The sequence below is a fragment of the Falco peregrinus genome, chromosome W (assembly GCF_023634155.1).
Source record: "Falco peregrinus isolate bFalPer1 chromosome W, bFalPer1.pri, whole genome shotgun sequence".
NCBI classification, from domain to species: domain Eukaryota; kingdom Metazoa; phylum Chordata; class Aves; order Falconiformes; family Falconidae; genus Falco; species Falco peregrinus.
In genome coordinates, this window is record NC_073743.1 from 1,520,551 (window position 1) to 1,664,729 (window position 144,179).

General features: G+C 42.1%; 2 protein-coding genes across 17 annotated transcripts; both read right to left on the reverse strand.

Annotated features, from left to right (window-relative positions):
* Positions 1–2,869: 2,869 nt before the first annotated feature.
* On the reverse strand, positions 2,870–3,583 carry LOC129783099 (endogenous retrovirus group K member 9 Gag polyprotein-like). Its single transcript, XM_055792805.1, has 2 exons — positions 3,015–3,583; positions 2,870–2,894 (listed from the first exon to the last, which is right to left on the reverse strand). Exons 1-2 carry the CDS (start codon positions 3,581–3,583, stop codon positions 2,885–2,887), a joined length of 579 nt encoding a protein of 192 aa, XP_055648780.1. The 3' UTR covers positions 2,870–2,884.
* A 17,545-nt stretch (positions 3,584–21,128) lies between these two features.
* On the reverse strand, positions 21,129–118,674 carry LOC129783098 (spindlin-Z). 16 transcript variants are annotated; one of them, XM_055792804.1, is made up of 10 exons: positions 118,135–118,674; positions 117,384–117,909; positions 116,469–116,562; positions 62,596–63,344; positions 51,862–52,080; positions 46,863–47,044; positions 41,099–41,147; positions 27,879–28,132; positions 26,651–26,884; positions 21,129–24,852 (listed from the first exon to the last, which is right to left on the reverse strand). In XM_055792804.1, the coding sequence occupies exons 6-10, from the start codon at positions 46,870–46,872 to the stop codon at positions 24,653–24,655; spliced, it is 747 nt and encodes a 248-aa protein (XP_055648779.1). In that variant the 5' UTR covers positions 46,873–47,044; positions 51,862–52,080; positions 62,596–63,344; positions 116,469–116,562; positions 117,384–117,909; positions 118,135–118,674; the 3' UTR covers positions 21,129–24,652. The 16 variants fall into 16 exon arrangements, with proteins under 16 accessions (XP_055648779.1, XP_055648765.1, XP_055648771.1 ...); XM_055792790.1 differs by lacking the exon at positions 46,863–47,044 and having other exon boundaries at positions 62,596–63,190; positions 63,277–63,344; positions 118,135–118,672; XM_055792796.1 differs by lacking the exons at positions 46,863–47,044; positions 116,469–116,562; positions 117,384–117,909 and having other exon boundaries at positions 62,596–63,190; positions 63,277–63,344; positions 118,135–118,672.
* Positions 118,675–144,179: the final 25,505 nt, after the last annotated feature.

Below are 144,179 nucleotides of genomic sequence, written 5' to 3' on the forward strand. Positions count from 1 at the left end.
ATTAAAGAACAATTTAAAAAATTAAAAACATACAATGCTTTCTGTAACCGTTCCTCTGGAATAGCCATTCCCATTCCCCCTTTTTGTTGTTGTAATAGACGTTTTAGAGACCGATGAGGCCGTTCAATGAGAGATTGACTGGTGGGGGAATGAGGAATGCCAGTAATATGAGCTATACCCCATAGGGCAAAAAAGGTTTTTATAGTTGTTGAAACATAAGCTGGACCATTATCTGTCTTTATCTTTGAGGGAATACCCAAAGTAGCAAAAGCACGCATTAAATGTCTACGAACATCTCGTGCCTTTTCTCCTGTGTGACAAGAGGCAAACAAGGCACCTGAAAATGTATCAGTGGAGGAGTGGATATATTTAAGGTTACCAAATTCAGAATAATGTGTGACATCTGTTTGCCATAATTGTAGGCTTTGTAATCCTCTAGGGTTAACTCCTGCAGCAATTGATGGGAAAGAATGTTTTTGGCAATCAGGACAGACAGCAATAATATTTGACGCTTGTTGAGAAGTAAGGTCAAACTGTCGCTTAAGAGCTCCAGCATTTTGATGGAAAAAAGAGTGACTTCGTTTAGCTTGTGCAACACGGTCTGGCAGTACTTGAACTGGTAACGTCAATAGATCAGCTCGTCGATTGCCTTCTGCAAGAAAACCAGGTAGTGAGGTGTGAGATCTAATATGCATAACAAAATAAGGCGCAGATCGAGAGTCCAAAAGGAAAACAAGTTCCTGTAACAGGGTAAAAAGTTGTGAATGTGAAACATTCCGCAGCACAGAAGCTTCGGCTCGTGTAACAATACCTGCAACATAAGCTGAATCAGTAACAAGGTTGAGTGGTACATTCCATTTTCGGAAAACGCCAACAACTGCATTCAGTTCTACTATTTGAGGTGAACCGGAGACTGTCTCTATGTCCGAGTCCCATCGTCTCCGTTGATCATCCCACCACAGGAGAACAGATTTATGTGATTTGCCTGATCCGTCTGTAAACACAGTAAGTGCCTGTAGGGGTTGCTCGCTTCTTTTGGGTTTTAACATCAGACGAAAGTCAATGTTAAACAGTTTGTGTGAAGGTGGATGAGAAGTTATTTGACCTGTATAGTTGGCAAGTGCCATAACAAAGGTGTCTGATTGCTGATAAAGCCATTGTAAGTATACCGCTGTTATTGGTAGACAAATACAGACAAAATCCTTCCCTGATAAGGTTAACAGGCGTGATCTAGCTTTAACAATCAGAGGGGCAAACATTTCATGTTGTGCCAAAATAGTTTTTGTAGACTGGTTAGGTAAAAAGATCCATTCAATAATTAACAGGGGGTCTGAGTTCTGAAGGTCCCATTGAAATATCAGGGCATGAGGCTGTCGTGCAGGGTTTAAAATAATCAAGTAAAAAGGTAGTTCAGGGGCCCATCGGTGGGCCTGTCGAGAAGCGATAGCCGAGGCAACCTTTTGTAAAGATGTATCTGCTTCAGAGTTAAGATTACGTGGAGAACAAAGATTAGTGTCCCCTTTTAGTAGTTCAAACAGAGAACCCAGGTATGTATTAGAAATTCCCAAATAGGTCGAACCCAATTTATTGTTCCCAGTAATTTTTGTGCACCATGCAGGTTTCTTACATTGGTATTGAACTGCAAGGGTTGAGGAGCAATAGTTTGTGCCCTTATTCGCCATCCCAGATATTTCCAAGGGGGAAACTTTTGGACCTTTTCTGGTGCTATGCAGAGACCTGCCGAATTCACGGCATCTGTGACAAGGGCTACAGCTTTCTCCATGACTTTGTGATGTTGTGCTGCCACCAAAAGGTCATCCATATAATGATACAACAACACACTAGGCATAGTGTTTCGGACAGGACTGAGTATTTTCGCAACATACCATTGACACATTGTAGGGCTATTTTTCATACCTTGTGGCAGTACAACCCACTGATATCTCTGCAACGGAGCTTGCATGTTGATGCTTGGAATTGAAAAGGCAAATTTCGGGGCATCATCTGGATGTAACGGGATACTGAAAAAACAATCTTTAAGATCTATGACAGTCAGATGCCAATGTTGAGGGATCATAGTGGGGGACGGGAGCCCGGGTTGGAGGGCTCCCATACCTTCCATAGCATCATTAATTTTTCTGAGATCATGGAGCAAGCGCCACTTGCCAGTTTGTTTTTTAATAACAAAAACTGGTGAATTCCATGGGCTAGTAGAAGGTACAATGCGTCCCTTGGACAGTTGTTCTGAGACTAAGTTTTGAAGTGCGCGAAGTTTTTCCAGAGGAAGGGGCCATTGATCCACCCAAATAGGAACATCAGATTTCCAGGTTATTTTTAGGGTGTCGCACACTTCAATGGCCCCATCTAAAAATGTGTACGGATAGACATTCCCCATTGTGACAATACATCACGTCCCCACAAAACCATAGGGACAGGCAGCACAAAAGGTTTAACAGAAGCCACATGTCCCTCTGGTCCTTGAATTCGAATTAGTTCCAAACTCTGATGACTGTTACCGGTCCCCTCAGTCCCAGCCAGTGTCTGAGAGACATTAGTCAGTGGCCATTGCGGAGGCCATTTGGCTTGAGAAATTACTGTGACATCAGCTCCAGTGTCAATGATCCCATTTAGTGCTATTGGTTGGTCATTGTAAATAAGGGTACACTGATACATAGGCCGCTGTGGAGAAATGGATTGTACCCACAAAATGTGAGGTAACCCTGTAGATCCAAAACCTCCTCTCCTCTGCGGAGGATGATCAGTGATAAGAGAGCTTACCCTTGCCGGAAACAGAATCAATTGCGCTATTCGACTACCCTGAGGTATCGTACAGGGTGGAAATGGAGTCCATGCCATGATTTTAATTTCGTCCACACTGTCAGAGTCAATAACACCTGGTAAAACAAAGAGACCAGACAATGTTGTGGAAGATCTACCAGATCTTGTGTATCGGGGGGTAATGGTCTTTTGACATTTGTTGATAATAAATGAACCGAGGAATCGAGCAGTGTTACTGTGTGTGAGGTTGCCAGGTCCAATCCGGCGCTGCCTGAGGTTGCTGGACAGAGACTTGAGGTGTCGGTGCTTCTCTCCGAGCTTGTTGAAATGTCAGCTGTGGCACTTGTGTCTGCGCGCGTCGCTGCCCCGCGCTCCGCGGTCGGTTTCCCTGTATCGGTTGTCCCTGGAAGTCATACTTAGATCGACATTGATTAGCATAATGACGCCCTTTCCGACATTTCGGACAAACTCCAGGACCAGGAGGTTGTTGTCTATTCCCCGCAGCCCGAGCAAGACAATTTTTCTTTAAATGGCCAGGCTTACCACAACCATAGCAATTCCCCACACCACGCATCGCTGCAAAAGCAGCAGCCATAGCTTCAAACTTATGGTCAACCGTACCGATTCGGTTACATGCTTCCACCATTTCCACCAAAGTGGGGTTCGGGTTGGGAAGAGACTTCAGTAGCCTTTTACAATCAACATTAGCATTTTCAACAGCTAGTTTTCTTAACAATATATCCCGAGCTTCCACATTATCTACTTGACGTTCCAAAGCCTGTTTTAGTCTATCAATAAACTGCATATAAGGTTCTCAAGACTCCTGAGTGATGTTAGTAAAAGCTTTTTGCGGCTTTTGTACATCAGGAACCTGGAAAAAAGCCTTTTTCGCCTCTTCTCTAATTGCCTCGAGCGCCGTACGGGGGCAGTTTTGAGCCTGCACTATAGGATCAGTATGTGCACCGGTGCCCGTAAGATGTTCTATTGGTAATGCAGCTAATGCAGCATCATTATGATTAACATACGTGAGCAGGAGTGCTTGCAGTCCCCCTCTCCAGTGCGACTCCCATAACGTGTACTGAGTCGGGGTTAGTAGCAATCGTGCTAAAGATTTCAAATCATGAGGAGTCATGACATAAGTATCAAACACAGAAGACAACAGACTTATAAAACAGGGAGAAGAAATACCATGTTCCATAACCGTGCGGCGCAGTTCTTTAACAACCGAAAAAGAAAGAGCCTCCCATCGTGCTCCCCCTGCCCGACCCTGAGAATACAAGACCGGAGCAACTATAGTTTTAGCCATTTCTAAATCCCCCTCCTTTAAGGCTTGTTTCTTTATTTTTGCCCACACATCACACAGATTAGGAGGGTATAAATCAGGTTCTTGTTCAGGGTCTACTGGTCCCGGGTCAAAGGGGTCTTCTTCTGGCGGATACCCCACTGCATTGACACCCAGGGGTTTAGAGCACTGTGATTTAGAGGCTGATAAGGACAGGGCTATAGGAGCTTGCGATTCCTCCTCCTCTCCTTCCTCTGCCTTTTCTTTTTGTGCTTTCAGAGTCTCAAAAATAACTCTCCATGAAGAGAGCAGACGGTGGGACTCAGTATTGCCTTTTGTCGCAGAATCCCACAATTTCACCCCTGTATCGTCCCAAAGTTCCTGCGTGAAAATTGTAGTTGCAGTCACTGCAGGCATATTTACTTGCACCCACTTAAGCATTGCTTTAAGGTCATGCCCAGAAATACTTTTCTTATGTTTGTTAGGGAGACCTTTCATAAGCACATAAACGTCTCTTTCTGGGGACGAAGCCTGATTCCCCGTTACAGATTTCCCACAGCTCACCTCTCAACTCCGGAGGGATTTCAGGCCGGCCGGCTCCCGCTTCCTTTCAGCAGATCATTCAAAGTTCTGTGGGATTCGCTGCATGTCGCTCAGTTAGGCGATTTGAGAGTCCCTCCACGTCAGATCCTTCACCGGATCACGTCGGGGTCACCAATTTGCGGCGAATGAAGAGACGGGACGCAGCTTGATGCAAGCAAGTGTCCATTTATTAGTGATTTTCTTACAATTTTATATGTTTCTACCTTCTACATATTACACACTGATTGGTTAAATCTTAAGCGTAAAAAACACTGATTGGTTGATATTTAAGGCACACCGTTAGAACAATAGGAACTTACTAGTTTATCTTGACCTAGCAATAATTTTTATTCCAAGGTTAGGTTTAGGTTGTCCACCTGGTCCAGCCAGCAGGACGATCGATCAGCCAAGACGTCTCCTCCAGAACGCAGCCCTCTTCTACAAGCTGTCGCCTTTTGTCCAGTTCCATCCTTATCCTTCCAAGGTCTCGGAACTCTACCATCAGGGTCACTATTTGAGGAGATGAAGACACGGACTCCTGAATCCGACCAGAAGACCCTTTATTAGTCCAAAACCCACGCTTATATATCCTCGTTCGCTGTTCATGTGCACCATACTAAAATATCATTGGTTAATCAATACCGTTCATGTGCTTCTTGGCTACATATAATTGGTTAATTACTAAGCTACAAACACACTGAATTTCTTGCATTTTTCTTTTTCTCTTTCTTCTTATCTCTGTGAGTTTCATGTTCTCAGCCAGCCACCGATGTGGCATCACCCATCCACTCCAGCCTTGCTTCATATCCCATTTTTCTTCTGGGCGTTCAGCCAACCTTATCTTACTTTCTTTCTTCTTTAGCCTTCAAGGTCCTTCACAGGCATTGTGGCCTCCAGCACTTGCCATAAAGCTCTTTACAACCAAGTTATCAGTGGAGGTTACGCCAGTAACTATGGCATAGTGTTACATGAAACAGGAACCTGGTTTGCAGATTCACTTTCAAAAAGACATGGAGTTGTGCAACTGAATACTTGCATTTAGCCTTTAGTGATTATACTCATGACCCCTCCAGCAAAGGGAAGCACCTGGGACCTTGCAGGGAAGCAGTGGGGATTACCAGGCACGGCAGAGTGTCTGTCTGTGGTCAGGGTTTCAGTGAGGGGTCAGTCTCAAAGGTTTTTTCTTGGGGGGTGGGGGTGGATTTAGGTCACATGTGTGCACCATTAACTATGATATATGAAATAGCTATGTGGCTGGTTGTAGTCAACAAGATGTGTATCTGTTTTAGACAGTGTCCTGGCCTAATAAGCATGAGTTTGTAACTTATCTGGCCTCAGAACACTGAGGAATCTTGCTTCAAGGATGTTCTAAAGTTCAGTAGGTGATAAGTGATGGGATGAATTGTTCACCACGCTCTTGTCTCCTTGCCAGTCTTTCATGTTTCTTTTTTTATTCCCCTTACACATGGTCAGAACCCTCAGAAGTATGTGTCTCTCCTAGCTACTTAACTGCATGCTACCCATTTGTTCAGGAACAGTTTGGATAAGTATGCATATCTTCTGAATTTTGTTTCTTGGGGCATTTTAACCTTTCAGTTTCAGGTGTTGAATACTCTTACAAAGCTGAAGCTCTTGTACATTAATATTCTAATTGTAAAAATGTTTGTCCGTTGTCCTAAAGATGTAGGTTGCACATTTCTGTTCTTCAGGCATATATCTGGTACTTAATGTCTTGCTCCCAAGGGGCTATATTGTCATGGATGATCAAAAAGACTGTGTTGGTCTGTAATGACTGATCTGGCTATTTTGTAATATTGGAAGGGGTTGAATCCAGTCCATGGGTGAAAGAATGGTTGTTATGACAAGGCTGGTATAAATACAGTCATATTAAAGGAAGAGGAAGATCTTACCAGAAGGTTTATCTTGTTATAAAAAAGGGTTCCTTTTTTCCTCCCCCCATTCCCCCCAAAAGGCAATTTTAGTAAGAATGCCACAGGTTTCTAAATTTTTTCTCTAATGAGGCCTAAAAACAAGCATTCATTTATAAATGTGTTGTTAACCCTGGGGCAATCTAGAAACAAAGCCTACATAGTAGTGACGTGCGGAATTAGACTCTATAACTCGAAAGTTATAAAGTAGGTATGTTTATTGCGCGCAGATGCACGGGGGATCGCTCCTCCACAAGCGTGCATGCCCGAAGTGACGAACCATCTCACATTTATACAATAAAACAAATGAATATTCAATTAACGCCTATACATATTCGTTACCTAAACCCGCTTACTCTCACTTCCTATGTTAATTAGCTTATCAGTCCGTTTCCTGGAATGTGGTGGTCTTGCAGGTTTGTAGGTGATTCATGTCCTTGTGACCATCTGATCTTCTCCAGCAAGGAGACTTAGCACTCCCTCCCTCTAGATAACATTGGAATGTCTCTCATCCTTTTCTCATCCTTTTTATAAATAGCCCCTTTGTTAGAGGAAGGGTAGGTGTCTCCTCAAAGCTGTGTGCCTATGTGACCAGACACCACACCCATGACCAGTCACCATACCCACATTCCTTGAGCAGATATATACAATCACGATCGATGTCTGTCGCGACAGAGGGAAGACACAGTCACTCAATATGAGTGATCAGCAGACTTTGTTTATTGTCCCTTACAGTCACCTTTTATGCCTTCTTATAATTAGCTCATACATATTACAAAAGTTAAGCTCATTATTGGTTAGTTGCCTAAATACCAAGCCCGCCCCTAGTTTCTCTTCTGTAGTTTTCTGTTCCCACCTGCAACATTCTTTTCCCACCGCGATCTTCCTGTTATTAGTAACAAGGACAGCCAAAGACAGTGTATTTTGCTTTACTTCAGATAAGCTGAGAGCGATGTGCATTTTTGTCCAGCCAGCTGGACTATGTCTATGTGACCCTTTTCAGCTAGCCAGTTATCCACAGGTTCTCATACACACACATCCATTCCCAATGTATATGAGTACAGTTTCAGGGGTTTCACCAGGGTGTGTTTCAAAATGACAAGTGTTTTGTTCAGTGTCAAGACAAATGCCTTGGGCCTTAATCGTATTACTTTCACAAATAAATCCCTGTTGTTCCCGTATAACACATGCATCAACATTGACAGTTTGCCATTTGTTCCCATGTTGTTGGGCCCATAACACTCTATGTTCGAACGGATAGAGATCAGTTCCATTGTGATTTAATCCCAGCGCAATGATTTGGTATATGGTGTATACCGAAGCATTGCCTATTGTTAAGACAAAAACTATGGTTTTTCTGTTGGTGGGGTCATAAGTGAAATTAACTAAATGCCACCAAGATTGAAAGTCTCTTTGAAATTTAGCTGCATTATCCCAGATTACCTTTCGAATTTCAGTGGGTAAGGTGCCCCCATCACCTTCTTTTATACTCACTGCCACGGCAAATTGTATCCACAACTGAGCTTGGATGCAGATAAGAACTAAGGAAACATTATTTTGGATGATGCCAAATGCATCTGTAATTAATTGATGGTCTTTTTCATTAATTCTTTCCCACTTAGGTAATATATCAGATGGTTCCTAGTGCCATTAAAGAAGATTGTAATGGGCATTCTAGTTTATGTAAATTGCTTATTGCCAAGTTTATTTTGTTTGTTAAAATTTCAGCATCTATGCTGTTTAATGTTCCTAGTCCTGTTCCAAGGATACCAGTCACATCTCTCCTTGATTGTTTTGGAGGGGTGAGGGTTCATCCATGCAACCGTGATGACCACCCTGTATAAACTGTTTTAAGGAATGGTGAGCGGGTAGGTTAATTGTAGAGATATCAACCTGTATTGATAGTTCCACTCGTTTAAGAGATCATGATGGGTTAAGCAACATTTGCTGTTACCCTATGTTTTTAATTAGGGACCAGTGTTGTAAATGTGAGGAGACAGTTTGATAGGAGGCTAAATTGGTGGATCTGGTTGTTCAATGTCAATCTTGAATTGAAAATCTAGGCTGGAACGAGAGTTGGGATCTGTCGAAAGACACATTATGTGCGCTGGATGGGATATAATAAAGGTATACCAGCATTCGTGTTTGAAAGGACAGGTATGTATGTTGCGTGTTCCTTCAATATAGTTTACAACATGTAAGGTTGCTGTCATGCATTTAATGTGATTTTCAATTTGACATCCTACTGAAACAGTGTCTTCTTTGGTTCCCTTTAAAGATAAAATTTGTTGATTGTCACTTTCATTTTTAACAATCCATTCCTGCCTGCAGAAGGTCATGTTATTGTGTAGTGCTACTGAAGATAAATTCAGACCAGGTGTGGTACATCAAGAAGTATGTATGCATCAACCCATGGTCACCCCCGTCATACACAAATACCACATTTTGCGTTCGACAATCAAAAAATCAAACAATAGTTCTACACCATGGTCACCCCAAGGCAAAAAGAGAGTACGTGTTGTGTAAAAGTGAAATTGTACCAGCAATCTGGTTCTGGTATCTTATAGCAAGATTTCTCATTGTTTCTTGGTTTAGAAAAATCAGTAGCGTATATTTCAGTTTTGGTGGGTTATTTTGTGGGTAGATCCATTGATTGCCTGGCATCCTATTTTTATCACTTCCCCTGGTGTAGCTTGAAGTGATGGCATTTGATGAATGTTATTATTGTTGTGAAATATCCCGATTCCCTTTTTCGTATAGGGAAATCCCATCTGCATTCATCCTTTAGATATGCTTTGTTTTCATGTATAACCAGAGTAGCAAGATTCAAGTTTGCCTTATCTTTTGGTGTGATCCCAACACTTCCAGCATAATTTAGTAGTGCATGGTCCCAAAAATTTTGTGTTTGATTTGGAAGGATTAGATTTGTCCTGATTAAGAGGAAAAACAAAACTGTGTTGGAAGTATACTGCTGCTGTTGTTGTCGCCATTGTTTCATTTTCTCCTGTAAGAAAAATGAAGGAAAGGTCTTGGTGGGGAAATCTGAACCGTTTCATGATGCAGGATAAATCCATCTAGTACTGATTTTATGTTTTGCTCCACTGCTATCAGTAGCTTCCCAAGCAAGTGGCCCATGAGGTTTAATTAGCGTCATAGGCACAGTTCCAATTTGTGGTATACTTACCATAACAGGTTGTCCTGGTTGTAATGTTATTGGACATTTTCTTTCATCAGAAGGTGGAGCACTAGGTTCAGTTTTTGTAAAGAATACTTGGCTAACAGGGCATCTGGTGGGCCCATACCAATTATTCGATTGGTGAAGTACTTTGGAAAGTTGAGTATCCCATTGGGCCTCATGTCGTTTAAGGCTTCTTTTTAATAAGCCTTTTTAATAGCGCTTTCTACCATCCCATTTGATTGGTGGTGATATGGGGTATACTCACTGAATTTCTTCTTGTTTTACCCAATTTTGCAGCTCCTTACATGAGAAGTGTGAGGCATTATCACTTTGGCTAGTGCCAGGAGTAGGTAGACTTGAGAACCAAGGCGATAGACCCCGTACTGTATTTCATCCATCAGCCTTTCAGCACTTAGTTGCCATAAGGAGTCCTGATACTACTTCCACACCTGTTAAAATGTATTTATACCCAGAAGATGGTTTCAGAGGGCTGATGTAATTGATTTGCCAGGTAGACCATAAGGGTTTACCTTTGCTAATGTACAAAGGTGACACTTTAGCAGGGTGATCTGTTTGCAATCTTAATTTACATTGGGGACATTCTGTAAGAATAACTCCACAAGTTTTCCTGTCTAGAGGTCAACCTTTTCTCTGTGCAGCAAAATAAAGTGCTGCTTTACCTGTGTGGCCTAATTTTTGATGTAGCCATTCCCCCAGCCTATACCACTCAGGATTTAAGGAATTCCCTATTTTTATCTTCCTAATTTTGGTCAATTCATCCACCTTTTGATTCCAATTTGTAGCTGGCTCATTGTCTTTGGCGTGAGCTTTCACTCATCCCATCTTGTATGGAATACCTCTTTGGCTAGTTTGGGTCACCTGTCCTGGCTGTGTCCTCTCCCAGTTTCCTATGCAACCCCAGCCCTCTGGCTGGAAGGGCCCAAGGAACTGAAAAGTCCTTGATTTAGTATAAACATCATCCAGCAACAACTAAAACCATCAGTGTCCTATCAACATTGTTTTCACACCACATCCCAAACACAGCACTGCACCAGCTACTAAGAATAAAATTAACTCCATCCCAGCTGAAACCAGGACAGTATCCACCCCTCATTCCATACCATTTATGTCATGCCACGATTTCCAACACAACCTCATTAACCACCATGACCCTTCCCATCCTTTGATATAATTATAAGAGACCGCGTTGTTGAGACTCACCATCGCCATGGCAGATGTGTTTATCTTAACATTGCTATGGCAGGAATCTCATGCCATCACCACAGCAAATGTTCTATCTATACACTGTTAAGACAGGAATATAACACCATTGCCACTGCAGAGATTTACTGAGACATTGTTAAGGGAGGAAACCGATTGACACCATGGAGCAATGGGGGAGGCTGATCCTGCAAAGCTTAACCAAACCCCTGTGCATGCACCAAGACCTGGGGTCAGGGGGATCAAGGTTCCTGGAGACCTCTGAGGACCACCTGATGACATTGGGCATGCATACCACCGCTGGGTGGAAGGTGTTGTTAAGCAGTGCAGCTTGTAACAACTCTATAAAAGAATGGAACCAACCAACATCAGAAGGAACGTTACCCCACCGGACTTGGAAACGAATCAGACTGTTGGGATGCCGCAGCTTCGGGGTGGTAGCTATCGCTGTGAACTCTTTCCTTCTTTCTTTCCTTCCTTTCTCTCTTTATCTCTCACCCTCTCTCTCTTTGCATTTGCACATTTCTTGTTGGGAAATAAAGTTCCTTGGCTCTTGACTCTTTTGAGTCTTAAATCTGTTCCCGAGAATACAAACAGAACCACGCTCTGATCTTGGACTGGCATGCAACAATAATACACAGATATCATTCCCATAGTCTATACACCACCCCTGTAAAAATGTCTATAAAATGTCCACACAATGTCCATTGAGTTCATTTAGTCCATGAACACGATCTCTTATGGTGGTCACTCAGGAGAAGAGAGGTTGTGCGTTTTATGGGGTTATTTGGCATCAAAGCCAGCTCATGTCGGGTCACTGTTGTGCTTGCACTGCTTCTTGTAAGGCTTGTCCTCCAGTGGTTCAGGTGGTTCCTGCTATAGTCATTCCTATAACATGAAGCTCAAATCATGGGTTACAACAATTTAAAGGTATATCCATTGTAATCTCCACCCCTGGACCCTTCGACCAGCCCATAGGCTTTAATATTGCAGTGAACTCCTCCCCTTGCCATTGCTCCGGCTTGGACTTATCCACAGACTGCAGTCCCTTAGGGTTCTACCTGCTCCAAGTGGAGTCTCAGCTATGAACCACAGTCTCTCCAGGGGTATCTCTGCTGCGGCATAGACTCATCCACAGCCACAGTCACTTTGAGGTGCACCTGTTCCAACATGGCCTTATCCATGGGCCATGACCATAGACCTGCTCCAGCGTGGCCTTACCCACAGCCACAGTCCCTTCAGAAGTAAATCAGCTCCAGCATGGCCTTATCCCTGGTTGCCTCCAGGGCTGTGCCTGGTCTGTCTTGGGCTTATCCATGGCCACACACTTTTAGGTGCTCCAGCATGACCTCATGCACAGCCACTGATGCTTCAAGGTGTACCTTCTTGTTGCGTTAATGGGGATGGAGTAATTTGGCAGAAAATAACCCCCCTTGCCTTCTAACTCTCCTCACTGACGTGGGAGGTTAGGTGTGGCTAGGTTTAAATTCTGAGTGATGTCCAATTTACCACTGTCAGTCCGGTCACATTTAATATGTATATTAAGCTACCACAGTTCTGGATACACTGATAGCAGTCTGCACTGCCAGTCCAGTTGTGCTCATGAACTAGCACAGTCATACTCTAGGGTTTGGTCATGTTCAATGAGAAACTGCAACAACCAGCTACTTAACAGTGCAGTTTTATTTGTGCAATAGATATACAGGTTTTTGGATTGCTGGTGATAGTGACTGTCTGCAAGAAAGCACATGCAGATAAAGCGTTATTAAGTATAAAACGCATGGATAAGTTACAAACAATACAGCCTGGCTGTAAATATTAAAAAGTAACTCTCTAGAGAGATTTCTAAGTTTCTCGAAGAAGGACTTAGTTTAAGTCTCACCCAAGGCGTCCCAAGGGGGGGGGGGGGGGGAAGAAGAAAGGCTCAGTCCATCGGCCGATCCCAGGAGTCAGTCTTGGTGATGTCTTCCCCACTTCTCCCCTCATTCATTCACTTTTTATACTTTTCTTTACTATGGGTTGGAGCTTGAGTGACTCTAGTCATACATTCCTTCATTATGATTGGTACAAAGTTCTCTTGCTTTCATTTAAAGATATAGTTCATTTTAAATTTACTATGCATGCTCCCTGAGCAGAGGATCCACCCTCTTCGGGGTGGGCCATTTGAGTAGGAGGTCTCGATCTCCCACTACCACAATTATTTTACCCTAGTATCCTTGAGTCTTATCTCTTCAGCAGTTTGTTTTCTTTTAGCAGTTAGCTCATCCTGGTCAGAAGGCTCCTTATTTACATTCTTGTTGAGCTCATCTACATCGGTGCTAACTGTCCCTTCTTGAAGTGCTGAATGGGCCAAGTTCCCGACCTTCTCTCACAGATAATGAGGCTCCTGCTTGCATTTTCGCCACAGTTGTTGACCCAGCGATGGACATCTTCTCATATATTTTCCATTTTACAGCCGCTATGCAGCTTATCGGCTGTATGGCACCATAAGGTTCCCAGTCCTGCAGGGAGTACAGCAGAGCCTGGCCGTGGTGTCTCCACTCTGCTCCAGTCTCCGCTACTCCTCTAGGATAGCAGATTGTGTTGCTTAGGGAACTGTGGTGATGTAGATTCCGTGCATGCCATCCATCTTGAAGGTGATAGATGTATTTTACCCTAAAAAGTTTTCTGTAATACTATGCTTCTATTAGGACCCAATTTTTCTCTAAACCCCCCCCCCCCCCCCCCCCCCCAAGGTGATTTTCCCACACTTCTCCAACATGGACTTATACTTGGGCCACAATCCCTTCAGAGGCATACCTGCTGCAGCACAGACATATCCATGGGCACAAACACTCCATGATATACCTGCTCAGGTATGGGCTTATTCATGGCCACAGGGGCTTTGGGATGTCCTGCTCCCACGTGGACTCATCCACAGGTCACAGTCCCTTTGACTGGAGTTCACACTGGAGTTCCAGCCTGTCCAGTACAGCAGCACAGAAACAGCAGCCATGCCCTGGCCACCTGCCAGCCCAGGCACATCACCACTGCTGTTATCAGAATGTTCCTGGGCACAGCACAGTAAGATGATAAGCAGTACAGCAAGCAGCGAAAGCAAGAAGCAGTCACTAACGAGCACTAGACTCTAATATACAGTGAGGCAAGCAAGCCCCATGGCAAGCACAGAAATCTGCCCCTAATAGCTAAACAGCAATAACAGATATAAATTCACACTAGCACATTCCAATCAAGTCTATTTTTATCTCAAACCCTTCGTGCCCCATGTGGGGCGCCAAAAAGGACTGTTGTGGTTTAACCCCGGCCAGCAACCAAGCACCACAGAGCCACTTGCTCACTCCCCCTCACCCAGAGGGATGGGGATGAGAATCAGAAAGAAATGTAAGACTGAAGGGTTGAGATAAGAACACTTTAATAGGTAAAGCAAAAGCCGTGCATGCAAGCAAAGCAAAGCAAGGAATTCATTCAGCACTTCCCATGGGCAGGCAGGTGCTCAGCCATCCCCAGGAAAGCAGGGCTCCATCGCATGTAATGGTTACTTGGGAAAACAAACACCATAAATGCCAGATGTCCCCTTCCTTCTTCCCCCAGCTTATATACCCAGCATGACACCATATGGTATGGAATACCTCTTTGGCTAGTTCATGTCACCTGTCCTGGCTGTGTCCCCTCCCAATTTCCCGTACCACTCCAGCCATCTCGCTGTCAGGGCCCAAGGAAGTGAGAAGTCCTTGACTTAGTATAAACATCACCCAGCAACAACTAAAAGAATCAGTGTCCTATCAACATTGTTTTCACAGCAAATCCCAAACACAGCACTGCACCAGCTACTAAGAAGAAAATTATCTCTATCCCAGCTGAAACCAGGACAGACATGACCTCTCCAAGCAGCAAATAGGTGCTGTTAATTTCTATTTTTCACCTGGAACAGTTAATAGATGATGCTTTTTCTTCTGTCATACCAATGTATTTCTGTTTCCACTTTTTCAGGCAATAAGTTGTTGTTAGAGTTCATTGGTTTTGCACTTATTGATTGATGTCTCTGTTTTCTAGGTACCACAGCTTGTTACAGTCCATTTGGATCGCTCAAATTTACAGGACAACATACTCCGTAAATTAAGCTTTGTTTTATGAGCTCATAAAAGAAAGAAAACAAGCAAACAAAAGAAACAAGGGCTTGGTCTCCTTTGCACAGATTAATCTATCATGTGAATTCGCTAATTTACCACTTAATTCATATGGTTTATTAATCACAAGTTCTCTAATTCATAACTCACAACTTGTAACTCGTAACTTGTGCACATATGAGCAAAATAGTTACCTAGCTAACAGTGAGCATGCTCATCCTTCCTCCTCCATCATGGTGTATCCCCTGTATCACACTGGGAAGCATGTAAGCCTCCACTGTCCAGCTGCTGTTGGATCCGCTTCAAAAACTTTTTGGGTAAGTTGACGTTTTTATACCTTCCCGCTTGGAAGTTTGGTCTATATCATTTCCATGATTAGTGGATTTTGAAGAAAACTGCCAGACAATCAATATGTAAGGATTATGTTTGCAGGAGACAGCAATCTGCAGGTGATAGTGGCTGCATAATGACATTTAGCCCTTTCTGGCCACCTGTCCTGCCTACATTGTCCTCCCAGCATACATCAGGCCTTAGCATGAGCTGTGTGTGAGCCAAAATCTGAGCAGGAATTGAGTGAACAGTCACAGAGCTATACTTCAGAGGCCATCTGCACTTTTCAAGGATGTTTCTGATTCCAAGGCCAGGTTCACAGGCTGGCAGGCCTTTTCCCTTGTTCAGCAATTTTCCCCTTCTAACTAGGCCAACTTTATGGCTGCTCACATCAACTGCTGAGGAAAGTGGACCACCACTGATGAAGGTGTACAGTATCTGAGGGAATCAACCATTGTGGAGGTGGTCTACAGCGACCTGGATGACAACCAGGCCTCCAAACATCTGGAAGACATCCAGTGCATGTGGTCTATGTGGTGGAAGTTTGTATGGAGTGCACCATGATACCCCAACACCCTGGAAATAATGGACTGGGCAGATATTGAGGCACCAACTGTGGGTAGACTGGCTTGACAGCTCTGGCAATTCAAGGAAAATCTCCCCCAGCTCCTGCTATGGGCCTGCATCTCAGCTGTGGAGCAACTGTCCTGCTAGTTCCAGCAACTTAAAGAGAATGTGGACAATATCTTTTCATCCATGCCCCTACAGACCAGCATCTCAGCTATCAAGTGTCATTCAGAGTTGGCCTTTCCCTGATCAAAGGGAACCGTGAGCACATGCCACCATGTGGTTCTATCTGTGCAACCCTGAGGAGGACTTGAAGTGGTACAGTGCACCTACCTTGGTCCTGGAAGACAATGTATGTGAACTGTGAAGAAAAACAGAGTCCAAAAATGGTCCATCCATGAAGATTACTGCTCCAGTTACTATTGAGCTGGAACTCCAATATGGAGTCAAAGGCAGCCAAGTGGTATGCTACAACTGACACTGTGAATGCGTTTTTTTCTCAATTCCTTTGGCAGCAGAGTGCAGGCTACAGTTTGCTTTCACTTAGAGGAGTGTTCAGTACATCTGGAATCAACTGTCCCATGGGTGGAAACACAGCCTTACCATTTGTCATGGACTAATCCAAACTGCACTGGAAAAGGGTGATACTCCAGAATACATGCAATACGTTGATGACATCATTGTGTGGGGCAACACAGCACAGGAAGTCCTTGAGAAGGAAAAAAGAATAACCCAGATCCTTCTGAAAGCTGGTTTTGCCATTAAAAAAAAAAAAAGCAAGGTCAAAGGACTGGCACAGAAAATCCAGTTCTTGGAAATAAAATGGCAAGGTAGACATCATCACATCCCTATGAATGTGATCAATAAGATAACAGCCATGTCCCCACAAGCTAACAAAAACAAGCACAAGGTTTCCTAGGCCTTGTGGGATTATGGAGAATGCATATTCCAGGTTATAGTCAGCTTGTGAGTCCTCTCTATCGAGTGACCCAAAAGAAGAACTATTTTGAGTTGGGTCCTGACCAGTGACATGGCTTTAAACAGATCAAACAGGAGATAGTTTGTGTGGTAGCCCTTGGGCCCATCTGTACAGGGCCAGCTGTGCAAAATGTGCTCTACACTGCAGCCAGGGAGCATGGTCTCACCTGGAGCCACTGGCAGAAAACACCAGGAGAGACTGGAGGTTGACCTCTAGGGTTACAGAGGATCCAAGGCCTGCTACACTCTGACTGAAAAAGAGATACTAGCAGCATTATGAGGGGGTTCGAACTGCTTCAGAAGTTGTTAGTAGAGAAGCTCAGCTCCTCTTGGCACCTTGATTGCCTGTGCTGTACTGGATGTTCAAAGGAGTGGTCCCCTCTATCCAACATGCAACCAACACTACATGGCATAAGTGGGTAGTGCTGATCATGCAACAGGCTCAAATCGGGAACCCGAACCACCCAGGACTCCTGGAAGACATCATGGACTGGCCAGAAGGCAGAGATTTTTGAGCATCACCAAGGAGGTGACTCATGCCCAAGAGGCCCCACTGTATAAGAAGTTACCAGTAAATGAGAAAAAATGTTCTCTGTTTACTCATGGGCCCTGTCATACTGTGGAAAACTGCTGTGTGGAGTTCCACAAGACAAGTCACAGAAACTGTTGAAGGAAAAGGCAAATTGAATCAGTTTGCAGAATTGAAAGCTATCCATCTCACCCAAGGTATTGCAGAATGAGAAAAATGGCCAGTTCTCTATCTCTATACTGAGTCATGGATGATGGTGAATGCCTTGTGAGAGTGGCTACAGCAATGAAAAAAGGACCAATTGGCAGAATAGAGGTAAATCCATCTGGGCTGTTGTACTGTGGCAAGACATTGCTGCCCAAGTAAAGAACCTTGTAAAGGTCCATCATGTAGACCAGGGGTCCTCAAACTTTTTAACCAGGGGGCCGGCGCGGATGAAGTGGCAGGCAGTCATCTGCGGCTGCTTGGTTTCCAGCCACAACCCCTGGCGGGGGAGGTGGTGGTGGTGTCTGTAAATACTGGGGGCCTGATTGAGGACCCTGGGGGGCTGTATCCGGCCTGCGGCTGTAGTTTGAGGACCCCTGATGTAGACACTCACATGCCTAAGAGTTGTGCCACTGAAGAACATAAAAACAATTAGCAAACAGACCAGGCTGCCAGAAATTAAGTGGCTCAGGTGGACCTGGACTGGGAATGTAAGGGTGAGCTATTCATAGCCTGATGGGCCCAAGAAACATCGGGACATCTAGGGAAAGATGCAACATACAGATGGGCTCATAATTGAGGGGTGGACTTGACCATCCACACCATCACACAGGTTATTCATTAATGTGAAACATGCCATAATCAAGCCAAGCGGGTAAAGCCTCTCGGGCATGGCAGATGGTGGCTGCAATATACATATGGGGAGGACCGGCAGATCCTTTATATCACACTGCTGTGAATCTGCCAAGGCAAGTGCCATGTGCTTACCATGGTGAAGGTGACCACTGAATGGTTGGAAACATAACCTGGAACCATATCACCACCCAAAACACTATCCTGGGCCTTGAAAAGCAATTTTGGTGGTAGCACAGCACCCCAGAAAGTACTGAGTCAGACAATGGGACTAATTTCCATAACCCATCTCATAGACACATAAGCCAAGGAGCATGGAATTGACTGAGTGTACCACGTTCCCTATCATTTACCAGCCTCCAGGAAGATTGAAAAATGTATTGGACTGCTAAAAATCATATTGAGAGATGTATGCTGGGACATTCAAGCACCGAGATGCAAATTTAGCAGAAGCCACCTGGCTGCCACTTGGCTGGTTCATACTAGAGGATCTTCTAACCCAACCAGCCCTGCCCAAACAGACCCCCTACGTGCTGTAGAAGGAGATAAGGCCCCATAGAACACATAAAGAACTGTCTGGTAAAGACAGTCTGGGTTATTCCTTCCTTGGGAAAGGTCAAACCCATTCGTGGGATTGCTTTCACTCAAGGACCTGGGTCTACTTGGTGTGTAATGCAGGAGGATGGGGAAATCCCATGTGTATCTCAAGGAGATTTAACATTGGGGGGAAAATAACCTGTGATTTTAGTTCTGTATTCTAGGAAGTACTACAGCAGGAATCACCTGAACCAACAGAGGATTAGCCTTGCAAAAAGCCGGACAAGTGCAGCAGTGATTTAACCTGAGCTGGCTTTGGCATTGGCACCCAGTAATAACTCAGCACAACATGCTGCCTCTCCTGTCCTGAGCGATCACCATAACAGATGGACTAAATGAACTCAATGGACATTTTATGGATGTTTTACAGGGATGGCCCATAGACTAAGGGAATAATATCTGTGTATAAGTCAAAGGATGGGAAAGAGTGTGGTAGTTAATGAAGATGTATTGGATAGTGTAGAACCTGGGCATGATGCAAATGGCATGGAATAAGGGGTGGAGATTATACTATGTCTGGCTCCCAGGCTGCCAATCCTAGAAATCACAGAATGGTTCCATTTGGAAGGAACCATTTGGAAGTCATATAGTCCATACCCCACCCCCACCCTCACCCCACCACCTCCCCAAGCAGGTCACCTGAGGTTGGTTGCCCAAGACCATGTCTAGGCAGCTTTTGGATATCTTCAAGGAGGAGACTCCACAACCTCTCTGGGCAACCTGTTCTAGTGCTCAGTCACCCTTACAGTAAAAAAAGGCTTTCTTGATGTTGAGACGGAAACTCCTGTTTTTACTTTGTGCTCATTGGCTCTTGACCTGTCACTGGGCACTATTGAGAAAAGCCTGGCTCCCTCTTCTTCATTCCCTCCCATCAGGTATTTGTACACATTGATGAGACTCTCCCCCCAAGCCTTCTCCAGGCTAAACAGTCCCAGCAATCTCAGTGTGACCAGTACCTCCTGCTCCTGACCCATGGTAATATGGTTAGCAGAACTAATGCCATTTTATAAGGCAAATAGCCATTCTCTGTGACCAAGCTGGTCATGTATCACTCTCCTTTCCCCTCCTCATCAGGCCTTGAAGGTCCTGCACACCAGTCAGACTTCTTCTCCCCTTCCCTATAGGCCTCCAGGTTTCTGGGTGCCAGACAGACTTCTTCCCTCCTTACCAGCCTTGAAGGTCCCAGGCACCTGGACAACCAGGTTGTGATGACCCTGACACAGAACAGGGAAGTGTAGCAACACACAGAGCACTGTCTATAAAATCAAGCAGTTACAACTGCTGCTAGACAGCAAAACGCATGATGCCCCAGTGGTAAGGGATGCCTCCACTGTCATCTGCTTCTTCTGAGGACTGAGTGACTCATATTCTTTTATGTATTTTAAGCCTAGATTATGATTGCTATATTGATATGACAAGTCATGTACTAAGATTTTACCTGATTTGCAAAGGGTCCAGGTGATTAGAAACCATAAGCTAAGCTGTGCTATAAAATTCTGCGCTACACTACTTATAAATTTGTGCTATACTGATTCTGCTTATTAAAAAACCTGTGCTACTCTGATCATAAAATTCTGCTAAAAAATAAAGCTTTAATTGTAACTAAAACTTAGTGTCGTCATCATTCTGCCAAGGATCCCCAAAAGAACCTGTCTGTCCCCATAGAGCCAGGTGACACATAGCTTCTCCTCATAGGAGAGATGCTCTAGTCCCTTAATCATCTTAATTTTTTTTTTAATTTAGTGAGTAAAATAAAATTAAAGTTTTAGTTAAGCACATTAATTCAAAGCAGACAAATGTATCAGCTAAACACTGACAAACACTTCTGCTCCCTGCTGCTGAACTAATGCTAACAGTGTGAGTTACAGTGTGTTCTGGAAATAAGAGGCTCCCTCACAGACTTGCATAAACCCCCGAGGAGGAATTTTTCTGCTTTTGGTGAAATACAATTTAAGCATTATGCTTTACCTCAGTTAAATTCCATCTTATTGACATTCATACTTACTTAACAAAAAAAAAAGATTTGACTTAGCAAGCAAACTCATTCCATAGGGGAAAGTATTATACCAGCATACATGGCTCAACTTTAAAATGCTAAGTCCTTTTTAATTAAAATACTGAAAAACCTGCTTCTTCATAAACTAAAGACACATCACTACATTTTGCTCATGAGAATAAAATTTACAGTCATGAGTTGCACATAAAGGATTTATTTTAAATGTTTTAAGGATAGAGTTACATAATTATAAAAATTACTTACAGAATTAAGTAACAGATTTAAAGTATTCATACTTCTAAATGCAGAGAAATAAAATAAAAATAATGAAACTGAGCTCTAAAGATGAAGCCATTGCCTAATTTTAAAATGTGAACACGAAGACCTTTGAACTATACACATACAAAGAACCATCCAAATTGCACTAATGATGTAAAATACAAAAAGCACAGCATTTCCAAGGAACCAGAAACTGCTTTTACCATAATTCTTTTTCCCTGAATCAACTGTAATCTATTCTATTTGAAGATAAAGCCTCCATTTTTAAATAATTCATTTAAAGAAGGCTTATACCTATTGCAATAAATAGGATTTTCCCCAAAGTATTTCAGTCTTTATGTAGTCCAACTTAGTTTAGGGTTTGGCACTCAAAAGAAAAAAATGTAGTGTTTTACTTATCGATTGTGATTTTATTTATTATCAAACAGAATACATGGTCCCTTCAAATGCTGTATGACACGTACAACTGGAAAATTACCTTCCGTTGGCACTATGATTGCCTCACCAGTGCATTTAATCCTACTAACAACCATTCAAACAGCACAATAAGCAAATTCACAAAAAACTGAACACAAAATAAAAACAGAACAAAACCCAAACATAAACATTATAACATGCGACTTTAGTTTGTTACATTAAACGTTCTAACCTTCTAAGCATGCAAAAAAGGATGGTCTGCATTTAAGTTTTTGTGGTTTTTTTCCTTTTTAAAAGTTTTACATGGCAGCCTGACATCATGCACACACACAATATATTACAATACTACAGCAGTTAAATGAGAGAGGCCAATAACTTTTATACAAAGATCCATGACTTGTGCCATCACAAGACCTATAATAAATTTGGAAAGTAATGTTGAACCCCTAGAACAAGGGACCAACATGCAGTTACTAGGGTAATGCAAGCACTGCATGCAGATCTGAAACATGAGCCTAAAATAAAGCCCAAAGCAGATGGCAGGGAGTGGAATTAGTCTCAAGTCTCAAAAAGGTGGTTTAGGCTATTAAAAAAAACCAACCACAAAACCTAAAGCACTCCCCCCCAACCTTAAAAAAATGAAAAGAAAAAACCCATGCAATAGATAATGGGGACATCTGAAAACAATCATAAAATTTGACAGTGTATAGATTATATTCTAATTAGCAAAATATGTGGTATATTAGAGTGGCTTGCATAAAACCCACAAATGCAAGCCTAATGCTAAAAGCATTCCAGTAGACCTAAACCTCAAATATTTTAAAACAAACCTTGTATTCCTTAGATGTAAAGCCCCAAATTCATTGTACTAAGTTATTAATGTATTTTGTGTGTAATCAATACACTCATTCTTGTGCCACAAATATTAACTTGGGCTCATGGAGCCAGGCTCAGCTTTGAGATTTACATGCAGGACTCTTAAGAGTCAATAGAAAGCACATAACAGATCTGCAGGATGGAAGCACTGTGTTGCAAATCTGCTCACTTTATTCAAAAGACAATGAAAATTTACTGACTCAGGTACTTAGTGCTTAAAGACTGGATTGAGAAGCTGTGAACTGAAAGACAATAGCCTGCCTTTGGTTGCCCATGATGAAATACAGGATATAATGCAATATAGTAGCAAGGGATAAAGAATTAAGATACCATATTTATACAGTATTACCATTTAACAGCATAATGAGGCACAAGCCTTAAGGCTAAAATATTAAGTCAGGCCAAAAAAATGGACAGAAAGGGACTTAAACCACTGAGTCTTTGATATCAAGAATACCCACAATAGAGGTCAGACCTCTGATCTCTTATTAACAGTACCTCTCCTGCATCCTTCCACTAACAGCATAAGGTTGGATATCTATGTATTCCTTCTTTCCATCAATAGTGTTGACTGTATTCACATTCTTCACATACTGTATTTCTGTGAAGCAGTGCTTTGAAGATTGTAGAGCTCTGTTTTAACATGAAAATTTTGAATTTTGTTGCTGTGCTGATCCTTGTTACAATTGTGATACTTTTAAAAGTTGCTACACTTAAAAAGTAACAAATACCCTAATCTTGATTTACAACTATTTTGCAAGATTAAAACTGTTAAAGGATTCTGCTGTTGCGGGCTGCTATTTACATCCACAATCTAATGCAGATGACTGAACCACTGAGACTGTCTATAGCTCCCATTAGATAGTACACCACTGGCATGCAGAACTCTAGTGTTCATAGAATGAAATTCATGTTAACAGCATACCTCAAAGCAAGTATACCACAAAAGGCAACAGGTTTAAACTGTAGATTTGTCTGGACACTCCTTACATGGAAAAGCCAGAAAAAGAATATGTTGAGAAGGTGCCTTCTTGAACAAAAATGATTAAAACCAATAGCAAAACCCAAAACAAAACAAAGGAATACAGCAGACTGAGCAGAAGGCAACAAATGCTTCTTCTCTAAAGGAGGTGTTCAGTGTAAAAGGACCCTCCACTCCCATAAGATTGTATTTACCGTGTAAAAGATTAACTACTGTTAGGTTTCTAAGTCCACACACAAACATCCAGGTTGCTAGGTTCTGATATTAAATGAGAGACTACCATTGCCAATGTGTAGTCTAAAGTCTTCTTAAGTAGCATATATACTGTTAAACTTGTGGCACCAAGCACTTGGGTTCTGCTAAGAAATGTGTATAACAAAACAGAGTACAACATTTAGGATTAAAGGCAGCTTTGTTGTGTGTATTTTACTGGTTCCTACAACTTGTAAACACAGGCCCTTAACCTGCATTTTCTAGTTAACTGGTTATAAAGATTAAATATATTTTTGTAGTTTAAAGCCTTTTCACTTAAAGGTGCAAATCAAACACTTGATATCCTACTGCCCTGTGACTAGTAAAAATGCACAAGTATTTCCATATAAGTTCTTAAAAAGCTTAATTTGAAATAAAGTGTAGAAACACAGTATATTGATGTTACTTGGGTTAGGCATTCCTTACTGCTGCACAAACTGTTTAAAAGTTCTCAGAAGAGTCACTTCTGTCCCAGCCCAGAAAACAAGGACTGCCAGTAGCCAAGAAATTAAATTTAATGTTACAAAAGAAGGCATATTGAAAATAGCAAACTACACTTGCATGTAGCAGTTGAACAGGTGAGTGCAAGGTTGAAGAAAAAGTTAAAATCTATGAAAAAATCTAGATTATAATACTAAATTGACTTCACACATCTTGAATTTGCAGCTGTTCTTTGTTTTTAACTTCCTCCCAACCCAAATATATCAACTTCCTTCAAGAAAAGGAGTTCTCTTATGCAAAATGTGTCATGTTCACATAAATTTGTATTATTCAGAACAAAACAGTTTTGCTGGCAGAGATTGTGGGTTCGCAGGGACATGTAAGCTTTCATTTAACTGAAAAACAGTCAAGTCTTTGTGTCTACAAATTTTACATTTAATAGTTCCACAAATTTGGCAGAAGTTCATGATGATGTCTAGGATGTCTTCACCAAATCGTAGACATAAATATGGAAATCATCATCAAACTTGATGAAATAGACAGATGGTTTGGCTTCAACTTGATGAATGACCATGCCAGTCCGTTTTGAGCCATCTTCTTTGGCATATTCCACTTGTTTGCCTACCAGGCTGTCCACAACTTCACCTGGTTCCCGTTCTGCAGGAGGTGAATCATCTGTAATATGAAAATACAATGTACTTTGGTAGACATTTATGGATTTTTTCCAATATACAAAACTGCAGAGCCTTCTTTAAAAGTTAAGAAATGATTACAAGTTTAAAATGCAGAGTATGTCTAAAACAAGTTGAGTTGTTCAGACAAGCACCTAACTATTGCCATGCTTCTACAAAGTACAGTCTCAGGAATTTATTTCTTTTTTTAGGTAATACTATTTTCAATTTTATGAAGTAAAAAATAGCACTTCAATTGGTTAGAAAAGTAAATCTTTTGACATGAAAGTTTACACACCAATTCCAGAACATGTTTGTAGATAATTGAATTTAAGCCCCCAGCAGAACAAGGCACTGAGTCTCTTTAACAGAAAGGCAGGTGTGTTAGAACTCCCTCTCCCCACATGCTTTATCCAAAATGTCAATACAAACATGCCATTGCAACAAACCCACATCTTCCAAGCTAAGTATAATGTCCTTAATCAATAATGCTGTTAAAAGGGGATTTTGATTTCACACTAGAATGGATACTGTTGAGACGTCTAGCTATATTATTTGCTTTTCTAGCAAAATCTACACAGAAGTATCCTTAAGAACACAATTCACATTGTCTGTAAAAGATCTAGATTCAGGGAAGGTAGCTCATAGTTCAGAGTGTCTTAGAAACAGAAGTAAGTAGTACAATAGTCTCAGGAAAAAAAAGAGCACATAAAAACCTTAATTCTTATATATGGAAAGCATAAGCCTTTTATCTTCTTTTTCTAAGATGGAAGAAAGCAAAGCAAAATTTAAAACGGAATTGCAAGGTATATGGAGGTGCCAACTCTGAAAGAGCTTGCTTTATTTTTTTCTTTAGGAATAGGAAAGTCACTTTTTCCATTAACATTTGTGGCTCACTCTCTTCAAGCCACAGATATGTTGTTTTTTGTTAGGCTGGAAAAAAAATCTAAAACCATAGGATTACTACAGAGATTATGCAAATAAGTGCCACTTGTTTACTTAGCCATCAGACTATTTGTTATCAGTGCTAGATCTGAAGGAAGACAGTTTCAGAAACTCAATGAATGAATTTTAAATAATATTTAAATAGTGTGCTGCATAGCCAAATACTAGTTATCTAATTAATAATTTATTTTAAAGCCAAAACTGCCTCTCTGTCAGAGAAGTGCTTTTTAGGTGCAAGAGAGAAACGAGAGTACAATATTCTTGAGAAACTATTTCTTTTATTGCACTAGCTATCCAAATCTCTTGAAAAATACTGATTCTGTGAAAATCCTCCTATATTTATAGAAAAAACCCAATTTTCACTTCAAGTAAGGAAGAAAAAATACCCATCCTAACCTATTAAAAATTTTTTCCTCTTTATGTGTTTATACATGAGAGAAGATGATTTTCAAAAGATTAGTGCTTCTTTCCTCCAATAAACTATTCAAAAGCTTTCCAAACTGAAGATGCCTACTGAAACTAAATTAATCTATTTTAATTAGCCCCAAAACATTATTCCTATAAGAATTACTTCAGAAATACAATTCCTTGAGATGGCTCTTGATTTGTGACACTTTTAGGAATTATTATGGAAAAGGATTTTCCTGTATTTATTGCATGTTTCACTACTGATTCAAGTAAAATGTTTCAGAAGTTAATACAGATGTATTTTCTGTTGTGCTGTAACCTTTGTTAGTTTTGATAGTTAAAAAGATCCTTGTTTGTCAACTCTCTTTTCCATACATAAACCATAAGCCAAACAATAATACAAAGAGAGATGCCACTTTCCAGAAGAAAAAAGTAACTGGCCTACTTACTGGAATCAGGCATAATGCGAAGGTCACCTTCTTTATAGTCATCTAAGAGTTGGTACATGTACAAGACAGGATCTTTCTCATAGGTAATGTAAAACCATGTGTTCATAATAGGAGCTCGAGCCAAGACCATCCCCCTCCATTCATCTTTTGAGCCATCCTCTGTCTCAAACATATGTTCCACAGCTTTGCCAATCATTGTATCTGCCAAGTGGGCATCACTAATTCGAGATGAAGCTGAAATGGTAGCAGTTCATAAGTATGTCTATTTAAAAGTACAGAAATAAGTCTTTGTAAAAAATAATCTTTATCCAGATTCATGAATAAATTTGTTTGATAGTCAGTCAATTCACATACAAAACAAATACTGTCCATTCCAGAGAGTTGAAGACCAAAGAACTGCAGAACCTGAAGAATTATTTTAACATGTTAACACTCTTATTGACATTTTCCATCATTGTATACCACCCCCTAATTAATCAAACTATCATAATACAAGGTAAAGGGAGACCAATATAGGCTATAGCAAGGAATAGAGTCTGTATTTTAAAGGGGGGGGGAGGCGGGGGAGAAAGAGAGGTTAAATCACAGAGCAGCTGTATGAAGTTAATGAAGGTGTTTGGTTTGGTTCCCCCTAACCCCATAACTCCATTCTAGAGATTGCTACTGATCTCTTTGCATTCAGGAAAAACAAGAACTTAATCCATTCAGAAATAAGTAATTACTAAGGTAAACTTTGAACTTTGCAGTTTGGAAAAACCTGCAGTTTTAACAATTCAGTGCTAATTATGAAAACCAATAAAAGCCTCATTACTAGTCAAATTATTTCACTTAGAAAATGCTTTTTTTTCCCCTCCATTTCTATTAATACCTAGAGAAAGCACATAAAAAAACCCCAACAACCAAACACATACTTACTGTCAAACACACACAAGACAACATAGCCAAGATATTTCTCAGCTGGCTCAGAGTTTAAATTTTAATAGAAATATCAATGTTACATGTACATAAGCTTGTTAGGGATAAGACTCTAAACAAGAAAAAATACAGAATTTACTGCATACCATTTAGAGACAAAAGACAGCACTATGCTCTGTGGTATCATCAAATCTTTGTGAAATCAAGAAAAATTAAACAGAGCATTTAGATTATCTGCCATGTGATGAAAAGTAATTTAATAAAATTTAAATGTTATGACAAGATATGTACATTTAGGAAAAAACCCTCTTACCAACTCTGTCTGGAAGGACTTCAAGTGCTGAAACTCTTTCGTCTTTGTGCAGTTCTAGTCCATACACGCAATCAAATCCATCATACTTTATAAGATAGAGGGAGGGATTTACAGGAACTTGATCAAGAACTGTGCCCTTCCATTGTGTTACAGGTCCACTCCCTTCTTTCCAGCCATGCTGTATTCTGCAGCCTACAATGTTTCTTCGTGGCTGAGAAATAGGTTTGCTTGGTCCAACATTGTTTCTATGCTTTCTGTACACAGATACAAACATAACATTAAACAAGTACATACTCAAAATTCTACTCTGGACAAGAGCTGTATTCTTTGAAAAAGCAATATATTATTGCATATTAATAAAGAAACATTAAAATCTAACACATAAGGCTTAGTGCACCTTATTCAAATTAGGGTATAAAGCATATTATATTGTACTGGAAAAGGAAAAAAATACCCACACTGAAAAGGAGTGGAACACTTTCAACATTTTGTATAAGGTTGCTTTCATAATAGTAGTTTCTAATACTAGTTTGCCTAACTCAAAAGAACTATTTTAGCCATTGCTACACTAAACATCAAAAGTAAAACTTGCTTGTTAAAATCCTAAATCAGGTCTCAAAGAGCAATGTTACCTAACAGTATAATACTTTTGCTAGTTTGTTGCTCTCTGCAGAACAGTAAACATAATTCCCTTACCCCAGGAGGAAGAAGTCAGTGGAAACATTAGTGGTGGTTGACTAAAATTCTTCAAAGCATTTGTATTCCCTAACCTGTGTTGTCACCTGAAGGAAATTTCGCTTCCCTCTGCACTTACAGGTATTTTTGACTTCAAGTGTTTTTAGACACATTGTAGCGACAATATTCTTCTAACATTCCTTTTTAGTACAACACAAGAAAAATGATATGCAAAGGTCACAGCAATAGAAGGGACACTCTTTAAAGCAGAGAAAAAATTAAACATACTTTTTACCCTTCCTCAGTTTAATCCAACTTGCACAGAAAGATTCTTTCTGGTGAAATCAGTTGCTCTGATAAACAGTGTAAGCTATTGACAGTTTCAACCTACTAAACCAGTGTTGCACAAGTTTTATTCCACTCAGTTAAAAAAACAACCAGCAATTGACAGTTGTGAATACAACGTATAAAGAAAGATATGAATATTATGACAGTACATTGGTGATAAATGTATATTATCTTTATTTTAGCATGTTACAATATGCATATTCATTACTAAAATTATATTTATAGGGTTGCCTGATTAAAATTCTCACAAATGTTAGCTAATTCCAAAATTAATTTCTGGATTAGTTACCAGTTATAGTACACTTCATTTAAATGGCAATAAAATATACACATAGCTAGCATGCTTAAAAGCAACATCTAAAAAAAGAAAAATCAGTTGCAGAAAACAACATCCATACTTAGATTAGTGACAGTGACCAAAGAGAAATGTCTCCAGGAACAATGAAAGCTCACAGAGCAGCCCATGTATAACAGAGATCCAAAAGACACAAAGAACAATCATATAAATAAAGTCTCATAATTAGTCTTAAAGAATAATAAAACCAGTACATAAAATTAGTAATGCTGAAGATGTAATCATAACTCTATTAAAAACAAGATGTACAACTCCTTCAGCAGCTTGTCCCACCTCCAGACTTTCATTCTCCATTAAAATCTTAGCAGACTTCCATAAAATCTTTTGTCAAATGTAACTTTCATGATGATTTAACCTCATTAAGGAGGTCACTCTGCATTCATAATCTGTGTTGTCAAAGCTAGAAGTATTATAGAAATGCTAACCTCCTCCAGTTAAGAGGAACTCCTCTGCAAAGTTGGTTCTATTTTTCCACAGAAACTTGAATACATGTTCAAATACTAGTTCTTGCCCAAGTCTTACTTTTTTAATAAAATTATAATAGTCTCAGTAATATTTTATTACTGAAGAAATGAGATGAGAGATCTGGTTCTTGGGCACAATGAAAATGAGTTTGTTTTGCATGCAATTAATTTATTTACTTTTAATGAATCTTAATTCCAGTTTAAGGAATCCTCACAAAATAAAACCAACTGCTACTGAAGCTAAAATGTTAAAGTTGAAAAAGGTAAAACAATACTGTTCATGTTTGTTTAACCACACAGTCAATTTTACTTTCTGCCTATAAAGCACATTCATAACATTTAAATTTGCAAAATTTAATGAAAAGCTTCAGTAATTTTAAAAAATATGATGGTAAAAGACTACATAATTAAGTTCAAATCTGTAACTACCTTTTAAAATGACTCGGAGAGAGCAAAAAGCATTATAAATGCAGTTACAAATCAAGCAGCAGCTAGGTATACTCGCAGTTCAAGTTTTACTTGGTCTGAAGTCTGTGCTACTGTGCTGCTCTTTCTCATTTGCAGTGGTTCATAAAGCAAGAAATATGATTTTCAAACAAATGAATCTCCAAAGAAAAACTATTTTTGCGTGCATTTGAAAATGTAATGAGAAAAAAAACCATGGGTTTCTAACTGACTACAAATAATTGTAGAATGGTTAGCCTTTAAAGATCATCTAGTTCCAACCCCCTGCCATAGGCAGGGACATTTTTCACTAGATCAGGTTGCTCAAAGCCCCGTCCAAGCTGACCTTGAACACTTCCCAAGGAGGGGGCATCCACAACTCTGGGCAACCTGTCACAATGTCTCACCAACCTCATCATCTTCCTTATGTCCAATCTAAATCTACCATCATTCAGTTTAAAAATATTGCCCCTCTTCCTACCACTACAGGCCCTACTAAAAAGTCTCTCTCCACCTTTATTATAAGCCCCCTTTATATATTGAAAAGCTGCAATAAGGTCTTCCTGGAGCCTTTTCTTCTCCAGGCTGGACAAACCCAACTCTCTCAGCCTTTCCTCATAGGAGAGGTGTTCCAGCCCTCTGAGCTTTTTTTGTGGCCCTCCTCTGGACTTGTTCCAACAGGTCCGTGTCCTTTTTTTGTACTGGGGACCCCAGAGCTGGACACAGGACTCCAGGTGGGGTCTCACGAGAGTCAAGTAGGGGGGCAGAATCGCCTCCCTCAACCTGCTTGCTGGCCACACTTCTTTTGATGCAGCCTGGGATACAATTGGCTTTCTGGGCTGCAAGTGCATACTGCCAGCTCATGTCCTATTTTTCATCCACCAGTACCACCAAGTCCTTCTCAGCAGGGCTGCTCTCAATCCCTTCATCCCCCAGTCTGTATTGATACTGGGGATTGCCCTGACCCAGGTGCAGGACCTTGCACTTGGTCTTGTTGAACTTCATGGGGTTCTCATGTGCCCACTTCTCCAGCCTGTCAAGGTCCCTCTGGATGGCACCCCTTCCCTCAAGCGAATTGCAGATGGCACCAAGCTGAGTGGTGCAGTCAAACTTGCTGAGGGTGCACTAAATCCCACTGTTTATGTCATTGATGAAGATATTAAATAGTATTGGTCCCAGTACAGACCCTTGAGGGACACCACTCACTACTGGTTTCCACTTGGACATTGAGCTGTTGATTATAACTCTTCGGATGCAGCCATTAGCCAATTCCTTATCTATCTAACAGTCCATCTGTTAAGCCCAGTGCTCTCCAATTTAGAGGTAAGAATGTTGTGGGGGACCATATCAAAGGCCTTACAGGAGTCCAGGTATATGACATCAGTTGCTCTTCCCTTGTCCACTGATGCAGTCGCTCCATCGTAAAGGCCACTAGACTAGTCAGGCATGATTTGCCCTTGATGAAGCCATGCTGGCTTTCTCTAATCACCTCTCTGCCTTTCACATGTTTTGATGTGTCTTCCAGGAGGATCTGTTCCATGATCTTAACAGGCATGGAGATGAGGCTGACTGGCTGGTAATTCTCAGGGTCCTCATTACCCTTTTTCAAAATGGGTGTGATAATATAAAAAACGGGTGTATAATAATATCTACCAGTATACATCCATATAAGATAATAGTAACTTTCTCAAACCTCTTTTTAAATCAATAGTATGCTGTTTCTGTAATAAGCAGAGTAACACATATGTACATAATGTTTTGAGATGCTATAATCAAAAACCCCAAAATGTTTCCCTTCTGTTTAATTAGAATTATCTTTAAAATTAAACAAAAATTTATTCTTGAAGACTGGGATAACATTTCAATGCCCTAGACCAGGGGTCCTCAAACTACGGCCCGCGGGCTGGATACGGCCCCCCAGGGTCCTCAATCCGGCCCCCGGTATTTACAGAACCCCCCCGCCGGGGGTTGGGGGGGGAAACCAAGCAGCAGCAGGTGACTGCCTGCCACTGCATCCGTGCGCCGGACCCTGTTTAAAAAGTTTGAGGACTCCTGCCCTAGACATTCAATATTTCAATTGCCCTACATATATAAAACACAGAGCCGGGAAAACCAGAAAACACAAAGTCCTAAAAATAGTTCTTGATGCATCAGTTATGCTGTCATTGTAAATGGTCATTCAGTTGCAGTGAATCTCAGATCTGCTAATTTCATAGATATCATAGAATCATTTAGTTTGGAAAAGACCTTTGAGATCGTCAAGTCCAAATGTAAACCCAACAATGTCAAGTCCACCACCAAACCATGTCCTTTCTATTGGCCTTCTTGGCCACCTGGGCACACTTATATACCCAAGTTCTGCCCTGGAATGTGCCTACATGCAGCAAGCACCTGGGAATTTGTCTATGTGTAGCAAAGCAGTTACTTATTACGAGCTGTTCACACTCTTGGGGTTTCACTGCCAAATTTGGCCGCTTATCTGTACACTAACAGCTCTGCCAATTCAGCCTTGTTCCTCTACAAGGTCAACTTATTTTCATCCCTTACATCCAGTGATAGTGGTACTGTACCACTCAGGTTATGATTCAGATAAGGAATACTCCAAGGCTGTCAGGGGATGTTATGATTCAGATAAGGAATGTTTCCGGTATGGTTAGTGCTGGTCCCCACCTCAGCCATGCAAAAGTTGCTGATACAGTCAAGGGATGCTTAACTGTCCAACTCATTACACAGAGGCCAAGGCCTAACAGGGATTCCTGAGATTGTAGAGTGGCCCAGGGGACAGGGTGTGATGAACCACCACATCCATTCACCATGATTGATCAAAGATTATTGAAAGTGGCCTTGCCATAACATCTGCCAGCTCCCTCAGCACTCATAGGTGTATCCCTTCAGGGCCCATGGATTTATGTATATCCAGTTGGCTTAGGTATTCCCTGACCTAAGTCTCTTCTACCAAGGGTATGTTTTCCTTTCTCTCTGGGGCCTGGGATTACTGAGGGCTGGTCTTGCTAGTAAAGAGTGAGGCAACAAAGGCATTTAGTACCTCAGCCTTTTCCATGTCCTGTGTAAACTTGCCCCCCATCTCTTTGAGCAAAGGGCCCACATTTTCCCTAGTGTTCATTTTGTTGCCTGTCTGCATAGAGAAGCCCTTCTTGCTGCCTTTGACATCCCTTGCCAGATTCAACTCCAGGTGGGCTTTGGCTTTCCTAATTTCATTCCTGCATGCTCAAGCAATGTGTCTCTATTCCTCCCAGGTTATCCATCCTTCCAACTAAAGAATCATTTAAGTTGGAAAAGACCCTTAAGATCAACAAGTCCAAATGTAAACCTAACAATGCCAAGTCCACCACCAGTAAACCATGTCCCTAAGCATCACAGCTACAGGTCTTTTAAAAACCTCCAGGGATGGTGACTCAGCCACTTCCCTGGGCAGCCTGTTCCAATGCTTGACCACCCTTTCAGTGAAGAAAAATTTCCTAATATCCAATCTAAACCTCCCCTGGTGTAACTTGAGGCCATTTCCCCTCATCCTATCACTTGTTAACTGGGAAAAGAGACCAACACCCACCTTGCTACAACCTCCTTTCAGGTAGTTGTAGAGGGCGATAAGGTCTCCCCTGAGCCAACTCCTCTCCAGGCTAAACAATCCCAGTTCCCTCAGCCACTCCTCATAAGACTTGCTCTCTAGACCCTTCACCAGCTTTGTTCTTCTTTGGATGTGCTCCAATTCCTCAATGTCTTTCTTGTAGTGAGGGGCCCAAAACTGAACACAGTATTTGAGATGCAGCCTCACCGGTGATTAGTACAGGGAGATGATCACTTCCCTTGTCCTGCTGGCCACACTATTTCTGATACAAGCCAGGATGCTACTGGCCTTCTTGGCCACCTGGGCACACTGTTGGCTCATATTCAGCCGGCTGTTGACCAACCCCTCCAAGACCTTTTCTGCTGGGCAGCTTTCCAGTCACTGTTCCCCAAGCCTGTAGCATTACATGGAGTTGTTGTGACCCAAGTGCAAGACCTGGCACTTAGTCTTCTTGAACCTCATACAGTTGGTCTCGGCCCATCAGTCCAGCCTGTTCCAGATCCCTCTGCAGAGCCTTCCTACCCTCAAGAAGATCAACAGTCCCACACCTCCCCCCCTCCAACTTGGTGTCATCTGCAACCTTACTGAGGGTGCACTCGATACCCTCATCTCAGTCATTGATGAAGATATTAAACAGAACTGGCCCCAATACTGAGCCCTGGGGAACACCACTTGTGACCAGCCACCAACTGGATTTAACTCCATTCATCACAAGTCTTTGGGCCTGGCCATCCAGCCAATTTTTTACACAGCAAAGAGTACACCCATCCAAGCCATGAGCAGCCAGTTTCTCCAGGAAAATGCTGTGGGAAACAGTGTCAAAGGCTTTACTAAATCCAGGTAAACAACGTCTACAGCCTTTCTCTCATCCACTAAGTGGGTCACCTTGTCATAGAAGGAGATCAGGTTAGTCAAGCAGGACCTGCCTTTCATTAATCCATGCTGACTGGGCCTGATCACCTGGTTGTCCTGTACGTGCCATTTGATGGCACTCAAGATGATCAAGATGATCTGCTCCATAACCTTCCCCAGCACCGAGGTCAGACTAACAGGCCTGTAGTTTCCCGGGTCCTGCTTCCAACCATTCTTGTAGATGGGCATCACATTTGCTAACCTCCAGTCAACTGGGACCTCCCTGGTTAGCTAGGACTGCTGATAAATGATTGAAAGAAGCTTGGTGAGCACTTCTGCCAGCTCCCTCAGTACCCTTGGGTGGATCCTATCCAGCTCCATAGACTTGTGTGTGTCTAAGTGGTGTAGTAGGTCACTAACCATTTCCCCTTGGATTATGGGGGCTGCTTTCTGCTCCCCGTCCTTGTCTTCCAGTTCAGCGGGCTGGGTACCCCAAGAACAACTGGTCTTATTATTAAAGGCTGTGGCAAAGAAGGCATTAAGTAACTCAGACTGTCACTATGTTTCCCCCTGCATCCAGTAAAGGATGGAGATTGATCTTAGCCCTCCTTCTGTGGCTAATGTATTTATAGAAATGTTTTTTATTGTCTTTTATGGCAATAGACAGATTAAGTTCGAGGTGGGCTTCGGCCCTACTAATTTTTTCCCTGCATAACCTCATGACATCCTTGTAGTCCACCAGAGTTGCCTGCCCCTTCTTCCAAAGATCATAAACTCTCTTTTTTCCCCTGAGTTCCAGCCAAAGCTCTCTGTTCAGCCAGGCCGGCCTTCTTTCCCGCCGGCTCATCTTTCGGCACATGGGGACATCCAGCTCCTGCACTTTTAAGACTACCTTCTTGAAGAAGATCCAGCCTGCCTGGACTCTTTTGCCCTTCAGGACTGCCTCCCAAGGGACTCTGTCAACCACGCCCCTAAACAGGCCAAAGTCTGCCCTCTGGAAGTCCACAGTAGTAGTTCTGCTGACCCTCCTCCTTACTTCTCCAAGAATTGAAAACTATCATTTAATGATCACTGTGCTCAAGACAGCCTCCAACCATCACATCACCCACAAGTCCTTCTCTGTTTGCAAACAACAGGTCCAGCAGGTTGCCTTCCCTAGTTGGTTCACTCACCAACCACAGACTCCAGGAACATCCTAGACTGTTTCCACTGCACTGTATTTCCAGCAGTCATCTGGTAAGTTGATGTCCCTCATGAGAACAAGGGCTAGCAATTGTGAGACTTCTCCCAGCTGCTTATAGAATATTTCATCCATCTCTTCATCCTGGTTGGGTGGTCTATAACAGACTCCCACCATGATATCTGCCTTGTTGGCCTTTCCCCTGATTCTTACCCATAAACGCTCGACCTTTTCATCACCATTGTCAAGCTCTAGACAGTCAAACACTCCTTAACATACAGGCCTACTCCATCACTTCTCCTTGCTTGCCTATCCCTTCTGAAGACTTTTTAGCCATCCATTGCAGCACTCCAGTTGTGCCAGTCATTCCACCATGTTTCCATGATTGCAACTATATCAGTTTTCCAGCTGCACAATGGCTTCCAACTCCTCCTGTCTGCTGCCCATGCTGTGTGCATTGGTGTAGATGCACTTCAGTTAGGCCACCTTTTTGGGGGGAGAAGCTCTAATTAGTTTGTGACTGTTCTCAGGTGTTTCCATGGTTGCTAACACATCAACAACCCTTGCATCTTTGCTGCCATGTGGATCTCCATCCCTTACCTCCACTGAGATGGCTAGGCTGCTGTGCACATTAATACAGAGACATTTCAAGTGTACTCCAGTGTACTCGGCACATTGTGGAGCAGACCGAAGTACCTCGCTAGTGCACTGTCCCTCAAACACTGGCATGCTGCCCCCAGGCTTATCTCTAGTGAGCCTGGTTTTTTATCCCCTTCCTCCTTCAAATCTAGTTTAAAGCTCTTTCAGTGAGCTCTGCTAATTCTTGTGCAAAGATCCTTTTCCCCCTTTGAGACAGGTGTACTCCATCTGTCACCAGCAGGCCTGGTGTCATATCAACCGACCCATGATCAAAAACCCCCAAAATGTTGCCGGTGACACTAGTCTTGGAGACAGCTATTGATTAGATGGGTCTGCCTGTTTCCTCCCTCATCATTCCCTGCAACTGGAAGGATAGAGGAGAACACTACTTGTGCTCCTGATCCTTTAACCAGTCATCCCAAGGCCCTGAAGTATCTTTTGATTGGCCTTGGACTTCTTATTGCAACTTCATTGCTGCCTACCTGAAAAATCAATAATGGATAATAATCCCAAGGGCCGTACCATGGTAGCAAGCTTCATCACATCTTTAACCTGGGCCCCAGGGAGGCAGCAGACTTCCCTAAGAAGTAGGTCTAGTCAACATATTGGGCCTTCTGTTCCCTGCAGAAGAGTCTCCTATGACAATAACTTGTTCTTTTTTCTTAATGGAAGTGGTTTTGACACAGTACACAGGCCGACTTAACCTTGGTGACACCAACCTAGACAAACCATCGTCCTCATCATTGTTCAGGTCCACTTGCAGAGCCTCATACATGTTATGCAAGGGCACCTGGGAAGGAACTTGTCACCATTGCCCCCTATCCCTTAAGCCACCACATTCTGCCAGGTGGAGAGAGGATAGGGAATCCTCTGTATCATGTGTCCTTTATGTGTGATGGACCTGTCCCAGGGAAGGTAGGGTGCAGTTCCAGTAGTCTGCCTCTCTCTCAGACTCCTTGATACTCCTCAACCTACTCGCCTCCTCCCAGAGCTCTGCCACTAAGTGTAGGAGTTCCTCTACCTGGGTGCACCTCCCACAGGTGTGCTCACTACTGCCATCCAATACTGATATAAGAGTAGGGCACACACAGTAGCCTGACACCTGGGTAGCAGTGTGTTCCCATCAGAGCTTTGTCTGGGAAGCTGCGTCAGTCATGGCAGGTGCAGAATTACAGAGGACATAGCCTTCTGCTGGGTGTATACCATTGCTCCCTGGCCAGGTTGGCACAGTTACAGTGCCTTTCCTGCATGCCATTCCTTTTAAACTACCATGCCATACCCTTGCTGACACACCATGCCCTGTTTGCCCGCCCTGTTTGCAGTGCTCCTGGTTGCTAGTGCTCCATAGGGGCTTCTTTTATAGGTGTAGGGGGGGCTTGGCCGCCATTGCTCCTGGCCCTGTTCAGGTCTTGTCAGCCGCTGTTGCATGAGCTCCTGGTGAGTCTCTGCTCCCCCTGAGGTTTCCCTGGTTCAGGAAATTCCCCTGTGCACCACACTAGAGCACTCTAGGTGCTCACATCAGCAACTGAATATTTTGAAGGCATTAAGCTGATAAGTAAAATCTTGTTACATTAAAAAGTCTTATTAGCAGAACCAGATCATGGAAAGTCCAAAGAAATTTAGAAAACAGTAGAAACGAAGCAGAGTAGCAATGGTCAGTACAATTTCTATATTTCACAGTGTCATGTAGAAAAGTTATTAAAAGTAGGGTCCAAATTAGAATTTTGATCTTAATACAGACTGTCACTAACAGGGAATTGTATGATCAGAGAACTGTTATAAACTATTTTTCCTCAGTATTCAGAGTATGAGGCACATTACTAAAGACAGAAGTTTTAAAGTACTTCCTGTAATCCTTCAAAAGCCCTCATTCAGTTGTGAAATTAATTTTCTTAAGATTACAAGTATATTGGGTACACATGGCAAGGTTTTGGTAGTGAACACACATACACACACTCAAGATGACACCTGCAGGGGTGGCCTCTATGAGAAGAAGTCAGTGGCTGCCTTGTGCCAGGCACAGCTGGTTCCAGCTTGCTCGGCAATGGCCCCACTACAGGCCAAAGTTGAGCCAATCAGCGAAGTTAGTGGCACCTTTGTGAAAACATATTTAAGAAAGTGCAAAAAACCACTGGACAGGCAGAGGAGGAGGGGGAAAAATAGTGTGAGAAATAGCAGAGGGAACACCAAGTTCAAAAAAGGAGGTATTCGATGGTGCTAGATCAGATATACACACTGCAGCCTGTGTAGGACCCATGCTGGAGCAGTTAGATATTTCCTGAAGGAACTGTGGCCCATTGGAGAACCCATGGAGAACCTATGCCAGAGCAGAGTTTTCCTGACGGGACTGTCTCCCCCAGAAGAGCCCATGCTAGAGCAGATTTTCCTGACAGGAACTGTGGCATGTAGAGAACCCACATTAGAGCAGGGGGAAAGTACAAGAGGGAAGGAGTGGCAGAGAGCAACCATTATGTACAGACTGTAAACTTCCTTCCCTGATTTCCCCTGTACCACCCTGGGGATAGTAGGTGGTAGAGGAGTCTGGAGTGAAGGAGTGAAGTTGAGCATGGGAAAGTGGGGAGGAAAGGTGTTTTAATGTTTGTCTTCCTGTGTCTTACCACCTGAATCTATTTTAGTTCACAATAAATTAATTTTCCCTAAGTCAAGCCTGTTTTGCCTGTGACAGTAACTGGTCAACAATCTCCCTGTCTTTATCTTGACTGTGCCTATGAGTTTTCTCATCCTATTTTCCCCCACTGAGGAGGGTGAATAAGTGGATGGGTGGGAATTTGGCCCATAGCAAAGTATAACCCGCCACAAGAAGTTAGTTTGTGATCACAAATTCACAAGGGATAAGTACAGTGGTATTTAAACTGCAGATACAACCTCTACCTCAAAGTCCTTGAACTGCCAACTATGAGAAACCTGGAGAGCATAAGGAAGACTTTATACTGACACTGTTTTGTGTACTCTTTCCTTATGCACCAAGGGTGGAAAAGATGACAGCCAAGACTACTGACTGATCTGACACAAATAAGGTCAGCTTCATATTCAGAGATTGTCACTACCCGTTGACACTGACAGAGCACTCAGAAGAAGTGCCCTTTTGCAGCTGACCTATAACCATGGGACCTCCTTCCAAAAGAGTCAATGGTTAACTATCATTTTAGTTAAGAAGAATTCAGAAGACTAATTCACACAGCTCATTTTATCACTTCCTCAGTTACTGGACCATGCCCTGTTCCATCCTGTTGGCTCTTCCCTCCCCCATGAACTTCTAAACCTAGTTTAGAATCTCACCTATGGCCTTCAAGTGCCAGTAGACTTGTTCCTCTTTAAATGAGGAATGTAAAAGTCATCATAACTAAATCAATGACAAAGTATGCATTACTAATTCATGGTCTGCCGTAACAGCTCATAGTAGTATCAGCATACATTTTAAAATAGTGATCCATAACCCGCTTGTTTACTATAAACATGTCTACAGCACTACTTACTGTTCATTTAAAAAATGTAAGCAATGAATATCAAATAAAAACAACTCTATACTAGTCTCTGTCATTCTCACAGAAGTCAGTAAGCAGCACACAAAGTCATCTTGGTTTGGTATAAAATAAAACCTTTACCAAACAATTCTTAAACAATTAAACTAGGCTAAATTAACATAAAACTCAGTTGGACGCTTAAGTTAGATTCCTCAAAATCATGTGACTTAGGATCATGACTTAAAATGCCCCATAAAAGCCTTTATACTAAAAAAAAATACAACCTATTTAGGTATTTAAATAAGTGTATATCAACACAACAATAAAGACAAATCTAGCCACCCTCAAGTACAAAAGGCAACCCACCTCTGATAGTCTTCCCATCATACACTCCTTTCTCTGAGCGGTTGAAAAAGAACAAGAGAAATTAAATTTTAACTCTACCTGGCTCCAGACAAATAAATGTTTATCTTTGCCTTGTAAGGAGATAGACAAGACTGAATAGTGAAGAGTTGGTGGAAGGAATTATAGTAGCTTTACATCAGCTGTTGTGTCTGGGAAACAGTTAATACTAATTCAAATGATAATTACAGAAGACATTTCTGCCAGACAAATTGCTTTGGATTGATGCATGTTGTATATCACCACTATAGGACTTCATACTCAAAATATAACTAGCAACATTTTAATAAATTTCACCTTTCCCCAGCTTATTTTAGAGTTCACCCACCAGAGAAGCAGCCAGATATGCCATGAATGTATAGGACAAACAAGTATCTTTCCCACAAATAGCAGCCACCTTATAGAAGTATTTCAGTATATTCTTTATTTTTTTAAAAAAGGTGAAAAATCCTTTTGAAAAACTAAAGCTGTAATGAATCCTAGAGTACATGTGCCCAATTTCTGGCTTGTAACCTCTTGTCTTTGAATTATAAATAACAGAATTGTATTGACAGGATAATTTCTCTCAGAGTAACATTCAAAATGATGTTTAGAACTCTACTAATGGTGCATTCTTTTCCACTGTCCTCCCAAAAGAATTAAAGTCTGACTCTACATACATACACTGTCTGAATACTACTCCACATGATTTTCAAGAGCAAAATGACTGGAACAACACAGATATATTTCTAGAAAGGTACTTCCAATTATTGAGAATTATACTTTAGGAAAGATATTAGCAACTTACTTGTGGGAAGTTCTTTTCTTCATCATGCTCGCAGAGACTCCTGCATGACCTGCAATATAAATGATGGAATTATTGAACAATAAGGTGTGTTTATACACAATGTCAAAAAGGTGTCTTACAGAAAAGTTCTCTTTTTCAAGTAAAAAAATGTAAACACTTCATGTTGTGATTGATCAGTGAGCTCGTACAATGGAAGGAGGCTCTGAGGAGACAGGCAAAGACTATGTACTCATGAAGCTAAGTGAAGAAGTAGGGAGTGACTGATGACAACTGTTACAAAAAGCTGAACTTAACACAAAGGAGATGGGAGGTAGTCTTTCTTCTAGATAAATGGCTACAAAAGTTGAGGGAATCAAATGGCTGTGTAACTGCCCTTGAGTTAATAATAATAATAATAAGCAGCAAATACATATCTTCCTGAGTTAGCAAGGCCAGAACAGGTAGGTGTATACACGGTTCAGCCGAACAGTATAAAAAGTAAGTGTAGAGCCAAAACAGAGCATAAAGACTTAGTATAGCATATACAGTATAAAAACTGTACAACCAAAAGAACTTTGAAGAGAACAACAGGCTTGAGCTGGATTCAACCCACATATTCATTCCCAATGACTGGGGATGCCCAGCATCGTGATGGAGACCAGTAATGAGAATCACATTTGTATCATGATTCAACTGTATATTGCAACTGCTATACTCTGCCAAATGTAATCTGTACTGTGATTTAAGTAAATTGCTGTATCATTCTGCTAAATCAAAGTCCCACGTAATGTCAAATAACTTAAAAACCCTAAAGTTGATATTAAACATTAATCCCTCTACATATAGAATATCTGAAAGAACCCATTCAGAGATAATGGACACATGCATGTTATCAATAAAAAACCCCCTCATGTATCTGTAGAAACACATTCAGAATTTAATCTATAGATGTTTAAATTCACACCTACAGAGAAATACTTGAGGTTTCTCTACAGATCCAAACAAATTCTTTAACATTATGTGCATGTTCCAAGCATAGCTTTGGCATATGTATTTTGAAAATTAATTTTCATAATAGCAGTAATGTCACAAGAGTTATGCACTGAAAATGCAATTAACCTTAAAAATTTTCATAAGTATTTTAATCTTTGGATTTTCAGATGGAGAAATAAAGAGGACATATATCAAGTGACAGAAATGGCAGAATTAAAATAAGACTACATACATCTTGTTTCCAACACTCAAGCTTGTACTGAATCCATGGAAAGATGCAACTCCAGTTTTAACAACAGCTGGAATTTTAAGTTTTCAGAAATGAGGATCTCCATGCAAATAGCTACAGTAAAGATCCTATTTGCAATTTTTGACTATTAAAAGAACAAGTAAATAGAACTTCCTTTTGAACATGTTTATAAGAACTATCAGCTAGAAAATAAAATAAAAGGTGTGGATAACTGGCTAGCTGAAAAGGGTCACATAGACATAGTCCAGCTGGCTGGACAAAAATGCACATCGCTCTCAGCTTATCTGAAGTAAAGCAAAATACACTGTCTTTGGCTGTCCTTGTTACTAATAACAGGAAGATCGCGGTGGGAAAAGAATGTTGCAGGTGGGAACAGAAAACTACAGAAGAGAAACTAGGGGCGGGCTTGGTATTTAGGCAACTAGCCAATAATGAGCTTAACTTTTGTAATATGTATGAGCTAATTATAAGAAGGCATAAAAGGTGACTGTAAGGTTCAATAAACGAAGTCTGCTGATCACTCATATTGAGTGACTGTGTCTTCCCTCCGCCGCGACAAAAAGGTATCACAAAAAGTCTGAATAGAAACCCAAAAGATTTTGGGACTTGACTGCAACCACTAAACAAGCATTCTCATCATATCATAAGCCACCCTAGTTATATGAGGAAAAAAGTTTAAAAACATACTTCTTAAAAAAAGAAACATGTTCTCACAAAGTAAAAGAACTAGAACACACAGATTTCACATTTTCCATTACTGGCTGATGACACAAGGCAAGATTTAACTAAATCAGCTCAGGAAGTTAAAATGCTATAGAAATAACACCCACATATTCAGCAGGGTGGTTCAGCACAAACTTGTTTTCTGTCCTCTGCTCAGAGACTCTGAATCTTATACAGCGCAACACATTTAACCTTCCAAAACAAAAGGAACTCTACAGGTATACTGAAGGAAGATCTATTTACAGAAGCTGCAAAAACCACAAAGGAGAAGCTATGCATGCTACTCAGAATAAGTGTTTGCCCTGTTCAGTAACTGCTCATCTTCGGCACCTCTTATTTTTGATAGGACTTAAGCTCTATAGTCAGATGGTTTTTCTCTCAAATTAAATTATGTCCAAAATTGTTCGGCTATCCATACACCATCTTCATGCATGAAATGGCACATAGCAAACTAACAAATATTTACAACAACACTGAACTAAGAGTTTGAGACTACCCTTTTTTATTGTTAAGTGAAAAAGAGCTTGACAGTTCCTGACTGATTTCAAGAACTCGCTTGTCCATGTACCTAGCTCCAAACAAAAACCAACTAAATACGCTGAGAACTGCTCAGTAATACACAAAGTTATGGCATTTAGATGAATAATGTGAATATAGTTGTCATGGTTTACCCTGTCCAGTAATTAAGTACCACGCAGCTGTTTGCTCACTCTACCCTCACCTTAGAGGGGTGGGGAGAATTGGAATGTAAAACTTGAGGGCTGAGGTAAGAACAATTTAATAATTGAAATAAAATAAAAACAAAACAACAACAATAATATTAATAATAATAACAGTTATAATGAAAAGGAGGGAACAAAGGATAGGAATGAAATCCAAAGGGAAGGGAGAAAAGAAAACTAGTGACAAACAATGCAACTGCTCACCACCGATGCCCAGACATTCCCTGAGCAACAATCAGCAGGCCTCAGCACACCTCACAGTTTATATACTCAGCATGACGTCCCATGGTATGGAATATCCCTTTGGCTGGTTCAGGTCAGCTGTCCTGGCTGTGTCCCCTCCCAATTTCCTGTCCCCTCCCAGCCCTCCCACTGGCAAGTCCTGAGAAACCAAAAAGTCCCCAAACACACTGTTCCCACACCAAATTCAAAACATAGCACTGCACTAGCCATCAAGAAGAAAACTAACTCTATCCCAGCCAAAACCAGGATGTTGGAAGCTCGGAACATCCAAGTCCAGACAATGTGAAGAGTTGAGACTGACCAAACATTTTCCTGGTTTCAGCTGGGATAGAGTTAATTTTCTTCCTAATAGCTGGTACAGTGCTGTTCTGGCTTTAGGATGATAATAATGCTGATAACACACTGATGGTTTAGTTGTTGCTAAGTAGTGCTTACCCTAAGTCAAGGACTTTTCAAGCTTCCCATGCTCTGCCAGTGAGCAGGTGCACAAGGAGCTGGGAGGGAGCACAGCCAGGACAGGTGACCTGAATGAGCCAAAGGGATATTCCATACCCTAGAACATCATGCTCAGTATATAAACTGGGGGGAGTTGTCAAGGGCCTGCTGATCGCTGCTTGGGGACTGGCTAGGCATCAGTCAGCAGGTGGTGAGCAACTGTATTGCGCATCACATGTTTTTCTTGGGTTTTATTTCTCTCTCTTTTTCTTTTTCATTATTATTACTACTACTACTACATTTTATTTCATTTATTAACCTGTTCTTGTCTCAACCCATGGTTGCAGCTGCATGTGTGTGGCTGCATGGTACTCAATTGCCAGCTGGGGTCAAAACATGACAGTCCTTTTCAGCACCCAAGGTGGGGCACAAAGGGTTGCAAAAACAACAGATCTGACCAGAGCATGTTAAAACAAATTTGTTATAAGCATTCATTATATTAGTTTAATAGTTGCTGGTCACAATATTGGTTTATTTGCTCTCAGGGTTTTTGCATTTGGTCTCCGAGTTGTGTTATGTAACACCTTACATGCAGTATTTGTTCCCCATTTTAGTGTTTATCACCCTTGGGGCCCAGGCTAAGGTTATCATTCTATTGTTCTTTGTGATACTGGCTTATGATATTACAGAATTGCTGGTTGTAAAACTAATCTTGTATGCGTACTCAGCATTGCCATCACATCTGTACTTTGGGAGTCATCTACTGGGAGCTATTAATAATTAGACATTTTCCCTTTCCTCCTCAGAGTGCCAACCTATGGAGGAGACATCTTCCCATATGTTCCCCTATGTTCCCCTTCTTCTCCAGGGTAATTACAATAGCATTTGAAAATTTTGAAATTCGGAATATCCTGAAACTAGCATGGTCCTTATTGTTAGGAACCAGCAGGTTGCTGAATGTGTTTCAGATTTTGTGTAGGGTTAAGCAACTATTTGACTACTCCAACCCCCATGACAGGAACTACAGCTACTCCAACCCCGGTGTGATGCACTGCAGCTACTCCAACCCCCACAACAGGCACTGTGGCTATGCAAACCCTGGCTACAGGCACTACAACTACTCAGATCCTGGTGATGGGTGATGCAGCTGAAACAGAAAACCAACCCATGTTGGTATCAATCACCCCCATACACAAAAACAAATGGACACAAAAGGCAGCTTGTTTAGTAAAGGAGGATGAAGTGGGGCTATCACAAAAACAGGAGGAAGAGCCAGAACAAGAGGTAACCACTCGATCCCTATCCCTGAATGAGGTGTGGGATCTGCAAAAAGATTTTAGCCGTCATCCAGGTGAGCACATTATCAACTGGCTGCTTCGATGCTGGGATAACAGGGCTAATAGTTTGGAATTAGAGGGTAGGGAAGCCAAGCAGCTGGGATCACTTTCTAGGGAAGGGGGCATTGACAGGCAATTGGAAGAGGGACACAAGTCCTCAGCCTCTGGAGACGACTCCTGTCAAGTGTGAAGGAAAGGTATCCCTTCAAGGAATAAGTTATATGTCACCCAGGCAACTGGACCACACTAGAAAGAGGTATTCAGTACCTGAGGGAATTAGCCATGCTACAGATGATTTATAATGACCAGAACAACATGCAATTACCCACAGATCCAGACAAAGTTCAATGTACATTGACCCACGTGGCAGATACTTTTATGGAGTGCACCATCATTGTATACCAATTCATTGGCAGTAATGAGCTGGAGAGACGAAGCAGCACTGGTGGTGGATGAAGTTGCTCACCTACTCCAGGAATAGAAAGACAATCTCTCTTCCTCCCACATCTTCGGCTGTGGAGAAACTGGTCCAGCACTTTGACAAGGATAGATCCTAACTCCCCAGCCATATGGACCTGTATCTCTATTAACAGTAAGCGCCCTTTTGCTCAAGAGGGAGGATATATTGGGCACATACCACAGGGTATGTTGTGGTTTTACCTGCAGGACCATGGACAGTACATGAGGTAGTAGGATGGAAATATCACACCAACTGAGACTTCCTGATTCCCATCCAGGAGCTGATTCTTTCACTGGACAGCCAAGGAGTGATCAGCAGAACCCATTCACACTTTAATAGCCCCACATGGCCAGTGAAAAAGCCTAATGGAGAATGGAGACTAACAGTGGACTATTGTGGCTTGAATGAAGTCGCACCGCCATTGAGTGCTGCTGTACTAGACATGCTAGAACTTCAATATGAACTGGAGTCACAGGCAGCCAAGTGGTATGCCACTACTGATAGTGCAAATGCATTTTCCTCAACCCTTTGGCAGCAGAGTTCAGGCCACAGATTCTTTCAATTGGAGGGGCGTCCAATACACCTGGAATTGACTGCCCCAGGGGTGGAAACACAGCCCTACCATCTGCCATGGACTGATCCAAGCTGCACTGGAACAGGGTGAAGCACTGGAACACCTGCAATACATTGATGACATCATCATATGGGGCAATACAGCAGAAGTTGGTTTTGAGGAAGGGGAGAAAATAGTCCAAATCCTTCTGAAAGCTGGTTCTGTCATAAACCCAAGTATGGTCAAGGGACCTGCACAGGAAATAAAATAAAATAGCAAGGTGGACGTCATCAGATCCCAATGGATGTGATCAACAAAATAACAGCTATGTCTCCACCAACTAGCAATAAAAAAACCAAGCTTTCTTAGGCATTGTGGAGTTTTGGAGAATGCACATTCTAAACTACAGTCTGATTGTAAGCCCTCTTTATCAGGTGACCTGAAAGAAGAATGATTTCAAATGGGGTCCTGAGCAACAACAAGCCTTTGAACAAATTAAATGAGAGATAGATCAAGCAGTAGCCCTTGGGCTGGTAAGATGTAAAGAATGTGCTCTGCACCACAGCCGGGGAGAATGGCCCTACCTGGATCCTCTGGCAGAAAGCACCAGGGGAAACTCGAGGTCAACCCTTGGGCTTTTGGAGTCAGGGATATAGAGGATCAGAAACCTGCTATACTCCAACTGAAAAAGAGATACTGACAGCTTATGAAGGGGTTCGAGCTGCTTTAGAAGTGGTTGGCACCGAGACATAGCTCCTCCTGGCACCCTGTTTACCAGTGCTGTGCTGGATTTTTAAAGGGAGGGTCTCATCTACACATCACACAACTGACGCTACATGGAGTAAGTGGGTCACACTGATCACAAAGTGAGCTCAATGAAGAAATTCCAGCTGCCCAGTAATCTTGGAAGTGATCATAGACTGGGCAGAAGACAAAGATTTCAGAATGTCACCAGAGGAGGTGGTCACATCAGCGGAAGAAGCCCCAGCGTATAATAAATTACCAGAACATGAGAAGCAATATGCCTTGTTTGCTGATGGGTCCTGCCATATTACAGGAAAGCATTGGAGGTGGAAGGCAGCTGTATGGAATCCCCTACGACAAGTTGGAGAAAAAGCTGAACGAGAAGGTAAATTGAGTCTGTCTGCAGAAGTGACAGCTATCCAGCTGGCTTTAGATGTTGCTGAACGAGAAAGATGGCCGATACTTTACCTCTGTACTGACTCATGGATGGTGGGAAATACCCTGTGGGTGTGGTAACGGCAATGGAAGCAAAGTAATTGGCACAGAGGTAAACCCATCTGGGCTGCTGCATTATGGTAAGATATCGCTGCTCCAGTGGAGAACCTGGTTGTAAAAGTACATCATATAGATGCTCACGTACCCAAGAGTCGGGCCACTGAGGCACATTTAAACAATCAGCAGGTAGATCAAGCAGCCAAGATTGAAGTGGCTCAAGTAGATTTAGATTGGCAACGCAAAGGTAAACTATTCATAGCTTGATGGGCCCATGACACTTCAGGCCGTCAAGGAAGAGATGCAACATATAGATGGGCCCAGGATCGAGGGGTGGACTTGACCATGGACACTATTGCACAGGTAATCCATGAATGTGAAACATGTGCTGCAGTTAAGCAAGCCAAGCAGTGAAAGCCTCTGTGGCATGGAGGGGAATGGCTGAAATATAAATATGGGGAGGCTTGGCAAATTGACTATATCACACTCCCACAGACCTGCCAAGGCAAGTGCCATGTGCTAACAACAGTGGAAGCTACTACCGGATGGCTAAAAACATATCCCATGTCACAGCCCAAAACGCTATCCTGGGCCTTGAAATGCAACTCTTATGGCAACACGGTAACACAAAAATAATTGCATAAGACAACTAGACTGATTTCTGAAACAACCTCATAGACACTTGGGCCAAAGGACATGGTATTGAGTGGGTATATCACATTCCTTATCATGCACCGGCCTCTGGGAAAACTGAACGATGTAACAGACTGTTAAAGACTACACTGAAAGCAATGAGTGGTGGAACTTTCAAACATTGGGATACACATTTAGCAAAGGCTACCTGGTTGGTTAATACCAGAGGATCTGCTACCTGAGCTGGTCCTGCCCAGTCAAAGCTTTTGGGTACTGTAGAGGGGGATAAAGTTCCTGTAGTGGAGCTTAAAAACATGCTGGGGAAAACAGTCTGGGTCATTCCTGCCTCAGGTTAAGGGAAACCCATTTGTTGCATTGCTTTTGTTCAAGGGCCTGGGAGCACTTGGTGGGTAATGGGGGAGGATGGGGAAGTTACATGTGTGTCTCAAAGACATTTGATTTTGGGACAGAACAGTCAGTGAATGAAATTGTGTGATGTTGATTGCTACCTAACACTGTACATTATCACCTCTATGGTGGCTATATGCCATACCAAGGGTATTACAGTGAAATCACCCAGATTAACAAAAAATGAACTTTAATGAAACAAGACAAGAGCAGCGGTGATGGAACCAGAAGTGGCTTCAGCATGCAACAATCCAACACCACATGCCATTTTTCCAGTCCTGAAAGACTGTTATGACAGATGGATCCCAGTGTCATGGACCAAATGAACTGAATAGACTTTTATAGGGATGGCCCATAGACTAAGGGAATGTTATCTGTGTGTACACATATATATATATATATATATATATATAACAAAGGACCAGAAAGGTGATGGTGGTTGACTGGGATGCATTGGAAAGTGTGGGACCTTGGAATGACATAATTGGTATGGAATAAGTGGTGGATAATGTCCTGGTTTCAGCTGGGATAGAGTTAATTTTATTCCTAGTAGCTGGTAGAGTGCTGTGTGTTGGATTTAGTATGAGAATAATTTTGATACCTCACTGATGTTCATAGAAAAACTATTTACTTTAAAGAAATATGTAAATATATGTAACAAAAAACAAGAGGTCAAAAGAATTTTAAAAACAAAGGATGTTAATCAACCCCTAGGAACAGTCAACAAGACATAGCCTTGGGAGAGGGAATAGCCACAATAGTCAAGCTAAGAAATGAAAACAAAATAAGCTCAAGGAGAACTAAATGGTTAATGAGACCAAACAGAAAATTACTGGAACTGTGTGTGAACTATCATAATCGGCATACTAAAAGATCCACCCTCAGGCAAAGAAAGCCCCCTACTAACAAGGCCCCCTTCCTCATAGAACATGTGAAGTGAAAAGAGAGAATACTGTACCTTTAAATGGAGACAAGGCTTGCAAGAACTAATGAGAATAAGGGTGACTAAACATAATTATAAAAGAACTGATAACAGTTGCTCAAAGTGTATAAAACATTTTTCCATGTATTAAGGTGTGCTAGCTGTGTGGATTTACCACTTAGCACCCATCTCTGCGCAGATATGCAATAAACAAATATCTTAGCTCTGTGTGTGGATCAGCTATTGCACACCAGGTGAAGAACTCAGATTTGGGATGTTTTAGTTGTTGCTAAGTAGTGCTTACCCTAAGTCAAGGACTTTTCAAGCTTCCCATGCTCTGCAGGTGAGCAGGTGCACAGAAGCTGGGAGGGAGCAGAGACAGGACAGGTGACCTGAATGAGCCAAAGGGATATTCCATACTATATGATGTCATGCTCAGTATATAAACTGAGAAGAGTTGGCTGGGAGGCACTGATTGCTGCTCAGGGACTGGCTAGGCATCAGTCAGCAGGTGGTGAGCAATTGTATTGTGCATCACTTGTTTTTCTTGGGTTTAATTTCTCTCTCTTTTTCTTTTTCCTTTTAATTACAATTATTACTATTATAACTATTAATATTAAAATTTTCTTTATTTCAGTTATTAACCTGTTCTTATCTCAACCCATGGGTTTTACCTTTTTTTGATTCTCCTCCCCATCCCACCAGGGGAGGTGGGGGAGTGATCAAGCAGCTGCGTGCTACTTAGCTGCCAGCTTGGCTCAGGTTAAACCATGACAAATGTATACAACTTGGAGATGTGTATCAAAAAGACAGCAATACTACATTAATCAGACAAGAGGATAAATTAAGGGCTCCCCAGTTAAGATTAAACAGGCTTCATACAGAAAAAAGTAAAGACCTAAATATTAACTGTTGTATAGAAATACTAAAAAGCAAAATTGGCCTCTAAAGAAATCTGAGTGTCAATTATAATAATTTTGCATGGTGAAAAATGAAGTTGCCAATTATAGTATAAAATTTAATAACAATAGACAGTGTGGCCATCTAAAATAATATTTTTTTCTTTTTAAATTAAGAGGACAAAAAGTGAAATTATCTACTCAGCACATAAAATTACCTATTTTCATTCACAAAAATCACCCTCTACATAATGTTCAATTTATGAAACACACAATGCAGCAACAATCCCTATATACATTTAGAAAAACCCTTATGAAGTGTTTTTGAGAGATACTCTTTCACAATTACTATCTGATCAATTTCTATAAAATCATTTAAAATTTTACAGCAAGTTATTAAATATATGGTGACTAGATTACTTTTTCCAGCATTTCCAAGATAAGCAAAGGAGAAATTTTCCCCTTGAAGTGTTAGTCTATGGTATGGAATATCCCTTTGGTCAGTTGGGGTAAGGTATCCTGGCTGTGTCCCCTCTCAACTTCTTGTGCACCCCCAGCCTACTCGCTGAGAGGGGGCAACATGAGAAGGAGTAAAGGCAATGACACTGTAAGCACTGTTCAGCAGTAACTGAAACATTAGTATGTTATGAACTGTTTTCAGCACAAATCCAAAACATAGCACCATGCAAGCCTATTATCAATAAATTTAACTCTATCCCAATCAAAACCAGTACTTCTTATATGTAAATCTGTACAGCTTAAATTTATGTATATCCTTTCAATTCCAGTTTCTATAATGAAAGCAATAATTATCTTTAAAAAAATGAACACCAAAAAAAACCCCCAACCACAAACAAACAGTAATAGCTTCATAAAACCACAAGTACATAAGAAAAATCTATAAAATAAGGACACTACTTTTACCCACTAAAAATAACAAACAAAACCCCCAAATTCAGTAACATCTCACCTGCATCAGCTCTGGACCGCTGACCTGGCGATTTTCCAAATGGAGTCTTCATTCATCTGTGTTTAAGTGAGCAGCAAAGCTGCTAGACTAGGGTGAAAATTCAGTTCCTCCCAAAATATCTTCTTACTCTCGTAATACAACAGCTACTTATTAATCCACCGTCCAATCACCAATTTGTTCTTCCTCAAAAATAGGAGAAGCACTTTCAATTATATCATTCTGAAAAACAAGCCAGAAAGTACAGTCTGATTTGAGACCTGGTTAAAATAAACATAAAAATGAAACAAAATATTTTTTCTTTCATACTCGATCAGAAGTCCTTTCATTCAGTAAACAGAGGGTGGGTAGGCAAGACAACAGCCAAATATTAAGGCTCATACCGTTGTATCACAAATGGAGTTTGTTACCTGGCATGCAAAGAGCCAATCTCACAAACAGAGCCAAGATATCATTTATTGCAAGTCTGCACAGAGGTAGGTGCTAGCTTTATGGATTTACCACCTTTGCATACCAGGTAACAAACTCCATTTGTGAGGCAACAATTTTTGGTGACCCAGGTGGGACAAGTCTTGCCTGGATCGTCTTGCTATCCTGAAGAACAGTGGTGACTGAAGCAGACTCTAGTGCACACTGACCAGTTTGATCGGGGACTCTGCCAAGTTTCCCTCCTGTGCTCAAGCGCTAAGTGACATGATAGTGCAATGCAAGCCTAATGAGGTATCAGCTAAGGAACTGCAAGGGGGCCTCGGTGAGTGGAAAATTCTGCTCTGATCTGTTGTTTCCAGTCTGGGTTTCGGGTCTGTTCTCTGTAAGTCACTCTATCCTGAGGATCGCAGCAGTAGCTTATTTTGACTTCTGTATGTAGACGCTTGAGAAGGGAAATTATATTACCTTCCATTTGCTGAGTACACGAAGTTCTGGTTAAAGAAAATTTCCTAGGAAATAACATGGGTTCTGGTTCCTCCATCAAGATACCCCTTTGCACTCCTTTAGGATGCATCCTGAAAAATTGGAACTATTTTGGCAGGGATCCCTTAACTAAAAGAAAATTACACAGATCTTGTAATCAATGGTGACCAAAGTATAAGATGGACAATGGTGAGAAACAGCCAGAAAATGGGACTTTGAATTATAACACTATATTGCAGTTAATGCTTTTCTGTAGAAGAGTGGGTAAATGGGATGAAGTACCATATGTTGGTTTGTTCTTTGCCTTGCATGATAATCATGAAATGAGGAAGAAATGTAAATTGTTAGACAATGATCTGAATGGTATCTATGCATTGGCTGAAAGTGGACTAAAGAAGACTCAGAGGCGCTGTTTGGCTTGTGATATTGGGAAGGGGTGTATTAAGGGAAACAAGGAAGATATACAATTGTTGGTCCCACCAATCAGACAAGAGGCTGGTAGCAATTCTGATGAACAATCTCCCCAAATGGAAGAGAGAAATTTCTCTCCCATTTCAGGAAGAACTCTGGTTCAGCACCTGGTGATACAGGCACCACTCCAGCAGGCAGTGAGAGTTGAAGGTTTGCCACTGTTTGCACATATCCTGTTTACCAGCTCAGACTTATTAAATCGGAAACAATCAGTGGGATTGTATAGAGAAAATCCAGATAAAATGTATCAGAGGAATCAATTGTGCTGAATCATAATCCTATCTGGAGTGACATGCAAACACTGTTAAACACTCTTTTTACTCCAGAAGAAAAGTGATTGGTTTTGGAAAAAGCCAAACAAGAGAATCAGAGGCGAAATGCTAACAATGATCCTGCCAGATTTATGCCTAAAACTGATCCAGAATGGGACCCAAATTCTGGTGCTGGGAGGGGAACAATTAAACAGTATCAGCAATTGATTTTATATGGTATACAACATGGGGTCCCAAAATCAAAGAATGTGTCAGAGTTATTTGAAGTTAGACAAGGAAATTATAAGAATCCCTCAGCATTTTATAAGAGATTGTGTGAGGCAGCTAGAAGGTGGACTAACTTAGATCCTGAAGATGAAACTAATAGGAGAATGTTTAATATGTTGTTTATTGGACAATTGGCTTCAGATATAAGAAAAAAGTTACAGAAAATAGAAGGGGTAGGAGGAATGACTATCTCTCAATTGACAGAGGTAGCCTACAAAGTATATAATAATCACAGAGGTAGCCTATAATGTATATAATAATCGAGATGAAACAGAGAAAAAAGAAAGATTAAAAGATCACAAAATTCAGGCTAATTTGTTAGCTGCTATGATTGCTGGGAATTCAATGAGAGGCAAGGGAAGACATTGAAGATATTATCGAGGAAATATCTGGGCTAGAGGTAGAGGCTGGGGCTGGAATTCTGGATTGATTTTAGAAAGTTCCATGGGGCCAAATCAATGTGCCTATTGTAAAGGAAAGAGATGTTGGAAAAACAAGTGTTCAAAAAGAACAACCATTCCCCAAGGGGGAAAAGACCCCTGAAGCTGATCTGATTATGCTGGGGGCTTCAGATTCAGACTGAAGAGGACCAGGGGACAATATTAAAATTTCCTGAGCTGATCCCCTGGGTTCCAGTTCAGCTGGGGAATGAAACTATTGATTTTGTGGTCGATACTGGAGTGACATATTCAGTTGTAACTAGTTGTAAGGGTCCTTTTTAAGTAATAGCTATATGCCAGTTGTGGGGGTCATGGGAAAGCAAGCTTTGAAACTGTTTTTAAAACTGATGGAATGCAAAATTGGAAGTAAAACTGTAATTCAGGAATTCCTCTATATGCTGGAATGTCCCTTACCCCTCTTAGGGCGAGATCTGTTGTGTAAAATAAGAGCACAGGTAACTTTCTCTGATAAGAGAATACAGCTACACCTGCCAAAGGAAACAGCTTGGAAGGCTCAAATCTGTTTATTAACGGAGAAACAATGGGTAGATGCAAACATCCCAGAGGAAATTTTGGATGCTGTAACACCCACTGTATGGGCAACCCACAGACCTGGAAGAGCAAAGAACACAGTACCAGTAAAGGCTGAATTAAAACCCAGACCATAACCAGTAAGAAAAAAAGCAATATCCTATTAAGTTAGAAGCTCATTTGGGTTTAGAACCACTAATAAATGATTTTATTCAACATGGACTATTGAAGGAGTGTCAGTCTGAATATAATACCCCAATCTTACCAGTTAAGAACCCCTGGACTCAAGAATACCAATTGGTGCAAGACTTGAGGGAAATTAATCAAATCACAGTTGATGTACATCCCATGGTTCCGAACTCATACCTTGCTATCATCTTTACCTAATAACAATGTCTATTTTACAGTATTGGATTTAAAAGATGCCTTCTTTTGCATACCCCTGGAGGAGGAGACTCAAAAAACTTTTTGTGTTTGAAAGGGGAAAACACAACGGGACGAAAAGTTCAACTCTGCTGGAATGTGTTACCCCAGGGATTCAAGAATAACCCTACTTTGTTTGGTAATGTATTGGCCAAAGAACTGGAAGATTGGCAAGGTAAGATTTCTTCGATTACCTTGCTTCAGTATATAGATGATATCCTACTGGGAGCCACAATGAAACAGGAATGTCAGGCAGCCACCATTAGCTTGCTGAATTTTTTGGGACTTGCTGGGTACCAAGTATCACAGAAAAAAAAGCACAAATTGCTCAGCTAACTGTAGAATATCTGGGTTTTGAGATTTTGCAGGGCAAGAGAAGATTTGGAGCAGAACAAAAAGAGGCAATATACCGTATAGCTCCTCCAAAATCAAAGAAAGAATTAAGAGGATTTTTGGGAATGGCCAGGTGGTGTTGCCTGTGGATACCAAATTTCAGTCTAATTGCTAAACCATTATAATATGCTGCCATCAAAAAATTCTTGAATGGACTCCTGAATGTTGTAAAAGCTTTGACACTATAAAAGTGGAACTTATGAGGGCTCCCACTCTGGGATTGCCAGACTTGAGTAAGCCTTTCACTTTATATATATATGAAAAACAACATGTGGCCTTAGAAGTTCTAACTCAAACCCTTGGAGACTGGAAAAGGCTGGTGGCATACTTCTCTAAGCAATTAGATGAAGTGAGCAAAGCCAGCATACCTCAGAGCAGTGGCGGCAATGGTCTTATTAATTACAGAGGCTTGAAAATTGACTTTGGGACAACCCATTATTGCTTTTGTGCCTCATGCTGTTTTGGCAGTATCGGAGCAGAAGGGCCATCGCTGGTTGCCCCCAAACAGATTGATTAAATATCAGGCATCCCTGATCAAACAAGATGATGTCACTTTGAAGGTGACTTCCATCCTGAATCCTACTCCCCATTAATGAAAATAATGAGTTGGAACATGACTGTCTACATGTCATAGAACAGGTGTACTCCAGCCAACCAGATCTGAAAGATATACCCTTAGAGAATCTGGACTGGGAGTTATTCACTGATGGAAGCAACTTTATGGACAACAGGCAGCAAAAAGTAGGATATGCTGTAGTAACTTTGAAAAATGAAGTAGAAATTAAGCCGTTACCTGTTAATACATCAGCTCAAAAAGCCAAAATGATTGCATTGACTTGAGCCCTAGAACTGTCTGAAGATAAACAAGTAAATATTTATACGGATTCAACATGTGCATTTGGGGTAGTACACACTCATGGGGCCATTTGGAAACAACAAGGGCTTTTATCCTCACAAGGAACTGCAATCAAACATGGGAAAGAAATTTTAAGACTCTTACATGCAGTTCAAAAACCAAAAGAACTATCTGTGATTCACTGCAAGGTTCACCAGAAGGGAAAAACAGATGTAATTAGAGTTAATCGAAGAGCAGACGAAGCTGCAAAACAAATAACTCTATCAAATTCTATAATGGGAGCTTTGATTCCTATTGATAAGTTAGTATTGAGAGCCTCCAAATTACTCTGAAAGGGATGATCAATTGGCAAAACTTCTGAACTGTACCAAAAGTGAAAATGGATGGTGAACAATGGACGCTGGATTATAGTTACTGCTCCATTAATGAGGGAATTAATAAAGAAAACTCACCAGAAAACCCATATGGGAGCCGAGGCAATAGTGGCAAGCATAAGGTGTTATGCTGTAGGGCTGAGAATGCAACAGCTTGCTAATATTATTGTAAAACAATGCCTGATTTGTTGCAGAAATAATCCAAAAATATAGAAAAGACCCCCTCCAGGACAAGTTAAGAGAGGACATAGTCCAGGGGAATATTGGCAAATAGATTTCTCTGACTTACCAAGATGTAATTGGTATAAATATCTGCTGGTACTTATAGATACATTTTCTGGATGGGTAGAAGCTTTCCCATGTTGAACTAACAAGGCAAAGTAAGAGATACTTACTGAATACATGTTATCATTGGGGCATACTCTATCGTCACTTCATAGATGCCTGAACGAAAGAGCACCTGTACATCTAGACACCCCAGTACATACCTTCCAACCAGGAGATCTAGTTTATATCAGAACCTGGGAAGATGAATCTCTGAAAGAATGCTGGAAAAGACCATATTTGGTATTATTAATCACACCCACAGTGATCAAGGTAAAGGGAATAGACTCTTGGATTTACTACACTCGAGTGAAGAGCGCCCTTCTGGAAGGGTGGAAGTCAAGAGAGACCAGACCTCTGAAACTGAAATTAACACGGAATCAATGAACAGTAAAGCACCTGGACAAATTGGGAATCAGTAGTTCATTTAGATTGTATACAGGAAGAAATTTTATTATACTTTGTATTATTAGGAATAGTAACATTGTTATTGTATCTTTACAAGTATACTGACTTCTGGAATTAGAAATGAATGAACTAAATAGGTTGATAGTCTTCTTTTACTTGAGGTTACCAATGCTCAAAAGCAGGGGTCTTCCAACTACGGCCCGTGGGCTGGATACGGCCCCCCAGGGTCCTCAATCCGGCCCCCGGTATTTACAGAACCCCCCCGCCGGGGGTTGGGGGGGGAACCAAGCAGCCGCACATGACTGCCTGCCGCTGCATCCGCGCCGGCCCCCTGGTTAAAAAGTTTGAGGACCCCTGCTCAAAAGGAACCAGGATAGTCCATGGGACTGTAACATCTACCTCAAACTAATTGAGGGAGCAATGAAAATTGCAAATAAGACAAATTGTTGCATCTGTACACACTTCCCTGAACATGCAAAGAAAGGAATCTCACTTACAGGAATCCCTGTTCCAGCAGAAATATCTCAGCAAAACCTATGGAGAAATACTTCTCTCAATACCAGTTTAAATAGCCAACAAGAATGGGATAGAGAAATTCCAGATCACCAGAGTGGTTATGGTAAATGTGTCCAGCAGTGTACTCCTCCAAAAGGCATTGGTAAATTTGACTGTAATAATAACATGGTTATAGTAAGAAACTATTCTAAGTGCAGTGACATCATTAATTGGGGAGGGAATTTTCAAAAGTCCTGGCCTGTTCCAGAAAGAAAAGGCTGGTATTGGCTTTGCGGGAAAAAGGCTAGAAAAAATTTACCAAAGAATTGGGCAGGAATATGTACCTTAGGAGCACTAGTTCTGAGCACTACAGTAATGGAATAATTAGTTTCTAAAGTCTGGTTGAGAACTTGTTTAGAGAGACATAAAAGAGACCATAATCCACTGATTGAGAGACCTACAGCTTTTCATTCTTCTGCTCCGTGACTGTGGCTAGGAGTAAGTGAATTAGAAAAAGCTATTGTAAATATCTCTGCAATTATAGAAAAAAAATAGAAATGAAACTGCTGAAGCCATTGTGGCTTTACAATAGGAAGTTTAACAACTGGCTGACATTGCAATTCAAGATAGAATGGTTTTAGATATGCTTTTAACTTCACAAGGTGGAGTGTATACTGTACTAAATACTAGTTGCCGTGTATATGTGAATCAAAGTGGATGCATTTCTACTGATTTGAATGAAATTTGGAAACAAACTAAAATTTTACATAAAATACAAATGAATTATACCTCTTTAAGATTTGAAGTAACGTGGAAATGGTTAACATCTTGGTTGCCTAATTTAACCACATGGATCAAAACGTTGTTAAGCATATTAATAATTGGATTGTTAGTGTTTGTATGTGCCTGTAGATGTTGTTCAATGTTGATAATGCGAACAGGAGATAAGATGAGACTTATCTAAAGAAAAGTATTCTTAGATAGTCTCAAACTGGTCGACTACATGATTAATAGAAGGCCAGTCTATTATTTAACTTGAAATTTAGACAAAATATGTAAATATCTATAATGAAAAACAAGAAAATTGAAAAACAGAGGATGTTACAGTTAACAAAACACAGTCTTGGGAGGAGCAGACAGCATAAATATGTCAAGCTGGGGCACAACATAATAAGCTCAAGAAGAATAAGACCAAACAGAAAATTACTGGAACTATGTGTGAACTATCCTAATTAGCATAATAAAAGATCCACCCTCGAGCAAAGAGAGCCCCCTACTAACAAAGCCCCTTCCCCACAGAACAAGTGAAGTAGGGGAAAGAAGAATGCTGTACCTTTAACCAATGAGAATTAAGTGTGACTTAGCATAATTGTAAACAATTGTTCAGAGTGTATAAAATGTTTTACTCTTTTAAGAGGTATGCTAGCTTTGTGGATTTACCACCTAGCACCCATCTCTATGCAGACTTGCAATAAATGATCTTGGCTCTGTGTGTAAGATTGGCTCTTTGCACACTGGGTAACATACTCCATTTGTGAGACAACAGTACTTTTCCTCATATACCGAATACAAGTTCTGTATCAGATCGAAGTCATCCACAGATAGCTACACATAGAAAAACCTCATTAAAACCCCCCAACTTTGCTTAGTACAGGGAAGAATGACTACTACTTTAAAAACCCTGCCTGAAAGCAGAAAAATCTGCACTAAACCCCCCACAGATTCTATTGCAATACTCAAACTACCAATTTGATAAGTTTATATGTAATAAGTAACTAAAGGTAATTTGCTGATCAACCAAGGTAAGCAAGAGGAAGGAACCCATTGTGGTGGTCTTAAGAACTTCCTGTTTAACAAGAAGAGACATGTCCACAATGTTATCTTGCTGCACCAAACATGGGAACGTCCTGTCTGACGAGAAACCAGGATAACAGAAGCAGCAGAGGGGCGTACTGAAGGTGTCAGAAGCGACCTCGGGGAAGATAAAAAGAGCTGCTCAGCTTGCTTGAATTTGCGTGCCGTTGGTGGAGCAGGAGACTTCCCGGCCGCCCAGCGCTGTTCTGCTTACTTGTCGCTTGCTTTAATAAATCAAATTTTCTAATCGGCCAGTCTCTGTCATTTAATTGGACAGGTAAACTCTAACAATTTTGGTGCCGTGACTCGGATAAGGGCAATCTGGCCTGAGGTCCGTGGCAGGGGAGGCGCCCCGCTGGATAAGCGGCCCTTGTCAGGGTGCTTCTACGCCAAATCCTTTACCGACGAACCTCAAATGTGACAGTACGCAAATAAAACCGGTTACCCCATAACCTTTGTGCACGAAGCCCGAATGAAGACGCAGGACGCGTGAGTATAGGCCGGTTAACCATTCGGTTGGGGTTGGGTATCCTGAAGCGTGCTTGTGTGCGACGCCCAGGGAGGGCGAAGTGAGTGCGGACCCTCAGTAGTGCGGTTTCCAGACCCCGCGAGGGGCTGCGCCACGAACCAGGGGAAGCGACTGCGTGAGTGAAAGAAGGCGCCTCGGAAGACGGGACAGAGGAAAAGCAAGCCCTCTGATCCCATGGGTGGTTCTGGGGTCCAGATTAGGCTCCCACAGATACCACCGGAGAGTCCGCTAGGACTCATGATAAAATTTTGGGATGCGTACCCTTCTAGGCAGGGTAAGAGTAAAGTAAGATTGATACACTACTGTATGGAAGTTTGGGGTGGGAAACAAATCAGGGGCGACCACCCCTATTGGCCAGTCTTCGGGGCATCTGAAGAGTGGATATGCCAGGCTTTGAATATATATGTGAATTCAGAAGACCCTTTTTGCCTGGAGGAAAGTGAGTATGCTTCCTTATGGATAGGCTCGGAAACTAGGGCCCTTTTGTTCCCGTTAAAAGAAAACAAAGGGGGGAAAAAGAAGAATAGTAGAAGTGAGGATGAGATCCCTACCTCTCCCCCTCCGTATATACCTCCACCGCCCCCCCCCCCCCCCAGCCCTTACCACCTCCCTCACTCCCCTCCCGCTGCTATCTAGACCCTGTGAAAGTGTTAAAGTGTCGGGGTGAGTTTGTACAAACCTCCGAAGGTGCGACTGAGTCATGCTGGACGCATGGCAGGGTGTTTGCTGTTTGCCTGCGAAGGCATGGTATGTAATAACACAGACTTAAAGCAACAAGTAGCAGATTTGCATTCAGGGTCAGAAAGAGTTAAAACAGAAGTGCTGCTGCAGAGGCAGGCTTGTGTAACCTGCAGAGCAGGAAGAGCATCTCCTGCCCCGAACCCTTCTGCTGGTGAGGAGGAGGGGGTTGCTGTTGCTGACAACTGAGCAGAAGGACCTGACAATGTCACCCCGATTGCTGCAGCATTTGCAGTACAACAGGACCCGTAACGGCCCCTCTAGGGCAGGGAAGGGGTCTGAGGAGAGTAAAGGTGAATCTCTGAATGGGGAAATTTAGGTGTTTGAAAGTTGATAAATTCCAGGTAAGGAAAAAATGCTTTACCTGTTACAGTAAAAATGATAAGGGGGAGGCTTGCTCAGTTCAGATAAAAACAATATCCCTTGGTCAGCAAGGCTGTGGGGGATATTGGCAGAAAAACTGAAATAAAATACACTCTGTAGTAGATCTACTAATGTAAATCTGTGTGTTTTGCCATGACAGTGACTTGTTATGGGATGTGCAGATGAAACTGCATTGACAACGAAGTACAAGGAATAAGGTTGGTCGGGTGCCTCCTACCATAGTCAAGGGCAAGACTGGGTTGGCCTCTGTGTTTGCCACCAAGAAGAATCTTGAGCTCCGCTGTTGGCTGCAACCCAGTAGGCGTTGAGCGGTGGGAACATGTGCCATGCCAGACCTTGATGTGAGGAACGGCCCCCGCTGTTATAAGAGGGTCATCCAGGAAGGAAGAACATAAGATGGCCCATTGAGGCACTGATTTGGAAATTGGAAACCACCTGGCCGACCACGAGGCCTGACAAGTAGAAGAGGAGGTAGGAAAGGAGGAATTATCCTTAATACCAGACGGTAAAATCCAAACTGTAAGTACAGATCAGGAACCAAACTATTCTAAAGAAGACCTAAAGCTAATTCAGGACATGAATGATAAAATAAAAATAAATAAGTGGACTTATTTGGCGGATGGTCGTATAGTGGTACCATCCAATTTAATATGGACCACAGCCCTAATAGAACATAATAAGATGCATTGGGGAGCTGATAATTTATATAAAAGTCTAAATCAGAAATTGATAGGGTGGAACTTGTATACTGTAATAAAACAGGTGACTCAGCAATGTGAAATGTGTTTGAAAATTAGCCAGGGCAACAGTGGCAAGTTGATTTTTCCAGACTCCCAAGAAAAGGGGGGGTACCGATATTTATTAAATGAATGGACACCCCAACATATCATACAGTATTATGGACCTGCAACTTGGAATCACAATGAACTCATTAGCGGTGCTCAAGAACCTATCTACAATCTGAATCGTATCATTTGGCTACAGGCTGTCTTGGAAATTATTACTAACAGACCAAGCAACTCAAATACAAAATGCAATTTATTAACACAGAATGATTCTCGATTACCTGCTAGCCGAAGAAGGAGGTGTTTGTGGTAAATTAAATGTTTCCAATTGTTGTTTGAAAATTGATGGCAATGGTGAGGTAGTTAAACAAATCACATCAGAGATAGGGAAGTTAGCCCATGTTCCCATCCGAACTTGGAAAGACTGGAATATTGACCTGTTTTCCTGGCTTCTCGGGAGCCCCTGGGTAAAACGAATCCTATTTTATTTGTTATGTGGATTAGCCACCTTATTGTTTTTGCCATGTGCTGTTCCATGTTTTATAAGATTAATTCAACACGTTATAACTAACATGCAATTTGCTACTATGATTTCATCCAATGGCGTTAAACAAATTCGAGTAGTACGCCGAAATGTACAGTCGACAATACAGATTATATAGTTAACACAATAACAATTTAATAGCAAACAGGAATCTGGGAATAATTAACTATTAACAATTCATATAACAATGTAGTCTGATTAAGAATACAAATAGAATGGCAAAGAAAACAACCGTCAGGAACGCACAGACGAGGATGTGGTAACGTCTTTTATACTTTTCCACCTCCGCCATAAGTTCTTGACGTGTGACAGTTGAAAAACGCACCCTCTGCCTAAACAACAATGAAAAAAAAAAAAAAAAGGTTTTGATTCCCCTTTATAATGAACCATACAGGTTAGACGTTTAAAAAACACTCACCTTACGGGATGTTCAGAGGGGGAAATGCGCACTCCAGACCCTTCCTCCCTGGCAGGTGACGTGGCGGTCTGATGGTGAGAAAACATTGCATTGAAAGCAAGGACCTGCCATTTGGCCATAGTGCCATAAATGTTACCATTAACAAACTTACCGGAGTGGTAAGCTCGGGAAATGGGTCCAGGACTTCATCTGGACACTCAGCAGCCATCTTTTATCGTGTATGCCTTTGAACATGCGCAATTTTAAACCCCACAGAATGTACTGGAAAAATCTGGAAAGACCGCGCATGCGAAATCCCTATAGTCTAGCCATGATAGTGACGCATATAATAAAAAAAAAAAAGAAAAAGGAATGTTTAACGAAACTATAGTATTTATAGTTCATTTATTACTTAAGTGGAATGTATAGTTATAAGTGTTGGTTTTAGCTTTTGTTTTTGTAGGTTATTATTATATGTATTACCCAACCCTTTGGATTTATTTTGGAAACCATGTGTTTGACGCAAAGTAACTTCGATGAACCATTTGACAACCAGTAAACAACAAAAAACCATTTATTAACAAACATGAACTAGAAGTTGAATAACAGAATAACAGTCCAGCAAAGTCTCATGTGACGTGGAAAACAGGCTTCTTCACTCGTGAGTCCAGCACAGTCCTGAATAATGTCGGGGTGGTAACTCCATCTGTTCCCTCCACGATAGTCTGTCTCTGGTCCTTGGTATTTTTCTTCACGAGGTAACAAAGATGAACAGAAACCAATGACAAGTCACATGGTAACTTTGCTGGAGATCAACAGGTTTCTTTTGTTTATATAACAGTCTCTCGCACTCTGCTTTGGTATCCCATGGGTTCCACTACTCGGGGCGGACTGCGAGGAAGAGATCGCACTCTTCTGTACCGGCGTGACCAAAAACACTCACAAAAGCACATACTGATGGTTACTGTAGTCACGATGAGACAAAGGCTGAACAGCAAAACCGTACAAAGTGCGTCGTCTCCTGCTCCCATCTTTTCCAAAATGATAAGGATTGTTTGTGGCGAGACAAACAAATTGGTCCGTGACCCTCCTGGTCAAGATTCAGGCTAATGCCCTGACCAAAACTGCACAATGAAAACGCATGCGCGGCCTAACCTTAAAGGGGCATGAAAATTTACCCTTTTAAATGCCCACCTCTTGGCTCTTGATTCTTAACCCCCACAAACAAACCTTATATATGCTAAGAAATGTTTTATTTTGTTTTGTTATGTAATCCTGTTATGATAATGTTTTGAAATTAGCTTATGACATGTTTGAGTTTTGAATTGTTAGCTAACGTTTGTTAGGGATTTATAGTTATTGTTAGTCATTTTTAGTTATTGCCTGTTATTGTTTATTGATAATGGTAAATGGGTTTAATGCTTAGATAAAGATTGTTAACCTCGTTTGTATAGTTGGCAGAATCTTTTCTCTATCTCTATCTATGCCACCCACGGAGCAGCAATGTTGAGCCACGGGGCGGTGTGAAGGACGTTATTGGGACATCGCTATCTGTCTCACCATTGCTGGCTGACCGCAAAACAACACAGAGACGGAGATACCCGAATCACCCAGAATAGGAGATCTCCGGGGAATACCCTGCTTAAAACACCCTACTTCCGGACATTTACGTTAGGTTGTTTGCCGATGTCTAAATTGTGATAGGGATTGGTCCTGTGTTTCATTTAAGAGACAACCTTACTGTATGAAATGTCACAATGATTCGATACGTACCAGGGGACCAGAGGATCAAGTGGAAATTCGTAAATTATTTTGTGGATGGGAACTGTCAGTACCTGAACTTTGGGAAGTATATGAAACAGACTGGTATAGAGTTTTAGGACAGTGTACTATAAGATCCGCCTGGAAACGGGCACAACAACCAAACAGGTGGAAATATATTTGAGAGATAACTAACTCTTTAGACCTTGGAAATTATTGACAGGATAACAGCAAAATTCCCCTGAAGACTACCTGCTGCTGCCGAGAAGATATTGATATCCCGTTGTTCTCTGCAAAAGAGTAGACGAGGAAAGGCAGAGAGGTACTGAACAGTGGGGAAATGAAAGCTACTATCCTATTAATGGTATTGATTACCATGACTTTAAAAAAAAATGAACATCAACCCTTCAATTGGACCTTAGGTTGATGGGAATATTCAATAGAAGTTCGGTATAACGTGACAGCCGGATCCCCAAAATTCCAAGTTAAATTGGAAGATTTAGTCTTTTCTGAACTAGACCCACCCGGTCGACGAGAAAGAGCAATAAAACCATTTTATCTCTGCCCCAGTTCGAATCCAGGGAAAAGCTATTGCAATTTCCTTAATCACTATTACTGTGCATATTGGGGATGTGAAACCATAGCTTCAAACTGGGACGTAGCCATTAAAAATAGATTCTTAAATATAACATGGGGACCCAGAGGATGCAATCCGCCAGCTCCTAGCTGGGATAGACACGTAGAGGGCCCCCATCTTGGCAACTGTAAGCATGTTATACTAGAAATCCTACAGCCTAATGACCACGGATGGCTATTAGGACGAACCTGGGGAATAAGATATTGGGTACCTGGAGCTGATAGAAGGGTCTTAATATTTATTCAGAAACATGAACTATAAACGCCACAAGCAGTGGGACCCAACAGAGTTATTAAAGAACAAAAAGGTAAAAAGAAAAAGCTAAAGGTAAAGAATTTTACAACCACAGTCACCCTGGCTGACTACTTTAATTTCTACTTTGGCAGGACCCCTCATAATGTTGTTATTGGTTCTGACTTTCGGACCCTGTATCATTAATAAATTTGTAACTTTTGTGAAAAGCAGGTTGGAAGAAGTGCAGCTAATGGTGATGAAGCAATTGGAACTAGAGATGAAAATCATACCAAATGAAAATCCTGAATTAGATGCAGCTTGTGAGGTATTGTCTAGGTTTGATCAGCAAATTATTTATAAATAAAAGAAGGGGGGAATTGTAATAAGTAACTAAAGGTAATTTGCTGATCAACCAAGGTAAGCAAGAGGAAGGAACCCATTGTGGTGGTCTTAAGAACTTCCTGTTTAACAAGAAGAGACATGTCCACAATGTTATCTTGCTGCACCAAACATGGGAACGTCCTGTCTGACAAGAAGCCACGATAACAGAAGCAGCAGAGGGGCGTACTGAAGGTGTCAGAAGCGACCTCGGGGAAGATAAAAAGAGCTGCTCAGCTTGCTTGAATTTGCGTGCCGTTGGTGGAGCAGGAGACTTCCCGGCCGCCCAGCGCTGTTTTGCTTACTTGTCGCTTGCTTTATTAAATGAAAATTTTAATTGACCAGTCTCTGTCATTTAATTGGATAGGTAAACTACAACATATAGAAGATCTACAAAAGTCATTGGTGATTTGCTACATATAAATTCAGATATCTGAAACATTTAGTAATCACATTCCTCTAGATTAGGGGGATATAGGAGGACAGTGTTTTAAAGTATTTTCCAAGATTTAAATTACAGGCACTTGTTATCACCCAAAATTTTGAAGAATTACAGATTAACTATTTCAGACTAATGTTTTTGTACAGCAAACATTTTTCCTAACTAAACCATTCATTTCAGTGCTGCACAAGGCTAAAACTACAGTTTAGGTCAGCTGTCATTTTAGCTTGGTTTCTTTAAGAAATGTGATTGCTGTAATCATGTACTCTGTAATCTATAAAAAAGTGGCCTTCTCACTTTCACTTTTTTTCTTCCCAACAGCAGCTTTGGAACCTGCTGTTAATTTTGACAAAAGGGTAAAAAACAGAGGAATCCCCCTAACTAGTGACCCAGCTGTGGGAAAAGGCATATAATACAAGTGCTATGCTGAAACTTGCATTTACATCTACTAACACTTTACCAATTCTTCCATGAACCACATCCACTAACTCCTAGGAATATTAGACCAAGGTAGAGGAATATTACTAGGAATAAAGAGCAATAGACACAAACAAAATTAAATACTAGTTTTTCATGTTTCTAGTTTAAGCAAGTATTTAGCATTTTATAGTTTTTGGAAACATCTGTGCTATGTTTGGAAGAACTATCTTTTTAGAAATTCAGCCAGAAAGCAATAAGAATATGTGAAATTAAACTTAAATATCTATTTAAAGGAACTTATCAGTTTTTCCATATTTCATCTCTTCCTGAAAACTACCTATTATATATACAGTAATGCTGAACAGCACCAGAGGAACAATATTCAAGGTTTAAAACACATTTGAAGAAACAATAGGAAGCAATTACCCTGCATAGCTATTTCACTAGAACACAAGAACAATTTTTTTTTAAACTGTAACCAAAATCAGGAATAAAACCTCTTAACACCAATGTAGTTTTAAGAAGCTGGTACTCCTTTATTGCAGCACTCGGACATGGGGGATGGCTTTGCCTACATGTCCACCTTAGCACCAAAATTCAAGAGTTTTTATACACTTCTTCAGTCAAGTCATTGTTACATAAGTTCTTTTACATAAAAATGCATACTATGCTCACTCTTAAATTTAACCTTTACATTGATTGGTTTCACCCATCACAGGATCTCATCAATATTCCAATCTTACTATAATCATTGGTCAAATCTACTTAGCTCTACTGATTGGAATCCTTGATATGCAAATCAAGATGGGAAGGGTAAGGGGATTTCCAAGAGGCATAACTGGTGTCCATTGTACATAACTAGTATCCATGACTGTCTCCTCTGTTTCTTAAAACAAAACACAGAAAAATCCAGTAACTACCTAGTGAGGTATCTATGGTTACCTGTTTCAAAATTAACAATCCTATTTCAAACATTTAACTCTATAGATAATAAAGCAGAACATATTGTTTCTATAGTTATCCAAAACACAGCACACCTTCTATTACTATACCCATTCTATCAAACTTATATTCTTATATTTCTATATTAAATCTCATTTGATTTCAAATCTTTGTAACATTACCCCCCTTTGAAAGTTTTGAAAATAATTTCAAGACTTTCATCTTTATTTTTAAAATCTATCTATTAATACATTTTCACTCATCATATGCTGGTGGGAGCCTTAGAATCACTATTTTTCATCTTGTCTGGTCACCGCCTAAATAATCATCCAATTAAAGGTAGTCTTGTTGACAATACCAAAGACATCAAAATTATTTCACTATAGTTTAAAATACACTTTCATATTCAGTCTCACAAGGACTATGTACACATGCAAAAGAAATTAACTTTTTTTCCTCCAGACGAGATGAGAGATTATGGTTTAGAGAGAATAATCTGTAATCTAACATTATACTTTTATACTAAACAAACAACAAAAAAAACCCCAACCACACACACATGAAAAACATCAGCACTTAATTAAAATACCCTTTCCAGTAAGCTGTTGACTTGTCATCCAGGAAGTTGCAAATATTTCATATCTGTATGTATTACACGTGGGTTTTTTCTCCAGATTTCCAATCCATAGCTACCAGAGTCTAATGCTCTCTGACTGATATAAGAATTATTTACTTTAAAAAAGAAAAAGAGAGGGAGAAAATGTAAATATATATAGGGAAAAACAAGAAAAAATTTGAAAAACAGAGGATGTTATTTAAATCCTTACAAACAGTTAACAAAACAGGGCCTTGGGAGAAGGAACAGACACCATAAATATGTCAAGCTGGGGCATAACAAGATAAGCTCAAGAAGAACCAAATGGTTAATAAGTCCAAACAGAAAATTACTGGAACTATGTGTGAACTATCCTAATTAGCATAATAAAAGATCCACCCTCCAGCAAAAAAAGCCCCCTCCCCACAGAAGAAGCACGGTGTGTGTTTGTGTGTAAGAATGCCATACCTTTAAACGGAGACAAGACTTGTAAGAATGAAAATTAAGTGTGACTAAACCTAATATTGTAAACTCTCTGTGTGTATCAGCTCTTGTACACCGGGTGAAGAACACAGATTTGGGATAACATGACCAGGCTGTTTTATATGTTCCACACATGGTGGACGTGAAGTTTAATATTAAATTTACTTATTTGAAGACAGTTGATTTTACATGGGATTTCTGATTTAGCAGAGTGATCCAGCAATATACTGAAGTCACAATACCAGTGTAAGTTACATTTAGCAAAATATAGCAATTGCAATACGCAATTCAATAACAATAACAATGTGATTCCCATTAATTGTCCCTATAATATGCTCATCATCACGATGCTGGGCATCCCCAGTCACAGGGAAGGAATACATGGGTTGAAGCCAGCTCAAGCTGTTGCTCTTGATATGGAGAAATAGTGTGAAATGGGGACAATGGACATGGATTGTGATTGTATGTGTCTGCCTAAGGAATGTGGGTATGGTGACTAGTCATGGGTGCGGTGACAACTACAGTTTTGAGGAGATGCCTGCCCCTCTTCCTCTAACAAAGGGGAGACGCCTGCCCTTCTTCCTCTAACAAAGGGGCTATTTAAAAGAGAATGAGAAAAAGATGAGAGACATTCAAATGCTATCTAGAGGGAGGGAGTGCTAAGTCTCCTTGCTGGAGAAGATCGAATGGTCACAAGGACATGAATCACCTACAAACCTGCAAGACCACCGCATTCCAGGCAACGGACTGATAAGCTAATTAACATACGAAGCGGGGTTTAGGTAACGAATATGTATAGGCGTTAATTGAATATTCATTTGTTCATTGTATAAATGTGAGATGGTTCGTCACTTCGGGCATGCACGCTTGTGGAGGAGCGATCCCCCGTGCATCTGCGCGCAATAAACATACCTACTTTATAACTTTCGAGTTATAGAGTCTAATTCCGCACGTCAGTTTGGCGAGCCAGGCAGGAGGATTTCTGCTCGGCTGAGGGACCAGCTGCGGAGCGGACGCTCCTAGGCGCGCCCCGGGAGATTTCCTCGGAGGAGCCTCCTCTTCTCAGCTGTTCACCCGGGAGCAGAAGAGAAACCCCTGGATCCGCGGATAAAACGGTATGTTTAGTAACGGGGCGGCTGGTGAGACGCACGGAGACGTCCGGCGCGCAGCGTAGTCCCCAGGAGGAAAGGTACCTTGGGAGGGGGTTTGCTGACCAAGGGGTGGCCGCTAGCGATCTTGAGGGCAGATCGAGCAAACCCGAGGTTCCTGCCATTCCTAAAAGCCCGGAGGCCTCGTGACGGAAAGCGGGGGGCGGGACGGAATAAGGCGGAATCTCACAGGAACAAGAGGGACCTCACAGCAAAAGTAAAAGGGAAACTTTTGCGTAGGAAAAAGAGGAAGCTAAAAACTTCCTCTAGGTTGTCTTAAGAATTGGGGAATTCCTGGAATGTAACAACTGAAATAGCGCTCTGTGTCTTGTTTGTTCTATGTGTTGTCTTGTTACATGTTCAAAACTCGGAGTTATGAAATGTATGTTGAAAAATAATAATATTCTGGTAATTCGTGGCAAATACCGGAAAACTTAACACTCTGCTTAAGACCAGGAAAAATTTGGGTTTGTTGTTTGTTGTTTGTTTTTTGGCAGATGTTCATTGAAATGCATACTTTGTGAACTGTTAGTGTTCCTAAAAGTTGCACATAAGTGCACGGTACCGTATAACATACTGCTTGTGTGACTGCGGGCTGCCCGGAGAGTGTGAATGGTGTGACTGAGATGCGCATTTTGATTTTCCGTGTATAGCTTAATTATTTTGACTGAGTGTGAGTGCAAGAGTGCTTGAGACAGGCGTTTGAATGCAAAACGAGTAAGGAGCTCTATCCGCGTTTCCGACCTTGGGTGGCTAAGGCGGCCGGAGAAAAACAAAGTAATTAAAATTGCGAAATGGGAAATGGAAGGAGTAAGCCCTGTGAAAAATCGCCCTTGGGTTGCATATTAAAACATTGGAGGGATAACGTAGGACATGGTGGTACCGAAAATAGAAGGAAATTGGTTAAATATTGTAATCAGTGGTGGCCTTTGTATAAATTGGGGAGTGATGCGAAATGGCCTCAGGAGGGAGGAACGTTAGATTATAACACTCTCCTGCAATTAATGTTGTTTCTGAGGAGAGAGGGAAAATGGGACGAAGTATCGTATGCAGACATGTTCTTCGCCCTCCAGGACAAACCTGAGTGGCAAAAGGACTGTGGATTAGTACCCCCTCGGGATCCTATGGTACTAGCACTAGAAAGAGTGCGGGATTAACATCACCTGATCTTTGATTATGGCTCCAGAAAAGGATGGGAAAAAAACCTGAGACCTAAACTAGAAAGATGTTCTTGTTGAAATTTTTGTGTTAAAAAGCTCAGGTTGTGGTTCCTTCTGTGGAGCAACCAGAATGAAACACGTTGTAAGATAAAAACTTGTACTAATGTATGTAAAACCTGAGGCGGGTGTGGGTGGAGAATCAAAGACCTTGTGAAAGTGTTAAATTATTGGGGTGAGTTTGTACAACCCCCCGTACCTCCTCGAAGGTGCGACTGAATCATGCTGGGATGCATGGCAGGATGTTTTCTGTTTGCCTGCAAAGGCCTGATATGTAATAACAGACTTAAAGCAACAAGTAGCAGATTTGCATTCAGGGTCAGAAAGAGTTAAAACAGAAGTGCTGCTGCAGAGGCAGGCTTGTGTAACCTGCAGAGCAGGAAGAGCATCTCCTGCCCCGAACCCTTCTGCTGGTGAGGAGGAGGGGGTTGCTGTTGCTGACAACTGAGCAGAAGGACCTGACAATGTCACCCCAATTGCTGCAGCATTTGCAGTACAACAGGACCGGTAACGGCCCCTTTTAGGGCAGGGAATGGGTATGAGGTGGAATTTTAGTGAATACAAAACCAACTTATTTGTTAAAACTTCAGTAAAAAAAAAAAAAAAAATTGTTACAGTTGTGGGAGCTGCTGGCCACCAGGAAAACGTCCTGAAACCTTTAAAGTACAAACTAAAAAAAACAAATAAGAATGCCAAATTCACCAAAATCTTTGTTGGGATGAGATTTATTAGAACATCTAGACGTTTAAAGAAGGGGAAATGAAATTAAAAGTTAAATATGATCAATTAATTGAAATATTGAGCTTATCTTTAATTCAGCAGAAAAGAGGAAAAGAGGACCTCCCTGAAGTAAGAGAAATTTTTAACCAGGTGTATCTGAAAATAAATTCCAGGAAAGGTGAAAAATGCTTTTACCTGTTACAGTAAAATGATAAGGGGGAGGCTTGCCTAGTTCAGATAAAAACAATATCCCTTGGTCAGCAAGGCTGTGGGGATATTGGCAGAAAAACTGAAATAAAATACACTCTGTAGTAGATCTACTAATGTAAATCTGTGTGTTTTGCCATGACAGTGACTTGTTATGGGATGTGCAGATGAAACTGCATTGACAACGAAGTACAAGGAATAAGGTTGGTCAGGTGCCTCCTACCATAGTCAAGGGCAAGACTGGGCTGGCCTCTGTGTTTGCCACCAAGAAGAATCTTGAGCTCCGCTGTTGGCTGCAACCCAGTAGGTGTTGAGCGGTGGGAACATGTGCCATGCCAGACCTTGATGTGAGGAACGGCCCCCGCTGTTATAAGAGGGTCATCCAGGAAGGAAGAACATAAGATGGCCCATTGAGGCACTGATTTGGAAATTGGAAACCGCCTGGCCGACCATGAGGCCAGACAAGTAACAGAGGAGGTAGGAAAGGAGGAATTATCCTTAATACCAGACGATAAAATCCAAACTGTAAGTACAGATCAAGAGCCAAACTATTCTAAAGAAAACTTAAAGGTAATTAAGGACATGAATGATAAAATAAAAATAAATAAGTGGACTTATTTAAGGGATGGTCGTATAGTGGTACCATCCAATTTAATATGGACCACAGCCCTATTATTAATAAGACACATTGGGGAGCTGATACTTTATATAAAAGTCTAAATCAGAAATTGAAAGGGCGAAACTTGTATACTGTAATAAAACAGGTGACTCAGCAATGTGAAATGTGTTTACGCAATAATCCCAATACAGCAAATAAAATAAAACTAGGGAACATTAGCAGAGGGAATGTTCTAGGGCAACATTGGCAGATCGTTTTCTTGGAACTTCCTAGAAAAGGGGGGTATCGATATTTATTGGTACTAACAGATACCTTTTCAGGTTGGCCAGAAGCCTTCCCGTGCAGAACTGCTAAAGCCCGGGAAGTGACCAAAATACTACTCCAAGAGATAATACCTAGGTTTGGAGTCCCAGCGGTAACGTCCTCGGATAGAGGACCGCATTTTGTGTCCAGAATAGTGCAACAGATCAGCCACCATCTAGGAATAGATTGGCAATTACACACCCCATACTGACCACAATCGAGTGGCCAGGTGGAAAAGATGAATCATCTAATCAAACAACAGATTGTCAAGTTAGGCCAAGAAACAAATCTAACTTGGCCCCAGTCTTTGCCATTAGCTCTTACACGAATTCGAACTAGACCGAGAGCAAAAGAGGGGCTTAGCCCATTTGAAATTTTATATGGACGACCCTATGGGGTACAAAAGGGGACGTCTTCACAGATTGGTGAAGAAACAATGACTTCCTATATGGTGGCACTAAACAAACAATTAATAAGAATTGAGAAGCATGTGATGGGAACACGCAGTAGGGGTCTGGATGGACCTGTTCACGATATACAACCAGGAGACTATGTATACGTTAAGTGTTTTGCAGATAAAACCCTGGAACCACAGTGGACCGGACCTTTTCAAGTCCTACTCACCACCTACACTGCAATCAAGGTTGAGGGACAGAATTCTTGGATTCACCATACCCGGATTAAGAAAGCCCCTGCAACTTCGTGGAAAGTAACCCCAGATAAAAAAGAACTGAAACTCAAATTTACTCGGACAAATGGGAACAATGTGGGTGGCAAGTAAGTGAACCTGAGCGGTTGCGGATCCACCATATGGGAAGGGCACCACAACAAACAATATAGAACAAAAGAGTCTGGGACTGAGCCAGTGGCCAGTCTTGCCCAACTTGTTATCAGTAAGCCCCAACTCAAACAAAGATATTTTTGATCAAAACAGATTTTAACGTTTAGATTCTTAAAATGATCAATAGTGGGTTTAAACCATTTGTGGTTTTTTGTACCCTCTCTCTTGCCTACAACCAAGAGCCTGATAATTGGCCTTGGAATCATGCCCAGAAAAAACACACTGGAATAATGGGAAAGGTGGACTCAAAGACGAAACTAGCTATGGTGGTTTTTTCTGAAAATGAGGTGTACCAAAGGAATCAATGGGATCGGGAGGATGTACACAAAGTCGACCGATTATGGGGAAAATTAGGAGATAGGATAAAAGTAGGGTGTCAAACATATAATGAAAAGGATAACACCAAGATTTCCGGAGACACCCAGATTAATGTCAGAAAGGTAGATAAGGAATTTACCCTTCTAAATACAACCATGTGCTTTAATTCACGGGAATGTTGGCACAATTTTACCTTAACCGAGCCCATCTTTATAACATGCCTAGGAAAGGAATCCCCAAGAACAGCTCTGACTTATAAGATCAAAATAACAATCCTGCTAACCACTGTTCCTACCACCACCACAGTTACAACAACCCCATTAACACTTGATCTTAAATTAACTAAACCAGATCCAAAGATTTATACAATTGGACCATATGTAATCAGAAATACAGGTCAGCAACAGTCGCTCAATATGAGTGATCAGCAGACTTCGTTTATTGTCCCTTACAGTCACCTTTTATGCCTTGTTATAATTAGCTCATACATATTACAAAAGTTAAGCTCATTATTGGTTAGTTGCCTAAATACCAAGCCCGACCCTAGTTTCTCTTCTGTAGTTATCGGTTCCCACCTGCAACATTCTTTTCCCACCAAAATCTTCCTGTTATTGTGTAACAAGAACAGCCAAAGACAGTTATTTTTGCTTTACTTCAGATAAGCTGAGAGCGATGTGCATTTTTGTCCAGCCAGCTGGACTATGTCTATGTGACCCTTTTCAGCTAGTCAGTTATCCACAAGCAACAAATGTTGTTTAACCCAGAATGGTCTCTTAAAAGAATAGAGTTACAAATACAAGTCAATGTTTCTGATGCTAAGCCATCCTGTTCCCCCTTCTTACGAACCTCTTATGAGGGATGGACAACTTGGTTAAGAAAAAGGGGAAATATTTATCGAAACAGAATAGTGAGAGATGTAACTGGAATGTTGGGAACAGGACTCGGAGTATTAAATTCCATAGACTCAGAGGTGATAATGAATAAACTAGCCGCCACCACGGCCGATCTATCAAAACTACAACAACCACTAAAATCTTCATTATTGGCATTAGGGGCGCACCAATGGTTGATATCGAAGGTACTCCCCAGGTGGGAACAAATAAACATGGGATCATCAACTCATCACTAAGGCATTAAGTGGTTTACAGGACGACGTCGCCCTGGCTCTAAGTTGCATCCAAGCCCAAATGTGGATGCAATCAATAGCTGCATCCATAATAAGAGAAGGAGAGGAAGGCATATTTCCTACGGAAATTCGAAAGATGGTTTGGGACAGTGCTACGGAGGTAGAAAGAAAACTCCAGTCATGGTGGAATATGGTGAACTTTACCTACGACCCCAACACACACACCATCACAGCTTTTGTGTTAACCATACGTAATGCAGTAATAATTACCATACACCCCATTGTAGCCCTTGGAATTAACCATAATGGGGTGCTCCTATACCCTTTTGAACATAGAACATGGGCCAGAAAGACAGGCGACAAGTGGCAAACAGTAGATTTAGAATCTTGCATTATGCGAGAGCAGCAGGGCTTCCTCTGTGAAAGCAATACTATAATGGCTCAGGATACTTGTTTAGATACAGATCAGAAAATATGTCATTTCGAGGCCCGACCAAATGCAAACTTGAAAACAGTAATTATATATGCAGGGAAGGGATGTGCGTGTTTGAGAACTAAGTGTAACACAATAACCATAGATGGGGAGGTAAAGGAGACTGCACAGTATTCAAATTATTGTATTTGTAATTTTACTACTATCACAGGATGCGATTTTAGTTACTCAGCCCCAGTAGTGTCTCATCAATTCTTAAAATCCAACTTTACCCTATCACAGATAATAATTCCTACCCCCATAGGACTATAATATAAGCAGTATAAAAGAACTATTAAAACATGCAGATTTACAACGTATACTGGAAGAAACCAAAGAAAAGGGTAACACTTATGTATGATGCTTTATATCATTCAGGAAGACTGCTTAAGTAAAAGAATTTACTTAATTTAACAGAAAAGGGGGGATTGATATGGAGAAATAGTGTGAAATGGGGACAATGGACACCGACTGTGATTGTATGTGTCTGCTCAGGAATGTGGGTATGGTGACTAGTCATGGGTGCGGTGTCTGGTCACATAGGCACACAGCTTTGAGGAGACGACTACAGTTTTGAGGAGATGCCTGCCCTTCTTCCTCTAACAAAGGGGCTATTTAAAAAAGAATGAGAAAAGGATGAGAGACATTCCAATGCTGTCTAGAGGGAGGGAGTGCTAAGTCTCCTTGCTGGAGAAGATCGGATGGTCACAAGAACATGAATCACCTACAAACCTGCAAGACCACCACATTCCAGGAAACGGACTGATAAGCTAATTAACATACGAAGCGGGGTTTAGGTAACGAATATGTATAGGCGTTAATTGAATATTCATTTGTTTCATTGTATAAATGTGAGATGGTTCGTCACTTCGGGCATGCACGCTTGTGGAGGAGCGATCCCCCGTGCAACTGCGCGCAATAAACATACCTACTTTATAACTTTCGAGTTATAGAGTCTAATTCCGTACGTCAATAGTAGTTAGTACAGTGCTGTGTTTTGGCTCTGATGTGAGAACAATGTTGATAGCACACTGATGGTTTTAGTTGTTGCTGGGTGATGTTTATACTAAGTCAAGGACTTTTCAGTTTCTCAGGCCCTGCCAGCGAAGAGGGCTGGAGGGGCACAAGAAATTGGGAGGGGACACAGCCAGGGCAGCTGACCCGAACTCACCAAAGAGGTATTCCATACCATATGACATCATGCTGAGTATATAAACTGGGGGAAGAAGAAGGACAAAGGGGGGGACATTTGGAGCGATGACATTTGTCTTCCCAAGTAACCGTTACGCCTGATGGAGCCCTGCTTTCCTGGGGATGGCTGAACACCTGCCTGCCCATGGGAAGTGCTGAATGAATTCCTTGCTTTGCTTTGCTTGCATGGCCTTTGCTTTACCTATTAAATTGTTTTTATCTCAACCCTTGAGTTTTACATTCCTTTCCGATTCTCCTCCCCATCCCTCTGGGTGAGGGGGAGTGAGCAAGCGGCTGCGTGGTGCTTGGTTGCTAGCTGGGGTTAAACCACAATAAGGTAATACTCAAAATGTTTTGGAACTAGGTAGGTAGCTTTACAAAGAACCTTCTGAATCAATAGTTTGAACAAGTTTTTTCTAAACCACCTTTTAGCACATGTCCTTAACTTAGCTCTGCTGAAGTTAGACATAGTACTTCCAGTGAAACATGAGGTTCATGATCGTGAAACATTAGTTTTATGAGAACACATGTAAATTGTAACCCTCAAAGACTGCATTTAAAGTTAATTTTTTAAAAAATGACAGAAATCCTGAAATTACCATTTCCTGTCTTTTGCAATACTTGTTCATCCCCTTGAATTAGCAAGATCTAGTTATTACTAAGACAAGCAATAGAGTTTGTTCCCTATTTCCACTGGATTTTCCTCATGATGTACATTGTTAAAGCACTCAGTCTTTCTCACTTCATTCAATGCAGCATTTAAGGGGTCTTATTTTTGCAACAGATATATTCTGAAATAATCACAGATGGAGTATATACTTAACTCAGCAGTAAAGGCAGCAGTAAGAACTTCATTAAAGTCAGTATTATAAAATAGTATTTTAATGAACTTGCTTAGTATTTTAAGTTTCAGGGGCTCAATGACCACACTCCTAACTTCAGAAGAGTATCACCTCACAAGACTAATTTTCACAACTCACATACTATATTGGAAAACTGTAATGAAAACACCAGTAGAGAGAGCATGAAAGCATAGGATTCTCACCCTCCCCAAATCACAAAGCACCTATTTCTGTTTCAAAAATCTTATTGTAGTTGAAGTACAAAAAACATTATTTCCACAGAAATATTATAGAATTTTTTTTAGCCTAGTCTGTAGCACCCTTATGCCTTCATAGATGGTTAAAGTGGGAGATACAAGGCATGAAAGTTAAGCGTGTTCTTGTCTGCATTACAGCACCCATCTGTCAATAGACTTAAACAAAAAAGCCCAGTAGGACATTTCCACCTTTCATGGAAAAAACCCCAAACGTAACAAAACCTCCAAACACAGAGTTATTACATTTGACACTGCAAACCTGGACAACTGCTCTAAATTACAGGAACACCACACTATACCCAATTCAAGGACCAAGAGTTTGGAGATATTTCAAAAGCTTTGTATTACTGGCAAAGAGATCAATTTGATGCTAATTCTAAGCACCCTACAACGAAGGGTAGAGTGTTTGCCTCAAACATTCACAGAAGTATACATTGCATTCTAAAAATAAATAAAATTCACATATGAAAACCACCACAAAATGTGAGATTTCCCAAATGTTTTCCAACTCAAAAACACTAGTGCCACATCACTGAAATTGACTAAGTTTAGCTGTCTAGAAATTAAGCACTGAAGGAGGTAAATTTTTCCCAGATATCAAGAACTACTTATTTGAAAGTTTAGGTATCTAGAATTGAAACTCTACTTTTTAGAAGCATACCAAGAAGGAACTTTTTCATGCACTTCTAAATCCTATGGCAATCAAATGATTACTTCAGACATTCTAGTAATCTAATCTACACTTGACATTTTGTTAGCCTTAAGAATACAGTAGAAATTCCATACCCAACATGAACATGGGATTTTGTCCTTAAAAAGTGGAAGCATTCATGCCTCCATAAGTGACATACAATATATGCAATTCTAAGGGAATCCTAAGAAAAGCACTGTATTTACAGGCATCAAAAATTTCACTCAGTGAGCCACTGGTGGAAACAAGAATGAACAATAAACTGTTGTATTTGGTTTAAGTGGCAAGGGTTTGGTAGCAGGGAGGGCTGCAGGGGTGGCTTTTGTGAGAAGATGCCAGAGGCTGCACCCATGTTGGACAGAACCAGTTTCAGCTGGCTCAAGGACAGATGCATCACTGGCCAAAGCTGAGCCAATCAGCAACATTGGTAACACTTCTGTGCAGAGGACCATGGTCACAGCCTCCTACAGGGCACATCTACTTGCTCCAGTGTGGGGTCCTCCATGGGCTGCAGGGTGCAATTTGCTCTACCATGGACCTCCATGGGCTGCAGGGGGACAACCTGCATCACCACAGTCTTCTCCATAGGCTGCAAGGGAATCTCTGCTCTGGTGCCTGGAGCACCTCCTCCCCCTCCTTCTTCACTGACCTTGGTGTCTGCAGAGTGTTACTCTCATATATTCTCACTCGTCTCTTCTAGCTGCTGTTGTGCAGCAGTTTTTACTCCTTAAATACGTTGTCACAAAGGTGTTACCAATATTGCTGATTGGCTCAGCTTTGGCCAGTGATGGGTCCATCTATGAGCCAGCTGGAACTAGCTCTGTCCAACATGGGTGCAGCTTCTGGCATCTTCTCACAGAAGCCACCCCTGCAGCCCCCCCCCCCCCTCCCACTACCAAACCCTTGCCACATAAATGCAATATAGATAGTAATTTCTGAGCGATCTCCCTGTCCTTATCTTAGCCCATGAGCATTTCGTCATATTTTTCTCCCTCTGTCCTGTTGAGAAAGGGGAGTGATAAAGTGGCTTGGTGTGCACCTGGCAACCAGCCAAGGTCAACCCACCAGAACTATCCAAGATAAATTGACTTGAGAGGACTCAACTGGCAGGGCAGCTGTTAGTCTGGTAGAGCCCAATAGCTATCTGAACATCTGTACACTGATAGCACAGATGTACCTCAAATACATTTTGGTTTATCTTTTTTTAAAATCTAGATTAAAGGTGGTACAGATAGCCTTTTTATAGCTGTCAAAACTAGACAGCGTGTACAGTAGTACAGCCTGTGTGGACTTCATTATTATTTTTTTTCCCTCTCAGTACTTTGCCACCAATCTTCATATCATCTTTTATCTACCTAAATGTGTAGACAGGCACTTTTACATAATACCATTGTCTTCATCTGCTGTTCAAGTATTCCCTTAGAAAGAATATAGGCCTTTCTTCCTTTGTAGAACCTTCTGCATGCGTAAACACAGTACTTTCATCCTATTCAAACACAATTTAACCTTTTAAGTATGTCTGAACACACCATAAGAGAACTGGCATTTATCTTCAGGTTTATGACAATCCAGGTTGTACCAGTTTAGATTTTCAACTTAATCTTCAGTGGGGCAGGAAAAAGCTTTAAGAACAAGATGTGTAAAGATTCTTAGTAAGAAAATGCAGAAATTGAAATCTGATCCACCAGAGATGTGGAAGTGTTCTCTTAATTTTCCTAAGTATAAAGTTAGGTAGGAATCTCAACCTGTGAAAAATTCTATTTATTAACTCACTGATCTCTCTTCTTTTAAATATAAAATAATAATAATAAAAAAACATTTCAACTTTATAAAAAATGCATTTAAGGTACAATTCAAAAACCAATCCCCAGAAATATAAAATTCAACCTCTTTGCATACAAATATTGCTTGATAAATAATAAAATAAAACCCCAAGCAAACAAAGAAAACCCCTACCATCCACAGCTTCTAAATTAATTCTAAATACTTCTTTTTTCTTCAAGAGTTTTATTCAACAGAAGCTTCCAGGAATTTTTTATATTGTTCTAAAGTATGTAACTAAATCATTAACATTTTTTTTCTTTCAATAGGATCCTTGGTGCTTTGCATGCACAATACATTACTATTTAATAAGAGTTAAATATTAAAGGCAGTCTTGCACACATTACATTCACTCTAGTCACATACCGCTTTGAACTAATTATCTCCAAATTTAGAGCTCTGCTCTTCTGAAAGTCCATAACATTTAAAATATCTGGATTTTAACTGCTTTAGAGGTGAGATAAGCCTTAATGAGTGCACAACAGTGTCCATTAATACTGCATATATAGGTTACATTCTAAATCCGTAAGGGTACTTAGCCTTCTGCAAGTGTTCATTCCACGGCTCACAATACATCCAAGCACTCTCATTGAGGGTTTCAGGTTAAGTTGTCCTTGCCACTGACATTATCTATTTTGCCCGGCTCTGCCCACATCGATTACACACCAGTTTTCCTTTCAGATTGGCCAGGTCTCTCGACCTGCCAAAACCATTTGTCTTTAAACCATAGTTGTTAAAGCTATTTGTCTTTAAACCATAGTTGTTAAAGCTATCTGCCACTCCAGAATACTGAGTTCAAACAAAGCAAGAAGTCTTTCACTTTGCACCATTCCAACCCACTAGTGACTGATCTTACTATTTAAACTGTTCAGAGAAGATTCCCAAACCATCAAGAGAAAGAATCATTCCTTCTGCACAGCAGGGAACTGTGCAAACCTTCAGAAATATTACGCTTCAGTAAAATCTGTGAACGTTTAAACTTCCATAAAATATTCTAGAAGAGCTCCACAATAATCTTTCAAGTTGCAGTCTTATTTATGTATTAGAGAGATAAGTCACTAAAGTTAAGACAACACAAAATAACTTTTATACTTTTGTATTAGATACAACCAACAAATTAAAACACTTCTCTGAGCTTTAGGAACTTGCACAGCCACACCTGGATATAGCCGTATACACTAAAGCTGAGGGGCCTTCGCAATAGCACTGGAAATGCAGATGTACAAAAAAATCCAAACTAATTCCTTCCCCTCCCCAAGCAAACAATCTAATCAGAGGCCAGCTAATTTTTTCATTTGTGGAACTGCAAGAAAAATAAGACAAAGTACAGAAAGGGGATGACTAACATTACTTTCATCAGAAGAAATGTGTGCTTTTATAATGTTTTATCTATTTTTCATCCTTTGCTTTTCATATGAAATGCAGGAAGAATTTATTAGGAATGTAACCATTGACGGATATAACATTCAGACCAGTATTGTGTAGGAATTAGATTGTCTCTGTCCAGAGCTTTTCAAAGTTCTTGATCTCCCCTTGATGAATAGATAGAGGTGCCTGCAAAAAGGATGGATCATCTTGGCTGGTCCAGTTCAATAGTTTGCAAATTATGGCTTCTCCCATTGTGCTGAGCTTTGAATAAACTGGAGATACTTTTGGAACATCTGATCAGTCTTCTTCATTCTATTTAATTGTATGCTGCTCTGGATGTCCCTGCAATTCTTTAGATAAAGAAAAAAAGATCAAGAAAGTCCTATAACCTGCTATTGAAGGAACCATACCAGTTGTTACGGACTTTAAACACTAAACCTGAAGACATGCAGGGTAATTATAAGATAAATGACAGTGATAACACCACCACATGTTCACTAAACCAGACAAGCTATCAGTACGTCAACTGATGGTTACAATTAGATATAGGCATAGGATTCTGATGAAAGAAAAAAACCCTGGATATCAACACATAAAGGCAAAAAATAAAAGCACTGATACAAAACTAAAGTAATGAAAACAGTACAGAAAAATGAAAATATTGAGGTAATAGGAATGGGAATGGGGAATTACACATACATACCATATTCAGAGTGATGAGAGAGAGAAAAAAAAGGTCATTATAATTATAGGTTTCAAATTTAGTCTCATACTAAATAAAATTAGCTCTCCGAAATTCCCTCCAGGTTTCATGGGGAAAAGCGCTACTTGCTTGCAATTAAAAAAAAACAACACCACCACCACAACAACAAAAAACCCCACAAAACCAAAAAAAGAAGAAAGTTAGGTTCTCCAAGATAATGTATCCCAAAAAAATTCAAAGTTTTGGTCTGGTTTGGAGGGCTGATCAACACTCATGCCAGTTATTAAACATTGGTCTAAATTAAAATAATTGAAATGTAATAGCTTCTTATTTCATCTGCCTCCCACATTAGCAACATTACAACCAGATTCAATATTATTTGGCTAATGGACTGAATAACATTTTACCATATACTTGCCCTATGAAGAATTTCTTGTTTCCCTTATTAGTCAAAAAGCACATACTGAAATTGAAAACAAGAATACAAAAAATTGAATCTGAAGTTTGGTATTAAAAACACACACATTGTCTGTTCCACTAAAAAGGAATCAGGCTATAGGAAAAACAGGAGAATTGGCTATTGCCAACTGAGCTTGCAACAACTTAATTTAAAGAGTAAAATGTACTTTTATCAACATATACTTTAAATTAAAACTCCAATTTCTAGTCATTTCCCTTCCAACAGTTGGGAAGAACTAGTGAAATATTTAGCTATATGCAAACCTTTAACAGTCATTCATTGCAGAATTATTTACGCCTTAGGTACAAGGACACTAAAGACATATGCACAGAGCATTTTTAAAGAATTCTTTCAGAGCTCTACTCCCTCATGCAGCATGGATGCATATTTATTCTGAAATGACTTGTCTATACCAACAGAACAAGGCTTAGGAAGGCAGGAATTCAACAGCTGAGTTTCAGTATTCCACCCTCTATGGAACCACTGTAAACAACAATAACAGTTTAGCCAACTAGCTTTAAAAAAAGCGGCAAAGTTTATCACTTATTTGGAAATATTAAGATGTGACTTCATTTCTATTCATCCCATTGCTACAATTCCTCGACATAACGTGACAGGACTCTATAAAGCACAATGAGTTTTTTAAAGCATCCGCATACTTACAGGTAATAAAAATCTGCTTGCTGAGTAAACCTTGTATATGTTACAACTTGCTGACTATTCATTTAATAAATAGAGTCCTCCATATTTTAAAAAAAATCTTAAACAATAACACCTTCGTCATCAACTTAAAGAAAAGATCTGGTATTTATTCAAAACCAAGAAATCTTTACCCATATAGCTCCACCCAAATACAAATCTTAATTCCAAAATAGAAAGGTACTCTTAACTCACACCTAATTGTTCACTCCAAGTTACCTTGCATTTAACAGCAGGAAAAGAACATGCACAGACACCAGGGTAACAAGCTGTCACAGGTTAGCACAATTGCACATTTTTGCATCATGGCAAATATGAAGCAGCTTAGTTTCTCATTAACAACAGGTAACCATCCTCCTCTTCCCCTGAACCCAACAACATGTGCACAAAAATAACTACTAACCAGGATATGATAGCAGTAGCTTATTATTATATAACCTATGTGTTTACTACCATTCTGTGGTAATGTATAATGTATTGGGTCTGACTGGAATGGAGTTAACTTTCCCCATTGCTGCCCTCATAGTACTATATTTTGCATTTGTAACTAGAAAGGTGTTGATACCACAACAATATTTTGGCTACTGCTGAGCAGTGCTCCATCGAGGCTGTCTCTCCGAGCTCCTACTCCCCCAAAGGCCAGAAGGCTGGGGGTGGGCAAGAGGTTCAGAGGGGACATAGCCAGAAAAGCTGACCCAAACTGACCAAAGAGATATTCCATATCATATGACATCATGCTCAGCAATAAAAGCTAAGTGGAGGAATTGAGGCATTCGTTATTAAGGCATTTTTCTTCTGAAGCAACCGCTATGCACACTGAGGCTCTACTTTTCCGGAAGTGGCTGGATATCACCTGCTGATGGGAAGTAGAGTATAAATCTTTTTTTTTTTGCTTCCATGCACGGCCTTTGCTTTTCTTTATCAAACTGACCTTATCTTGACCCACAAGTTTTTCATCTTATTTTCTGCCCCTGTCCCACTGAGGAGGGAGAGTGATAGAGTAGCTTGGTGGGCACCTGGTGGTCAGCCAAGGTCAACCCACCTCAGTTCTTTTTGGTGCCCAACGTGGGGTGTGAGACAATGGAAATTTTGAATTGAGTGTGCTATAGTTATAGTAGTTATTAAGTGGCAAGCTTCTGTGCATGTCATGGAGTTGCTATCTGCACCGCTTATCTCTTTGTTTTGATGAGCTTGGGAACATGTTAATACAAACAATGGCTATGCACTTTGCCCTGGCATTGATGCCTTACTGTGCTGGGGGAGCTTATCCTGTGAAGAAGATGAGGGAATACACCTGTCTCTTCCCATACAGGACTGATGTGGGTGGTTTTATTGCGCAGGCTCCTGAGGTCCTTGTTCACCCTTACGTGAGCTGTTTAATACTACTAATTAACATTGTCAGCCTATTGTTGGGTTTGTGGAATCTGGTGTTGTCCTGGCATAAGAGAAGACAATTTTTGGGTGAGGTGATACAGAAATGTGCCCCGAGGCAGTCGATCCCTGGGTGGCAGGGTGTGTGGAAGGATTTGGGCAGGTGCCTAGAGTGGTTATCACCTCCCATAGCCTGGGACTTTACACCTGAACAGGCAAGTAACCCTGGCAAACGGACGTGCCACCTGATAGAAGGGTGCCTTGCCCTATGAAAGCCAGCAGCTTTTAGCACTGTACTGGGGCTTGGCCTGGCCCTATCGAGCCACAGTTCAGTACTCTCAGAAGACTGTGGTTAAGACAGGGAGGGACCCAAACCGCCTCTGAGAATGCCATGATTGAGACTGGGATCCAAACTGCATCTAAGAGCACGACAGTTGAGATCGGGATCCAAACTACATCTAAGAACATGATAGTCGAGACAGGGACCCAAATTGCACCTGAGGACACCATGGTTGAGATAGGAACACAAACAAAAACTACGGTTATTGCCCCGGTAGTGAAAAGGAAACTGTGGGCAAGGAGGTCAACGGGTCCATACCACATCAATTTACTAATTGGGAGGTGGAGGAGAAAGGGTTTGATGGGGAAGCCAGTCCTTCAGCAAAGAAACAGGAGGAAGAAGTGAGAGAAATCACACAGGAGGGGAAACTACCCAGTCCTGACCTTGAAAAACTTTGAGACATGCAGAAAGACTGCAGCTGCCAGCCAGATGAGTGGATTGCTAGGAACTGGGGAACTGGCAAAGGAATTGGAAAAGAGGTAGGAATTTGCAGTCTCAGGGGGAGGCTCCTCTCCAGCATGAGGGCAAGATATCCATTCAAGGAAGATCATGCGAACTACCAAGGAAAGTGGACTACCGCCAATGAAGGCATCCAGCACCTGAGAAAATTAGTGGTGCTGGAAGTCATCTACAGTGATCTAGGCGATGACAAGGTCTCCAAATACCCAGACAACATCCTGTGTATACAGGCCATGTGGAGGAAGGTGGTCCAAAATGCACCAGCAACATATTCTAACAGCTTGGCAACAATGTGTTGCCCAGATACAGATACAGCAACTGTGGAGAGATCGTCTTCCTGGCCCCAAAACTTTGAAGAAAATCTCTGTTCCTCCTTGTCCCCATGGGCCAGCACCTTGGCTGTCAGGGGCACCCCATGGTGTTAGTCCCCTTCTGCACCGGTCAGAGGGAAAGGAAGCCCCAGGCTGGTTCTTCCTCTGTGACCAGGGGGAGGTCATGAGAAAGCGGGATGGTGAACCCACCTTTAAGCTGCAAACCCATGTATGCGAACTGAGAGGGAAGACAGCTGTTAAGAAGGGGCCACCCAAGGAGGCTGTCAACTTAGTTGCTGTAGAGACACAAGAAGGCAATCAACGCTCTCCCAAACACAGAACAACTGAAATCACCTCCCTTGATCCTGGTGAGGGGACTTCTGGTCTGGCACTGCAAGTGTCAGACAGTGAATACTGTGACCAGGAAGAGGAATAGAGGGACACTGCCTTCAGCCTGGAGGAGGAGAGGGATGACTGGGTATACTGGACCGTGTGGAATTGATAGCCTGGCACATCAGACCCACAGAAGCACAAGGCTTTGGTAGACGCTGGTGCACAGTGCATGCTGGTGCCATCAAGGTATAGGGGCATGGAACCCATCTGGATCTCTGGAGTGACAGGAGGATGCCAACAGCAGTCTGTATTGGAGGCTGAGGCGAGCTTAACAGGGAACAAGTGGGAGAAGCACTCCATTGTGACCAGCCCAGAGGCCCCTTGTATCCTTGGCACAGACTACCTCAGGAGAGGGTATTTCAAGGACACAAAAGGGTACCAATGGGCTCTCACTGTAGCCACCACAAACACACAGAAAGTTAAACAGTTGTCTACCCTGCCTGGCCTCTCGGGCAATCCTTTTGTGGTGGGATTGTTGCAAGTTGAAGAATATCAAATGCTGATTGCTACCATGACAATGCACTGGCAGCAATATCGCACCAACTGAGGCTCCCTGGCTTCCACCCCTAAGCTGATTCATCAATTGGAGAACCAAGGAGCGATCAGCAAGACTCACTCACCTTTTAATAGTCCCATATGGCCAATGCAAAAGTCTGATGGAGGGGGGAGGTTAATAGTAGACTATTGTGGACTGAATGAAGTGAGGCCACCACTGAGTGCTGCTGTACTGGATATGCTAGAGCTCCAATATGAACTGGAGTCAAAAGCAGCCAAGTGATATGCAACAATTGACAATGCCAATGTGTTTTTTTTCTCAGTTCCTTTGGCAGCAGAGTGCAGGCTACAGTTTTCTTTCACTTAGAGGGGTATCTGATACACCTGGAATCGACTGCCCTGGGGTAGAAGCAGAGCCCTACCATTTGTCATGGATTAAACCAAACTGCACTGGAAAAGGGTGATACTCCTGAACAGCTACAAAACACCGATGACGTCAGCTTGTGGGGCAACAAAGCAGAAGTGTTTTAAGAAGGGAAAGGAATAATTCAGATTCTTCTGAAAGGTGGTTTTGCCATAAAAAAAAAAAAAAAAAAAAAAAAAAAAAAAAAGCCAGGTCAAAGGACCTGCACAGAAAATCCAGTTCTTGGGAGCGCATGTTGTCACATCCCTATCGATATGATCAATAAGATAGCAACTATGTCCCCACCAGCTAACAAGAAACACACACAAGCTTTCCCAGACCTTGTGGGGTTCTGGAGAATGCATGTTCCAGGTTATAGTCATCTTGTGAGCCCTCTCTACTGAGCAACCTGAAAGAACAACATTTTTGAGTGGGACTGCCATGGTTTAACCCCAGCTGGCAACTAAGCACCACAGAGCCACTCACTCACTGCCCCCCAAAGGGATGGGGGAGAGAACTGGAAGGGTAAAAGTAAGAAAAGTTGTGGGCTGAGATAGAAACAGTTTAATATTTGAAATAAAAAATAGTAATAATAATTTGTAATAAAAAGGAGAAAAAAAAACCAAAAACCTGAGAGACATAAAACCCAAGTGATGCAACTGAAAACAACTGCTTACTGCCAACTGACTAATGCCCAGCCAGTCCCCAAGCAGTGGCTCCCTCACCAACCTCCCCTGTAGTCTTATTGCTGAGCATGACATTGTATGGTATGGAATATCCCTTTGGTCAGTTGGGTTCAGATGTCCCAGCTGTGTCCCCTCCCAATTTCCTGTGCACCCCCAGCCTCCTCACTGGTGGGGTAGGTTGAGAAGCAGAAAAGGCCTTGACTCTGTGTAAGCACTGCTCAGCAATAACAAAAACATCCCTGTATTATCAACACTGTTTTCAGCATAAATCCAAAACATTGCTCCATACTAGCTACTATGAAGAAATTTAACTCTATCCCAGCACATTCTCCACCCCTTAATCCATACCATTTACATCATGCTCAGGTCCAACACTATCCAATACATCCTCATTAACTACCACCCCCTTCCCATCCTTTGGTATATACACAGACAAAAATTTAAAGGTATATCCATTACCATCTCCACTCCTGGTCCCTTTGGATTAGGCTATAAGGTTTAACATTGCAATGAACTCCTCCTCTTGCCTCTTGCTTGGCTAGCAGCGAGAGGTTCCTGCTTTAATACCTTTGACATATGGATGCCACAATAGCCATTAAAGAGCTCAAATCACAGATTATTTTCACCCAGGATTAAATCACCTTGAGGTACACACTGGACTTCCCCATCCTCCAGCATTATCCACCAAGTGCATCCAGGTCCTTGAGCAAAAGCAATCCCACAAATAAGTTTGCCTTCACCCAAGGAAGGAATAACCCAGACTGTTTTTCCCAACAAGCTCCTTATATGTACTACAAGGACCTTATCTTCTTTCACAGTACATAGGATTTTTGTTTGGGCAGGACCAGTTTGACTAGCAGATCCTCTACAGCAGGGGTCCTCCAACTACGGCCCGCGGGCTGGATACGGCCCCCCAGGGTCCTCAATCCGGCCCCCGGTATTTACAGAACCCCCCCGCCGGGGGTTGGGGGGGGAAACCAAGCAGCCGCAGATGACTGCCTGCCACTGCATCCGCGCCGGCCCCCTGGTTAAAAAGTCGAGGACCCCTGATCTACAGTTAAGTAACCAGGTAGCTTCTGCTAATTGTGTAACCCAATGCTTGATTGTCCCAGCACCCATTGCTCTCAGTGTAGTTTTTAAACAGTCTGTTACATCTTTCAACTTTCCTGGAGGCTGGGTACATGATAGGGGATGTGATATACCCAATGAACACCATGTTCCTTGGCCCAGGTTTTAACAAGGTTGTTTCAGAAATGAGTCCCATTGTCTGACTCAATTCTTTCAGGGGTGCCATGTTGCCATAAAACACCCTTTTCAAGGCCCAGGATAGTATTCTGAGCAGTGGCATGGGTCACAGGGTATGTTTCCAGCCTTCCAGTGGTTGCTTCCACCATTGTAAGTACATGGTGCTTGCCGTGGTGGGTTTGTGGTAGCGTGATATAAACAATCTGCCAGGCTTCCACTTTGCTTGTTTGATAATGGCACATGCTTTATGTTCACGGATAACCTGTTCAATGGCATCAATAGTCAAGTCCATCCCTTGATCACAAGCCCATTTGTATGTTGCATCCCTTCCTAGATGTCCTAATGTGGTATGGGCCCACTGAGCTATAAATAGCTCACCCTTATGTTCCCTGTCCAGATCCACCCGAGTCTCTTCAATTTTAGCAGCCTGGTCCATCTGCTCATTGTTTTGATGTTCTTCAGTGGCACGACTCTTGCATATGTGAGCATCTATGTGATGTACTTTCACAACCAGGTTGTCTACCTGAGCAGCAATATCTTGTCACAATGTAGCAGCCCAGATGGCTTTGCCTCTGTGCACTTGGTTGGTCTGCTTCCATTGCTGTAGCCACCCCTGCAGGACATTTGCCACCATGCATGAGTCAGTTTAAAGTACTGGCCATTTTTCTCATTCAACAACATCTAAAGCCAGCTGGCTGGCTTTCACCTCTGCAAATTGACTCAATTCACCTTGTCCTTCAACAGTTTCTGCAACTTGTCATATAAGACTCCACACAGCAGCGTTCTACCTTCAACGTTTTCCTACTATATGACAGGATCCATCTGTAAACAGGGCATATTCCTTTTCATTTTCTAGTAATTTATTATACAGTAGAGCCTCTTTAACACCTGTCACCTCCTCCTCTGGTGACATTCCAAAATCTTTGCCTTCTGGCCAGTCCATGATCACTTCCAAGAATTCTGGGCAGTTGAGGTTTCCTATTTGAGCTCGCTGTACAATCAGTGTGACCCACTTGCTCCAAGTAGCATCAGTTCCATGACATGTAGCAGGGATCCTCCCTTTGAACAACCAGCCGAGCACAATCAATCAAGGTGCCAAAAGGAGCATTACTTCAGTACCAACTACTTCTGAAGCAGCTCACGTGCCTTCATATGCTGCCAATATTTCCTTTTCAGTTCGAGTGTAACAGGCTCCAAAACCCTAGAGGTCAACCTCAAGTCTCACCTGGTGCTTTCTGCCAGAGACTCCAGGTGGGACTGTTATCCCCAGCTGCAGCGTAAAGCACATTTTTCACATCTTGTCCTCTCCAGACTGGCCCAAGGGCTACCGGCACAAACTATCTCCCCTTTAATTTGCTCAAAGGCTTGCTGCTGCTGCTGCTGCTCAGGGCCCCAGAGTCATTCTTCTTCCAGGTCGCTCAGAAAGGGCTTACAATCAGGCTATAACATGGAATATACATTCTCCAAAAAACCTAAGAAAGCTTGTGTTCCTTTTTTGTTAGTTGGTGAAGACATAGCTATTATTTTATTAATCACATCCATTGGGATATGATGACGCCCATCTTGCCATTTTATTCTTAAAAACTGAATTTCCTGTGTAGGTCCTCTGACCTTACTTTGCTTTATAGCAAAACCAGCTTCCAAAATAATCTAGATTATTCTCCCCTTCTAAAACATTTCCTCTGCTGTGTTGCCCCACAAAATGATGTCAAACTGCAGGCATTCAGGAGCTTTGCCTTGTTCCAATGCAGTCTGTATCAATCTTTGATAAATAGTAGGACTGTTTCCATCCCAAGGCAATCAATTCCAGGTGTACTGATACCCCTCCATGTGAAAGCAAACTGCAGACTGCACTCTACTGCCAAAAGAACATAGAAAAAAGCATTTGCAATATCAATTGTTGCATACCATTTGGCTGCCTTTGACTCCAGTTCATACTGGAGCTCTAGCATGTCTGGTACAGCAACACTCAGTGGTGGTGTTTTTGTTCAGTCCTTGATAGTCCACTGTTAGCCTCCACTCTGTTAGATTTTTGCACTGGCCACATGGGACTATTAAAGGGCAAGTGAGCCTTATTGATCACTCCTTGACTCTCCAGACAGCGGATCAGCTTATGGATGGAAATCAGGGAGTCTCGATTGGTGCAATATTATTGCCAGTGCACTGTCATGGTAGCAATTGGCACCTGCTTTTCTTTAACTCACAGCAACCTCACCACAGATGGATCCTCTGAGAGACCAGGCAAGCTAGACAGCTGCTTAAATCTTCTCCATACTCAAGGCAACTATACCAAAAACTCACTGCTACCCTTTTGGGTCTTTGAAGTACCCTCTCCTGACATAGTGTATGCAAAGTATCCATGGAGACTCCAGACCTGCCACAATGGAATGCTTTTGCCACTCATTCTCAGTTAGGCTTACCTCAGCCTCCAACACAGACAGTTCTTGGGATCCTTCTGTCTGCTCCAGAAATACAGATGGATTCTGCCCCTTTGTAATCTGATGGTATTAGAGTACACTGTGCACCACTGTCCACTAGAGCTTTATACTCCTGTGGGGCTTGTACCAGGTCATCAAACCCATACAGTCCAGTAAACCCAGGTGGCCAGAAAGAGCTAAAAGGCCATTATACAGCCATTATCACCTACAGATTGCTGTCTCCTCTCCTACAACCATCATCATTGCTTATTGGTTGTCTGCTAGTTTCATCAGAATCTGCTCATGGAAATGGTATAGACCAAAGTTGCAAGTTAGAAGGTATAAAAACCATCAGCTTATCCAAAAAGCTTTTGAAGCAGATCCAACAGCAGCTAGACTGCTGAGGCTTTCATGCTTCCCAGTGTCATACAGGGGATGCCTGCACCATGATGGAGGAGGAAGGATGAACACTCTCACAAACAGCTAGGTAACAATTTTTCTCATAGGTGTATGACTTAAGAGTTACAGGTTAGAAGTTATGAAACCTGGTGACTTACATGGTGAATAAGTGAATTTGTGTGATAGACTAGTCTGTGTAACAGGAACCGAGACCTTGCTTGTAATGTTTGTTTCTTTATTTTATGAGCTCATATAAGAAATAAAGTTTCATTTACAGAGTATGTTGTCCTGTATATTTGAGTGATCCAAAGGGACTGTGACAAACTGTGGCAAGACATAGCTGCCTAGGTAGAAAAATATTGCTGTGAAGGTACAGCATGGGGATGCTCACATGCCCAAGAACCATACCACTGAAGAACATCAAAACAATGAACAGGTAGACAAGGCTGTCAAAATTGAAGTGGCTCAGGTGGACCTGGACTGGTAGTGTAAGGGTGAGCTATCTGTAGCTGAACAGGCCCACAAAACATCGGGACATCTAGGGAGAGATGCAACATACAGATGGGAGAGCAGTGGACCTGACCATGGAGACCATCATGCAGATCATCCACAAATGTGAAATGTGCTCCAATCAAGCAAGTAAGATGAGTAAAGTCTTCCTGGAATAGAGGGCAGTGGCTGGGTTTTCGATATGGCGACGCTTGGCAAATTGACTGCATTGGATCACTGCCATGAACATGCCAAAGCAAGCGCTACATACTCACCATGGTGGAAGTGAATACTGGGTGGCTAGAAACATACCCTGTAAGCCATGCCACTTCCCAAAACATCATCTTAGGGCTTGAAAAGCAAGTTCTGTGGCAACATGCTACTCCAGAAAGAATTGTCAGACAGTGGGACTCCTTTCCGAAATAACCTTATAAACTCCTAGGCCAAGAAACATGGCATTGATTGGGTGTATCACATGCCCAATCACCCACAAGCTTCCAGAAAGACTGAGAAATAATGAAGTGTTAAAGACTATACTGAGAGTATTGGGTACTGGGATTTAAATTTAACAGAAGCCAGGGAAGAAGGGAAGTGGCTGGGGAAGGCAGTGTGGCTTGGGAAAAGGCAAGCCCATTCATAGGACTGTCTTTGCTCAAGGACCCGGGTGTCCATGAGAAAGGATGGGAAGTGTGCCTCAACAAGATTTAACCCTTGGGGAAAATAATGTGCGATGAGAGTTGTTGTAGGAAGCAGCATAGCAGGGACTGTCTGAACTGATGGAGAGTGAGCTTCACAAGGAATTGGGAGAGTGCAGCAATGACCCAAACTAAGCTGGTGTTTGTGCCCAGCAACTGAAGATGCTGCTTCTCCTATCTTAAAGCAACCACCTTAACAGATGGGGCCCAAGTCATAGCCTGTACTTATGAACATTTGCAGGAACAGTGGAAACCCACGGAATAGGAAAATAATATCTATCAGTTAAGGGACAGGGGATAGTAGTTAATGAGAATATGTAAGTCCATATGTTGGGTATAAATTAGCTTAAGTATATAGTATAAAGTTGGAAGCATTGGTAAGAGGGGGTTTCCAGAATGAGAAATAGATGCAAGGGGATGGTAAGAAGATAGTAAATGTATCTAATTATGTTGGACCTAGAGCATGACATGAATGGTATTGAATAAACAAGTGAAGATTGTGTTGAGTCTGGCTGGGATGGAGTTAACTTTCCCCAAAGAAGCCCTCATAGTGCCATGCTCTGTATTTGGAGCTCCACCAATGTTTTGGCGACAACTGACTAGAGCTTACAAAGCATCAAGGCTGTCTCTCCAAGCACCCTCACACACACAAAAGGTCAGGACAGCCTACCCAAACTGACTAAAGGGATATTTAATACCATATGACATCATACTCAGCAATAAAAGCTAAGAGAAAGGGTGTGGGGGAGTACATAACCTTTATTAAGACATTTGTCTCTGAAGCAACCACTACAAATACTGGGGCCCTACTTCAAATATTTCCAACGGAAAGGAACCTACAATGATCATCTTGTCCAACTGCCTGGCCACTTCAGGGTGCACCAAAACTTAAAGCATGTTATTAAGGGCATTGTCCAAGTGCCTCTTAAACACCGACAGGCATGGGGCAACTACCACCTCTCTAGGCAGCCTGTTCCAGTGTTTGACCACCCCGTCAATAAAGTGTTTCCTAATGTCAAGCCTGAGCCTTCCCTGACACAGCTTTGACCCATTCCCACACATTCTGTCACTGGATCCCAGGGAGAAGAGCTCAGCACCTCCCTCTCCACTCCCTCTCCTCAGGAAGCTGTAGAGAGCAATGAGGTCGCCCCTCAGCCCTCTTCTCTCCAAACTAGACAAACCCAAAGTCCTTGTCTGCACCTCATAGGACATGCCTTCCAGCCCTTCCACCAGCTTTGTTGCCCTCCTCTGGATGCAATCAAGGATCTTCACATCCTTTTTCAGTTGTGGTGCCAGAACTGCACACAACACACAAGGTGAGGCCTCACCAATGTTAGATACAGAGGGATAATCACCTCTTTAGACCAGCTGGTTATGCTGTGCTTAATGCCCCCCAGGGTGCAGTTTGCCCTCTTGGCTGCCAGGGCACTGCTGACTCCTATTGAGCCTGCTGTTGACCAGCACCCCCAGATCCCTTTCTGCAGGGCTGCTCTCCAGCCACTCCTCTCCCAATTTATACTTGTGCCCGGCATTACTCTGTCCTAGGTGCAGAATCCAGCATTTGGACTTGTTAAATATCATCCCATTAATCATTACCCAATGCTCCAATCTATCTAGATCCCTCTGCAAGGCATCTTGTCCCTAGAGAGAGTCAACAGCACCTCCCAGTTTAGTATCCTCAGCAAACTTGCTAATGGTGCATTCAACTCCTGCATCCAAATAATTGATAAAAACATTGAGCCAAAATGACCCTAGAATTGAGCCCTGAGGAACACCACTGGTGACTGGTCACCAGCCAGATGTAGTCCCATTCACTAAAACCCTTTGAGCCCTGCTGTTCAGACAGTTCACCCAGTGTATCGTGTACCTGCTCATCTCACAGTTGGACAACTTGTCCAGAAGGATGGTGTGATGGACAGTATCACAAGCCTTACTAAAATCCAGAAAAACTACATCCATCACCTTCACTTCATCCACTAGACAGGTGACCTCATCATAGAAGCATTTCAAATTAGTTAGGTCTTGCTGGGAAGTTGCTGGACATCACCTGCTGATAGGAAGTAGAAAATAAATCTTTTTGCTTTTTGGCTTCTGTGCACAGCCTTTGCTTTTCTTCATTAAATGGCCTTTATCTCACCTCATGAGTTTTTCATGTTATTTTCTCCCCATACTGTTGACAAGGGGGAAGCGACAGAACAGCTTACTGTATACCTGGCAGCCAGTCAAGGTCAACCCACCATAGGTAGACACAAGTGAACTTCAAATAGCAGAATGCAAGTATTTTTTCCTTACTCATTCTCTTACAAATGAAGTTGATCCAAATAGTTTATTGTAGTTGTGAGCAAGTTTACACAGATTGTTTTGATTAACAGTGATGAAGAGAGATCTCTGGAAAATAGAGGGGGAACATCTATTTTAATATTTTCTGTTCTCCAAGAGTCTCTTCATGCATGATATTAAGGTCATTAGCTTTTGTGTGAAGACTGAATTTAATTGCTCTAAGTCTGAGAAACATCATTCCAAAATTAAAAGACTCATCCAATCATTCTGAAGGAAAATGCCTAGTGCAAACATACATATTTGCATATATATATATATATATGATATATATGGGTAAATTAGGCCTGAAGAAACTTCCTCTAGTCACAAGAAAATGGATAAATAATTTCATTAGAAACTACTACCAGTGAAAGAGTAAATATTAGTATTTTGCACAGCGATGCACAATTACACCAAGATCATAAGCCCCTACCCAAAGCACAGAGAAGTTAGCAGTTCTCCCTGGGAGATTAGGGAATTAAAATCAGTGGCAAAATTCCTTGCCTTTGCACAATTAAGAACTAAATCATTTTAGCTTAGATTAAAGCAGTTCTCATGTAAATGCATTCAAGTAACTGTTTACATTAGGAAAGGAAATCACTTAAGTGAAAGCATTTGCTGTTAAATGCAGGTCTTGCCATAGGTACTACCCAATAACATGATTATTTTTTTATTATTATTTCCAGACCAGCAGCAGAATATTCACCCACTGCCTATGATGTTTATAATCTCTTTAGGCTGAGAATTTTATTAACTTTAAGTAGTGAATAGCTGCATTAGGTGTCAAAGTTATAATGCTCAGTGCCTTGCTGTTACTATATTTTATATCAGGAGCACTAACTATAGCTAACTACTCTCTCTATATTTATAAATTTGAAGGGTCTGTGAAAAATAGTTCTTTGAAGCATTGATTGTAGAAGAGTAGTAGGGCTGTAGAAAATAAATCAGAGCCCTTTAATACTAATAATTTAAATATTGTAGTCAACACAAATCATCAGCAAGGGCAAATGAGAAGAACTTAAACTGCTTACTATACTGTTGTGTCGTGCGTTTGGGGTTTTTTTCCTACAGAAGATTAAACCCCTCACCATCATAACACCATATGTTATTTTAGGTTTATGTACAGGTCTTTCAGGTTTTTGGTGGTAAACAAGTAACATCCTGCATAAGTACAAAAAAAAGGGGGGGAGGGGGAAATAAAGTTGTAAAACCGATGGCCCTTACCAGAAGGAGAGGAAAAAAGCAGAGAACAGTTATCATGATACTGTTGGTGCTTTTTAGGAAGAAGAGAAACACAAAGACAAGGAACTGGCTCTGATACTAATGCATATTTGCATATCCATGAAAATAAATGAGAAGCTGATACGAGAAAATATAGTGAAAAACCTAAAACCCTGCTGCAGACAGAAGCTGCATAGATAACAGAAACATTAACGAAGGGCGGGAGCTTAGCACTTGGCACTTGGAGAAGGGACAGTTAGCACCGATGTAGATGAGCTCAACAAGAATGTAAATAAGGAGCCTTCTGACTAGGGCATGCTAACTGCTAAAAGAAAACAAACTGCTTAAGACTCAAGGATACTAGGTGTAGAGGGATTTTTAAAGGACCGAGGACATATGTTACCATTGTCCGGGTTGGACAACCCAGGCCTGTTAGTTGAAGCTGCAGAGCAACTTTAAATAGTCCCTGGAACAAGCAGTGTGAGAAAGAAAACAAGCTCTGCACAAACAAGAAGCCAGGTGCAGAGCAAGTCCTGGGAACCGCGAAATCAGCACACTCTCATCGGCACACTCTGATCAGGCGCCTGCAGCATGCTCACCGATCAGCGACACGGACGCCCGCGTGACCAGAGACTTTTATCCAATCACCTGTGTGTAAAGTCTTGTGAGCGCTTGGTTTAAGTTATAAATATGACCTGTTTGTTTAATAAAGTGAGCACGGCATGTAGCCATATTGGTCTGATTGTCGTGACTTGGCCGACTCTCCACAGGGGACCCTCTTCGTCTGGCACCCGAACAGGGACCCATTTATTCGCTTACATGCGGTTCAGCTTAAATGCTGTTCGCTTAAATGCGGAAGTCCCCGTGCATCGGACCCGAAGGGAAGTTGTCCGATTAGGGAGCTATAGTTTGGAGGCGGGCGGAACCTGGAAGGTGAAAAGCGGAGTCCAGAGTTCGGTGTAGAGCTGCAGATCGCACCCCGCCAGAGGTAAGACCACGTAGAATAAACCACAGCAGGGCTCCCCACTGATTTTCTCTCTGTGAGGGGGGGGGGGGGGGGGCACACTACAGAAGACCGCAACAACGAGTGTGGCGGGGCTTCTCCGCTGATACCCTTTCTGTGAGAGGGGGGAGCTCTGAGAAGACATCGATGGAATTAGACGCAGCAGTTAAACTGTTAACTGGCATCCTCCTTAGGAGAGGGGAGGGCGTTAAAGAGACAGAAGTGGAGACCTTAGTTCGCTGGGCACGAAAAAAAGAGTAAGATCCCCGAGCCCGTGTTACTGTTTAATATTGCGAAATGGAGAGAAGTGGGAAATTGCCTCTGGGATACTACGATCGAGGGAGGCAAAGAAGGAAAAGAAGCTCAAGCGTTAGGAGCTACGTGGTGGTCTATAATTAACACTCTGGAAACTATGACGGTGGGAAAATAAAGTAGCGGCAGCAGCTATAGAAGCGTTGGGGGGAGATGTGGTAGAAAAGCCGGTGGAGCAGAAGGGTGATTCACCTAAGCCTTCTCTCTTGGCTACACTTTTCGGAGTTGGGCATACTCGTCCTAGGAAGGGTATGTCAGCCCCTGCGTGTTCAAAAGTGCAGGAGCTTTTAGATAAGACAGCAGACATACCGGAAGTTACTCCTCGGGGGTCTGTTGTACCTGAGCCGAACCCGGAAGAGGCGGCTGAGCCTCCCCAAGAAGGAGGAGCAGCGAGTCCTGCTGCACCAATCGGAGCTGTGGGTGGAGCAAGACCAAAACGGAGGGTGGCTACAGCTCGTTGGTCAAATCAGGGGGGGCAAAAGCGCCGTCCGATGTGTATTCTCCTCTTCCTGAAACATCATCGGACGAATTTGAGGAGGAAGGCGGGGAGAAACTTTGCAATAACAATACAGAGAAATCCTTACAGGAGGTAATAGATAAATTAAGAAAACTGGAAAAGCGAGTTGAAATGAACCTGCCTACTACTTCAATATCTGTAATTCCTCCAGTTAGCCCAACTACCCCACTGATGCTGAACTCGAGAAAAGATCCAATTCTACAGCGTTGGTCTGGTGTTACTCGTGATGCTATTTTGGAGGGTGATTGGCAGGTGACCAGCTCATTAGCTTGTCCAGTACTGGTTAATAACCTTGGTGCACAATGGGAGCCGCATGACTGGAAAATATTGCAACAAGCAAAGCAAACAGTTACTACTCATGGCCTGCGTTCAGAGGCTGCATGACAGATCATCCAGTTTATTTTCACAGCAGATGTTCTTTCACCTGCTGATTGTGCTGGACTTGCTTCCCTGTTATTGACTCCTTCTCAGTATCTAATGTTTGAGAGGGAGTGGAAGAGACTAGCCGTAGAGGAAGCAAATAGACATCAAGACCCAGATATAGGAGATCCGCTTTATGGTATACGGGCAGATATGTTAACTGGGCAGGGACTTTACTACACAGGTTCAATTGCAGTATCCTATACAAATGCATCAACTTGCTCAAACTCTAGCACATCGAGCCCTTTTGTCTGTGCCAGACAAGAAGAAACCTGCTTCCTATACCACTGTTCGTCAGGGGACAACGGAGCCCTATGGACAATTTGTAGACAGTTTGTCTGCAGCATTAAGGACAATTCTGATTTACCTTTGGACCTGCAGGAACATTTGTTCCGCACCCTCGCCTTTGAAGCAGCTAACCCAAGAACAAGGGCGGTCTTAGCAACACTACCCCAAGGAAGTCCCGTAGATGAAATGTTACTTAGAGCTACTTGAGCCGAACAAAATAACCAAGCGGCTGCCTTTACTGCTGCGATGAGGGAGCAAGGGCATATAATCGCAGCAGCCTTAACAAATCATATAGGTGGACATTGAAAGGGCAACAATGGTAAATCAGGATTTGGTATTTGTTATCAATGTGGTGAATCTGGACACGAGGCGTACTTGTTCAAAGACTGTTTGGTGTCACAAATGTAACTTAGATACACATGCTACTGCTGTTTGTAGATATAACAGGTCGGGAAACATGCAGCGCAGCGCATCGGGTCTACGCACAAAGACAAAAGTACAGGCCCTACCAAAGCAGATGAGAAATGTGGTCTCTTATACCAGCGCATCCCACCCACCCGGGGGAGCCTCAGGGTGGACGTGGCAACCATAGTAGATGTAACTTTGAACATTAAAGAAGTTATTTTAATTCCAACTGAAGTAAAAGGACCTTTGTCTAACGTGAATTCTCCAGTTGGAGGACTTTTATTAGGGAGATCTTCAACAGGAAGGCAAGGAGTAATTGTTTTACCTGGGTTAATTGATGCAGATTTTACGGGACATGTACAAGTTATGGCCTATGCATTACAACCACCTGTTACTATTCCACAAAGAAGTAAAATTGCTCAAATACTTCCCTATGACAGCCTTGCTGCGCATCAACAATCCTATGAGCAACTCAAACAACAATGCCAGCCATCTAAGATGGGAGGAGAAGACTATTTTGGATTTACCAGACCTGAGATGTGTTTCACATTAGATCTTAATCACAGACCATATCAGAAGATTCAATTGAAAAAAGGTAGTCAGCAAATTACTCTGGAACCTCTATTAGACTCCGAGGCAGATGTCACCATCATTAATCAACATCTATGGCCCCAGAATTGGGAACTGCAAGCTCCTATCACCCAAGTGGTAGGAGTAGGAGGTGCAAAAGTCCCGAAGCAGAGTAAAGACTTGATTACTTTGCAGTTTGAAGACAGCCAGGCTATTGTAATTCGGCCATACGTAATGCAACTCCCACCCACATTATCTGGGTTGATTTGACGGGAAGTTTTGTCACAATTGGGACTAGTTATGACAATTGACCAGCATTTTGCACCACGGCCACTGATCGGCAGCCACCCATACTGAAGATTACATGGTTAACAGAAAAGCCAATTTGGGTAGACCAGTGGCCGATAACAGAAAAACGGCTGTGCGTTGCTGAGGAATTGGTGCAGGAACAACTGAAAGTAGGTCATATTCAACCTTCTACAAGTCCTTGGAATACTCATATTTTTGTGATAACAAAGAAGACTGAGAAATGGTGACTCTTACATGATTTACGTGAAGTTAATGATCAGATGTTAGCAATGGGAGCATTGCAACCTGGTCTTCCAACTCCTACGATGATCCCTCAGAATTAGCAAATTGTCGTGATAGACTTGAAAGACTGTTTCTTCACAATTCCCTTACATCCTGACGACACACAAATATTTGCATTCACTCTGCCATCAATAAACTGTGCCGCTCCAGCCAAACGGTCTTACCACAAGGAATTAAGAACTCTCCTACAATGTGTCAGACTTTTGTAGATTGGGCACTTGTTCCAGTACGACTACGTTGGCCTCACATCCTGATCTATCATTATATGGATGATATTTTATTGGCTGCTGAACAAGGGATTTCAGACTATCAACTGAAATGGCTTGTTGACCACCTTCTATCGTTTGGTTTGATTGTGGCGCCCGAGAAGGTTCAACATTCAGCCCCATGGAAATATCTAGGCTGGCTCATCTCGGATGTTCAGATCCGACCACAGAAGGTGACTCTTACTACACAAATAACTAATCTGCATGATGCTCAAAGGCTTTTAGGAGACCTACAGTGGGTTCGTAACATAGTTGGCCTCACTAACGATGATTTGCAACCGTTCCGATCCTGGTTGCATGGCACTGAAGCCAACAGTCCCCAAACTTGTTCACCAGAGCAGCGGGCTGCCCTAGAAGTTGTGTCCCGCAAGATTCGGACTGGCTGGTGTGGTCGCCGAATGGCGAATCATCCGTTATCTTATTTGGTTTGTAATGTTGCCACTTCACCTTTTGCCCTTATTTTGCAATGGCAAAAGAAAAAGGGGGAAAATATGGCGATCGTTTTAGAGTGGTTGTTTTTGCCATTGCAACCCAGACATCGTATTTTAAGTCGCCCTGAAGCAGTAGCGGCCTTGGTGAGAAAAGGAAGAGACAGGATTGTTGAAATTGATGAGACTGAACCGGCAGATATCAGTATTCCGGTCCGTGGTGATGATTATGAGTGGCTCCTGAGACATTCAACAGCCATACAGGAAGCCTTGATGGGTTATACAGGTGTTGTACACAACAACCGGCCAAAAGGACCTCTCTGGAAGATGTTAGAACATTACCAGTGGATTGCAAGACCGCTATGCTCAAAAAGACCAGTTGAAGGGCCAATGGTGTTTACAGATGCAGGACAAAAGATGAAGAAGGCTGCGTGTGTTTGGCAATCCAATAATCAGTGGCAGAAACACGTGATCACCGGGTGTGAACCACGGGACAACCTTCAAACCTTAGAACTGAAAGCAGTGTGTTGGGCATTGGGAAGCTGGAACGACACCCCTGTAAACATAGTATCAGACTCATTGTACGTAGTTGGTGTAGTACAGCACATTGAAGATGCCTTGTTGAGAGAGACAAAGAACCAACATCTTGGTGAAATGTTTCTACAGCTGCGTAGTACTCTTCAACAGAGAAAACATGAATTTTGTATTATGCATATTAGAAGTCATCAGTGGACCATTGGGTTGGGCGAAGGTAATGCTAGAGCTGATGAAGCAGTCAGCTGTCTGGCAATAACTCCACCAACAAGTAAGTTTGAAGAAGCTCACAACAGCCACGAGATGTTTCATCAGAATGCAAAGTCTTTACATTGACAGTATCAAATACCCACAGCAGATGCAAAGGGTATTGTCCACTCCTGTCCTCAGTGTAGTCATCATGGACCTGGTTTAGGGGTGGGCACTAACCCAAAAGGTCTGAAGGCACTTCAGGTTTGGCAAATGGATGTAACACATGTACCTGACTTTGGGAAGCTTAAGAATGTGCGTGCATGTCACAATTGACACCTATTCTCATTTTATATGGGCCACTGCACAAACTGGTGAAAAGGCATTACATGTGGAGAGACACTTAATGTCTTGTTTTGCTGTCATGGGAGTACCTGTAGAAATAAAGACAGACAATGGTCCAGAGTATAGTAGTCAACGAGTCGCTAGGTTTATGACAACTTGGGGAATTAAACACGTTAAAGGGATTCCTCACTCCCCAAGCAGTTGTTGAAAGGGCAAACCGTACCCTGAAGGATTATCTTCAGAGACAGAAAGTATCGCAGGACATAGACGTAACTAAACGGTTGACTAAGGTGTTGTTTACCTTAAACTATCTCTCCCTTACGGAGGGTAGAGAGGGACCACCTGTTGTTATACATCACCAAACAGCACGAGGGAACCAAACAACTACAGTTCCTGGTTTGAATGTTCTGTATAAAAATATGGCTTCAGGTGTATGGGAAGGACGTAATCCCGTGTTATTTAATGGTAGAGGTTATTTTTGTATCTCCACAGATAAAGGACCGATATGGGTCCCTAGTAAGTTTGTGCGACCTGTATGTCAAGATCAGAAGACGGAAGAGAAGACTCAGAGAGAGAGCAGACAGAATAAACTGTCTATCTTGTAAGGGATGTAACCCGCGGGTATTGTGCCGATGTATGCTGTGTGGGGTAAAACGGTTCTGTAAGCCAAAGCTTAAATGTAAATGGTGTAAAGAGTGTATGTGTTTGATTAGTAACTGGGCATGAAGCAAGAGAAAGCATACGACTAGTGTAATACCATGCTGATTGGAGACAGTACACATCATCAGAATCTGTGAAAGCACAGATTTGTGGGGTGGAAGGTGAAAAAAAAAAAAAATGGAATTTGTAGGACTAAACATGTTTGAGTGGTGGACTTGGTTTACGGTCTTGATGAATTTTTTACCCATTGGCCAAAGTATTTTCGACATCTTGCCTAGAACAAACATATGGGTGACATGGGCAAATATCACAGGAGTAACAGACTTTTGTTTAAGTCTGCAACAGGCAGACAACCCCTTTAGAACTTGTTTAATTGGTATTCCCCTGCAAGAGAATGAAACAGATTTTGATGTTTTTTTGAAATGTTAAAACAGTGGATCTGACTTCCGATCAGAATGGTACATGTATGAGTCCAAATGGGCAATATGTTTGGCCTTCTATGGGTAATGCAGCGTGGCAGAAGACAGTTATTGAGCATTTAAATCAGCCACATCATTTACCTTTGCAGGAGTTAGACCTATTGGCTAGCGTTGTACCTGTTGTATATGTTAATGTTACTGCGACTGATATGGCAGACTGTACCCACATGTCATCACCACTTCAACCCGTGAATGGCACTGGAGTAATTTGGTTTGGTGACCCGTGGCGGTTATGGCTAACATGTCAAGGTGAACGGGGGTTTTATACAGGGTTTCAAAATCTAACCAGTTCACTTATTTGGGGTGAATTAAAAACTGGGGGTTTCCATGTAGATGTATCAGGGGGTTATCAGTTGCCACCGGGAATCTTTCTAATATGTGGGGACAGAGCACGGCCAGGGATTCCTTTGTATCCTGTCGATGGACCATGTTATTTAGGGCGTTTGACTTTGTGGAGTCATTTTTAATAAGTCTTTCATATGTGGAGCAAACAATCTCATAGATCACAGAGGGCACTGCGCACCTTTGATGAAACATGTAAGGACAGAGTTGATCGACAGTCTTTAACAGCAAATGTCCTAGCCTCCATATTTATGCCAGGGACAATGGCTGCATTAAATGCTAAGAATATACAAAGGTTAGCGGGCTGGGGAGAGAAACAATTGAATCTTACGTCACAGATTTTAAGTTTGTTATTGCTTGATGTAGATAGTGTTAGGCATGCTACGTTACAAAATAGAGCTGTAATAGATTTTTTTGCTATTAGCACATGGACACGGTTGTGAGGATTTTGAAGGGATGTGTTGTGTGAACCTTTCCGATCATTCCATATCTATCCACAAGAAGTTGTCACAACTGCAGGGAAACATGAAGCATATTCTTGCTGATGATAATCTCTTTGATGAATGGTTGAGTGGACTGGGGATAACAGGCTGGTTAAAGACATTATTGATGGAAGGAATACGCTTTGATATAATCACTGTTGTAATGTTTTTAGCCGTTTATTTTCTTGCTTGAAGAAAGGGTTAACATCCATTGTGAGACAGACATGGGTTGTCCAAAAAGAAAAAGGGGGATATGTAGAGGGATTTTTAAAGGACCAAGGACATATGTTACCATTGTCTGGGTTGGACAACCCAGGCCTGTTAGTTGAAGCTGCTCTGCAGCTTCAAATTGTCCTGGGAACAAGCAGTGTGAGAAAGAAAACAAGCTCTGCACAAACAAGAAGCCAGGTGCAGAGCAAGTCCTGGGAACCGCGAAATCAGCACACTCTCATCGGCACACTCTGATCAGGCGCCTGCAGCATGCTCACCGATCAGCGACACGGACGCCCGCGTGACCAGAGACTTTTATCCAATCACCTGTGTGTAAAGTCGTGTGAGCGCTTGGTTTACATTATAAATATGACCTGTTTGTTTAATAAAGTGAGCACGGCATGTAGCCATATTGGTGTGATTGTTGTGACTTGGCCAACTCTACATGGGGGACCCTCAGACTAGGATTAAAAAAAAATTGTGGTAGTGGGAGATCACAACCTCCTACTCTAATGGCCCCCACCCTGAAGAGGGTGGATCCCCTGCTCGGGGATCGATCATGCCGATATAGATTTAAAACCAGCCCCAGTGGGCATGTATTAGCTTGACATGTTTAGAGTGGAAAATAAGGAAGGGCTCAGCGTTAGCTAGCAGATGTTAAACACTTGAATAAAAGTTAGATAATGGATGGCATAGTAGATAAACTAAACAACAAGAACTGCTAATGTATGCAAAGATAAACAGGAACTTTAGGTAACTGCCCCAGAAGGTGAAAAGTACATCTTGAAGAGGTGCCAGAGGGAAGAGATTCTGAATTTTCTGAAACCTTATGTATATGTATGACTTTGTATAATAAATACCCAGCTGCTTGTTGAAACGGTGTACAAGTTAGAAGGAGTGATCCCCCTTGCACCTGGTGCCACCATAAACATACCTGCTTTATAACTCTCCTTGAGTTGTAGAGTTTGATTCTGCACGTTAAAGTGGAAGATCTTAAAGTAGTATTTAAGAGGACAAATAACTTCGAAGTTTTTTTGGTGGAAAGTTATTTATTGGACTATGGAATAATCTACTTTCAGAGAACACCTGCATGAGTTTGTGAGTATATGAACAGGTTTTGCTCAGAAATTAGCAAAACTGGTTTAAGCCAAGGAATTTCTTTTAACTGAGCTGTCAAAACCAACACTAGCTCAAGAATTCACACTACATTCAATGCTTAGACACACACCCTTCACACCCTTGCTAGAGCATTTTTTCAGAACACAAGATACCTAGCATCTTGGAAAAACAACACTCCCCGTGTGAACTGGAGAAAAACTGGTTCACAGATGGAAGCAGCTATGTGCTAAACAGTAACCGACACACAGGATACGCTGTCACTACCAGCAAAGAGGTAATAGAATCGGGAGCTTTGCCTATGAACACTTCTGCACAAAAGGCAAAAATAATTGCCCTAACTCATGCCCTGGAATTGGCTCAAGGCAAAGTTGTGAACATTTATACTGACTCAAAATATGCTTTTGGAGTAGTACATGCACATGGAGCAATTTGGAAGGAGAGAGGACTGTTAAATTCTCAAGGGAAAAACATTAAACATGCAGAAGAGATCCTGAAGTTATTAGAAGCTGTCCAACTCCCTGAGAAAGTAGCAATCATACATATAAAGACACACCAGAAAATGAGCTTGGATTTGGAAAAAGGGAATGAGTTGGCGGACAGAGAGGCAAAACAAGCGGCCAAAATAAAGGTAAAAATAGAGGGGGCTTTAATCCCTGACAAATTTCCCTAAAAAGCAAACCAGAATATACTAAGGAAGATTGAAAACTTATTACAGATTTAGAGGGCTCATATAACAAAGAAGGGTGGGCCTATACCCCACAGGGAAAATTAATTATTCCTTCTTACTTACTGTGGCCTTTAATACAGGAAGAGCAGAGGAAAAGACACTGGGGAGTCGAGGCTTTATATAAACACCTAATCAGGGAAATTGTGGCCAGAAATTTAGATACTACAATAAGACAGGTATGTGAAATATGCCTCCGGACCAATCCTAAAAATACTCCCAAATTAGAGATGGGGCAAATTGAGAAAGGTAATGGACCTGGACAACAATGGCAAATAGACTTTACTGAACTCCCAAGAAAAGGGGGGTATCATTACTTATTGGTGTTAACAGACACCTTTTCAGGTTGGCCAGAAGCATTTCCAACTAGAACAGCAAAGGCAAGGGAAGTAACTAAAATAATTGTACAGGATCTTATACCACGATTCGGGGTCCCAGCAGTTATTTCATCAGATAGGGGACCACATTTTATTTCCAAAATAGTACAACAAGTTAGCCATTATTTGGGTATAGACTGGCAACTACACACTCCATATTGCCCACAGTCAAGTGGAAAAGATTAATCATTTGATTAAACAACAAATTGTTAAATTGGGGCAAGAGGCAAACTTAGCCTGGCCCCAGTCTCTACCTTTAGCACTTTTACGAATACTGACAAAACCTAGAACTAAGGAGGGAGTGAATCCGTTTGAAGTTTTATATGGACAACCATATGCGATACAGAGAGGAATATCTATCCAATCAGTAGACAAGGTTATAACCTCTTATATGATAGCACTAGGGAAACAAATAAAATCCAAAAACATGTGACTGGGGCCTGGGGAACGGGTCTTGATGAACTAGTGCATAATATTAAGCCAGGAGACTATGTATATGTAAGTCTCTTACAGAAAAGACTTTGGAACCACAGTGGGAAGGACCGTTTCAAGTACTTCTGACCACCTTTACTGCCATCAAGATCAAGGAACAAGACTCTTGGATCCACCATACCCGGGTGAAGAAAGCACCAAGTAAATGGACAAGTGAATCAGATGGAAAACTGAAGATATGAATAAGACAAAAACAATTATGAAAAATACTGAAATAATTGTAGTAAGCATGTGCTTAGTATTGGCAGATGCATGGCTTGAGGTCTGGACCCCTCAAACAATACAAGGTTGAGGAAGGGCAAACAGTTGCGCTAATGAAATGTTCTCAACTATGCTTAAAGTGAAGAAAAGCCCTTAGAAAAGGGCATGAGAAAAAGAGAAGGGGAGAGTTGAGCCAAGGCATCCTAGCCTGATAAGCAAACACATACTTAATCAATACTGCACATATAACTCTTAGCAACTTAGAAGCATTATATGTCACGATGAGTCAGCATAAAAGTCGCTTGGCGTTACTTAGATGTGTTTACCATTGTAGCATGTTTGCTGATTACTTATAATCAATGTTTTGCAGCGGAGGTGTGGCCTGGAGGCTGAATATAATCAATGTATCCAAGATTATGTGTGGTTTTAGATAAAGAAATGTAACATGTACAAATAGGTCTGAAAAGGTTAAAAAAGGCATGCACGATTTTGGTGGGACTACCCCCCCTATGCAGCCCAGCACTGAATAAACATACCTACTTTACAGTCTAGTCATTGTGAAGTCTGTTTTCCACACGTCGATATCAGACTCCTTACACAGCCACACCTAGCTTCCCACTTCTGCAAGGAAAGTTAGAAAGCAAGGGAAACTTGGATATTGCCGCCGATCTTTGTATCAGTAATAAAAAAAGTCTTTTTCCCCCTTTTGGAAATACACACTCACAGAGACACAGATTAAATTATCTTCTAATACTTCAAATAAGGTTGAGTCTACTGAACTGAAGTGCAGAGAAAAGGACAAAACAGAAATCCAGAAAAGGGGAAAAGGATCTCAGAAAACAGTGTATCTCTCCCCTTATAAACAGGTGAGGCTTTCTGGAATTCTATACTATAGGTAAACAGAGCACACACAAGAACAGACACTTCTGCCTTTCACGGTAGGTGGCAAGAGGTCAGAGACTGCCCTGTGCCTGTCACAGCCAGTTCCAGCCTGCTCAGCAACAGATTCACCACAGGCCAAAGCTGAGCTAATCAGCAAAGCTGGTGGCACCTCTGTGAAAACATTTTAAAAATGGGAGAAGACACTAAACGGAGAAGGGAGAAAGGAACAACAAAAAAATTTGAAAAACAACGTTGGGAATACCAAGGTCAGAATAGAAAGAGCTTCATGGCAAAGTAGTCCTGCAGAAACTGGGGTCTGCAGAGGACCCATGCCAGAGCAGATATTCCTGAAAGGACTACAGCCTGTAGAGAACCCATGCTGGAACAGAGAAAAAGTGAGAAGGAATGAACAGCAGAGAGAAGCTGCTAGATGCTAACTATAACAACACACACACACTCTGCATCACTGAAGGGACTGAGTAACTTGCAGACATAACAAGGGGCAAGGGGAAGAGTTTGGAATGGAGCCAAGTCAGGGAAAACACTTTTTCCTCCCTTTTTTTCCCAAAGTGTGTTCTCTAGAAGTCTTTTAATGTTTGTTTTGTTTGTTTCCCAATACTTGAATCAATTTTTTATTCTTATATTGGCAATAGTTGACAATGAGAAATTGGCGATAAATTAAATTCCCCAAGTTAAGTCTGTTTTGTCCACAACAGTTAAGTGATCTCCCTATCTTTATCTGGACTCACAAGCTTTCATGCTCCTGTTCTTCCTATTTTCTCCCTCCATCCCACTGGGGGAGGGGATAAAAGAGCAGCTGGGTGAGTTTGGCTGCCAGTCAGGGCCAACTCACCATATCCCTGCTTCGTATTTTAATTTGTTCCACCCCCACCCAAACATAGTCTCCCAGAATTGTTGTTAGAGGCCTCAAAGCATGACTGAAAACTAGTATGTTTATTTACAGCAGAGAATCTTGTCCTAAGTCATTACCATTTAAAAATGTACTTTTCATCCAATATTGATACAGCTACATCTCTAATCATATGAAATAAGTTTGCCTCATCATCCTCTCTATACAAGCCAACACTGCTATAACAGAGGAGTGAAACACCTCCCACAACTTTAAACAAGTAAACTTGTCAGGACAGCACATAAACCAGAAGAGAGGTTGCTTGCCCACTGTCTTATGGGTGATGCCTAACAGCAAAGCATGTTTATACTGATAAAATGGAGGAGGGGGCAGAAGATCAAGAGATGTAATTCACAAACGCTAATAAAAAATCCCAGTAGTCACCTGAGGTGCCCTGAGCTGTCTACAGGCCAACAAAGATTTCTATCTTGATTCACTTCTAGAAAAAGCCTTTTCTTCAGTAGAAAAATGACCCTCTGGGATCCGAGGGCGGTCTTTGTGAATACTCCCCCTACTCACAAGATGTCAGGTGTAAGTATCCAATGATCTCCAGTTCCCAAATATCAAACACCTGTGTACCCTGTAACTCTAGAAGCATTTAAGAGTCAGATTTTCTTAAAAAAGTATTTGCACCACAGAACAGAATTTTCTGTTAAGCTGTTTTATGAAGATACTCCTGCAGCATATATTTTGACAGATGAGATCTCCTATAACTGCAGTTCCACTGATGGTAAACCAACCATTAACAAAACCTTGTGTCTTTCAACATCAAGTCAAAGATCTTTTGACTGCCCAAAATACATGAGATTAAGGAACAGGATGGGCAAACCACCATCCAGAATCATACAAGTGTAGCTGAATGTCTTTTGAGTACAAGATGGGTTAGAGAACCTACATCCTCCAAGCAATATTTTCATTATTCATATAAATCCTAGAAAATTAAAAAAGTTTACTCCCCAAACATTTTACAATTCAAGTTGAAGACCAGAGATAAGTTAGACATACAAAACATACAAAGTGCTTATCAGTATGAAAAGTAGTTATCTAAGCATACCAGAGACCTAAGCACTGTACTGAATTTTAGTAGATATGCTTGATACAGCATTTGTAAAAGGATAGCATGAAAACTTAACATAAGTGTGTTGTGGGCAAAACAAGTTTATTGATTTCTGTGAAATTTCAATCAATTCAATTTATTGTCAATTAAAAACTTCTAATTATCAATTCTGTTACTGAAGCAAACAAAAAAACCCCACACTCACTCTCTCTCCAAAATCACAGCATGGTTGAAGTTGGAAGGGACCTCTGGAGGTCATCTGGTTCAATACCCCTGATCAAGCAGGGCCACCTTGAGCTGGTGGCCCAGGACAATGTCCAGACAGGGTCTGAATATCTCCTGAGAGGAAGACTCCACCACCTCTCTGGACAACCTGTTCCAACTCAGTCACCCTCACAGAGGGGAAAAAGAAAGAAAGAAAGAAAGAAAAAAAAAAAAAGTGTTTCCTGATGTTCAGACAGAACCTCCTGTGTTTCACTGTGTGCCCATTGCCTCTTGTCCTGTCACTGGGCACCACTGGAAAGAGCCTGCCTCTGTCCTCTTTGCACCTACCCTTCAGGTATTTCTATACATTGCTAAGACACACATTTCCCCACCCCACCCCCGAGCCTTCACTTCTCTACACTGAGCATTCCCAGCTCTCTCAGCCTTTCCTCAGATGTGAGATGCTCTAGTCCCTTAATCATCTTTGTGGCCCTTTGCTGGACTTTCCCCAGTTATGTCCATGTCTCTCTTGTACTGTGGAACTCAGAACTAGACACAGGACTCCAGGTGTGGCCTCATCAGTGCTGAATATAAGGGAAGGATCACCTCCCTTGATGTGCTAGCAATGCTTTGCTTAATGCAACCCAGGATACCATTAGCCACCTTTACCACAAGGGCACATTGCTGGCTCATGTTCAATTTGGTGTCCACCAGAACCCCCAGGTCCTTTTCTTCAAAGCTGCTTTCCAGATGGGTGGCCCCATGCATGTACTGGTGCATGGGGTTGTTCTTCCCCAGGGGCAGGAATTGGCATTTCCCCTTGTTGAACTGCATGAGGCTCCTGTCAGCCCATTTCTCCAGCCTGTCCAGGTCCCTCTGGATGACAGCACAACCCTCTGGTGTATCAGCCACTCCTCCCAGTTTTGTGTCATCAGCAGACTTGCTGAGGGTACACTGCACCATCATCCAGATCATTAATGAACATGTTGAACAAGATCAAACCCGGTATTGGGGCAAATACTGGGGGGTACACCACTAGTTACTGACCTCTGACTAGACTTTGTGCCACTGATCATCACCACCTGGGCCCTGCCATTTATCCAGTTTTCAATCCACCTCATCACCACTTGACGCTGCAAAACCTCTCCTCCCCCCTGTTCATTCTCCAATCCCATCACCACACAAAACATTTTCTTCGATGAGGCAACAGGCAGCACAAGAAAGTGGGGGTCAGCATGTGGTGGTTTCTCTACAGGTAGCAGTGCCTTTAGAGTCAGACCTCTCGGCCCCTGCTCAGGCTATCACTCAAGCTCCTGCTCTCCTACTTTTCCAGCATGGTCATCTTTCTCCTCTTTCCTCTGCTCTGATGTTATTTCTTTTCAGTATTTACCACCCTTTCTCAGTTTTGTTTTCACAGAAGCACCACAAAGTTTGCCAATTGGCCCATCTTTGGCCTGCAAAGGGGTTGTTGCTGAGCTGGCTAGAACCATATGTAATCAGTACAGGGCAGCCAACAACTTTCTCCTACAGAGGTCACCCCTGCAGCCCCACCCTGCTCCCCCCTCAACCTCGCCAGTTATGCCCAATACAAAACATCACAAGGGAACTATTCCAGAACATGCTTTCTTCTATGCTGCTGGGAACTTCCAGATTTAAAAATCTCAATAGCAATCAAAATTATACAGTGGAGTTAAGCTACCTTTTTTGAACACACTAGGGAACAGTTTTCCATAAAGAAAATACATACTTAACTAGGAAAATAATTGCATTGGGTCTGGCTGAGATGGAGGTAACTTTCCCCATAACAGCCTTCACAGTGCTGTGCTTTGTATTGGTAGCTAGGAAAAGTGTGTTGACTACTGCTGAGCAGTGCTCCCACAGCATCAAGGCTGTCTCTCCAACCTTCCCTCACCACCTGTAGGCTGTGGGTGGGCAAGATCTTGGGAGGGGGCATAACCAGGACAGCTGACCCAGAGTGACCAAAGGAATATTCCATACCATATGACATCTGCTCAGATATAAAAGCTAAGAGAAAGGAGGAGGAAAGGAGGGCATTCATTATTTATGACATTTGTCATCCAGAACAACTGCTATGCATACTGAAGCCCTGCTTTCTGGGAAGTGGCTGGACATCACCTGCTGATAGGAAGCAGAGAATAACATCTTTTGGTTTCCTTTGCTTCTGCACACAAACCTTTGCTTTTACTTCATTAAACTGCCTTTATCTTAACCAACATGGTTTCTTCCATCTTATTTTCTCCCCCCCTTCTGAGGAGGGGAGTGATAGAGCAGCTTTGTGGGCACCTGGCATCCAGCCAAGGTCAAACCACCACAATTTTTGCAACAGAAATAGTTATTTGATCTTAACACTTACCAGACCAGAAGTCTGATATGTCTTTCAGTTGTGCTTCTTAGGGTAAGAGGTCATAATCTAGTAAAGTTAGTTTTTACATTTAAATGTGATGAATACAGGTTTAGAAAAAGATTAATTTATGTTTTTTTAAAGGGGGGGGTCAAGTTAAGGTGTAGATAGGTAAATATTTTTTTTTCCAGAAATCACCATAATGGCAACTTAGTATGCTTTAGAACAAGTCAATAAACATTACTGAAAAAGTAAAATGAAGAAATAAGCTTGAGAAGTGACTGACAACATCTGGGGAAAGTAATATCACCTTAAGAAGCAGCACCAGTAGTAGACATCAATTTGGTAGGTAATGCTATACTTTACAACCTAGTCAGCATAGTAATCTTAAAACAGAATAGTTACCCATGTTCCCTATATTCATTACTTGTCCTGACCTAAGAGTAATCTGGGGAAAACAAAAAACCCACCAAGCAATACAGTGGATAGAATTAAAAAGCCTTTGAGGTACACATTCAGAAGGAATTGTCATCTTAATAGGCTATGCCCAAAGTTACATCGGGAACTTGGGATTCAGGACTACCTCTAAACCACCAGGAAGACTCTGAGAACAGGAGGAGAGACCAACCAGTGACCTTAAACATAGCAACATATTTTATTAGAGCACTTTCATCCTAAAGCATTTCCAAACTTGCAGATACAGTCTTACACTTAAGCAGACATATAAGCTCCCCAGAACTCTGACACTAAGTCAAACAAACCAAAAACTCCAAAAAGGAATATTAAGACTAGCCAGGTTACCACACACCACTGATCACTCCCAGGAAATGGAACTGCAGGGATTTGAATACAAGGCACTTCAATTAAAGTGGCTAGCACTGTTAGTACAAGGGGACTATCAGCTACAATGTGGTCAAAGAATAGGATCTGTATACAGCTATGCCAGAAGAAGTGAGTGAAAATAAAGAGATTACTTCAAAGATGACAAATGGACTCAACAGTTGGTCACACTGATAACAGTGTGCTCACTATAAATGGCTACTGTAAGTCATCCATATAAAAACAAATGGAATACTATTGGTAAACAAACAGACAAAGAGATAGCTCTCTGTTCAAACTACCACCTGCAATCAAAGGCCTGAAGCTCAGCAGCTTATCTGCATGTTAAGCATTGTTGAAATCCATAGAGCTAATTAAGCTCTATCTACTCTTACCACTATTTGGAGATGCAAACCTTGAATAGCACAGAAGAGCATTCAACAATAACATTAAAAAGAGAGACACTAAAAACTAACCTTTGCAGAAAAAGACTATAAAAATCTACCTGTAAATGTTTATAGTGTCAGTAATGCTTATTTTACAGGTAGATCTCTAAGAAAGTCCCATCATAAAAGATAACAATACATCTCAACCACCTTGCAATAATTGCAAACTATTGCAATTAGGTAATATTTAAATCTAATATAAAGACCACAGTTAATGACAACAATTTGTAATGGTCCCACAACCTGCTGAAATACATACAATAAAGTTTCCAAGCAAATTAAACAAGACCTCACATAACATGGATTGACAGCAGTTTTACAACATACATTACACAACGGAAATATAAAAAGGTAATCTCCAATTTTAGAAACATTCTCAACTTCTCTGATAGGTGGTGAATTGATTTGGCTAAATTATGCATGCCATCACCAAATTCACATTTTAGATTAAGACAAAGTTAAAACCAACACCTGTCAAATAGTGAAAACAGTAATAAGTACTGAATATTATTCAATTAAATAATTTCACCATTACTTGAAAATTACTTTAGTGATCCCAGGCCCTATTTTCACTGTTCATCGATAAAATACAAATTATTTAACAACAGTTAAGAGTAACTGAGCACTGCACAAATCCACAGAAATATCAAGTTACAGCCTTTTGCTCAGACTTTTCCATCTATAAGTATTACAGTTGGCTTAGGAGCCATGACATGAATACAGAATCCAAAATGCAATTTGGATGACTCCACTCAAGTTTTACATTGTGGTAAACTCAATACTATATTTTCTCCTCCAGTTAATCAACTGGATTAATGGGGATGAGAAAAGCAGGAGAAAAACCAACAAACAGGTTTAAATAATTGTTTAATATATGATACTTAATTCTAGCATTAAAATGCAGTAACTACTCTCTCAGTAAAAAACTATGATTATGCTATGCCAGTGCTTCTCCACTAGAAGCTTCCAAAGCAAAGTAGCCAAAGATTTAGGACACTGTTTTAGAGCACTACTCTGATAGAAGTCACAGCTATCAATGTGTACATGCTTTGATTAGAGACTGTGTTTTTAAATATAATCTTTGAAAAATGAAATATTTACTATGAGTTACAGTAACACACATGTTTAGAAAGCAATAGAAAGCATAACATCCTTGGCACCTTGAGCATTCATCCTTAAATTAAAACCTAGACATGCCGTTCTCCAGCAGATCATTTTAGATATGCCTAAGATGTTATTTTGTGGGTGTTTTTTTTTTTAAAAAAAAAAAAAAAGCAATAAGATATATTAAGATATATGCTATTTTCATTGAAGCTACACGGGGGTACTCTGAATAACTGAGGTTGGGAGGTGCTGAACTGAACATTTGTCTTTTGTTAGGAGAGGTCAGAAACACGCTGTCTTGTAGCTCAGTATCGCGCTTCAGTTCACGATGCCATACCTTTTCTAAGAAAAAGCGCTCCTTTTTAAGAACAACAAACAACTTCCTTTTGTGCCATTGTCATCACAAGGGCAAATTGATCGCAGACAGAAAACTAGCAACACAAAGAGACCCGGCAAGCGTTAATTCCAGTTTTATAGCCTGTGATCTGCAAACTATTTAAAATACTAGCAAGGAAATACAGAGAAAGCCAAGAAACCCCCAAAAACCTATACTACGTGTTTTCACTACACAATGCCTATTCTAGCGTAACTAGTTCAGGTCTTTTTAATAAGTCTGTGCCGAGTTGATACCTTATACTGAACTACATCCTAAAATGAAAGAAACGGCGCTAGTTCATTTTACAAGCATAATACAGTATTTCACCTCCGCCAGAGCTTTGGTGCACCAGCCCCCTCCCTCAAAGATAAGCGCACCCTAATCAAGCCTCTCTCCGCAGGGCTCAGCCAATTCTCCCCCTCCCTCCCTCCCTCTAGGCCTTGTTAAGTTCCCAACCCCCCTCTGATTTTAGGTTTCATTTTGTTGTAAACAGCAAAACGGAAGGAGAAAGCCTCCAAAGCGAGGATCCTTACCCTTGAAATCCCGCCATGCACGCAATAAGGAGGGTGAATTGTTTTTTTGGGTTTTTTTTGTTTGGGTTTTTGTTTGTTTTTTTTTTAGCGGGAGATGAAGGGGAAGAAACAAAAGCCTAAATGGAGGAGAGGCTAAGCGGCGGAGACAGAGGGAGCAGGGCGAGCGTCAGCCATATTGTATGTGTTGGTCCAGTATTTACAAACCTGCAGCTGCGTTTTGAGTCTGGGAGAGAGGAGAAAGAAGGGAGGGGAGGGAGGAGAGAGGAAATCGAGGGAGGAGGGGAAAGCAGCGGCGGCAGCAGCAGCAGCAGACAAAGGAGCGTGTACACACACAGGCACTCACTCTGGGTGTCCCAGACAGCAGCAATGGCGTGTGCAACCCCAGCGCTGCCAGCTCGGCGCGTTAGCAGCTCTCCCAGCTCCAGCATTTGGCTACTGCAGCGCGGCCAAACCCTGCCACCACCTTCATATCCGCTCCACCCTATTTTCTCGGAGAGGGAGGGCGGGGGCGAACGGATGACAGGACAGAGACTTACCTCCCCCAACGTGCACTATCGACAGAGAGCTTTTTCTGCTGGGAGCCCCTCGGCGGGCCCCAACCCACAGTACAATAGCTCCACAGAGAGGAAGGGGGGATACGCAGCTGCGACCCCTCCCCTCCAGCAAGAGACAGTGGGGCGGGGGTAGGAAGAAGGTAGATAGCGAGAAGGACAGTGCCAAAAGAAGGCAGCAGTCCCCTGGAGCCCAGAAAAGTGAGGGGTGCCAAGGAGCCAGGGCGCTACGTGAAAAAGGAAGACGGAAACAGCAACACGAGCCCAAGGGCCCCCACTCTCACCCGCCTCCCGCGATTTCCGGGCGGACCTCTGAGGCTGGCAGTAAAGAAGAAAAGGTAACAGAGACGGAACACCACAAGTACATAAATAACATCAGCCTCGAAGGAGGGGAGGGAAAGCTAAGGAGCAACGGCTTCAAGTCCATCCCACAGCGACTCCCTCCGGCTCTACCCGATACTAGGCTAGGCTAAGCCAGGCCAAGGGCGGCGCGACAGGCTGAGTCGTGCCCGTCCCATCCCCCCCCATTAGCTACTCGCTTACCTGCTGGGGGGGATGGGCGCCTGGGAGTGCCAGGAGAACGGCGTAGAAGCGTTAGCGCTGCAATCGCACCAATCCTCCTGTCTCACTAGGCTACTCAGATTCTCTGCGGCAGCAGTAAGGACAGCTGCTCCCCTTGTCTCGTTTGTCCCACTCCGCCGTCACCACTGCTGCCTCCTGTTCGCCTCTGCCACATTTGGATCCTACTCTCCGTACACGAGCTCTACCGCCATGATAGAGGACTCCTCACCTTCCTGCCAAATAGTGAGCTATCCGCATCGAGACGTTCAAAACACAGGGCCGGACACCGCCCTCCTCCCCTCCACCAACGCGCAGGCGCACTGCAAATTCCGAACTGCGACAGGAGGGCAGGAAGCAAACCTCCACCTAGTCCACCACTACTTGCTAGCGCGCAGGCGCTGCTGCTGCTGTCTCCCAACGCTCCGTCGGCGGTCGTAGTGGAGGGTAGTGTGGGCTCATCTGCAGATTGCTCGTCTGCTGTTTGTTAGCCCTTCTCCAAACGCAGGCCACTAGGCCCTGGGGCGGTGAACGTCCACCTTTCTCCGCCCACCCAGCGCGGTGGGTCCAGTGCTGCTTCATGAGGTGGCAACAATGCTTTATAGCAGTGGCACTGCTTCCCTAAAGAGGCCTTGGGAGCCAGCGGCTCTCTGCTGCCTCCTCACCATCATAGGAAAGAAAAATCAGTTATGGATATCCTGTGTTACAAATTCGGCCGTGCTGACTGAAGAGAGAGGCTAGGACGCAAAGTATAGAATTACAAAAGTAAATATTTATTCATGTGCATAAGACGTCTCAGGTAAACTGGGTGCACCCAAGGGATTTTTCAGTAGGGGTTTTATACTTTGCACTACAAAGGTATGATATGAATAATCCAATTACCTATGAATGCATATTTCTAATTAGATAATCAGAAACATGGTACAGCATAGCAACATAAATATATTTTTTAAATCTTGCAGCATTGTTATCTGTCAGCATCCTTGTGGTTTATCTGTTAATCCAGATGTTTGTCATCAACTTCTGCAAAGTTATTAAGCATCAGCAATTCATGGTTCTCTTTGTTGATTAACTGAAAGCTCTATATCTAAGATAATTTTTGTGAGAACAGAGGTTTCCTTACTTGTCCTTAACAGGGGTCTTGGGTTTCCAGATAATGATGTAGCAATTATACACTAATAATGTTCTTAGTTCCTAATGACTGTGTGGTCTCAATTTATATCAGTGTTGTGGTTTAACCCCAGCCAGCAACTAAGTACCATGCAGCCACTTGCTCCCTCACTCCCCTTACCCACCCTCCAGCGAGGTGGGGAAGAGACACAGGGGAAAGGTAAAACTCATGGGCTGAGATAAGAACAGCTTAATAATTGAAGAAAAAACAATAATAATTGTAATGAAGAGAGGGAGAGAGAGGAACAAAATCCAAGGGAAAGAAACCCCAAAAACAAGTGATGCACAATACAGTTGCTCACCACCTGCTGACCAATGTCCAGCCAGTCCCTGAGCAGCAATCAGTGGCACCTAGCCCACTCCCCCCAGTTTATATACTGAGCATGATGTTCTAGGGTATGGAATATCCCTTTGGCTCATTCAGGTCACCTGTCCTGGCTGTGCTCCCTCCCAGCTTCTGTGCACCTGCTCACTGGCAGAGCATGGGAAGCTTGAAAAGTCCTTGACTTAGGGTAAGCACTACTTAGCAACAACTAAAAACATCAGTGTGTTATCAACATTATTATCATCCTAAAGCCAGAACAGCACTGTACCAGCTATTAGGAAGAAAATTAACTTTATCCCAGCCAAAACTAGGACAATCACACCTACTAGAAATGAAAAAAAATTTAGAGAAAATGGAAAAAATAAGATGTGCTGTCACCAAATCATAGTCTATCACATTTGTTTACAGTTTTCAAGGATATAACTTCAAGAGCTGTTCATAGCTTCAGATTGACAAAGAACAAAATGGAAAACATCAATAAGTAAGATTATATTCTTCTCTGTCCAATCAAGTAATTGGTTCAAAAATCAAAACAGGTGAACAGCTGAGGCACAGGGTTTTTTTTCAAAGTATACCTTGACAGGTATAGCATGACATATGACATTTTTCTGTTACATTGTAAGACAAAGACTTCAATGCATCAAGACAGCCATGAATAATTGTTTGAGTCAAGAAGAGTTTGATTCAAGGCAATCATATTGTGAAGCCAAATTGTAACTTAACCTAATTAATAATTAAAAAAAAGGAAAAGTTTCAGGTTAAGTGCTGTTGTCACCTGATGCTATGGAAACAGATAGGTTCTTTTAGGGATCTTTGGCAAAATGATGACATCACTAATTTGTAGTTTCAATTAAAACTTTATTTTTTAAACAGAAATTTATGATTAGCATAGCTTAGAATCTTATGATCAGAGTAGCACAGGATTTTTAATATGCAGAATCACATAGCACAATTTTACAAGTAGTGTAGCACAGAATTGTATAGCACGGTTTAGTTTATGGTTTCTAATCACTCACGCTGGTTTTCAGGACATACTGTTCCCAACCCAGTGGCCGGAGGTAAAAGGCTCCCACTAGCTCCAGTAGCTGGCACCACAGGCCAGGGGTGCTTACATTCCCAGTCGACTCCAGTAGCTGTCACCAAATTCACTCACACTAGTCACCCAAGTAGCTGGTACTGTGTTTACAATCTGCAAGACCCTCCCTGGATTGAGAAAGCTACGTCTCCTCCAACTACTGATGCTAGGACCCCCACTAGCTGACACCATAGGTTGCAGGGTGCCTACATCCCCAGTGTGACACACACACACACACACCCTCACCAGTAGCTGGCACTTAGTCCTTGCAGCACACATACACATAGGATAGAGAGTGAGATTACGCAGAGTGAGAGTTAAGAAAAGATATAATAAGAAAATATAAGAAGCTAGGACAGAATATGGTGATCAGGCACAGGGCTAAGCCAGACAAGCCTACTAACCAACACCATTTTACACACAACTGGCCTGGTTTACACCTGCCTACTCCTCCCTTTGTAAACTCATAGAATATCCTGAGTTGGAAGGAACCCACAAGTATCATCGAGCATCAACATACAGGTATGCTGGCCAGGAAAGGAAAACTAAAGAAAATGTATCCCACCAATACATAGGACAGGAGAGCTGGTGAAAGCTAACATGGAGAAGGCTGAGGTACTCAATTTTTTTGCCCCAGTTTTCAATGGTAAACTCTCTTCCCACATCTCTCGAGTCCCTGAACTTCAGGACAGGGACTGGGGGAATGAAGTCCCTCCCATTGTAGGAGAAATTCTGGTTTGAGACCACCTGAGGAACCTGAGCATACACAAGTTCATCGGATCTGACAAGATGCATCCCAGGATCCTGAGGGAATTGACTCATGCAGTTGCCAAGCCACTCTCCACCATAATTCAAAAGTCGTGGCAGTCAGGCAAAGTCCCCAGTGACTGGAAAAAGGGAAACATCACACCCATTTTGAAAAAGGGTAATAAGGAGGACGCTGGGAACCACTGATCAGTCAGCCTCACCTCTGTTCACAGTAAGATCATGGAACAGATCCTCCTGGAAGACACATCAAAACATGTGAAAGGCAGAGAGGTGATTAGAGAAAGCCAGCATGGCTTCATCAAGGGCAAATCATGCCTGACTAGTCTAGTGGCCTTTACGATGGAGCGACTGCATCAGTGGACAAGGGAAGAGCAACTGATGTCATATACCTGGACTCCTGTAAGGCCTTTGATATGGTCCCCCACAACATTCTTACCTCTAAATTGGAGAGCACTGGGCTTAACAGATGGACTGTTAGATAGATAAGGAATTGGCTAATGGCTGCATCCGAAGAGTTATAATCAACAGCTCAATGTCCAAGTGGAAACCAGTAGTGAGTGGTGTCCCTCAAGGGTCTGTACTGGGACCAATACTATTTAATATCTTCATCAATGACATAAACAGTGGGATTTAGTGCACCCTCAGCAAGTTTGACTGCACCACTCAGCTTGGTGCCATCTGCAATTCGCTTGAGGGAAGGGGTGCCATCCAGAGGGACCTTGACAGGCTGGAGAAGTGGGCACATGAGAACCCCATGAAGTTCAACAAGACCAAGTGCAAGGTCCTGCACCTGGGTCAGGGCAATCCCCAGTATCAATACAGACTGGGGGATGAAGGGATTGAGAGCAGCCCTGCTGAGAAGGACTTGGTGGTACTGGTGGATGAAAAATAGGACATGAGCTGGCAGTATGCACTTGCAGCCCAGAAAGCCAATTGTATCCCAGGCTGCATCAAAAGAAGTGTGGCCAGCAAGCAGGTTGAGGGAGGCGATTCTGCCCCCCTACTTGACTCTCGTGAGACCCCACCTGGAGTCCTGTGTCCAGCTCTGGGGTCCCCAGTACAAAAAAAGGACACGGACCTGTTGGAACAAGTCCAGAGGAGGGCCACAAAAAAAGCTCAGAGGGCTGGAACACCTCTCCTATGAGGTAAGGCTGAGAGAGTTGGTGGTGTTCAGCTTCGAAAAAAGGCGGCTCTGGGAAGACCTTCCAGTACTCAAAGGAGGCTTATAATAAAGGTGGAGAGAGACATTTTAGTAGGGCCTGTAGTGATAGAAGGGTAATGACTTGAAACTAATAGAAGGTAGTTTTAGACTAAATATTATGAAGAAATTCTTTACTGTGAGGTTGGTGAGATACTGGACCAGGTTGCCCAGAGAAGTTGTGGATACCCCCTCCTTGGGAAGTGTTCAAGGTCAGCTTGGACAGGGCTTTGAGCATATAGTGAAAGACTAAATGATCTTCAAAGGTCCCTTCCAACCCAACCCATTTGTAGGAGACCAACTGGAAGCTAAGGGCTGGTAATCCCCTAGAACAAAGGGCTGTTTCCCAGAAGGGTATGGACAATGGCAGGAGACAAAACTTGATAAGGGAACAGGGGATGGAACCCCCCTGTGCCTGTCTGAGATATGTCTCAAACTTGACAGACTGATAAGAGAGAACATCCTGCTGAAGGCTGGATGATTGCCCAAGAAGCAGTAGAGTCAGCAGATATCAACTCAATTCAAGACCAAAAAGACTTGCCCCCACACACTTGTAAGGGGCATGTGTGCTAATTTGCATAGCAAGCATGGCTAATTTAAATAAGAGGTGGTCCACATTGAAGGATAAGAATAAAAGAGGAAGGCAAGTGCCATTGAGGAGAATAAGAGAAGAAAAACTTCTGGATGAGCACTCCTATGGACCATAGACCCCCATTGGCTGGGCCAACACTAGAACCTGGACTGGTGATCTCTCTCTCTCTTCTTCTTTTACCTTTTCCTAGTAAGTAACGCAAGGCATAAAACTTTGTACGTATGGCAAGTGATAAGCATTTCTGCTACCTAATTATTTACCAATGAGCCTAGCTATGGAATAAAAGTCTTTGTTCACCTGTGGACCTCCGATGTTGTGTATACCCTATTACAATCAAGGGAATCAGTGAGTCTCAGTCACTCCTCCCTCCTTCTTGGTGGGACAGGACACCATTCTCTGATTCTGTGAGGTCCTGACTCCACACAAGGCAGCTTAGAAGTTAAACCATATCTCCAAGAGCATTGTCCAAACACTTCTTGAACACCAACAGGCTTGTCTCCATGACTACTTCCCTGGGGAGCTTGTTCCAGTGCTTGATCAGCCCCCCAGTGAAGAATGTTTTCCTAATATCCAGTCTGAACTTTCCTTGAACTTGAAACCATTCCCTTGTCACCAGACACCAGAGATATCAGCAGCTCCCTCTCTGCTCCCCCCTTGAGGAAGTTTTAGACAGCAATGAGGTCACCCCTCAGTCTCCTCTCAAAGATGAACAAACCTAGTATCCTCAGCTGCTCCTCATAAGTCACAGCCTCTAGTCCTTTCACCATCTTTCTTGCCTGCCTTTGGGTGCATTCTAATATTTTTCTATCCTTCTTACATTGTGGAGCTCAGAACTGCACACAGTACTCAAGGTGAGGCTGCACCCAATGCTGAGTATAGTGGGACAATCACTTCTTTTAAATGGTTTAGCTATACTATGCTTAATGCACCTCAGGATGTGGTTGGCCCTTTTAGCTGCCAGGGCACACTGTTGACTCATATTGAGCTTACCATCAACCAAAACCCCCAGATCCCTTTCTTCAGGGCTGCACTCCAGCCTCTTGTTCCCCCAGTCTATACGTACATCCAGGATTACACTATCTCAGGTGCAGAATCTGACATTTGTCCTTTATAAATTTCATACATTTGGTGATTGCTCAGAGCTCTAATCATCAAGATCTCTCTGTAAGGCCTCCATACATTCAAGGGAATCAACAACTTCTCCTAATTTAGTATCAGCAGCAAACTTGCTTAGTGTGCACTCAATTCCTGTGTCCAGGTCACTGATAAAAGCATTGACGAGAACAGACCCTAAAATTGAGCCCTGGGGAACACCACTAGTGACTGGCCACCAGCAAGATGTTACCCCATTTACTACAACTCTGAGCCCAACCCTTCAGCCAATTGTCCACCTGTTGTATTGTGTACACGTCTAGCTGTATGCTGGGCTGGGCATTTTTTCCAGCAGGATACTGTGAGAGACAGCATCAAAAGCTTTGTTAAAATCTCCCCAAAAATGACAACCACTGCCTTCCCCTTGTCCACTTGGTGGGTAACCTTATTGTAAAAGAATATTAAGTTACTTAAGCAAGACTATCCCTTCATGAATCCATGTTGGCTATGACCGATGACTGCATTATCTTTCAAGTGTTTTTCAGTAACTCCCAGAATAACCTTCTCCATAATTTTGCCAGGCACTGAAGTGAGACTGACAGGCTTATAATTACCAGGGTATTCTTTCTTGCCCTTCTTGAAAATGGAAACAACACTTGCTAGCTTCCAGTTGACTGGGAACTCTTCAGTTTCCCAAGACCTTTGATAAATAACTGAGAGAGGACTTGCAATAACATCAGCCAATTTTTTCAGTATCTTGTGATGAAACCCATTAGGCTCCATAGACTAACATGCATTCAGTTGCAGCAGCAAATCCCATACAAGTTCAAAGTTGACTAGAAGCTTATCATTCCCCCCATCATGGTTCTCCAGCCTGGGGCTCCAGGGCCCATCACTGGTGTTAAAGACAGAGGTGAAGAAGGCATTAAATGTCTCTGCTTTATCTTAATCCCTATTGGTGAGGTGACCAACCTCATCAAGTAATGGACCAATGTTTTCTTTAGTGCTCCTTTTGCTGTTAACATAATTAAAAAAAGCTTTTCTTGTTATTCACTGCAGTACTAGCCAGCTTCAACACTAGTTGAGCTTTGGTCATACAAATTTTCTCCCTACAGTAGTGAACAGCACCTCTGTAGTCCTCCTGGGTAGCCTGACCTTGCTTCCAAAGTCCATATGCTTTCTTTTTCCACTTAAGTTCCAAAAGGAGATCCTTGTTCAGCCAAGCTGGCATTCTACCCCAATTGCTCAACTTTCAACACACAGGAATTGCCTGCTCCTGTGCTCTTAAAAAATGACCAGCATTTAAGGACCCCAACACCCTTAAAAGCAGATTAATAGGAGACCTTATTAACTGGTTCCTTGAACAGCCTAAAGTCTGCTCCTCCAAAATCCAGGGTAGCAGCTCTGCTGACAGTTTTTCCCTCATATCACCAAAGATTTTCAACTCCACCCTTTCACAATCACTGTGGCCAACACAGCCACCAACCATCACTTCAGCCATAAAACCATCTCTGTTTACTGTTGCAGTTTAACCCCAGCCAGCAACCAAGCACCACACAGCCACTTACCCACTCCTCCTCACCCAGAGGGATGGGGATGAGAATCAGAAAGGAATGTAAAACTGAGGGGCTGAGATAAGAACAATTTAATAGGTAAAGCAAAAGCCACACACACACAAGCAAAGCAAAGCAAGGAATTCATTCAGCACTTCCCATGGGCAGGCAGGTGTTCAGCCATCCCCAGGAAAGCAGGGCTCCATCAGGCGTAACGGTTACTTGGGAAGACAAATGTCATCGCTCCAAATGTCCCCCCCTTTGTCCTTCTTCTTCCCCCAGTTTATATACTCAGCATGATGTCATATGGTATGGAATACCTCTTTGGCTAGCTTGGGTCAGCTGTCCTGGCTGTGTCCCCTCCCAATTTCCTGTGCCCCCCCAGCCCTCTGGCTGGCAGGGCCCAGAAAACTGAAAAAGTCCTTGATTAAGTATAAACATTACCCAGAAACAAATAAAAAAAAAAATTAGTGTCCTTGTTACAGCACTCTCCAACCTAGCCAGCTGCAACAAGATCTTTTACCATCACATACCAACATACTCTTTATGCCAGTCCCCTCCTCCTCCTCCTCCTCCTCCTCCTCCTCCTCCTCCTCCTCCTCCTCAGAACACACAGCAAGATTACATGCTGTGCTATTGCCATAAATTATTTTTATAATGTCACTGTTTGTAGTGAACTAGTCAAAACAGAGAATGTACTAGTATAGTAGCTGTACTAGACAGTCTGTACACATTTGGAGTAGAACACACTACAATTTCTAACAATCTTAACTTTTGTACTAGATATGGAACGTGGTGTCTCTGCCACTCATCCATCTGTCAACATGCAGCAGTGGGAAAAGCAGTGAAGTATCAAGCAGAGAGGTATAGTTCCTACTGAGTACACTACAGTAGTGTCCTTTCCTCTCCTCTATGACATGCTATTATATTACCTGAACACAAGGAGCACAAAGTAACTTTAGCCAATAATTTCTATATGCTCTTTCATTATTTAATAGTTTTCCATATAAAAAAAACCCAAAGATTTTTTCCTCTGAGGGAAGATAAAACAAAACATTGCACTGTCTGTTCTTCTGTTAAACGTCACCAAACTAGTCAAATGCAGAAAATATACTATAGTTCTACTTAACCTGCTTCCACTTCTACTTTCATTCTACTTACCTAAGCTGCTGAGTACTACTTCCTGCCAAACACTGACATCACGTTTGGATCATTAAGCTCCTACCAATCTTCCAGGGCAATTATCTGAGAAATAAAGTTGTTATTTTTATGTGGTCGCCAAGATGTTTTGAAATTGGTCTTACAGTTCTTTTTATTACTATTGACTGATTTGTCAAAAAGAACACAAACAGATAAACACAGCTCCCTTACTAATTCTCATTCAGCTAAATATCTATAAGCCATTAGGGACATGTAAAAGTTACAAATTTGTAGATGGAGAAGACTTATTGTGAAAATTTTAAACAATTTCTGCAGCTTGAACAATTTTTATTCTAAATATGTGATCCTTTCACATACCAAATCAGACACCTAACAATTAGTCTTAATGAAGAGATCTGTGATCTAATATCATCTACTGTAATTATTTATTTTTACCAAAACCAGAACCAGTAACAGTCAGAACTCTTCTAGGACTACTGTGTATGCTGTCTATGAAAGAACATATCAATTCCTCAACTGCTATTTTTCCAGAACTGTACACCAGACAAAGAAACAGGCACACTTTGTTGTCTTCTACTCTGTGGAATTATATGCTGTTTAATTTACTATAATTGTACAAAATGGATGTAGAACTGTTCCATTCTGACTTATCAGTGTTTTATTCTCATTTACACTTGCTTTGTATAGGTGGAAATAGCAGAAGCTACAGAAGGGAGAAAGAGAAATCAGATCTTTAATGAATGTACAGAAATCTATAGCTGATGCCCTCCATGTTGAAACACCACAGATGGTAAGGTTAGTTTTTAAACCAGTGTGCTTTCCTTCACCACATTAAAAAATACTGCAGTAGTATTTTGAACTCTTTGGATGTCTGTTGGCCACAGTAACTTGCTACTACAGTCAGAAACCGGATCACAGATGTCCTATTGCTAAATTTTAAATCTAACTCCTGGGTTGGACTCCACACTATAAATTACTAAAACAGTCAGAAAAAACTTTTCATTTTCATGTTACTTTCCATTCAGGATTCTATTCTCCAGACAACTATTCAGACTCTTCTGTTCCATTACATGTGACTCCCTTAAAGCACAAGTGCTCTACCTAAAGGACTAGCTACTTCAGTGGGTATCACTATTAATTAAGGACACATGGAAGGAAACAAAGGAGCCAAAAAGCAGCCTTCTTGTACGGAAATATCACCAGAATACAAGGACATGGGTGATAAAAGAGGAAAAATCAGAAATGGGTAACAGGAAATGTTTGCAGCTGAGAGGAACAATCAAGTGCCTCTTGTTCAAGCATATAAAGAGGCTGAATAACTCAAAAATCAGTCTCAAACAGATGAAAAAATTTGGGCAATGATCTCAAAGTTTCAAAAGTAATGGGTAGAGAAAACCAAAAATATTAACATAGATGAGCCTTCAAAAAACTATAAAAGATGCATTCTATTTTCTTTTTATATACTCTAACTTCATTGAACAAGGAATAAGTCATAAAGCTATCAAACTGAAGTGAGCTAGAGTAAGTGAAAACTAGGAAGTTTTATAAATAAAGATGGACAGGGCTTAGTAAAAAACTACATGGTTAACCTAGTGACTGATTTGTAACCAAGTGCTTTTCCACTCAGCAGTAGCTTAATTTTTGCTCCAAACCTACTACATTTCTGCTCAATGCAACAAGAAAGCATGCTAAGAACAGATGACTGATTTCTGATAACTTTTAGCTAATTTCAAATTCTGGTTACTAGTCACTGGCCTTCACAAGTGAGATTCTGCCACCATATCACTACAGGAGGACCTCTGAAAGAGACTGTAATTTAAAGATACAGAAATTGTAATGCCTCAGTTCCTTATCATACAGAGAGGACTAAGCTCTCACCATAGTTCTATTATCTTCATTTCCAGTTCCCCCAACTCCTCCATCTGCATTGAGACAGCCTGTACTGCACTCTTGAACTCTTCTGTAGGAATGACTATTGGGTCTACCAGGAATACCTGTCATGTTTAATACAATCCATTGGCAGCAATTATTGAAAGCATGTATATCCAAACAACACAATCTCCATCTTTTCAGTAAAAACTATAAAAAGTAACATTTCTACTTCTAATCCTAGCAGAGTATAAAAAGATAAAATGAGAAAATGTGAATACATCTATTTACTGAGGAAAAAAATAAAACTAACTGAGAATGTTTGGCAGACAGTGGCTTAGATTCACAAACAAATATTTAGTTATCCGTAACTGACAAGTAAAGTTTTGCTCAAGGGCCTGGGATCACTTGATGGGTAATGCAGGAGGATGGGGAAGTTCGATGTGTGCCTCAAGGAAGGGTATTTGATTTGTGGTGAAAACAGCTAATAAATTAAGTGATGTTAATTGTTACATAATATTGAATATTGACACTGGTGGCAGCAGCAGGATTCAAACCAATGTCCCTGGAGAGACTGGATACTTATTAGTACTGGATTCCTTGTGGCACCCATCTCTACCATTTTAGATTTGAAGATTTGAACCTGACTGTTCTTCAACTGCCACACCAATGAAGAATTACTTTGGTGAAACCAGATCAGCGCAGCTGTAATAGGATTAGAACTGGCTTCAACATGCAACACTACAACACCTCATACCATCTCCCCTGCCCAGAAAGACAGTTAGATGGAGCCCAACATCATGGACTAAATGAACACAATGGCCTTTAGAGGGACGATCCATAGACTAAGGAAATTATATCTGTGTATTTATGTTAAAGGATAGGAGAGTTTATTATGCGTGGTACTTAATTACCAGCCAGGGTTAAACCACGACAACCACTCGCTCACTCCCCCTTCACCCAGAGGGATGGGGAGGAGAGTTGGAAAGGAATGTAAAACTCGAGGGTTGAGATAAGAACAATTTTAGAATTGAAACAGAATAAAGTGAAAGAACAATAACAACAACGATGACAATCACAGTTATAATGAAAAGGGGGAGGGAAAGAATAACATCCAGAGGGAAAGGAATAAACACACACGTGGTGCACAGTGCAACTTCTCACCACCTGCTGACAAATGCCCAGCCAGTCCTTGAGCAACGATCTGCCTGCTCCGGCCAACCCCCAGGTATATATACCAAGCATGACGTCCCATGGTATGGAATACCTCTTTGGATAGTTGGGGTCAGCTGTCCTGGCTGTGTCCCCTCCCAATTCCTTGTGCCTCTCCACCTTCTCTCTGGCAGGGCCTGAGAAACTGAAAAGTCTCACATCAAAGCCAAAACACAGCACCATACTAGCTCCTAAGAAGATAATTAACTCCATCCCAGCTGAAACCAGGACAGTGGTACATAATTACCAGCCAGGGTTAAACCATGACACTGACCTTTGTGACTCATGCTTTTTCCTCTCTCCTCTCTCTGACTGCTGCATAGCATTTTACCCTTTCTTAAATATGTATTCACAGAGATGCTATCAACTTTGCTGAATGACTCAACGTTGCCCAGCAGTGGGTCCATTATGGAGTTGGCTGGAACTGGCTGTGTCTAGCACAGGGGCAGCCCCTAGTCTCTTCTCACAGAGGCCACCCCTGCAGCCCTCTGCTACCAAACCTTGCCATGTAAGCCAAATACAGTTACTATTACAAGGAAAAGTTTATCCTGTGACCACATGATATGTGCAGCACAGTACAGGTCTGCATATAGTCAGGTCAACTGTTATGTGGATCATTAACTCCTTGATGTACAGTAGTCTTCCAGATAGGACCACTACAGTAACTCAGACTTATTTGTGTCTCCATTGTTAAATTTCCTACCCCATGCAGTAGAGAGCCCAAATTTCCCCTGGTTATTGTTCTCCTGTTAATGTAGAAGTAGATGCTCTTGTTTTCAACCTTGACATTCCTTGCCACTTTCAACTCTAACTGAGCTTTGGCTTTCCTAACACCATCCCTGCATGTCTAGGCAATGTTTCTATATTTTACCTTTGTAGTTTATCCTTTGCTTCTACCTCCTGTACACATCCTTTTTGCATTGAAGCTCAGTGACCTGGTTTCAGCCGGGACAGAATTAGTTTTCTTCCTAGTATCTTGGACAGTGCTGGTTTGGATTTAGCATAAGAATAATGTTGATAATGCACTGATGTTTAGTTGTTGCTAAGTAGTTTTTCTGCTAAGTCAAGGACTTTTCAGCTTTTCAGGCCCTGCTAGTGAGAGGGCTGGAGAGGCACAAGAAATTGGGAGGGGACATAGCCAGGACAGGTGACACAAAATGGCCAAAGGGATATTCCATATTGGATTGAACCTGTAAAATGTAAGCTTTTCAATGTCTGCCTTTGTCAGTCCTTGAGGATTGGCTTCTCTTAGACATTCTGCCAAATTCAGCAGTGCCTAAAAGCCAAGGAATTTGGATTTTTTTAACATTCATTTCTCAAAAAATCTGCAGATCTACCAGAAGTGATTTCTTCTGCCATGTCGCTATCTCACCAGGTAACACAACCCATCTCTCCATCAATACACGTTTAGTCTTGCTTCTCTCTCTCTCTCCAACTTCAAGCACTATGGAAAGATGTCTTTCAAAGTTTGATCATTGATGAATCCTTCTGAACTACGTAAGATAGTATCTTTGGGATTTCCAAATATCCATGACCTAACTGTTAATCACTCCTGCAGCTGTATTCACAGCTTGATACATGTTTTGCTTTGGAACAAAAAAACCTTCCCCCATACAGTAGTGTGAGTAACCAGAAGAAAATGTTGACAAAGTTGCTTTCTAGGAATATGCAATGAGCCTAACTCTATGTGGCCAAGAGTTTAAAGGGACAACTTTTGATTCCCATTCCACTTCTTCGGCTAACTGAATTGAGAAGTGGAGATTTTATGCTGAACCTTTGGAAACAAAGGCATGATATCAAACTGAATAGAGACACTTTCTAATTAAATGTACTTGTTCATACAGGTAGAACACTGTACCTAAGAGCTCCTTATGTAAATAATTTCTGATTTCTCATGAGGGGCTCCAGAAAAGAATTAGTATCAACTTGATAGAGAACTGAAGCACAGAAGTTAAGAGGTTTGATGAAAGATGCAGAGTACAGATACTCAAATAGCTCAAAACCTCTAGCCCAAAATGTCAGCTACAATACAATGCTTCTTTTAACTATCACAAGAAGCATTATAGAGAGCTTGTCATTACACTGTAAATGCTACACAACAGCATAAATATACAGCTCTGAGCAGAATCAAGGAGAAATAGATCATAAGGAGGGGTAGGCAGCAGCTGAGGTTTTCTGAACAGAATCTGATGGAAATCCAACAGCCTGAGAAGCAGCAAGGACAAGAGTTGGGATCAGCTCTCAATTATCTAAGACACCACTGTAATTTTATTTCAAAATATGTGACTTGCTGTACTCTCCTTATTGTCAAGAGAAAATATATATTGATTCTTGCCAACATCACATTTACCTGAATCCATCCTATAATGTTAACACTAATCTGTAAAGTTAGCAAGGTGAGTAAAAAGCACTAAGTTATAGCATATTCAAATTAGGATATTTATGCACAATATTTCAAAATCAAGCAAAAGGCCAAAAGAAGAGTCACTTCTTGAATGGAAAGTTGAGGAATTTAACCATTGCTACTCTGAAAGGATAGTTTCTAGGGGAAGGCAAAAGATAAAAAATAAGAGTGTTTATAACATCCAGTGTTAGAAACTAGTATGAAAAAAATGTTTCTAGATTGTCTTCATAAACATTACATTTATTTAATCCCATTTTTGTCTTTGAAAAGCAAAAGACCATTTAAGTTCATGTAATGAGTTAACCTTTGCTTCTCATGAATTTGTACTTCACACACCAACCTCATAGTTTTCTACCTCTCCATCTTCCATGTCCAACTCAAAACTGAAGGTCCAACTGCAGGTGGCACTGGAAACACTGATCTGCCAGAACAAACAACAGTAAGACTTAACATCTTCCTGAAGGAAAACATGCAAACATATAGCAGAGACAGAGTTATGTTATTGATCCTTTTTAAATCAACAAATTCTAAGAATCAGTAAAATGGTTAAATTTGAAATTAAGAATTAAAATTCAAAGTAAAGGAGTCAAAGGAAAGCTATTTACGCCACTTTTTGACACTTGCTGTACTGCATTTTTAAATTGCATGTATGTTGCTATGACAACTCATACTTACAGTAAGGCTCAGTGTTATTACAGGAATGAATCTCTTGATAGTCTGCATCAAAGAGTTAATATTAATATTGAACAGAGTTTATGGTTTAAAATTTTACTTATTTAAATAGATAGAATATTAGCAGAGATAAATAACCCAAGTTCACTTAGCTACCCAATATAAAAGCACTCAAGCACTGGAATGGAATGGAATGGAATGGAATAGAATAGAATAGAATAGAATAGAATAGAATAGAATAGTTCAGTTGGAAGGGACCCACAATGATCATCTAGTCCAACTGCCTGACCAATTCAGGGCTGACCAAAAGTTAAAGAATGTTATTAAGGGCATTGTTCAAATGCCTCTTAAACACTGACAGGGATGGGGCATCAACCGCCTCTCTAGGAAGTCTGTTCCTGTGTTTGACCACCGTCTTGGTAAAGCTACTGAGATACTGAGAAGATAATTAACTCTATCCCAGTCAAAACCAAGACAAATAGTTCCTAATGTCAAGTCTCAACCTCCTCTGATGTAACTTTGAGCCATTCCCATGCGTCCTGTCACTGGATACCAGGGAGAAGAGATTAGCAGCTCACTCTCCCTCCTCAGGAAGCTGTAGTGAGCAATGAGGTTGCCCCTCAGTCTCCTTTTCAATAATACACATAACAAAGATAATTACAATATAGTACTGGGCCAACTTCTACACTGACAGCAGACCCAACTATACATTCCCATATAACATGGATTTGGCCAGAGAAGAACCTCTTCCGATATAAAGGCAAGAGCACACCATTTCTTTATTTTTTCTTTTAAGTTAAAAAAGCATGTCCATCCCAAGATAGTAATATGGGTCAAAGTTTAATGCACAGCCACAGAAATAAAAAATCCATAGCACAATAAATGTAATCTAATTAAATTAATCAGGAATAGACAAAACTAAAAATACCTTCTCCTACTCCCTCCCTTCTTCCCAGTCTCAGCTTCCCAGGCTCACTCCTTCATTCCCGACTCTTCAACCACTTACCCTGCTAAGCAGCACAGGGGAGACTGGGAAAGGGGTTTGTGTTTAGTTCATAATGTTGCTTCTCTGTCTCTCCTTCCTCCTCACATGTTTCCCCTGCTCCAGCGTGGGATCCCTCCCACAGGCTGCGGTTCTTCAAGAACTGCTCCAGCATGGGTCCTTTCCACAGGGTACAGTCCATTAGGAACACACTGCTCTGGCATGGGTCACCCATGGGACAATATACATTCCTTCCAGGAGCCTGCTCTGGCATGGGCTGCAGCTTCCTTCAGGGCATATCCACCTGTTGCAGTGTGGGATCCTCCACGGGCTGCAAGGTGGATATCTGCTCCACCATGAACCTTCATGGGCTGCAGGGGGACAACCTGTGTCACTATGGTCTTCTCCAAGGACTGCAGGGAAATCTCTGCCCTGGTGCCTGGAGCACCTCCTCCCCCTCCCTCTTCACTGACCTTGGTGTCTGCAGGATTGTTTCTCTCACAGTTTCTCTCAGTTCTCTCTCTCACAGCTGTTGCGCAGCATTTTTTACCCTTTCTTAAATATGTTATCACAGATATGTCACCAGCTTCATTGATTGGCTCAGCTTTGGCCAGTGGTGAGTCTGTTTTGGATCTGGCTGGAACTGGCTCTGTTTGACATGTCTGTTCTCACAAAGGCCACCCTTGCAGGCTCCCCGCTACCAAAATGTTGCCGTGTAAACCCAATAAAGCCTGCCAAAGCAGTTGTCACACTGAGGCAGCTGGGCTTCACAGAAAATACTGCTGAGGCAGCTCATCCATGTTGAAATAGCCACTGAGTTTGGTGAATCACACAGAAAGGCCCACTGGTGCACATGGGCCTCACAGAATCGCCCTCCAAGGAAGCTGAGAAACACCAAAAGGCCTTCTAAGGCAACCAGGCGAGTCTGAAAGGCTCACCAAGGCATCTTGGCCTCAGAAAAGCCTCCCAAGGCATGTGATCTGTGTTCAAAAGCCTCCTGAGGGACCAGTGCCAAGATAAAAAGGCCCACTGAGTCAACTGTCCCTCACAGAGAGGCCCACTGAGGCAGCTGGAGCTGGGCAACAAGCAGTGCACTGAGGCAGCTCAGACACACTGAAATGCCCCCCAACGCAGTTGGCCCATGCCAAAAAGCCTGCTGAGGAAGTGGTGCTGTGCTGAAAGGCCTTCCGAGGCAGCCAGGACTCACAGAAAGGTCCTCCAAGGTTCCATTCTGAAAGGCCTGCTGAGACAGGTGTGCCTCATTGAATGGTATGCCAAGAAATCTGGGTCACACTGGAAGACCTGTTGAGGCATCTGGACTATGCCATAATGTTCACAGAGGCAGCTGAACTACACAGAAAGGAACACTAAGGTACCTGGGCAAGACCAAAAGACACACTAAGGTACATGGTTTTCACAGAAAGGCACACCGAGGCCTCTGAGCCATGCTGAAAGGCACAACAAGGCAGCTGGGAAGGGCCAATACAGACTATGAGCCATCCTGGCTACACTGAAAGGCCCAGAGGCAGCTGGGGCAAACCTAGAGGCACACTGAGGCATCTGGGCTGCACCAAAAAAAATACTAAGGAATAAGCACAGTGCCAAAATGTGCGCTGTGAGACATAAGCAATGATAATCATGTAGGGACATTTAGGATACAAATTAAAGCAAACCAAGGAAGCTGAGCTATGCCAAAAGGCCCACCAAGGCAATTGGGCTACAAGGAAAGTCGTACCAAAGCAACTGTGACTCACAGAGAGGCCACCAAGGCAACTGGGCCCCATTGAAAGGTGCACCAAGACAGTTGGGATGCACTAAATGTCCCACTGAGGCAGCTGGGCTGTACCAAAACGTCCACTGATGGCAGCTGTGCAGAAAGGAACAATAAAGTACCAGGGCAGCACTAAACCACACAGGGGTACATGGGTTTCACAGAATGGCATGCCAAGGCCTCTGAGCCATGCCAAAAGGCACACCAAGGCATCTTGGGAAGGGCCAATGCCCACTCTGAGCCACCTAGGGTGCACTGAAAGGCCAATCAAGACAATCAGGCCTGCATGAAAGGAGCACCAAAGCATCTATGACTCACAGAAAGGCCCACTGAGGACACTGCACTTCATCAAAAAAACTGCTGAGGCACCTAGAACATGCTGAAAGACCCACTGAGGCACCAGTGCCACAACAAAAGGCACACCAAGGCAGCTGGACCTCACAGAACAGCTCACCAAGGAAGCTTGGACATGCTGAAAGGCTGGCTGAGGTACCTGTCCTGTGCTGAAAGGTCTGCCAAGTGTCAGAGTTCAACACTCTAACCAGGTTCTTTTAGATATTGCATACAAGGAGAGCTTAATGTTTAATATCAAATTTATTTATTTGTAGATATTTGATGTTACACAAGATTTTGATTTAGCAGAGTGATACTGATACCAAAATTCGGAGTTTCCGAGCCCCCTTGCTTTCTAGCACTCCTCTCTGAAGTGGGAGGCTATGTGTGGCTGGGCCAGGATTCCAAGATAAAACTCAACATCAGAGTTGTCGTTAAGCAGGTATTCTTTATTTGCAGTGCTGGGTGCATAGGGGATCGCTCCTCCTAGTATGCATGCCTCAGCTCCGATTCTTACTATTTTTATGCTACAACCTAATACATATGCATAATATTTCCTGGAAAACTAATACATATTCAGACTATTTCCTGAAATGTTTTATATATTTTTCTGCCTCCACGCATAGCAGTTCATTTCTGCTGACATAAAACTTCTTATCTTATTGTTCTGACACACACCATCCTGTTCTTTAGTTAAAGAAAATGTACATCTTCCTTTGTAGCACTCGTTTATCATTGTCAAAGGTTATTTATGACATACCCTTATGGTTCTACATCCCCTTATCTAAACTCCCAGATCACAAATATGTAGCAACTAAGTATCTTCCCTACATTCTACAGAAGGTAGTGCATTGTACGAAGGTTTGTAAACCCTTGCCAACTCACCAAAGTTGTCCAATCTCTTGTTCTTGGCAAATTTAAAATAAATTATCAGCAAGGGTAGATACAGGTCCTAAAGACCTGCTGGTTACAGCTGCTCACATAGGGCCTGGGGGCAAACAAAAAAGCACACAGAGGCCCCTTGGGCATACCAAACGGCAGGTGGAGATAACCAGAGGGCAGAGGGAGGGCTCTGTAGCAGACCGAACAACAAAGAGAGAGCTCCTGGGGGAATCAGAGGTCAAGCGATAGCTGTGATATACAACAAAAGGCAAATGTGGAGTTCTGAGGCATGTCAAAAAACACTGAAAGTCATTCTCCTCAAATTCATCACCAGCTTCTATTCTACTGTATTGATGCCAGGAACCACCCAGACTTCCCAGCATGCTCAGGTGGCCCCAGTATGCAGAGTACCCTTGGATCAGGGCTGAGCAGAGCTCCAGCAGCAAACATAGCCATCTCTGGAGAAGGGATGCACCTCTCCCACACTCTTCTGAGCTGGTAGCACAAGACTTATAGCCTGTATCTGTATGGAGACTTTTTCCCTGAGGCTTTCAGAATGAGGATGGTTTGAGTCACCAGAGAATAGATCAAGAGGCTGATGTCCTTCTCCAAGCCTTAAAAGGCTGAGATAGAAAGGAACAGAACAGAAGTCAAACTCCTGTATCTGCACAGACCCTCTTGACAGGTCCATCCCCACTCAGCTCTTCCCACAGGCAAGAGGGAACAAGGGGGGGAAAATGGATCAACTTGAAGTTCCTGGCTAGGAATGCCCCAAATGCCCCTGAAATATCTCTTTTTACTCTACCCACATTGCCCCTCCTCTGTACAGGGAGCAGAACCCTCCTTGCCTGGTGGAGGAACTGGATCTCACTGCTCAGTGTCTTCCCTCCTTCCCACCAGCCCTTCCTGACACCCCTTGCAGAGGACTCATCCTTTCAAATGTCCTACACCACCTTCTTGTTACAATGCCTCATATGTGAACCAAAAAACCCTAGGCACACACAACACTTCCAATGATGGGGAATCCACAACTTCTCTGGGCAACCTGTTCCAGTGTCTCACTTCCCCTAGCTGCTCTTTCTCTTGATCACATGTAGTTGACACGAGTTGGTTTTCTGTGCTGTACTTGCCACGTCATCAAGTATGTGAGGTGGTGAAGTTTAGTCAGCGGAAGTGGCAACTTTTATCTCCAAATTGCATTTCCAGGTGGCATGGAAGACACAACAGGTGAGTCACCAGGGAGAGGGTGTGCGGTTGTTCACATCTCTCTCCACTGGCAGGGCTGCCCCACATGGCCCCTTTTTCTCTCTCTTTCCTGATGCCTGTCTCATAGGGACTTCTACTGGTGGGGAAGGTCACACAGGCCTGGACTGCTGCTGCCTCTGGAGCATGCACACCCTAGACTGTCAGAACAGTGTAGAAGGGTGTGGAGAGCACCTGGAATCAGAGCTGGCTGACAGGAGTTGGGCTGCATCAATTTGATCTGGGATGTGAATTGTCTCCATGACATTATCCCCATGACTGGGGATGAAGTCTTGGGACATACTCCTCAGGAGACCGCAGGAGAGGTGTTCCACCATGCTATGGAGTAGGCGATGGCTGGACAGGAGTAGGTAGAATGACAGCAGCACATGGCAGTGTGCTGTGAGCCACCTGGAATTCCAGCTGTTTCCTTTCTCTTACCCATGAAGGTGGCAAGCTTTGCAGCACCTGCTCCCAAGGAGCTGTTGGCAGTCTACACAGCAGAACTTGAAAGCTTTGGGAACACAAGCACACTCAGGTAGCTTCTCTGCATTCCCAAATTCTTCCTGCTGCTGTTGCCAGGAAAAGACTAAACAAGAGAATGCAACAGCTGCCTTCCAAACTCGACACTGTGCTTACGTGTCTTTTCTTTGGCAGTTCCACTTTACACAGAATCCATTCTCAGGCGGGAAATAAAAAACTTAAGACAACTATTCAGGTAGAAGGGGCTTCTACAGGCCTCTAGTCCAATCTCCTGTTTAAAGCAGTCAGCTATGGGATCAGACCAGGTTGGTCAGGGCTTTCTCCAGTCAGGGCTTGAAAACCTTCAAGGATGGAGATTCGAAAACCTCTCTGGGCCGTGGCTCCATTTCTTGATTGTCCTCATGGTGAAAAACTGCTTCTTTATATCCAGTCTGACCCTCTCTTGTTTCAATTCATACCAGTTATCTTTCATGCCCCCACCATTGCTGTGAAGATCCTGGCTCTGTCTTGCTGTCCTCCTCATAGGTACTGGGTGGCTGCTATCAACTTTCTTCCAGGTTGAACAAGAGAAGTTCCCTCAGCCTTTCCTCATAGTGCAAGTACTCCAGCCACCTGACCATCTTGGTGGCCCTCTGCTGAACTCACTCCAGTTTATCAATGTCTTTCTTTGGCATATGAAGGCACGGACTCAGGTTGTGGTGGAACCAGAGACACTTTATTGTGCAAAGAAGGTCATATTTATATCTCTGAGCCCAGATACAAATTCCAGCTGTATGTTCCACCAGGCTCAGGGCGGAAGCTGTTCATGCAGTTACATAGCTATATATGGTTATAAATATGCAAACACCTTTTGGCCAAATAAACATGTTTTTCTTTCTTACTTTCCTTCATAAGACCCAGATGTTTGCTTACTTCCCATTAGTAACAATCACACAGTCTCCATCCTCCTCTCCCACATCTCCCCCTTTTTTGCTTGTTAATTGTGACAAGGCAAAGGTTGTGTTTAGCTGGGTGACCATGACCTGATTTATGTTACAGTCAACTAAACACTGAATACAGGAAAAAAGTTATGGGAGACATAAGGCAAACATCAATAAAGTGGTTAAGGCAATTAGAATACATCCTGCAATACTTTTGATCCGCAGCTCGAAGTTTCCCAGCCATGAGAAGAGACCAAAGGCATCCCACCCCTGGCTCTGCTGCAAATCTTTGTTTAAGATTTTTAAGTTTTGTATGTTTTTGTGAATTGATTCAGAGTGGTCACTCAGATTCACATAACACATCCCATCAAAGTCTTCCCACCCATGTCCCTGTGCCAACAATAAAAAATCAATAGCAGCTCGGATCTGTAGTGACGCATGATGGACAGAATCAACATCAGCTAATAAGCCATAAAAAGTAGTGTTTGTAGTATTACTTGCTTTAGCAAGCCAGCAGCCTAATTTATTAAGCAAGTTAAGGGTGTGTGTTGTTCCTATAGAAGAGATTAGAGAAGTGAAAATGCGTTGTGCTGCATTCCAGAACTCAACTTGAGAATTACAGTCTGCTGTGAGGCCTGTGTTACAAACATTTGACATATGGTGGGATTAACATGTCCTGTGGTCCCTATATTTTGACATGCTCTTGCCATGTCTGACAGCATAGGGTTGCAATTGTGAAAGGGCTGCAATGTCTGCTTGCAATCTTCATTGGCATTATCATACGCTAGTTGTTTTAAAAGCAGACCTCGAGCTTCCTCATGCTCGAGGAATTTTGTTGTTGCAAAATATTTGCTTTTGTTGTTGCAAAATATTCTGAAGCCAATCAATAAAGGTAGTATATGACACTCTAGGACCCTACAAGACTGTAGAAAATGACTCACTAGAGGCACACCCAGACTCTGGTATTTTCCAGACTGTCTTAATAGTTATTCCTTTAATTTGTAAATAGGCATCCCTGGGATACCCTGCCTGAGTCATGGAAGTGGCATAATTATTTTGTCCAGCCAACTGCTCACAGTTAACAGCAATCCCCCAATTAAGGTTTTCAAGCAAGGCTACTACACATAGTTCATGAAAATCAGATAACCACATCATATACTGCATCAGAGTGAGTATCATGTGAAGTAATGACCTCCAATCATGTGGTGCGAGTGTATAAGACTCTGCTATTGCTTCAAAAAGGGTCATAGCAAACACACTATGAATCCCCCCTTCCTGCACTGCTTTTCTTAACTCTTTAATAGCCTCATATTGCATAGGCTTCCACTCTGGAGGCTGATTTGGCCGATAAAATACTGGACATGCCATCACGATTCCCAAATCCCCTCACTTAAGCGCTTCCTGCTTGCATTCCCGCCACCGATCCTCCAGACCCCCTTTCACCCTCCCCCAAAAACACAGTCAACTCATCAGGGAGGGAGGAAAAAGGTCTGGTTCCTTTTCTGGATCTATAGGACCTGGAACAAAAGGTTTATCAGTGTCAATGGAATCATTGTCTGAGTTGTCCTGTTCCCGTGCTTGGTCCTGTGTTGTGAGGGTTGCTGCAACCAGTGATGGGAGCTTTGGGGGCAGAGGAAGTGTGGACAGAATCACCATTGTTGACGGTGTGTTGAAAAGAGCCACGCTGTCAGTGGAAGTTTACAGCCTCCCCTGGTTATTCACTGTTAGTAGAATTAGTCCACACTTGGCAAGGAGTAGTCAGGATCTGTCACCAAGCTGATAAATGCTTTCCTGCAGTGGAAAAGGGGTGTGGGGGTGTGTGGGGGGTGTGGGGGGGTGAGTGAGCAAGCGACTGTGTGGTGCTTGGTTGCCGGCTGGGGTTAAACCATGGCACAAAGAAATATGCCTAATCAATAATGATGATTCAATATTAGAAGGTTCCTAGTTGCTCTAGACAATTAATACAAAATTTTAAGTAATGGAGGCTGATGTGTTGTGGGAAAATCACTTTGGAGGGGGAATTAGAGAAAACTGGAACCTAATAGAAGCGTAGTATTACAGAAAGCTTTTTAAAGGGTAAAATACAGTTATCGCTTTCAGGATGGTTGGCATGCACGGAATCTACATCACCACAGTTCCCTAAGCAACACACCCTGCCAGCTCAGCACATGCTGATAGGAGTGACAGAGGGTGGAGCAGAGTGGAGACACTGCGGCCATGCTCTGTTGTGCTCCCTGCAGGAATGGGAACTCATGGCACCACACAGCTGATAAACTGCATACCAGTTGTCACATGAAGAATCCATGAGATGTCTGTGGCTGAGCCAACCATTGTGGTGAAATGACTCTCCTCAGCTGAAATAATCTCATTGTAATACTAATGCACACCTCCATCTTAAAGTTACCCGCCTCCAGGGTACTACTACACCTCACTGGGCACACAACACCAGTTAGTAACAACAATATGTATGACTGGAGTCACTCAAGCTCCACCCAAATGTGATGGAAATGGACTGGTCCTGGACTGAAATAAGTCCAGGGCAGGGGGAATTGTTGTCTAAACTCCCAGATTACCCAACTCTGATTCAGTGTTCACAAAGCTAGGTCAATCTGACCCACTCTCTGAAGTAGTTATGAATGAAGGGACTTCTAATCAAGGGAGTCAGCCTTGGGGAGCATGAGAAACACAGAACAGACAGTGAAAAGAACACCGTTATCTAAGTTACGCAGAGAGAAGCCTTCAAGTGAGGAAAGTTCTGGCTATGAGAGGAAACAGGATGATAAGATGTTGCAGTCCACTGACATCAATAGGTGTCTTGGTTTTGGCTGGGATGGAGTTAACTTTCTTCTTAGTAGCTGGTGCAGTGCTGTGTTTTGGCTATGATGTGAGAACAATGTTGATAGGACACTGATGGTTTTAGTTGTTGCTGAATAATATTTGTACAAAGTCAAAGACTTTTTGGTTTCTTGGGCCTTGCCCAAGGCTGGAGGGGCACAACAAATTGGGATGGGACACAACCAGGTCAGCTGACCTGAACCAGACAAAGAGGTACTCCATACCATGGGACGTCATGCTTGGTATATAAACTTGGGGGGTTAGCTAGGGTGGGGGGGGATTATTGCTCAGGGACTGGCTGGGCATCAGTCAGCAGGTGGTGAGCAGTTGTACTGTGCATCGTTTGTTTTCCTTTCTCCCTTTTCCTTTGGGCTTTATCCTTTTCCCCACCTTTCCATTATAACTGTTATTATTGTTATCATTATTGTTATTCTTCTTTCCTTTTTATTCTGTTTAAATTATTAAATTGTTCTTGTCTCAACCCTTGACTTTTACATTCCTTTCCGATTCTTCTCCCCACCCCTCCGGGTGGTGGGGTGTGAGCAAATGGCTGTGTGGTGCTTGGTTGCCGGCTGGGGTTAAACCATGACAATAGGACAAACTAATTGTGGTAGTGGGAGACTCTGACCTCCAACTCAAATAGCCCCTCCAAAAGAGTGCAAAACCCCACTTGAGGAGCATGTGTAGTTAGTTGAGTACTTCAGTAGTGGTATCTGAGGATGCGTACTAATTTGCATTAGAAGCTAGAAACTTGTAACTGGTCTGGTGTATGATGAATGAATATGCAATGTACTATGAAGTATAAAAAGTGGACAGATGAGGGGAGAAGTTAGGGAAGAGTCCACCTTAACTTCTGGGCTCTGTCGACAGGCTGAGCCTGTCTTGTCCCTCATAGGGATGCCTATTGGGTAAGAATCTTTTTTCTATGACTAACATATGTTAGCTGTTATTAGATATATTGTTTAAAACTTGCTTGCAGTCAGTGTGTTTATCACCAGCAATCTTCAAACCTTATTCTGTCATGATTTAATATTAATAGAGTGTCATTCTGTAAACTGTTAGTGTTAATCCTTCGTGGGTGCTAGCAGTCACCAGCAGTGGGTAACATATTCAAATAAAGCAAGAAGACCCACTGAAGGGTCTCCCTTATGCTTTTGACACGTTTCCCTGAACAAGTCAGTCAAATCGCCCTCCGATCCAGTGGGACTGTTCAATGAAGGGTCCCTATAATGGGACGCTGACAGACTGGTTGGGCACAAGGGTCTCAGCTTTCCTGGGGTGCTGATAGAGATCAAACACTAAGAGTCGAGAAAATCTCTGTTGCCCCTCCCCGTGACAAGTATTATGATCATTCATTCTGATATGTTTTGATCATCAGTTTTAATGTGGACTCTGACTCATTTTTAAAAGGTTAAAAGTAACTTCAAATGTCTTTTTGTTGTACTCAGACTCCTTTTATTCTTTTAACACTTTCCTTTTAATTTATGAAAG

Excerpts from the sequence above, each read along its gene's own strand:
- LOC129783099 (XM_055792805.1), bottom strand. The coding sequence starts at position 3,583 with ATGCAGTTTATTGATAGACTAAAACAGGCTTTGGAACGTCAAGTAGAT.
- LOC129783098 (XM_055792802.1), bottom strand. The coding sequence starts at position 51,913 with ATGAAGACTCCATTTGGAAAATCGCCAGGTCAGCGGTCCAGAGCTGAT. Across the intron at positions 28,133-41,098 it reads AAGAAAAGAACTTCCCACAA|AAAGCATAGAAACAATGTTG; the intron begins GTAAGTTGCTAA and ends ATCTGTGTACAG. Across the intron at positions 26,885-27,878 it reads AGTCCTTCCAGACAGAGTTG|CTTCATCTCGAATTAGTGAT; the intron begins GTAAGAGGGTTT and ends CTACCATTTCAG.